Raw genomic sequence first — 144,179 nt, forward strand, 5'->3', positions numbered from 1 at the left:
AACTTCAGGAGCAGATTTTTCTGTGCGGGGAAGCTAACATTTTATAGCGGCAAATGTCTGGCAAAATATTTCAGCTCTGACTTTTGATGTATATAGTGTAGACTTGACGCCCATTCTGCAGCACTGGTATATCAACTCTGATGGGAATACCAAACAAGGTGTTAGAATTTATGGGCTATCGGGCCCTTTGAGGCTACGTACTGTCTGGGCTCCCGTACAGGAAATTAGTTGCTGGCATTGGTATTTTTGCAAACCCCAATGAGTAATAGTTCCATTGCAAAAAGATTCATCCCTGTATTTCTTCAGCTGAATAAACCAGTTATGGGAAATCGGGCCCTTTGAGGCTACTCTCTGAGCTCCCGTACAGCAAGAACTTGCTGGCATTGGTATTTTTACAAACCCCAATGGGTAATACTTCCATTACAAAAAGATTCATCCATGTGTTTCTTCAGCTGAATAACCAGTTACGGGACATCTGGCCCTTTCAGGCTACTGTCTGGGTCCATGTACAGGAAAAAGTGTGTAAACCCTAATCATGCTAATTATGGGTAATAGTTCTAATGCAAAAAGATTCATGCATGTGTCTCTTCAGCTGAATAAATCACTTATGTGACATCGGGCCTTTATTAAAGGCAACTGCCTGGGCCCCCGTACAGGAAAAAGTTGCTGTCATTGGTATTTTTTAGACGTCAATGTGCAATAATTCCAATTCAAAAAGATCACTCACGCCCGTGTCTATTTTTCTTCAGTTGAATACCGTAAAATGGGGTAACTTCGGTCAGCGGGGTAACTTTGGTCGGTCAAATATATTTTTAATGGTCATATTTTCGTACAGCAATATTATTTTTAGTCATATTTGGTGTCAATTTGTTAAGAAATATGTTTAGAAGTAATAATAGTCGTTCATGTCCAATTTCCTCGAAATTTATGAAAAACTCGGGATTTTTGACCAAAAATGAGCATTTTTTTACATTTTTTCAGAAAAAATAAAAATCGATATTTGTGAGCAAGGATGTGTGCTTGATTAAATTTGCAAGGGGTCAAATGTCACAAAAAACAACAACTTGCCCATATACAGCGAAGATCAATTTTTTTGAATTTTTTTTCTTCATGGAATGTAGTACTTTGGTCAGGCTATTTTTAACCCCTAGGGCACCCTTACAAAATTATTAAAAAATCTTTTTCAACTTCAAGGTGTAGAAGGAAACCCTAATGTCATAAAAAAGAGTTAATTATAAACAGAATTGGTTTTGTTTGGAAGCAGTGGTTTAAAAACTCTGAAAAGTGCCCAAAGTTACCCCATTTTACGGTAACAAGTTATGGGATATTGGGCCCTTTGAGGCTATTGTCTGGGCCCATGTACAGTTAAAGGTTGCTGTCATTGGTATTTTGTTGACCCATGAGGCTACTGTATTGGGCCCCGTACAGGAAAAAGCTGCTGTCCTTTGTATTTTTGTAATCCCCAATGGGTAATAGTTCAAATTCAAATAGATTCATCCATGTGTCTCTTCAGCTGATAAACCAGTTATGGGGCATCGGACCCTTGGCTACTGTCTAGACCCCCGTACAGGAAAAAGTTGCTGTCATTGGTATTTTTGTGTACCCCAATGTATAATAGGTCCAATGCAAAAAGATGTACCCATGTCTTCCTTCAGCTGAATAACCTGTTATGGAGCATAGGGCCCTTTGAGGCTACTGTCTGGGCCCCCGTACAGGAAAAAATTGCTGTCATTGGTATTTTTCTAAACCCCAATGGGTAATAGTTCCAATGCAAAAAGATACATCCATGTCTCTCTTCAGCGCAGCTGAATAAATCAGCTATGGGACATTGGGCCCTTTGAGGCTACTGTCTGGGCCCCCGTACAGGAAAAAGTTGCTGTCATTGGTATTTTTGTAAACCCAATGTGTAATAGTTCCAAGATTCATCCTTGTCTATCTTCAGTTGAATAACACCATATGGGCGGGCCCCTTTGGGGCTACTGTCTGGGCCCCCGTACAGGCCAAAATTGCTGTCATTGCTATAGGCATGATAAGTATCCTCCTGGGAGTGATATCCAACAAGTTTTGTCCATGTCTCTCTAGCTGAATAAATGCATTTTTGGCCCCCTATTTTGTGACCCGGACCCCCATGCTGCCCGTACAGGCTGTGACCCGGCAGCAATATGGAATATTGAATCTTGGGCCTATACTAACATAACCAGGCCATCAAACCTTTTGTTTCTTCGCAGCTGAATAAATCGTCTGGGCTCCTAGTCTACTTTTACATCTCCTTTATCTGCACGATAGCTAGCTCATGATATCTTTAACCTATTATAATATTACTAAATAATACTAAGTAATATAAGTTGTCGTCAAAAATGTTTTTAAAATGCTCACTGTTTTAAAGCTGAAACATCATTTTATTTGTTTTTCCAGTCTCATAAATCATCTAGATTTTCGAATGCTGTGCATAACTGCATAAATTATATTCTTATACATATAAGCCCTCATATACTTATACAAAAAGCTATAGTTGACTCCAAATTACTTGTGGCTGCGGCAGCATTATAAAATGTAGGTGGTCAGGAGACGAGCATATTTTGTTCCGGTTTTACTTTTGACTGATTTTTGGTATTTTTATGAGCATGATGAGCGCGAAGCGCGCGAAAAACTTTCATTTCAGACATTTTTAGGAAAATGTTTGAAACACTGATTCCCGGAGGGACAATTGTGTACTAAATTTTATAGATTTGTCCCAAATCAGGGTGTTTATCTGATTTGACAGGAATGCAATAGAGGATTTGGAGGTTCATAGGGCATACAGATAGTACAAAATGCGCCGCGACCGCGCACAACTTGGCCATTGAAGGGTGTTTCCCAGTGGCGTGCGCAAGGCGGGGGGGACAGGGGCCATTGCCCCCCCCCCCACTTTTGTTGGTCATTCGGGGCTTCGGGGGGAAAAGCGTTAAAAACGTCAAAATTTGATCCTAATCAGACTCCATTCGGGGAACTGAACAACATGCCCCCCCACCCCCACTTTCAATGTGATGCGCACGTCACTGATGTTTCCTGCCTACCCGCATTCTGATTCAGTAGGGTCTATACTTGTAGGCCATAACAACAAAGGCTGAAACTGACCTCTGCAACCATAGGATACATTCAGAGTGCATATTAAATATTGCTCTATGTTGCTCATAATTATGATCTTTAGAAATGTGTGGACGAACTCCGACGAAGTGCCGACATTTTTTTTGGAACAAAACCAAAATTTGCCCAATAATAAAAGTGATTTTGTGGTTTTAAAGTGGAAAACTGTTTTGCCCCCCCATTCGAAACACCTAATACCTTTTGGTCCCCCCTCTTTTAAGGTCAACAACTTTTTTGCCTCCCCATTTATGATCACTCCCTTAGGCCCCGGCCTTTAATAGGCCTGTGTATGCAGCATCACCTTCCACAAAAATGAGAGACAAATGTAGAAAGTCCATTTTTAGTTGATGTTGTGTTCAAAAGATACACTATAAGTTTTAGGGGTTTTACTTTTTATGTCCACAAAAAGTCAACGCCGCTCACTTTTCTTGCGAAAAAGGTTGATTTTCCAGGCAACAGAGAGGCTATTTGGTGGTCTGCGCCCATAATAAAATTAATGAGAACTTGTGTGCGCATGCGCAGCCACTTGGATTCTAAATTGAAAAAAAATTATAGCGTTAATTTAGATTTTAGAAAAAATAAAAGTACCTGAAAATAAAACCAAATGTATTATTTATTGTTTCAATAACAGACTTAAAAGTTACTTAATACCTGTTATAATTATTTTTTTGGGTATTAGAAAAATTTAGAATAGATGCGAAAAAGTCTAGAAACTCTTAATTAAATTAATTATTCACCGTGTGGAGGCGCTGTATTGAACTGATCGGAAGAGAAAAGTAGCGAAACTTGTGTAAGTTTTTATCTAATTTGTGCAGTTTTGATGGACATTTCGTCAAATGTCGTCGATATTTGCAATCTTGAAAATCTATTTGTGTAAATTAGTCTCTTTAATACCATGTAGATATTATGCATTTCTCAATAAAAGTGATTTAAGAACACAACACTGTCACTCGAAATGCACATGAACATGATGAATGGTCGAAGGACAGTGCATGCACTATAATTTTTTCCGAGGTTTCTTTGACAGTGTTAACCATTATGACCTTCGCGTACTTAAGCTTAATTTGTAAGGAAATCTGAATAACATGAATAACAGTATATTAAGATGGACCTTTTCGAGCTTCATTATTTCTAAATTGTATGTCCATTTTTGATAAATTTATGTAAGAAAATTGTAAGTTAATTTCTTGCTTAACATGCTTAAGGGGGTACTACACCCCTGCCCAATTTTGTGCCTATATTTGCATTTTACTCAAAAATTATAGCGCATTGGTGACAAGTAAGATATGTATATTATAGGGGCAAGGCCTACAACTACTGCACTGGAAATTTCATTTCAACACAGACAACAACAGTTGTGGAGACTGTTACAGTCAAAAATGAGGGAAAACCAATGTTTGACTTTGATCAATAAATCAATAACTACTTGCCTTGAGTTGCTGAATTTTCAATGCAGCAGTTGTAGTCATTGCCCCTAAAATATACATATCTTACTTGTCACCAATGTGCTATAATTTATAAAAAAAAAGCAAAAATAGGTGGTCGCATGTCATGAGGTGGTCCATTTTGTGTTACTTACATGGTCAAAATGGTCAAAAAAATTATTTTTAATATGCTATAGATATTGTAAAACTGCAACATTTCATACCATTTTTACCTCAAAAATGTTTATCGTTTTGGCGTAATTGCCTAATCAATAACTAATTAGCCCATAGGCCGCAATGTAAATCAAAATTTTCAAATGCGTTTTTCTCAAATTGGACCTTATTCACATAAAATACCCCACAACAAATGTCTGAAGTTGGATTTGGTCCAATGTGCTATGATATGTTCACAACGTAGTGATGCATCAGTCTCACCCTTAAAAAAAAAATTATGTAATCGCATTCACGATATACAGGTGCGCCAAAAAAGGGTTTTTTTAAATTAAAATTTAATTAATCATTCATATTTTCCCAACACTACTTCTTACCATTTTTATAATGCAAAAATTAGCTTCCTTGTGCAATTTCCTTTCAGAAAATACATGGTCACATATATTAAGTTGGTACCCCCAAAAAGGTGGATTTGTCACATTTTCGGTGACATGTGTTGAATGTTTCCCTCGTAAAAAATGTTTTAAGCATAGCAGAGTTGCACATTTGGGCTTAAATGAGAGCCTATTTATTTGTCTAAAAGTACCACAAACAAAAAAATAGATCCTGTACACCAATTAATTACAGCAGCTAATTAACTCTAATTAGTCAGGGGTGGATGTGGTGGGTGTGAGGGTGGTGGGTGTGAGGGTATGCACATTTCCTATGGGTGACTGTGCGTGTTACAAGTTATTTCTTTTGTGATGTGCCCTGAGTAATTTGATTTAATTTAATTATTTAACTTTGTTTACAAGCTGAAAGTATTTCATGAGATGAAAAACCCCTTGTATTTTGGAATTCCCCCAAATTATTGTAAACAAAGTCAGATCTATGTTGAACTTGGAAAGCCCCAGTTCATTATTGCAACATCAGGAAAAACCCCCCAGGAAGTGATTTAATGTGAATGTGTATAATTAATCTTGGGAAATCCCAAGATTGCAGCAATGTTGTGAAAATGTGATTGAAGTAATGGTTTATTAATAGATGATGGGTTTTTGCATTATGACTGATATAAAAAGCTGAAGGCTTTTGTTGGGACGTTACAGAATGTCATGTGAGATTGAAAACTCCACATGTGTGTGATGGTCTTCGTGCTTCAAAAAGAAGTACATTTTAACCAGTTTATATAGCCAATAATTGAGCTAATTTTAATACAGCAACGAAGAAGACAGCGAGCACACAAAAGTGCTCTTCCTCATCAAAGGATTAAAAGTTCTTCTGTCAAATTGCTGGAGTTTGCTGGGTTTGTGAAGGCCACGCATCTGTCAAGAAACAGTGGAGCTGTGTTAAAGAAACCGGTTCCCTGGAAAAAGAGTGATTGGTGAAAGAAACACCATTTTTGGAGAAAGCAGCACAAGGAGATATATTTGAGGAGAAAGCAGCGCAAGGAGATATATTTGTGGAGATAACAGCGCAAAGGAGATTGGAGAAAGCATCATCATTTTCGTATGAGGATTTTATACATAAGGATTTATAAGCGCAAGTGTACACTGGACTTCATGAGGACAAGCGAATAAGGATATATTACATCAGTCGTCCAGAACATTGCAAGAACTCTAGGATCACCAACAAGAAGACAGCTGGTTAAGTAGTCATAGAGTAAAACTGTCATTGTGTGATTTTATTGTATATGCGATATTGTTATTATATGTACCAATCATACTCTGTTTTCAATTAAAGACTTAGATTTTGTTAGCTTAAATCAAACAGTGTATTTGTGTTGTGCATTCGTGTGAGTTCGGGTAAAAGGTGATTTTGGCCTTGAGTCAAGTAACGACTCGTAACAAAAATTGGGGGCTCAGCGTCCGGGAAAATACACTGTAAAAAAGTTGACATTAATTTACTGAGTCTTGAAAGTGAAAGTACAGTATGGCAGAGTTCAAAGCAGAAGAGTTTCTTGAAACTATAGATTGGGAGAAATTTGATAAGTTGAAGAAGCCTGATTTATTAGCACTTGCCAAACATTATGACTTGAAAGTAAAGCAAACTACAAGAAGACAAGTAATCAAAAATGTCTTGATTGAGGTTTTGGTTGATGAAGAGTATTTTGAGGATTCCATTTTGGGCAAGAGAAAAGAGGTCGAAACTGAAATCGGTGGGGATTGCAGTTAAATTGAAAGAGTTGGAAATTCAATTAGAACTGAGGAAAATAGAAATGGACCAAAAAGAAAAACTGGAAATGATCAAGTTAGAGAATGAAAATAAAGAAAAACAAGAAAGGCTAGATATGGAAAAACAGAAAATGTTTATTGAAGAAAAGGAAAAGGTGGCAAAATTGGAACTTGAGAAACAGAAAATGGCAATGGAAGACAAAAGCGCCATGAAAAGATGGCGCTGGAAGCACATTTGAAAGAAAAAGAAATTGAGTTTGAACAAGAGAAGTTGGCTAAGCTAGGTGACAAATACTCATCAAGTTTCTCCTCAAAGTCAAAGTCAGGCTTTGATGTTACAAAGTATGTAAAGCTTGTGCCTAAATTCAAAGAAAAAGAAGTTGACGAGTACTTTCAACATTTTGAAAAGGTAGCTACAAATTTGAAATGGCCTCCAGAGCATTGGACCCTACTGTTACAAAGTAGTTTTGTGGGGAAGGCCAGGGAAACTTACTCAGCTCTACCAATAGAGAAGTGTAATGATTATGAAGAAGTTAAACAGGCAGTCCTTAAGGCCTATGAACTGGTGCCTGAAGCATACAGACAAAAGTTCAGAGATTCAAGAAAGCAAGCAGATCAAACCCATGTAGAATTTGCTAGAGTAAAAGAACAAATGTTTGACAGGTGGCTTGGTTCAAAAGAAGTCAAAGATGATTTCGCCAACTTAAGCAATTGGTTCTTATAGAAGAGTTCAAGAAATGTGTCCACGTTGACATTAAAACCCATTTGGATGAAAGCGCTAGCAAAATTAAGACGCTAAATGAGGCGGCGACAATGGCGGACGACTATGGCTTAACTCACAAATTGAATGGGAGTAGATTTGGTCATAACAGAAGTTATTCAAACAGGTTCAGCCATAATCAACCTAGAACAAATCAGGGTGGTACACAAGAAGTGAAACCTCAGTCTAATTCACAGCATAGTGCTGGTGGTAGAGGGACCCCATGGAGTTCAGGTAACAGAGCAAAATTTGGGACTGAATTTAAAGCCAAAGTAACTTGTACTCATTGTAAGAGACCAGGGCATACGATGACCCAGTGTTATTTCTTAAAAGGCAGACAAGACGCACAAAAACAGCAGCAAACTGCTAGTAATACTGTAGGATGTGCAGTGTCACTTGCGTCAAAGAAACAAGTCAGTCAAATCAAGAAACAAGAATTCCCACAAAAGGGAAGTGAAACAGACAAGGTGTGTGAAGAATTTGAACCATTTGTGTTAGAGGGAGTAGTATCACTTGGTGATAATGGTAGTCCAAAGCCCATTAAGATTGTGCGAGATACGTGTTGTGCACGGTCTATGATTCTGGAAGGAACTTTGCCCTTTAATGAGGATAGTTCAGCAGGTAATGCTTTGATCCAGGGTATTGGGATGGAAATAATTAGTGTACCTCTCCACAAAATTAACTTGAAATCTGACTTAGTTTCTGGTCCTGTAACCATAGGAGTTAGACATGAATTGCCAGTCAAGGGAGTGTCCATGTTGCTAGGAAATGATCTGGCAGGGGGAAGGTTTTTCCTGACCCAATAGTCACAGATAAGCCCTGTTTACAGGATGATAATAGTGAGGAAGAGGAGATATTTCCTGCATGTGCAGTGACACGGGCAATGAGTAAGAGAGCCTCAGAAACAATTGAGGACAACCAAATTGATGACTTAGGCTACAATTTGGAAGACACATTTGTGTCAAAGTTGAATGAGAAAGAAGATAAACTTCCTTCTCCTGGGGATAAAAAATACCCCTAAAGAGGACGCAGCCTCTGAGCATGAACAAATTGGGGAAACCATGAAAGACCCATTAAGTCATGACAAGCTGATTCTGGAGCAACAAAATGACCCAGAACTCAAAGAGATCAATCAAAGGGCATTGACCCTAGAAGAAGCAGAACAAAATTCTGTCTGTTTTTACAAACAAGATGGTGTGCTAATGAGAAAATGGCGCCCCCCTGATGTAGCTGCCGATGAAGAGTGGAAGGTATTGCACCAAATTGTGGTACCGAAAGTCTACCACACTGAAGTTATTAACATAGCACATGATAGTCCCATGGCAGGGCATTTGGGTGTTAAGAAAACTCATGAAAGAATTCTGAGACATTTCTGGTGGCCCACTCTCAGAAAAGATGTTTCTGAATATTGCAAAACATGTCACATATGCCAAGTAGTAGGGAAGCCAAATCAGAAAATACCTCCTGCTCCATTAAAGCCAATTCCAGCCTTTGATGAACCATTTAGTAGGGTTATTATTGATTGTGTAGGCCCCTACCAAAGACTAAGTCAGGTAATCAATACCTTCTGACAATTATGTGGCGTCAACACGCTTTCCTGAAGCCATACCCTTGAGAAATATTAAAGCAGTGACTATAGTGAAAGCTTTAACCAAGTTCTTCACATTTGTGGGGCTCCCCAAGTCCATACAGTCAGACCAAGGATCAAACTTTACTTCTGGAGTATTTCAGCAGGTCATGTATCAATTAGGTATAGAACAGTATACCTCAAGTGCTTACCATCCAGAATCACAAGGTGCACTAGAAAGGTTCCACCAAACATTGAAAAACATGATCAGGACATACTGTTTGGAATTTCAGAGGGACTGGGATGAGGGAGTACACTTGTTGTTGTTTGCTGCTAGGGAAGCTGTTCAGGAAACTTTGGGATTTAGTCCTTTTGAGTTAGTGTTTGGACACACAGTGCTGGGCCCTTAAAGTTGTTGAAAGAAAAGTGGCTCAATGAGAAATCAGATATCAATTTGTTGGATTATGTCTCCAATTTTAAGCATAGGCTTAACAGAGTAACTGATATTGCCAAAGAAAACTTGAAACAGGGTCAGGCCAAAATGAAACAATGGTATGATAAACATGCCAAAGAGAGAGTGTTCAAACCAGGTGACAAAGTTCTAGTACTGTTTCCAATTCCAGGACACCCATTACAAGCCAGATATCATGGCCCATGTGAGGTAGAGTCAAAAGTGGGTGAAGTAGATTATATTATCAAGACTCCTGGTAGACGCAAGAGCAGGCAGTTATGCCACATAAATATGCTCAAAGAGTATGTTGAAAGAAGTGACAGTGGCATTCCAAAACCTGTGTGTACAGTAAAACATGCTGATAATGTAGACAAACATGCCGATGTAGACAAAATCGCCAATGTAGACAAGAGTAAAGATGACAATTCTGATGTCACATTTGACCAGGATAAAGAGCTGGAGCACAAGGAGTATAATGTAAAGTTGAACAATTCTGATGTGCTCACTAATTTGGACTCAAAGTTAGGTCATCTTTCTCAAGATCAACAAAGTCAAATTGCAAATTTGATTCACAAATTTGACAATATATATTTCCTGATACGCCAAGTAGAACAAATGCTGCATTTCATGATGTAGATGTTGGTGATACAAAACCAATCAAGCAGCATCCTTACAGAGTCAATCCATTGAAAATGGAACATCTCAAAGATGAGATCAATTATATGCTAGACAATGATATCATAGAACCAAGTAGTAGTGAGTGGAGTTCACCATGCATTCTTGTTCCCAAGCCTGATGGTTCATACCGATTGGTTGCAGACATGCGAGCTGCAAATGTTCATTCAAAGACAGACTGCACCCAATTCCAAGAATTGATGATTGCATAGACAAAATTGGGAATGCAAAATTTGTTAGCAAATTTGATCTTTTGAAAGGGTACTGGCAGGTTCCACTCACAGACCGTGCCAAAGAGATTTCTGCTTTTTGTACACCATTCGGTCTTTACCAGTACAAAGTTATGCCATTTGGGTTGAAAAATGCACCCGCAACCTTTCAGAGAATGGTAAATCAAATTGTGGCAAACATAGAGGGATGTGAAGCGTATGTAGATGATTTGATTGTTTACAGTCAAACTTGGGAACAACACATGGAACAACTCCATCAATTGTTTGAGAAGCTGTCAGAAGTACAATTGACAGTCAACCTGGTAAAAAGTGAGTTTTGCCATGCCACAGTCACATACTTGGGATATGTTGTAGGTCAAGGTCAGGTGAAACCTATCAAAGCCAAAGTTGAAGCAATTGAGCAATACCCCACACCTGTAAACAAGAAGGCACTCATGAGATTTCTAGGAATGGTTGGCTATTATAGAAAGTTCTGTCCAAACTTTTCAGAGATAGCAAGTCCTTTGACTGATTTGTTAAAGAAAGATGCAAAATTCATTTGGTCAGAACAGTGTGAAAATGCTTTTCACAAAGTCAAATCTATACTCATGAGTTCACCAGTGCTTACTGCACCTGATTTTCAGAAGCAGTTTAAGTTGACTGTTGATGCCAGTGACATAGGCTGTGGAGGTGTTGTGATGCAAGAGGGTGAAGATCAAATAGATCACCCCATATGTTACTTTTCAAGGAAATTCAACAAGCACCAGAGAAATTACTCCACAATTGAGAAGGAGTGTCTAGCATTGCTATTAGCATTGCTGCATTTTGATGTGTATTTGGGTACCACAGTATACCCTGTGCTTGTTTTCACAGATCACAATCCCTCACCTTCATCAACAGGATGAAGAACAAAAACCAAAGACTGGTGAGGTGGAGTTTGACCTTGCAAGAGTACAATCTGGACATCAAACATATTAAGGAAAAGACAATGTAATGGCTGATGCCCTGTCCAGAATTGCATAAAACCTGACAAACAAAAATTTCCTTTAAAAGGGAAGTTGTGTGTGACAAGTAGTCACTGTGTATGATGAGTTAAATACTCAAAGTTGATAAAATGTTGAAGTTGATGTAAAAGAAGAAAACATTTAAGAAAGTTTTCATTACATTCGAACTTTCTTCTTTTAAGGGGAGGTGTGATGTGCCCTGAGTAATTTGATTTAATTTAATTATTTAACTTTGTTTACAAGCTGAAAGTATTTCATGAGATGAAAACCCCTTGTATTTTGGAATTCCCCAAATTATTGTAAACAAAGTCAGATCTATGTTTGGAACTTGGAAAGCCCCAGTTCATTGTTGCACCATCAGGAAAACCCCCAGGAAGTGATGTAATGTGAATGTGTATAATTAATCTTGGGAAATCCCAAGATTGCAGCAATGTTGTGAAAATGTGATTGAAGTAATGGTTTATTAATAGATGATGGGTTTTTTGCATGAGTACTGATATAAAAAGCTGAAGGCTTTTGTTGGGACTGGACAGAATGTCATGTGAGATTGAAAACTCCACATGTGTGTGATGGTCTTCGTGCTTCAAAAAAAGAAGTACATTTTAACCAGTTTATATAGCCAATAATTGAGCTAATTTTAATACAGCAACGAAGAAGACAGCGAGCACACAAAAGTGCTCTTCCTCATCAAAGGATTAAAAGTTCTTCTGTCAAATTGCTGGAGTTTGCTGGGTTTGTGAAGGCCACGCATCTGTCAAGAAACAGTGGAGCTGTGTTAAAGAAACCGGTTCCCTGGAAAAAGAGTGATTGGTGAAAGAAACACCATTTTTGGAGAAAGCAGCGCAAGGAGATATATTTGAGGAGAAAGCAGCGCAAGGAGATATATTTGTGGAGATAACAGCGCTAAAGGAGATTGGAGAAAGCATCATCATTTTCAGTATGAGGATTTTATACATTAAGGATTTATAAGCGCAAGTGTACACTGGACTTCGTGAGGACAAGCTTAATAAGGATATATTACATCAGTCGTCCAGAACATTGCAAGAACTCTAGGATCACCAACAAGAAGACAGCTGGTTAAGTAGTCATAGAGTAAAACTGTCATTGTGTGATTTTATTGTATATGCGATATTGTTATTATATGTACCAATCATACTCTGTTTTCAATTAAAGACTTAGATTTTGTTAGCTTAAATCAAACAGTGTATTTGTGTTGTGCATTCGTGTGAGTTCGGGTAAAAGGTGATTTTGGCCTTGAGTCAAGTGCAACTCGTAACACTTTGTAAAATATGTTTTAAGGCATAACAGGAATTCAAACAAAAACCTAAATGAAAGAATATTATTCTTCAAAAGAATCACAACCATTTCCATTAATCAGGGGCTTTAATTAATTATAGCTGTCACTTAATTACTCCTAATTCGTCAAAGAATGGAAGAAACTATGCAATTGTACTGTACATGCAAGCTTGATCTATTATACAGTGCTGTTACTTTGACTCAAAATAGAGATGAGTTGATTGAGTTCTTGTTGTCCAATGCTGATCATACAGATATACTCTGTAGTATTTCCTTATACTTTATAGTGAAAGATTTTCATGAAGTCAAAAGTACATACATTGTACACATTCTTATATTAGTAGATGTATGTCGCAACAGAGCACACTTTTGCCAATTATCATCACCCTGTATGAAACATTGATAGCATAATTGTTAGATGGTGAAAGTGATTCAACAATTGCATGTAGTACATGTCATGTACATATGAATATTCATTCTTGATTCTCTGTCTTTAGGTACATGTAAAGTGTACTTGAACATCGCCGTCATGCTTTGTACACGTAGGCCATAACATGCAAGCTATATTTAGTCAGTAAATGTATAATTTTGAATACTATAAGCAATGCAAATATAACAAGAATTCAAGTGGTAGATTTAACTGTCAACATTTCTGCTGGGAATTTGGCCACTCAAGAATAGCATTTCACACAGTATATGGTAAAATTTGGCACACCCTGTATAATAAGCAATCATTTTTTTCAGAGTTTCATGTCATATGAGCACATTCTGTTTTCAAACTATCATAATGCAGCATCAAAACTGAGATTTTAGTCAGTAATCTTAGGATATTGAGCTACTTCAGTGGGATTACATATTATCATATAATATATTATGTTCGCTTTTTTGCACACCCTGTATAGTGATCGTACAGATAATCAATTGATACAAATGTTGTATTTTTAGAAAGGGCAAACTGTGTACTTTTTAAAAATAAAAATGAATTTCAGTTACTACATACTGGGAAATGATGAGATTGGCATAATACTATTCAACTTTTTGTGTGAAATTATTTTGTTACACCCTATATTACCTATCGATCACCCTGTATATTCAAATGCTAACTTATGTATTGGCAATCCTTGAAACATAAGCTTTCCAGAAATGTATGGGTTTACATACTTTTCTTGAACTGCATTTGAGATATAACCAAAAAGGTGCAAAAGGAGGTGATTTCAACCAAATTTCCAAATGTGCACCAATGGGGTACCAACTTAAAAAATGTGACCACATACATTTATCATGATACAGTGCATATTAAAGGAGATATGGACCTTTGCAGTTTTTGCACGTGATTGCATTGACTTCTGTGCATTTAGAGGCAACCTGTGGTACAAAATGTAATGAGAAACTAATATGGAATATGAAATTGATCAATTTTGAAGTCAATCTTGTTTCTTTGAGTAATTGGCTCTAAAATGAGACATTAAAAAGCTCAATATGACAAGGAGTTATGAAGATACAATTGTAAATTCAAACCAACACTATGGAAATCTTATTTTTCCTATGCTAATACATTACTCCTCACCCACCTGCTCCTCACCCACCTGCTCCTCCACCCCGTCAATTTTCAATTCCAGCTGATGTCATTTATTTAGTTTGACTCACTTTTCAGTACTAGTTTACACAGTTTTAGCCCTGTTCTTTAGCTTTAAAATGAGACCCAAAGTAGCTCAATAGGACAAGGGGTTGGTTCACTATGACATTTTTCATTTGCCTACATTCGAAAAATTGTAACACCTCCACCTTTTTTGGGGTACCAACTTGTGACATGCGACCAGGTACAAAATTGGCCAGGGGTGTAGTACCCCCTTAAATTGACTGTTTTACTAGACTCGCTGAGGCTCATGGACGCCGTTCCTATGTCCATCAGCCTCGTATAAAATTTCCCATTTTGTGTGTAAATTTTATTTACACGCTATGGAGATTTACGCTTTAGACTTTGCGCCGCTATTCCATTTAAAAAAATTTCTTTGAAATTTGGACTTATACCCTGTGTGGGTAAGTCATACTTCAGTATGACTTACCCTGAACGTCCGCATATACATGTACGCGTAAGAGACAGAGACAGCTGCACGAGAGCCTGCCAATTTAAGCTTCCTATAATATCAATTGCATTAAATATACGAAGTCACAAACTTACAAACTTCAATATGCACTTCAAATATAGCAGACCAGCTGTTATTGTAGTGTTAATCATTACCGATCCTTCAGAACGTTTTACTCTTGCAGCTCTTTGATGTAAAATGCGACTTCGGTATCTCCATTTTCCCTATCGAAACATCAGGCATTGTTTACAATTTTACCGGAAATGTGGGAAATCGCCAGGCCTTCTTCTGGAAATGCGCAAGGCATTGTGGTGTGGGAAATTGTCAGAGCTGTGCACGTTGTGTAGCCTAAGTTTCTTGGCCCCGATCTCGAAACAATAAACATGGCGGAATAAAATGACCGTGCGTAAGCAGTAAGGTGACTGGTGGATCAAACCTATGTAACTCATCGGTATTGACAAGGTCAGGTCATTACGCATCATCAGAGTTGGTAAATACGTCATCTGCTTAATTATTCATAGCTACGCTTGAACCGCTGGAATACATGGATTACGCCATTGTTGTAGCCGATCGAGCAAGCGTGAGGTCTGGACACTTTTCGTGTTCTGGACACAAATTTGTCATAAATATATTGGCGATGTCCAGTATTTAAGGGCACTTTTTACATACAGGTACGTTTGCTTGTGATAGGGTAGATTCGATAGCTGTACAAATTGTACAAAATATCAATTTCATACTGACCTCAAATTGTTTACAAAAATATATTTCTCCATACGTTGTCATTGTAATTTGTATCCATTGGTGGTGCGTGTAATTTGGACTATGCATATAAAACTGTACTCATAATGAGATCAAACCCATTGGAGGTATTCTTACCTACTTCTTGAAACGCAATATCATTTCGAATTTCGGCGAATAAAGATGATTTACGACGCCGTCTCTCTTACCATGCCCCACAAAAATGATCCCAAACTGAAATCAGTGAAATGTAACAAATGCTATTGGTCATGTGTCGTATCATGGTGGGGCACATTTGCGTTACAAGCACTGATTTTGATCATTTGTCCTCCTTTTCACTTAACAGCCATTGTCAGTAAGAATGGGACCGAAATGGGACTTTGTGATTCAAGTGCGTCATGGATTTTCTTTAAAAAAATAAGATGATGCATCATCAGTCCAAGAAACTACCCCAACAATTTTAGCTTCCTCACTCATTTCGTTTGTCCGAAAAAAATTATTGAAATTTTGGCCCCATAAACATCGTTAAATGGTTTACCAATTAGTAGCCACTAGAAAATTGTGCGCCAATGTTGGCCCAGTGAAAAGAAAACAGTTTTTGAATCCTTCTATGGGTATCATTACAATGATGCAAAAAAATTGTTGGGTTATCATTGGCGCATCGTAATAATCAAGTTTAAAATATTAATGAAAAGCGCCCTCGTGCTGTTTTCTGTGGCTTTAAACTCATTGCGCCATTAAGCACCCACAAAGAAAGCAAGTTGAAATGGATAAACTAATTATTTAGAATCAAATGCAAATGCAAAATTGACGGGTGCTCGTTGGCGCAAGAAGAAAATGGAGGTCAAAGGTCAAATTTTCTAATTTTGAGCCATTTTCACACCTCATTAATTTCATGCGCCAAGGTCGAAGAACAGAAAAATTTGTGTTCAGTGGTAGACAAACTGTAACTCTACTAAAAGAAGCAGTAAAAAGCTTGGGTCCTGTTGGTTTAGTATTTTTTATGATTTTCTAAATATCATCTTAAAGCAAGTAAACAGTAAATAATATGCCATGCCGTACTATGTGAAAACTTTAAGTATCCTCCACTAGATATGCCAACAAGTACCCATGGTGTTTTAACTTCAGTTAGTTTATTCAAGTGCTGTTGCTTGCATTTCTGTGGAAATAAGTGTGGGCTCATGTTGGCGCAAGGATATTTTAAGGGTCAAAGGTCAATTCAAAATCACAAAATGCTACTTTTATGTTAGTTTGTGCGACCAATATGCAATCTTTGAGTGTCCATTTCTCGATGTGCCAACAAGTACCCATGGTGTTAAACTTCATTTAGTTTATCCAAGTGCTGTTACTTGTGTATCTGAAGGAATATATTTGGGCTCATGTTAGCGCAATGATATTTTGAGGGTCAAAGGTCAATCTCAAAATATGACAAAGTGCATTCTTTGAGTGTTGGTAATTTCAATGCCAACAAGATCCCATAATTTTTTCACTACCTATGCCAACTCGATTTATTCAATTTCTTCATAAAAAGACTTGAAGTTGGGATAATATTGGCATTAAATATGAATATTTAAAGAGCCCAATATTACAAGTATGAGATCAACTTCTGCATTTTTATTTAAAATGCAGAAGTTGTGCAAGCTTACATAATTGTATTGTATTATAAGTGAAGAACAATATTGCATTTTGACGTATTGCAATGAATCAATATACTATACTAATAACATGTGCAGACTTATAACATTTTGGAGAACATTTTTGTAAACCATGAAAACTTAAAATGTGTACCTTCCACTTGGTTTGTTGTGGATGGTCAAATGATCTAAAAAATGCAGGGTAAGTTTTGATTTACAAATGTATAGATGAGGTGACCTATGATGTCACATATTTACATTCAGACCGCCCTCTGTTGTTTCAAAGCAGGCAAAATAACACAGAAGTGTCTATGACAGACCACATAAATCTCTCTAAAACTCAACTTTTAAAAACCTTTGAAGTTTTGTGTGATATTATGTATATAGCTTGATGCATTTATAAACAAGATTGATACCATTTTTTGTATTATTTGCTTTGAAGCCAAAGTAAATGAATAAAAATCAACTTCTTCCATGTAAACTATAGTGTTTTTTGCCTGACAGTTTTGATCACAGACCAACAGAGGGCGTATCAAATGTAAACACATGTCACCTCATCTATACACATTCTGCATTCAACAGTATAAAGTGTTATATTCTTAAATATCACTGTGCCATGAGCATCTACATGTATAAGACTTAACAAGCAAATATACACTCCATTTGAGGCAGATATTGGGACAATGTTTGTGCACATTTTCAAAGTTGCACAAACTCGCAAAAGAGTTGCACTTTGTGCTTTAGGATTGACCTTTGACCCTTAAAATATCCTTGCGCCAACATGAACCCAAACAAATTTCTACATAAATGCAAGTAACAGCACTTAGATAAACTTATTGAAGTAAAAACATTATGGGTACTTTTTGGCACATCTAGTAGTGGACGCTTGAAGATTACGTATTAGTTGCAGGAACTATCAAAAAGTAGCATTTTATGGTTTTGGATTAACCTTTGACCTTAAAAAAATCCTTGGGCCAACATGAACCCATATTAATTTCTACATAAATGCAAGTAACAGCACTTAGATAAACTGATTGAAGTAAAAACTATATGGGTACTTTTTGGCACATCTAGTAGTGGATGCTTGAAGATTGCATATTGGTTGCATGAACTATATAAAGTAGCACTTTATGGTTTTGGATTAACCTTTGACCCCTAAGATATCCTTGCGCCAACATGTGCCCAAACTAATTTCTACATAAATGCAAATAACAACACTTAAATATGGTGAATGAAGTAAAAACACCATGGGTACCTGTTGGCACGTCCTGTTGTGGATGCTTGAAGATTGATGGAACCCCTATTTGGCCTAGACTCAGTACACCGGTCGATCTTACCGTTTCCGATGTTGATTAAGATACTTCTTGCATCGATCCCGAGATGCGGAAAAACCAATAGTCATTTTGTCCCACATAAATGAATAAATAACAAAACCCCGATCCCCGGTGGACTCACCCAAAAGGTGACGTCACACCATATGATCGCCCTTATCCTCCTTGGTCTCCGACTGACACAGACGTGCCTATCGATTGTTCATAGCACTGTGTATCAATTTCTCGACCAAAGCGAGATATACTGGTTGTAGTTTCACACCTTAGGTAAAACCAAACCGGTATTGTTCGGCTGAGGATAGTTTTTGACGGCATTTTCTGGCGAAAAAAGTGACAAAAAGCGATCCAAAACTTAGCTACATATCGTGCCTCCGTTTGTATACGGGACACACGAGCAATTCAAAATGGCCGCTCGTTGACGCCATTCATTTTGTTTCCCACGTAAAACAACCATTGCAGCCTGTAAGTTACAATAGATGTTTGTACATACACATTGTATTTCATGTACGGTAGGTTATTGTTGCTATGTTAGGGTGATTACTCTATCGTTATGTCTTCATTACCGTCCAATAAAGACGAGTTAATCAGATATTCATACGGTGGGGATTGGTAGGGACCCGTCTGACATTTTAGTAATAAAGTTAGCCAGTCCTTACTTTACCACTAACGTTAGCGACCAGCCTCCGTGCTCAGGTTTGCTTACTGGGCTTGAGTCGCGTGTTGGGGGGGTAGTGCCCCCTCCCTTTCTCCTCGCTCGCCTCGGCCCTGTCGGGCTTGCCCTTCCCTGGTGACGGAGCGGGACCCACACCCGCTCTGTTTCACCCGCAGGGAGTGCTCACGATCTTCTAGATGTCTTTCTTTTGCTTAGGACTCTCCGAGTTCCAGCTTGACGATTGGGATAGGCTCCGTCATCGCCATAAGACGAAGAAGAAATCTACCAAGGGCACTGGTAAGGTCGACACGGTGGATTCTGCTGTGACAGCCCCTATGGGTCATGGCAGGTCTGCTTAAGGGGCTCGGTCCCCGGACAAGCAGGCGGTTCCTTCGGGACTGCTAGCGCGTCCAAAGGCTCAGCAGCCAGCGAAAGCACTGACTATACGTCGGAGCAAAGTAGCAGGCAGCAGAGCGGTAACCACCAGCGAAAACCCTAGCGGGTTTTGCAGCAGGAGGATACCAGTCGTCACGGTAGATTCTGCTGTGACAGCCCCTATGGGTCATGGCAGGTCTGCTTAAGGGGCTCCGGTCCCCGGACAAGCAGGCGGTTCCTTCGGGACTGCTAAGCGGCGTCCAAAGGCTCAGCAGCCAGCGAAAGCACTGACTATACGCCGGAGCAAAGTAGCAGGCAGCAGAGCGGTAACCACCAGCGAAAACCCTAGCGGTTTTGTAGCAGGAGGATACCAGTCCTCTAGCGAAAATCCTCACGGGTTTTTAGCAGGAGGACACCCGCCTGTTGCAGGCATATCTACGGGCTCAGACAGCCGCAGTAGGAGCCAGCGACGGGCAGCATGCAAGGGTACCCCGGCTTGCCTGGGTTGAACCCTAGCATGCATGGGTTCAGCAGAGAGGCGATACCGCGGGCTAACGCTGTGGGTGTAGTCTTAGCAGAACCAACTGGGGTTTGTCACGCAGCGTTCCATGGCGGGACCGCCGAGTGATACCCTGGGCCCTAGAATAGCTGCTGGCTGTCCACAGGGACTGGCTGGCGATTATTCAGGGGTTGGGCTCGCAGTCTCTCACGGGACAGCGACCCAGGTGCATTCGTGGCAGCTACAAAGACGAGCTACGGCTTGACTTCAGTGGTAGCCGCTATGCACCCGCCCATAGCTGCCGTGAGTGGTCCGCCACACACAGCGACCTTGGGCGAAGCTCTAGAGGGTACAGTAAGTAGCTTGAACAGCCTAGCTGATCAACAACCCACTTATGTCCTCGAGAGCCAGCGGAGCGTGGGTGATCCATTACCGTCAATGGGTCAATTACCTCTCTTGATCGATCACTGTCAAATCAACAGGGCATAGCTCCATTGATTGACGCTGCCTATTCAGGTGGCGAGGTGATTGATCGGGGTATGCACGCTCAGCTACCCGTGGTACTAGGCAAGCTCCCTCTAGCCAAGGGACAGCCGGTATAACGGGTACCCATACACACGGCTTGATCCTTGCGGGGGAACGCAGTGAGGCATGGGTACAGTGGTACACAGCCGGAGCCCTCACGGGCACCTACGCTGGAACCACGCATACAGCGGTACACAACCGGGAACCCTCACGGGTACCCATGCTAGTACCGCGCCGGGACCACGCCGGCACACAGCTTGATCCCCCAAACAGGGGACGCAGTGTGGCGAGGGTACAGCGGTCCACAGTTGGGAACCCTCACGGGTACCCACGCTGATACCGCACCGGTACCGCAGCACCGCTTTAGTCGCCACAGTCTCTGTGGCAACAAGGGGAGGCGTGCTGGTACTGCAGTACCATGGGGTTACCCTGGTGGCGGATCCTTTCAGGGTCAGCTGCCGGCTGGGTATGCCCGTGGTACCCGCCGCAGGGTGTTTCTTCCACGGCCTAGCACCGTGGCAAGTGTCGCCTAGCGATGGCCACGCAGTACCAACATCAGCTGTTGACCAGGCCAGCCGGCATGGGGCTAACCCAGATCTTGAGCAGGGTAGGCCCCGTGCTGCTAGCGCTAGGACGACGGCTGCGAGAGCATGCGGACCCAGTGGTGCCATGGCGGATACCTCAGGGTCTTGCGGGAGTACTCCCTCTTCTGCTGGCAGGTAGTCGGCGAGCCACACAGTGGTTATGCCTTCTTACCCGCTTTCAGATGCCCGTCCTCAGTTACCGTCATCATCGGAGCATGATACGGATACTGTGGGCGAGGGAAAGGAGTCGGAAGCTGAGTCCGGTAGTGACATCACTACAATCTCCTTCCCCGCTGCCCTGCCGAGGGGAGCAACAGCACTGATCTTCCTCCGGACACCCCTAAGGGGAGTCCATGGAGGAGGACCAGGGATCCTTTCAGTAGGATGCTCAGCTGCTGCTTCCTCACAGGGGACGCCTGCACTCTCATTCCCGGCAAACCTCACGGGTAGATATCGTAGGGCTGTCGAGCTCAGTAGAGCTATGACGCCGCGTGCTTGCACGCTTCCTCTGCGTGTAACGCGGGAGGACCACGGGACCTACCTGAGGGGATCCGAGAGGGACCCAGATGTCGTCAAGCGTATCACGCTCAGACAACATCTGAGCTCTTCCGCAAGGCGAGCCTATTAGCGGTGCTAACAGCTAGCCTCAACGAGAGCTCCATGGGCCTAGCCCATAGGGTGTCCACTCAGCGCCGGGGGGAGGGGCCTGCCACTCCAATCGCTCAACGCGATGGAAAGGCAGGGTCCTTTTTCTCTTTGGATGCTTCTGCGCTACGGTGGAGGACCGTGCAAAGAAGCTACCCACGGTTGTTTGATGGGATCATTTATTAGTTTTTCATACAAAACATAATGTACAACCAAATTTTAGGCTTAAACAGCTGAAAGAGATATCATGCTAATGTATACATATGCTTTTGAGTCATTCGCAACTTTAATTTACCCTCTTTTACAATTTTATTCACTTTTATAGCATTTTTTAAAGCTTTTTCGGACATAAATTGTGCCTATTAATGACAAAATTGGTGGCGCTATTTGGTTACTGGAAATTACTCGTTCAAGCTTTTAATACAAATAATTCCTTTTATTGTTTGATAAAATATGTTTATAAAATTTCTTTGTTGCTTGTTTCACCTATTCCAGCTGTTTTAATGGCAGTATTAACTACCAACCTCTTGCAAATAAAGAAATATGATTTAGGGTAAATAGCGCCATCTATAGTTTGCATTTAGTTAATAATGAAGCCAATTCTATATACATCAAACAACCGTGTACCAACGGGAGCACTCTGAAGAGGTCGGAAACTGCCCTTACCATGGGTAGGAGCTCCGACTTCAGCAGGCCGTGCACCACCAACAGTACCCGAGCCCACTACCTCTGCAGCACCCATTTCTGGAGGCGCAAAGGGTAGCACAGGAACAGCTGGCAAGCCCGAAGAAGAGCAAGCGCTCTTCCAAGGGAAGCTAGGCAGAGCATTCCTGGGGGCTCAGCGGTTTTTCCACAGGGGATCTCCCAGTGGGCGACCGCTTATGGCTTTCACCCAGAGGTGGGAAACCATCTCTTTGAGCGCCTGGGTATGGTCAGTGGTGAGTGGGGGGGTTACAGACTGGCAACCCAGTCTCCCCACATTCGTCTGCACATTTCAGAGGTCCACAGTAGTGCCGTCAGGCCAGACGGCCCCCAGCGTCGGGCACTACTGACAGGGATCACACAGCTTCTCCGCAGGCGGGCGATTGTCCCGGTCTACCCCCGTTCTACGGGTGATCTTGGAGCCATTGGCTCCAAGGAAGACGGCGACAGGAGCCCCATCCGGAACCGCAGGCTGTTGAACACGTTCTTCAGGCCCAAGAGGTTCAGAATGGGGACTCTCGCCTCGGTGCTAGCCTGCCCCATCAGGGGCATGGGAACAGCATCGCTAGATCTCTCGGACGCCTATCTGCATATGCCAATCGCCTCTCAAGATCGGAGGCATCTGCGCTTCTAGGTACAGGATCAAAATTACCAGTTGTGATACCGGCCATCCGGCCTGTCCATCTCTCCCAGGGTGTTTAACACTCTTGGTCAGAGCGGTGGCAGCGTACCTGAAGCACAGGGGTGTCAACATCAGTTGCTACCTGGACGTTTGGCTCATATCTGGACGCACTCCACTGAAGACTACGGGTCTCATGGGGTTGATAGTCCGTAGGGTGCGGGACCCTGGATTTTTGATCAGCTCAAAAAGTCCAGCGTGGTCCCGACGCATGACACCACTATTTGTAGGGGCCCAGATCACCCTCACGGAGGGGTTCGCGGTGCTCTCACCCGAGCGGGGGACGAACATGGTGCGGTGTGCCTGACTCTTGGCGAGTCTCGGGCAAAACCCGCTGTGGCATGGATGAAGGTGGTAGGCCTAATGGCCAGTATGGTAGACCTCGTACTGTACTGCCGTTTCTACGTTAGGCTTACCCAACTACACCTTCTAGCCTGCTTGCAGGCCCAGTCGTCACTCAATATCCCTCGCGGTTCCGTTGTCGGAGATCGCGCGAGAGGAACTCTGGTGGTGGACCCATCAGCCCAATTTGACCCAGGGTGTCAGGTTTCCTGCACCCCCGGTATGTCACGTAGTGACGACCAGAGCGTCAAAGCGGGGCTGGGGGGTGCACATCCACGGAGACTCCGTCTCGGGCTTATGGGGGCCATAGAGACAGAGTTTCACATCAACCTCCCTCGCTTACGAGGAGGTGATCGTGGAATCACATACCGTTGTCCTGACGGATAACACAACCGTGGTAGCCTACCCCAACAGACAAGGGGACTCCGGGCCACCACGATTGAGCCTGCATGCACGACACCTGATAGGGTGGTGCAAGTTCAGGCAGATTACGATGAGAGCGATACACATCGCGGGCGTCACCAGCATCCTCGCGCACAATCTGTCACGAGGAAGGGTGTCGGGACCAGCAGAATGGTCCCTTGCTCGCAGGTCGCTCAGGCGATCTTCAAGGGATGTACCACCCCTCGAAAGATCTGTTCGCATCTCATCGCAATCATCCACTGCCGGTGTACTGCTCAAGGGTCGCGGACCCCAAGCATTCACCGTGGGCGCTCTGTCCATAGACTGGGGAGGGATGACAGCTTATGCAGTCCCTCCGATCTCACTACTCATGAGGGTGGTGGCCAAGATCGGGTGGGAAGACTGCATTGTCATTCTGCTAGCGGCAAGGCCGCTGGCACTCCCAGTACCAGATCTACTCCGGATGCCCGGAGCGGAGGTACCAGTCTATCACTAGAGCACCTGCAGTTAGCTGCATGGCCCTTACCAGGGAACACGCAGCGGAGGGATACTTTTCATCAGAAGCTGTTTTTTCATCGCCGGGGCTAGGCGGAAGTCTACCCTCCATACGTATAGCCAGAGTCTGGCTCCATACTACGCTTGGTGCAATGAGACAAATAGCTCTCCCGCTAGAAGCCTCTGTGCTGCTAGTTCGGAGTTTCTGACAGAAAAGTTCCAAGCAAGACTTCAGCGGGCCACTGGGGCCAGCTATAAGTCAGCTGTCCTCTCCATGCACTTAGGTTTCAAGACGGGTCGACTATCATAGCCGATGGGTACCTGATTAGTCTACGCCTCGACGGTATGTTCAACGAGTGTCTACCAAAAAGGAAAGTGATCCTCCTAAGGGATCCCAACACAGTCTTAGATTACTTTAAGGGTCACCCTTTTGACCTTCCGTCCAAAGCGACGCTTAAATACGTAACTCTCAAGATGGCTTTCCGGTTTGGCGTTGGCTTCGGGACGGCGGTGCTGAGTTGCACACGGTCTCGAGGTTAGCTTCCGTGTTCACAAACACTGGAGCGACACTGTTTGGCGCTCTGTTCTCGTGACTACTGAACGGGCGCGGTGCATACCGACATTCGTCCCTCTCCAATCCCCAGGGTTGGGCAAGGTTGGCTGAAGCCAAAGATAGGCTGGGGTGTCCGATAAGGCGCTGCAGCACTATTTCTTCCGAACACAAGCCTTGCGAGGGACTCACGACCGCATTCATCACCCTTACAGAGCCTTTCGGTCCAGCCGCTGTCGCAATGGCTGGTCCAGGTGTTGGTGGGGTCCGGGGATCGCGAAGGTTTCGCGTCCCACGACCCACTCGACACTGAGCTATCTCATCATCTTGGGTATACCGTTCGGTTGTCCCTTGAGGAGATCTAGTAGGCGGTGTCCCGGAAGCCACCTTCGTCCTTCTCTCACGATACTTCCGTTACGTTAGTAATCAGAGACGGGCGGAGGTTTACCGGGACATTGTTCGGGCGATCATAATACGGTGGTGTACGGGTACCAGGTTTTCAGACTATACAGAATACTCAGCATGGTAAGAACCAGTGTCGCTATTCTTAACCACCAAACTTATTAAGTAAGGAGGTTTATGTCTGTGATCGCGTGGTCTTTTTGTTTCCCGACCGTTGGGGAAAATATTTTCTGACCTCGCGAAAACCATCGTTACCGCTCCCGATCCCTGATCAGATGCTGACCAATCTTGTACCTCCATCCGTCGGTTACTTGCTAGATCGATCTTTCAGATGTTGATGCAAGAAGTATCTTAATCAACATCGAAGCGGTAAGATCGACCGTGTACTGAGTCTAGTCCCAAACAGAAATGTTTGGTAGACTCATAACCGTCGCGATCTTACCTTTCCGATGTTGATTATCCCGACCCGCCACCCCCTACAAGTTTGGTCCGAGTAGGGGATCCCAAGTCGGATAAGGGCGATCATATGGTGTGACGTCACCTTTTGGGTGAGTCCACCGGGGATCGGGGGTTTTGTTATTTATTCATTTATGTGGGACAAAATGACTATTGGTTTTTAGGCATCTCGGGATCGATGCAAGAAGTATCTTAATCAACATCGGAAAGGTAAGATCAAGACCGGTTATGAGTCTACCAAACATTTCTGTTTGGGACTATTATATGCTATTTACTAGGCTTTAGGATGATATTTAGAAAATCATTAAAAATAGTGAACCAACAGGACCCAAGCTTATTTCTGTTTCTTTTATTAGAGTTATAGTTTCTTTACCACTGAACACCACTTTTAATGTTCTTTGACCTTGGCGCACAAAATTAATGAGGCGTGAAAATGACGCAAAATAAGAAAATTTGACCTTTGACCCCAATTTTCTCCTAGCGCCAACAAGCACCCATCAATTTTGTATTTGCATTTGATTCTAAATAATTAGTTTATCCACTTCTGCTTGCTTTTTATATGGGTGCTTAATGGCGCAACGAGTTTCAAGCCACAGAAAACAACACAAGGGCGCTTTTCACTAAGATTTTAAACTTGTTTATTACGATGCGCCAATGGTAACCCAACCATTTTTGTGTGTAATTGTAATGACACCATAGAAGGATTCAAAAACAGTTTTCTATTTACTGGGCCAATGTTGGCGCACAATTTTGTACTCACTGCTAATTGATAAACCATTTAACGATGTTTTGGGGGCCAAAATTTCATTATTTTTTTACGGACAAACAAAATGAGCGAGGAAGCTAAAACTTTGGGATTGTTTTCTTGGACCAAAGTTGCATCATCCTATTTTTTTAAAGAAAATTTGTGATGCACTTGAATCACAAGAGTCTGAATCTTACAGACAGTGGCTCTTAAATTGTTACATCTCTAAAACTATACATCTCACATCAACAAAACTATACATTTTTGGAAAGCTTATGTTCCAAGGAATCCAACTAGGCAAAAATGAAGTTTGTATATACAGCGTGCGTAAGAAAATATATAGGGTGATATCATGAAAAAAATTAATTTTACTAGTAAATTCATAATTTATTGCATTTGCTACTGATATGGAATACCTGGAATGTATTATAATTTTGTGGCAGGCAACACTATGAGCTTAAATAAAATGTATACTTTTGCCATGTTATGAATATGATTGACCAAAGTGGTGATACAGGGTGTGAACATATATGGTCATTTTCACGGTAAAGGGTGTAACTTTGGATTTTTAACATTTTGATCCGTAGTTTTCTAATAAAGCCACAGAATTCCATGATTTTTTGCCACATAAGTCATCTAGTTAGCAGCTACCTTGGGTAGCATAATCATCTTCGGGAGTTACTGCGTTCAGTTTTAGCAGGCTTAAATGTACCTAATATTGCCATTTTGAAAAATGTAAAAAACAGTAACATGGTTGTAAAACCCTGGGTTTTCTTCAGTTAGTTCATGGATAATGTTTCTTATCCTGAAAGTACGGTCATATGTTCAGTAAACACTGCCACATTAGATTTAATTGTGAACAGCCCTGTATTTTTGAGAACCGGACTTCGATATTTGTCGTTTCGGAGGCTTCATTTTCCGTTAACAATTGTTAACAAACTTTGTGGGTATAGCTTTGGTTCATAATTCTTGGTTATTTCTTCACTTCTTCTTGATTCATAACAGTTGATATCTTAACTTGAAATGGGTAACACAAATTAGTTGATTTGCAAGCTTTTAAAATTTGTATAAAATCTTGACTTCAAAGAGCCGATTTTCCGTTAACTTTTTTGAAGCCTCCGAAACAAACTGTTCAGCAAGCTTGGGCAAATATAAATAAAAGAGCTCATCCAATCTATTTATCAAAATGTAGCAAAGTAGATCCTCAAGTCACTTGTTTTTAAATCATGGAGATATATATCACCGTTTGAAAATGGGACCCAATACAAACTTTCCGTTAACAATTGAAGCCTCCGAAACAAATGAAGCCTCCGAAACAACAGTAAACTTAATTATCATCTATGCATATCTAAATTGGTATGTTCCATATTGATATCTGCATTGTAATTGTTGCATGATATGTGCAGAATGTCATAAATTTAAAAAAAATTGATATTATGGTTAATGCTTGAAAAATATACTGATATCCAAGAAAGCCCGTTTGGGAGGCTTCACATGCAAATAACACCATACTTAACAAATGGGTGAAAAAAATTATCATGTTATAAATCTGCAATATCTGCCGCATAGAATCATTGATTCAATACACACAAGAAAATAACAGCTTAGATGATCCCAACAGTGAAGGTTGCAAAAAAACTACTTCTGCCATGTTTAACCATTGTAAACATGAAGCCTCCGAAACAAAAAAAATGACTTGCTGTGATAATTTAATTTTTGTCACAACTGAAATTCAATACTTAGAAGCAAAGCATGAAAATTGGTAATTGTGATATTTTTTACCTATTTTTTCATGTCAACTTGTAGTAGTTAGCCAACTATTTTACTTTTATGATCACCTGTGTTGTTAACTGAAGCCTCCGAAACACAAATCGCTTGAATTGCCAATTCTAAAAAATAACTCCAATTTCTGTGAAATTGGCTGGGAGGTTCCTTTCATCAAGTAGTATTTGTACATGAAGTTAGACATTTAAATTATTTTAGGAACCCAATTAAAACTTAAAAAATATGTTTAAGGTTGGGAAATTTCCATTGCAAATGACCCTTGATGTTAAAAATTTTCAAAATTGCAATTACAAACATAGCAAAACATGGTATAAAATTTAACTTATATCTGTTGACTTACTTTGGAATGGGATTTCACATGTATTCCAGCTTTCATGTCATAATTTTCTGAGCTTATGTAAAATACATTTTTCTTAGATTTTAACCAAAATGTTATGGAAATGTCAATTTTTTATCAGAAATCAAAAGGTTTAAGCCTTGAAACACTATTTTACTGGAATTTAAGTTGCTTCTATGCATGATTACAGTAAACAGAAACATATTTAAGTGGTTTGAAATTTTGACCCTAAAAATCAAAAGTTACACCCTTTACCGTGAAAATGACCATATGTAACTTCACGCACAAAATGTTGATTACATTTTTGAAGATATTTTCTTTAGAGTGTATCCTACATTTATTTTACCTGCATATTTGAATTCCTGGGGTAAAAAGCTTTCCAAAAATGTATACTTTTCCTATCTTAGGGTGTATAATTCTCAAGATACAACAATTGAAAGTCAAAACGCATGTCGTGACTGAAAATCTTGGCATTTGTGTGTAAGTGAATAGGAAAAAATTGAGGTTCTTGTGACTTGCGGTTCTCAGTGAATACTTGTTAACACGATTAGATAAAATTAATAGCTGAATATGAATAATGAATGATCAAGCTTGATTTGAAGTATGATTTGCAAGTATAGCATACAATTTGGCAATGATGTAATTTAAAATTCAAAAGGATGCCATGTCTCCCATAGAGAATGCACATACTCCACTACCGCTTATCCACTACCGCTTATCCACCAGGTTAATCTTCGTTAACATTTTGGTATTTTTCACTAATTAAACAAATTGGCAATCCAAATTGAGAAACATATTTGAAAATTAGAATAATCAGGCTGTATAATGAGCCCAAACTTGATGCAATTGGACCAAGAATAGCTCTGCGACAACAAGTTAAATCTGAAAGAGGAGGGAAAAATGTAACGTCACCAGGTATTTTGGGGTCCCACCATAAGACACGTGACCTATTGCGCATGCGCAAACATAACATTTAGCCTGCATTTACCAGTCGCACTAATTGCTAAGCATTGAGGTCAGCGCCCAAAATGGTGAGATAAACTAGGAACACTTCATAATTCAGTTAACGGCATAGGGAGTGAGACAACAATAAGGTCGCATGTCACAAATAGGTCACCCAAAAATGGAGGATCCGTAACATGAAAACGCTTTCTTCACACTTCAAGTTTGGTTTATTCCAAAAGTATAATACCTATTGTAGAAAGTTTGGTGTCATTTTGTAGATAATTATGTTCTTTGTCAAATACAAAAAAACCCAAGTCAATTGGACATATACTTTGAGATTTATACTTCAATATGTAAGATGTGTCAATGGAGGATCCAGGCGGGAGAGCCGGGTGGGAGAGCCCCATAGGATTGTACACAAAATTGTGAAAATATGGCCAACTTTAAACCTTTGTATCTTAAAAAGTACAAGTAGCATGGACCACAAATTGCACATATATCATCCTGGATTGTAGATCTACCTCATAGTAGATCAAATGTAACAAAAGATGTAACTAATAAATTGCCTAATTAAATGCTAATTAAGACAGTTTTTCCTATATGTTACTGTACAAAGTGTGCATGTAGCGCTCCGACATTCCAAGTGGCTTATCTCTTGCCAGAGTCACCCTGCTTATTCAAAAGTACACATATTTTTAAGGAAATTTGATGAGGAATTCAATTATGCTATTAGTTTTAGTGCCAGAAATGGAGTTAAAAGTTTTGATTGATAATGTCATTAAAATTGTAAAATTATTTTACAATTTTTGACCACCCTGTATGTTTAGCATGAGGATAGCAAACTCTTTCTTCCTAATTTGCTTGAAGGGCCCATGCAATGTCTTTCTGAATCCATATTTATTTTGAGCTACATAGCTTTCAGAAAAGAAAAATATGGGGTTCATCATGACAAGAAAGATGCTAATTTTGTTGTTGTTTCACCCTGTATATTTCTTACCCACCCTGTATTATGATGTTATACTTTGTTGATTCGGCATCCTTGTAATATAAGCTTTCCAGAAATATATACTTTTAATGGTCTAAAATGTTTTCATTAAAAGTTGTGTTTAAGTGAATCAAAATTGGTGATTTTTTTCTCATTTTACATTATGTTACACAAAAGATGACCAGTTCATGACATGCGACCATAAGGAATATCCAGGGTTGCCAAATGCAACAATAAATAAGCCCAAAATGCCAGCAATAAGTACGGATTTGAGCGACTGGTAATTAGATTAACAACAAGGCACAGAGGAGAGAGTACTCTGTGCAACAAGGTCCGCAGCGTGAAAATATAAGCGCTAAAATTGATGGCCACCTAATTTTCACATATCGAAAACACACCAATATCATTATTAATCAGTGTACCACCAAAAATATCAATAATATTATTATAATTAAATAAAATCTTTTATCATTACTATTTCTATATCTACTAGATTGCAAGTCACTTGGCTAATTCATGTCATTGTTGACATACTTGTGTCACGAAAATAGCATCATGCATAGCATATGCCAGCATCAACGATATCGTAACCATAGGGGGAAAATACAAAACAGATATACACATTTCAGAGATATAAAGTGTTATCAGATTCCTTCAAGAATAATTTATACAGTTCTGTATTTCTTTATATATACATATGCACATAGCACATTAAAAAATAAGCCATCTTTGCGAAACACAACAATATAAATCTGTCTCCCCTACGCATAATAGAACATTCCCATAAATTAAGTACACCGTAAGCTCCTCCCATCTTACCGACTACTAAACAAATGCGACCGAGAACGGCACGAGGGATTTTGTCCTGAAAATTGTTTCATCGTGACGATCAGATTTTCCTGCCCAAGCGGGTAAAATATGGTCTTTCCGCTACACAAAAATGTATAGATTGTCATGATAGCTATTGTTATTATCGGAAAAGTTGGTCAAATCTGGCATATCGCGATATCTGGATTTGGGTTGCTGAATCGGCAGCCGGTAGCGCCATTTCTACACAGTGGCATGGCATTGCTGTGCATAGCACATCGCCATAGAATATGATCATTTATACCATTGTCACTCACAACTTTTTGATATCATTCTCATCCATATTTTACTGGTCAAATAAAATAAAACAGGGGTATGGTGTCCCGATTTTTTTTTTTTTAAACTTTTTCCCCAGGGCATGGGCAGCTTGGCCAGTCAGTGCTTAGTACTGCCTATGCTCTACTATTATACCTGGATTATATTTGAAAATTTTAAATAGCTAGGAATAAACACCAGACTCATCGCAAGTGGAGATCACTTCAAATCATGGTTTAGAAATACAGAGTTAAAACCATGTGACTTGGGGGATGATTGAAGTGACCTCCACTTGAAATGAGTCTGGTAGTTATTCCTAGCTATTAATGTTACATTGATTTTAAATACATAACATTTTTCTGTTTTCCTTTTAAGTTTGTGTGACAGTAACTTGTGCTCCAGTTCACTGTCAGCTACTTACCAGCGGTGGCTGTGACGCAATTCAAGATGAGATTTATTGACAATGATGACCTTAGGGAGTGGGTCAAGGACAATCTGAAGAAAACAATATTCCAGAAGGTAAGATAGATCTTCGAGAGCTTCTTTGGAAACAAAGTTTAGGTACAGTATTTTGCAAAGATCTTTCACACTGCCTGATTTGGGGCAGTTTATGGCGTAAACATGAATTCAGGTTCTGAATGGTTTAAAATCATGTCATCATCACATCAGCACCACATTTGCCGATCATTCTGCGTAGCATCGTGTGACGCAAGTGTGATTTTACGCGATTAAATTGGTCAGCCAGTGCGATAGGTCTTTGCAAAATAGTGTAGTTAATTTGGATCTGATGAGGAGTGAGTTTCCCTCCTACTTCTTCTTGATTTTAGGCCCATTCATTGGATATACATGTAAGCTAAAACGTACTGCAGCACTTTGTAGTAATAATCAAACTTATACACACTGTAAGCAGAGAAGATCCCAACATTACATACTCCTTCCAAAACAATCCATACATTCTGATTGTATGAATATTTATGAGCATTAGAGTGTGATCGGAAATTGGGTAACATTTGGTGAAAAAATAGGATTTATTCAAATTTCCATAAAAAATGGTTTTAATTTGGTGGAAAGGATTATATTTTAATAATCTAAAAGAAAAAAAAAAATTTATCGCATAAATTTTGTGTTTTCCGATGCCGCTAAAGTTGCGTGCATTATTTGTAGCGTGAGGGACGGACACTATGTTGCATTTTATGAAAATACTTCTCTTAGGAAGAGATTATATGCTATTGTCAATTTTTGTTTACAGATTATTAGTACAACCCTTGCTACAGGAAATATCAATGAGATTTGTAATTGGATGTCTTCCAGAAGATAGGAGGGGTCATGGAAGGTGAACTCTAGAAATTTGTCCGTCCCTCACAGATAAAAATCCAAAAAGTTTTTTCTCTGAGAAACATTTCAAGGAATTAAATTAGCATATACCCTATCTATCAATATTAGTGCTCACCTTACTAGAGATAAGAAACTAAAATTCCCAATCTTTAAATCTAAGAGTTATTAGTCCTTAATTAATGTGAGGGACGGACATGTCCGTCCCTCACACTAACTTTATTTTGGATGTACAGGTACCAATGTATGTTGAGTGAAAATATTTTTGTTTACATCAATAGTGCAACCCCTGCCACATGAAATATCAATGAGATTTTTTAATTAGATGTCTTTCAGAAGAGAGTTGGAGGTCATGGAAGGTGAATGCTAGAAATTTTGTCCGTCCCTCACGGATAAAAATCCAAAAAAGTTGTTTCTCTGAGAAATATTCTAAGGAATTAAAATAGCATACACCCCATCTATCAATATTAGTGCTCACCTTACTAGAGATAAAGAAACTAAAATTACCAATCTTTAAATCTAAGAGTTATTAGTCCTTAACTAATTAAGGGACTGACATGTCCGTCCCTCACACCAACTTATTTTGGATGTACAGGTACCAATGTATGTTGAGTGAAAATATTTGGCCACTAAATATTAAACCCAATTCTTCTACCCAGTCAGAGAGTCTGTCTAAAACAAATTCATGCCAATCCCAGAAGGTCATGCTCTCAAACATTTGGAATTGAAGATCCCGTTGCTAAAAAAGAGGGTCTGTCCGTCCCTCACACCAACTTATTAAAATTAATATTATTGTTAATTACTGCTTCTTTATCAGTAAAACTACAATTGGATATTGAAAACAAACAGCATGAAGTAAAACTTCTGTGTAATTTGAAATTAAAAGTGAAATACACACTGAATAAGATATTTAGGCCATCATATGTCCGTCCCTCACAGACAAGCTGTCCGTCCCTCACACAAGTATTTAGGGGGTATAATCATATGATATTTCCACTGAACTTGAATTATTTTGACAACTGCATTTCATTTAGATGTCAAGGATAGCATTAGGGGTGGATTTGGAGAAATCTTGCCAAATTTGAAATTTTGTAACATTTTGTCCGTCCCTCACATAGAAAATGTCCGTCCCTCACATAAACTTTGGACCGCTTCATAGGCGCCTTTGAAAACAAACTGAGTCAAATTTCTTAATTTTTGGAGGGATGGAACATTACTCTTTCATGAAAAGTATATATTGATTAAACATGTGTATAAGTTTCAATAGAAAACTTGAAGATGTAACTAATGGTGGTGATTGCTTATTCTATTGATTTCCGTCCCTCACACGTGAAAATTTTGTATAGCGAAATAATTGATGCACATGTGGCAACATTTTCATGCATGAAATAACTATTGGTTGAAGGGTTATATATTAACCTAACTTAGAGGAATAAATTTTAACAAGGGTTAATTAAACACAGCAATTAATCTATTGATGTCCGTCCCTCACGTGAGGGACGGATTCCGATCACACTCATAATTATATAAATATTATGAGCAATTAGCCAATGGCTGTAGAGATGATTTTAAGTTTTTAGAACAATTTGTATTTTGATTTGAACGATATACATGTAATAATGTGTAGCAATAAGCTACATGTAGGACACAAGATGGCGCCTTTTTACATCCCCAATGCCAGATAGTGGCAATTATGATTTACAAAATTAAGTTGTTTTGATATGGTTTATCAGAACAAAATGCTCGGGGAATGGGTTACGAATAACCTGAAGAAAAACTACAATCTTCAAGAAGGTAAACACCTTATGACATCTATTACATGTAGGCCTACTCCTCTATTTGTTATACTTATCTTGCATAATGAACTTAAACTTAACATCTTTTTGTAATGTTTGCAGGCCCATGCACTAGCCACCCAGACAGGATGTGAAATTCTAGTTAAAATGAAAGATGTAACCGACACCACGAGCCATCAGTATTATGCCACGGTAGCTTGCGGAGATCTTACATTGGAAATGCTCTCAGAAGAGTGGCTGGGGGGAGGCCTGTATCAGGCGAAACAGGCATGCCATCGGTAGACCAGTCCGTCCAAATTGGAGATGAAGCAGGGTTTAAGGAAGAAAGTGATGGGAGTGGCGGCGATGACGGATCTGTTATGCCGTTGCATTTAACTGTTGAAAAAGCAGAAACAGACACAAGTTTAGATTCGCAAGATATGGCGCAGGTGTGAGGATCAAAGTTGAAGCAGAGGATGATGAGGCTGGTGGGTCACAAAGTGAACAAGGTTTAATGGCAGATGCCACCGAGCAAATGTCGTACTCGATGGAGAGCATGGATACATCTCAAATGTCGTCTTTTCAGACTGGGTTCGGTATGACGGGGCAAGGAAGTAACTCTCAGAAGTACACCGTACCTATATCGCCCAAACCTTACCAGTGCGCAATGTGTCACAAAGCATTCAGAAGTGTACAGGTGTTACAGAAGCATACACAGACATTCCACATGAGGCCTGGGCATGGTGGTTCAACTCGAGGAAGGGGGAGGGGGCGCGGTTTGAATCAGTTTGCGAAGACCCTGGCCTATAGACAGCAGGCGCAACAAGCTTTGATATCTCGACAGGCAGAACTGCAGAGCCAAAGGTAATGTATAATATCTGATGTGTTGATAATAGCATTCACATACAATATGAATATTGAAAGTACCAATGTTGAGCTATGAGGAACACCACATATCAACCCACCTTTCACAGTGACTATGACAGTTTCAGTGAAATTTCTTGATTTGGGGAATTGAAATTATTGTAAGAATATCATCAGGGGACGGGCAGAACTGGTGCTAATTTTTTTTTTTTTTTTTACAATTTACTGAACAGCTTTCTCTACTTGTTACAATTAAATTGTCCACCAAATTTCAAACCACTATGCTGTGCAGGCTTCCCGTTAGTGTAATGCGTCATTGCGTCCAGGCAGCGTATTTTACAAATTTGGGCGCTTAAGTTCACATGGCTAGTCAAGTATTTTGCGTCCATATCACATGCATGTGGACGCAGACAAAACTTCAAAATTGAATCATTAATTGATGATAAAAATAAGACATTTTTATTCTTTTATATTTTTTAAAAGATAATAAAAGCCCCAAAATTTTGACCCACCTGCTTTAAAAGAATTGTAGTAAATTCTGCAATATTTGTAAATGCAACGTCAGGAAATCGTGCACTTTTTGCAAGCTTTCCATGCGATCGCTGTTTGATGGGAAAGTCCCCATTGATGCTTTGTTTACAAAGCTTGCTCGACTGATGACGTGCGGCTACCGTGCAGTTGCTGATTATTTAATTATTTAGCACAAGCTGACAATATTCAGTTTTTAATGTTTTAAGTTTATTTTCTCATAAATAATCTATGTTTCCTTTATTAGTATTATTGTTACGATGAATAAAAGCAATTTTAAAGACAAAATCCAAATGATAACCCTTTTTTTTTTTTTTTTTTACAACACGTGTTTTAGCTTTTATATCATCAACAACACGTTTTAAAATTAAAAAACCGGAAGTAAAAGTACGAAAATTTCGCATGTTTTTGCAACTGTTTCTGACCACGTTTCCGACCAAAACTGACACAAAAATGAGAAAAATTATCATAGCGACTGGAGATGGAATATCACGGCGAAAATGCACTTTTATTTTATTTTAACAATCAACATTTGATGAAGTGTAGACCGGGGTACGGGTATGTGTGTTAGCAACAAGGGGCTGCCGTTCTGATCATGAAATTCCGCGGCGTTTCCCGGTATGATTGCTCGTGAATTTCAGATGGACGCACAAAAATATGTCTGGACGCAAGTTTTTTCAACCTTGTCAGCAAACTTGCATCACACATGACGCACATTTTTAAATCCTTAACGGGAACCCTGATGCTGTGTTGTCATCATCAAATAAATGATGATATCAACAGTGCATGAGAACGTTAGTCTGTTTTAAAGTACTTTTAAAGTATTGCTTTTAATGGACCTTTTCAGGAGGACTTATACACACATCATGCGTGACCAATCAAAACAACCAATTAATTTCTGGCAATTTGAATGTGTATTTAACCATGATGCAGTGGACACTACAGTAAATGTGTTGCATCATGTAAAAAGCAATACGGTACATGGTTGGTGGAAACAATCATACCACATCTGAACACGCTCATCAATGATACCCAGTGTGTGATTGGTTGTGACAGTGTTTTCTGAAGTAATTTCCAAATTAAAGAAACAATCTTACACAATACACATTCTTGTTTAATATTTTTCCATAACAGTTTCACATGCGTGATTTGTAACCAAACATTCGACCGACCTGAACTCCTAAGCGAACACATTACCAACTCCCACTCAGGCGAAAACTCACTAGCAGCAACTCTCCCAGGATTACCAACTCAATTTGACGTAGATCAGCCGGCATCGATGAGCGACATAGACATCTCACATTCACAAGTTCTCCCCTTCCCTCATAGTGCACCCTCTGGCCTTGATTTAACATCGGGAAGTCTGACACAGCAGCCACATCAGCCCTATATTCTCCAATCCCCATTTAAGTATCAACATGGCCCCGATACCAGTTCATCCAACAGACCCGAGTACATCAACGGCTCTTCGGGAAGTCCTGGATCACAATCAAAGGTGAGTTGAGATTTCTGAATATGATTATGCAAATTGCCTTCCCTATGCAGTGAAGTTAGTGAATTGATAGAAAGACATAAAAGCACAATTTGTGTAGCAATTTTCTCCAGTGCGACTTTCACTGTGATACAATATTTTCAATTTCATTGCAATACAATTTTGGAATGTCACAAAGTTATTTATTTATTTATTTATTTGGCTTCATACACTGGTTACAATATCAAATAACAAAATTAGATAAAAGATGGAAAAATATATTGCACAAAGTAAAAGTATAAAAGACATATATATATACATGTGAATAAAACGCACCACGGATCCAGCACATGTAGGAGAGATACCAGTGTAGAGGAAAAAAAAGGACTATCCCATTATGCTTTACAGGTTGCCATAATAAAACTGCACATGCCATTTCAGTTACTCAGGGGTGCTTATAGCCGGAATCTGTGGCCCTCGCAGACTTAGCGAGCACATATCGTGAGGCCACATTGAAGATGCAACCACTGTGGATAGTAACTATAGCAACAGAGTCCAAAAGTAATGTTAGGGTGCTTAGACTTCGCGTTTGAAAAATATTACCCCCAGGTAACATGTTACAACTATTCATTATTAAGTGCCTCTTACTTATTTTTTGTGTACATTTGCTATGAAGCCAGCAGATACACTGCAATGCATGGCTGGATGTTTCCTTCAGCTGCTGTGGCACAGTACAATTTATGATGTGTCAAAGATGTAGAATTTCACACGCCCTATGTCAATCCTACTTTGATATGAATTACTCAAAATAACTCAATGCTGAATTCAATGCATAGGCAAAGGCAAATTTGCAAAATACTTGGTACTAGAAACAAGATTGTATTCACTGTACTGGTTGCCTGCAACAGATTTCCTCACCAGTTACTAGTAACCATTGGTTACTGGCATTAGACAGATTATTGGCAAAAACTGTTCATGGTGAAGGGTGATTTTACAGCATTAAAATTGCATATAGGATGTAGAAAATACCAATGTGCAGCTTCCAGGGACTGCCTTTTGAGGAGAGCGAGAGCAATTGCTCTCTACTGCTCTCCTGAAATCTGATATAGGAGAGTGATTTTAGCTCTCCTTAGTTGGCCATTCTCTCCAAGTACATTATATTGTAAATGCTAAACAGCTCTCCTTGAAGGCTCCAAAAGAGTTGTTTAATGCTCTCCTGTCATTTCAAAAAGACAGTCCCGAGCTTCATCATGAATGGTGCATTTGCAGGCGATCTTGTCAATTATCATGTTTACAACTTTAACTGTTAGTAAACCACTATTTTGGACTATAAATTAGACTGGTGATGAGAGCTGGAGACAGTCATATGAAAAGTTATATATTGAAGCACAAACAAAAGATGCAGGTTACCAGAATATATCTTGTATATGATTTCAATAATCTCATGTTTCGAATTTTATAAGTAATTTAAAAAGAATGATTAAAAAAATATTAGAATCTGAAGATTGTGCTTGCATCATATCATCTGGACTATAGTGGTCACATACTTCAATATTCAGCTGACATAAAGTACACGGTGATGAAAAAGGGTGCATCAAAAGTAAGAGCCTCTTCACATCAAGTTGCCTGCATATCTTCTATTTTTTTGTTGGAATTTGGTAATTTTTGTATCAACCATTGGTGAAAAAAGAGCAAGTTCTATATAATATCAGGAACAGAGTTGTCACCAGGACCAAAAAAGTATTGGTTAAAATATTGAAGGCGAAGCACTATCTTTTTACGCTTAGGGATCAGGGAATAGGCTTTGAGGGTACCACCCTCCTAGAAATTTTGTTTGCGCTTTTTATGATGAAATATCATCATCCCCTTCTGAAATATGCCGGACGGCCCGTCCAGCATAGTGACAACCCTGATCAGTTTTGAAGCAATTTACCTACCCAATATGGATTGCATGAGAACCTGGGACTATTTTAGTTTCAGCTGCTAAATTTGAGTAAAAACTTGTGTACCAATCTGGAATCACATTAATTTATGAAATATGAAGATGAACACAAGTGGGCTTCCATGTGGTTGACAGAAATATCATGAATGTATATCTTGTGCATATTCCTACTTTGGTTCAAATTTGTTCATTTGAGTATTATTCATTTCATTAGTATGTGTGCATCCTCAGATATTCTAGTATTATCAGGTTAATGAAATTAAAGCTTTTAGATTTGGTGGTGGTGAACATGTTTGTTTGTTTGTTTTGTGTGCAAAAAAAGCTTCAACAGTTTCAACAGATTTGTAGCTAGGTCTGACCAGGTGAGTGACATCAAAGGGCAAACTGCCAGTATTTTCCCCAAGATATGCCTGTTTCTTTGATTTTGAGAGACTGTTTAGCAAGCAAAAAGTTTTTGGTGGTGGGTATCAATGTGAATGATATGGCACTTCCCATACTGAATCGGCCAACCAGTGATGTGCTTTTAAAATTACCGGTCAAAACTTTGATGAGCAAATAAATAGGGAGCTCCTTTGTAACATTGCTCTATTTATGAAAGATTTAGGGAGAAAAAGAATTCAAGATAAATAGGAAAAATGTAGCACATTATAATATAACTTAGACATGGGAGGCATCAAGCCCAACATGGCAAAAGTTTAGTAATTGGACCATTACCCACTGCCATTTATTGGTGTACAAGAGGAGTATATTCATCATTATCATCATCCTTTGGAGGAGGGCATAAGGAAGGCAAATTATAATTTTTAGATTATTTATATATTGTATGTACTGGGCAAACTTATCAAATTAAATTAGGCTTACACAGCACTGACCTGTGTCAAGAACCTGCTTTCGAACATGCCCAATATTATATCATTCTATTTTAGCACTTGTTTACAGTACATGTATACAATACTATTCATATGAAATTAATAATTAATGCAATTTTTGCAGGATTACACATGGGGCTATATTCTAACATATTTACTTTGAGATGTAGTCAAACCATTGCAGTTATTATAATAGTCACCGCCAGAATAAATTTGGAAAGTTGTGGGGCTATAGTCACTGCCAGATTTAAACTCAGAATGTTGCGTTGGACGTCAATCACAAAATATGCTGCACCGTTCTTCTACCCTGATGTCAGTCGCAACATTCCGAGTTTAATTCTCAGGCGGCGACTTTAATAGTCATTAATCTTTGGCTATTTGTGAAGATAGTGTTTGTTTGAATGAAATGCTGAAAATCTATAAATCTCTTCACATGTGATAGTAGTATACTTTACAAAGTTGAAGATATTCAAATTGGGAAAAAACAGCTTAGGAGCTGCACAAGGGTAGTCTCAACAACAGCCTATTGAAGATGTAAGATATGTGGTTCATAGGACTGTCATACTTGACACCTGTGACATAATAAGAATGAATAAACCTGATGGGTTCTCTTGTGCATCATTTTCATCTTCTGCACAAGTGCAATGTAGTGAGTGGATATGTGTCCCCGATTCAATGCAGACAATCAAATCAATAAACCCTACTAACAATTTCATGACTTGTAGATCTTAATGTAACCTATCGCCATGATGTGACAAAATTTGAAGTTGATGCTTTTTTTCTGAATGAAGAGCACCTGTTTTTAGACTTAGTCATGATTTTGCATGTTTTTATTATCATGTCAATTTATGCAACCTTTTGAAAGAGTTTCTGTTTTCTGACTTTGAATTCGCAGAGAAAGTGGAGTTTTCAAAGAAAAGAAGTGACCATTAGGACCATAATGTCTGCCATACTCCTGTCAGCGGGACCCATATCCACACACTACGCAGTGCGAAGATACGGCCCCAAGTACCTCCGAACACCCAGTATACCCAAAGAGCAGTATGTATTGGCGGCCACAGCACTTCAAGAAGCCAAGTTAGGAATGCTCATTACGGTGAAAAATGCAACAGGGTTGTCAGACACTTTCATCAAAAGAGCGCCAAGTGAAATTGAAGAAGAATTGAGACAGAATAGCGATCTTGCTACGATAGAGGAGTATACGTTTAGATTTCATGCCCCGCCACCAGCTTGTATTACGCCTACTATGCAAGCATCCATTATACAACATGGGCTTCTTCCCCCAGGCAGCTTCAGTGAGAAAAAATTTCGCCAGCAGCCATCTTTAAGCCTAAACCCTTCACAAGTTCACGACCTAAGGCTTCTCCAAATTCCTACTTCATTAGTTCAAACAGTAAGCACACAATCAGCGAAGATGAAAAAAGAAACATTAGAGATGCTTGGACAGCAGCAAAGAGGATTTGTTCCACCAATTCATACTTCTGGTGGCCAAACAGTGATGACTTCATCCCATGAACCCTTACCCATCATGATCCCTAATCCTGCATTCAAGCTAAGTGGTGAAGGGTCGAACATAGTGGACATGTCCTCGGTTCATACTTCTGTTGGCCAAACTGTGATGCGTTCATCCCCAGGACCCGTTCCCACCATGATCCCTAATCCTACATACAAGCTAAGTGGTGATGGGTTAAACCAGGACATTGCGGGAGTGTCATCAGTTCATACTTCTGGTGACCATACTGCGATGAGTTCGTCCTGTGAGCCAGCACCCACCATGGTCCCTAATCCTACTTACAAGCTAAGCAGCGATGGGTCGAACCAGGACATAGTGGAAGTATCAATGGTGCAAACGTCTGCTGGCCAAACTGTGATGAGTTCATCCTCTGAACCGCGACCAATCATGGTCCCTGGCCCTACGTATCAGTCAAGTGGGCTTGGGTTGAATCAGGATGTTGTAGTATTTTCATCAGTTGATACTTCAGTTGGACAAGCTGAAATGAGTTCAGCACTACCACAGATTTCTGAGGATAGCTCTGTTGATGAGGCATCTGCTTCCATGGTCCTAGATGCTACATATAAACCAAATACTGATGAGTAAAGATGGGTCCTAGGAATGAGTGATGACATATCATTCTTGGTAACCGCAAATGATCAATTGACCATCACAAGTTAGTATGAACGGTGAATATTTTATAGCTCTACTTAGAAGCAACTTAAAAGTTCAGTAAAATATCAACAAGTTCATCAGAACAAGTTTATCAGGCCAGAGGAAAGTTTACTGTAGGATTGTAAAAATTATGAGTTCCATTTAACTGACTATAGTAAACTGTAATGTAGAGAGGTACGTACAAGATTATTGAAGACCAAATTAGAAAGACTAGTTTGTGTATGACGTCCTGACAACCAGACCAAAAATGCCGTACTGCGCAGGTCAGCAACCAATCATGTCACGCCTTTGCACTGACGTCAGACGCAAACTAGTCTTTCTAATTTGGTCTTCAATTAGGGCTCATATTGAAATTCCCTTACACAGGAAGGTGTGCGCCATGCATCCTGCAGCTTTCCTGTGCTAGCCTTCTTTTGTTAAAATCCTGGGCAGGGTGTATCACTGATGCATTTAATCCATCCGTTTTATGCCCAAGCTTTCCTGAGGCGCGCGCTTAGCTAGGGGAATCCTGCCTTCTTTCTGTGTGAAAACGTGGTAGGGTATTTCAATATGAGCCCTTATAGGGGATCAAATCAAATCTTGACCACCGGTTGCCCGCCGGTTATTGGCGGTTCCATTCAGTTGTTAGAGGTCATTGCTATATGAATTAAGAATGCATGAGTAACATGAAGAGAACTCCAGGGAAGGAAAATCAATTCTCCCTATTGTGCTACATTTGTATAAAACCACTTGAAATCACTCCACTTGAAAATTGTATTACTTGCTTGGACGATTGGATGATATCAACCAGCCAAGTGAACCAGGGTGTGACGCCTGGCCTAATTACTGTGTACATGTATATTCCCATAGACTTAGAACCAGCAGGCAACCGGCGGTCGAGTTTTGATTTGAACCCTAGATTTTCTGCAGTCTTGAAACATGTTCATAAATTTCATGGAACTTGTACGTACCTTTATTCCAAACATATTTGACTTAAACTTGAATGAAATCAACTAAAGAAGGTCAATTTTATATGTCATTAATGGACTCTTCTGTTGAAATCCATATACACCCCTATGGAAGACATGACCTTCATCTTCATATCACGGAATATGAATTTCAAATGGGGTTACCTGAATGAGTAAAGCTCATTTTGAATCTACACCCCCTGTGTGGGAGATTAAGGTCATGTCTTTCAACTAGTAGAATAGCCCATGGCTGGAATAGGTCTATAGACCCTATTGAATATATAAAACCATTCAGAACGGTGTAACAATATGAAATGGCAGCCATGTTGGTGGACAGCTGTAAATGTCAGAGGGACATGTCTCTAATTAAAGTCCACAACCTTCATACCTATCACTGGTTTTGTTGTATTATGACAGTGAATTGCACCGTGGAGGCCTCTTGGTGGACAGCATTTTATTTAAATGAGGACGAGTGACGTAGTATTCGATAGGGTCTAGAACACTTCTGAAATGTTTTATTTAGTGTGTGCAGCACAAATTGCTATAATTTGCAGCTCTGTTTAATATGATGATGCTTTTTAACCCCATGAGAACTACCTGCCGATTGGCCAAAAAGAAGTTTTCATTGTCAATTGGCCCAATCAGCAACATTGTTAGAATAATTTTATCACACAAAAAATTGGAGTGAATTATTTGCAAACCTCCATTCTGATTGGTGATTAAAGTGAAAATATCATGTACTTAAACCAATCAGAGGCAATGTTAGATCGGCAGGTAGTGCTCAGGGGGTTAAGTTGCAAGTTAAAACTACTACATGTACATGTAATCTTGAATGTTCTTTATTTTGTCAAAAATCAGCGAGGTGCTTTATTTTGCTTTAGTTTTGAACATGTCCCAGAAATTGTAACAGACCTGAGGGTTCAACTTCCTTACTAGTGGGAGACAAGACTTCAGAAATGTGCCTATATCTAGCCACTTCACTTGTATCCAAAGTTATTACTTTGCATGATGATATCCACTTCCAATTGATTAGCTTCTGCAAGGAATTACGAGGTGAGAATGTAAAAGAGGGAAATATTCTGGGACCAGGTTGGTGCATTACTGAGTTTTTAAGTGCCGCTGCCAGCATACTGCTTCGTGTGTGCCACTTGCGGAAAAAAGAAAGTGTAATGTCGCTCAGCAGCAACTAAATAGGGCTTATGACGCACTGCAAATGGTCCCTGGGAAATGTTCTGAAATGATTTTCAAACTTTGTGAACTAATCTGATGCTTGTAAACTGGTGACGTCAATTCTTTGAAGGGGACGTTTTCATTTTAGATATTTTTGCATTGTGTACATGTATTGTAAATATTAAAGAAGTCAGTTGTACATACATACACGTATGAATGTATAAAGTAGATAAATAATGAGAATGTAGGCTTACCATTGTAGTGGATAAACTATTTTTCTACAAACAATTAAACAGTATTATTAGTTCCAACTCAAACTCAAAGGTTATATAATTATTGTAACAAGCTCATGCTATGAAATTTATGTAATCATGCTTATGAAATATGATCTATGTTGGCGTGGCTGTGTGTATTCAATGATGTAAAGCGATGAGGCAGCTTCATTTTTGCATACATCTATGGGCATGTTTGTACTTACTGTATTCACTCTCCGGGGTAACATTTTCAAAAAGGAGGGGAGGCTTTTATAAGAAGTGATTTTACAATCAGAAAACTCACAGAATACAACTCAGTTTGAAATACTACATGGAGTCTCCCATATATATGGGGACTCACATATTACTAGAAAATAGTGTAAAATTAGCATTTTTATGCAAGAATGCAATTACTAAGTAGGCCTACTTTGTCCAGGGAAATTTAAAGTTAAAATATTTCACAAACAAGTTGGGGTGCAAACTCATATCACCAAAACTGTTTCATTTTACAGTAAGCACATTTCTTGTACAGCTTTACATATCACATTTATCCGTAGCAATGGCATTTTCCGGGGGAAAGAAAAATATTGATCAGACAGTGATTCTGACCAAAACAGTGTTGTGACAATCATTGTATTCATTACTGTTCAGAGTTGTGGCGTGCAAAATCATGTGATCGACAACGCCTTTTCATTGCGGAACAAAATGTGACCTTGATGTACATGTAACATCATGTAAGAGGGCACAATTTGTCTCAATTAAAACATTGTGGTCTATAGTGTTTAGCCTTTCAAAGCAGGGCTGCTCCTTGCATCTGGCACCTGTCCGGTAGCAAATGCCAGCTCTGTAAATGCCTTGGGCAAACTGTAATGCCACAGGCACTTGCCTGTGTTTCCATTGTAAAACAGCCCTCAATTCCCCAATTTGTTCAATTTTCCGTCACATTTTCAATTGGAAATTAGATTTAACTCTTGGGAATTTGACTCTAAACGTCAAAATACTTTCAAAGGAGATGAAAAGTGTGTGAAATTCCTTGCCCTTTGGTGTTTCACTCTTTGACCATAGTCAATAGTCAATAGTTCTATTTATGAAAAACTTGATTATGTACATGGTTTTGGATCAAAAATGTTGAAATGCTGTGGGCAAGTTGTAAAATACAGCAAATTGTCCTAGCTGAGGCAGCAGACTAGTTGATTAAAAAAAAAGCGAAAGCCCTGTAAAGCTCCTATTTCAAAGTTATGTGAGAATCAATATATGGGAACATTTCCACTGACTTTCTATGTACCATATTTCACACTGATGTGGCAGTTGCGTCAACATGTTGAAGCAGCTGTTTTGCCTCCACATCTGTGCGGGGTCTTTCACAATGTGCGTGTGTACTCAAGAGATTTGAGAGAACACTAGCGATTTGAGGCTGCACCCCAATGAAATGTGCACTGATGTCACTGCCACATCAGGGCAGTCAATTAATTTTTATTACTGCAAGTACATGCATAATTTTGATTTACGATGTTGCCTAATTTTGCATATGTGACACGATCTGGTCCATGGGGGCCAAAGGCGGCAAATTTGAAACTGAGAAAAAGGTAAAAATATGGAGTAAATAACAATAAAATACAAGGAAAATAGACATCAAAAAACTTCATAACTTTAGCACCAAGTATGCTAGACCTTTGGTGTTTTCAGTAAATGATAGCCTATTGTTTGTATAATTACAGTAACTCAATTGTCAAAATTGCCTCCTTTGGCCCCCATGGACCAGATTGTGTCACATATATATACGATAATGTTGCACTGACAAAAACTTGACTTCCTGTTTCACAAGAAGCAGCATTTACACTTTTTTTCCAATATAATTTCCCTCTAATTTTCTTACCTACATGTAAGAAGTGATTAATTAAGTTCTGCACTTCAAAAGAAGTTTTTAAGCAGCTTTCAAGCTCCTTTTTGAAGTGCATTTTTATAAGTTAATTAATGTGCACAATGATGAGATTTTTCACAATTTGTAAAAAAGTCATTCACCCAAAAGTCCCCTCTTGTAGTCGTCGAATGGGGACGGTAACATTGTAATTCGCCGTGTAAGAGGGGTTAATTACCATAGCAATAGATTAATACAATTTTTGAATGTTTTGTCAGGCACTAGACGTACTCTGTAACTCTACATTGCACCATTGATTATCAAAGAATAGGCAAAAACTGGATCGTAATTATATAGAAATTTCACATGCGGACATCACTATACCGACATATACGATTAGTGTCTTTGAAAAGAGCGGTATTATATTTAATCTATGATTGCATACAGACATGACAGGTGATGAGTGCAGCCTACTTGTAGTGCAGGGCAAAACATTCAAAAATTGTATTCATCTTTTGCTATGGTAATTAATCCTGTTACATCACTACTTCTACAGTGAACTGTAACTTCATGAATATGTAGTTTATTGATTTACAATTTAAAAAAAATGTAAAATCTGATTTTTTAGGCATATGCATTTGTTCTCATGGAACCATAAACATTCTCATATTGTCAATCATGTTCATTGATATCTATAGATAGTAGATCCCCCTATATTTATATTTCAATTTCTAATGACTAAGTACATGCGTATATATATGAATATCCATTGTATTAATGTGCCAGTGAATTCAATGTATTGTAATGCAAGTCATGAAAATACTGCTTTTAACAACTTATTTTTTATTTATGTACAAATATATATGCACTGAATTTTTTTGTGAAGCTCATTCCCTACAGGTACATTATATTGTTACTGTAAATAAAACAATGAAGAAAAAAGTATAATCTGATTCTTTTGTGACCTTCAAATTATTTACCCTGGAATTTGAATACATTCCAGGCTCAAGAATTAGGCGAGAATCCCCTATTCCAGAAATATACAGCATTAATTTTTTTGGAATGAAAAATATATTATCCTGTTTTGCCAAATGAAACATAGCTAAATCCCAATCCTTAAGTTCTAACTGGCAATGACTGTCAAAATTGGGATAGCCATAGAAATATTAGATGAACATTATACATTATAACCAAGTGAACCTTTCTATTCCTAACCATAAATTCATGAGCCAATTCTAAAACAATATAATTGACTTAATAATTTTCTTAATATTCATAGTTAGTATAACTGTCTGGACATTTCCTGAAGCTGTGAAAAATGAAAGTTCATATATGTACACTGCCAGATTCCTATTGCTACCACACCGACATCGCCCGGTTAATAATTACATTATTCAACCAGAGACACTGAAATGAATACACAGGATCGATACACGTAAATGTGCTATGCACGATTGATATTCAGACGATAAATCTTTGGATACCGGGGTGGAAAATGATGAATATCTCCCGTAAATGATTTCGTATAAAGAAACCAGATGTGGTTCCTTGCACTTGAATATATATTTTGAACAGATATGATAATCGTTAGTTTGCGCTTTGAGAGAGTAGCTTGCATCTTGAGCTGAAAAAGTGACCAAAATTCAAGATTTTAAATAGCGCAGCGTAGACCCTCGTGGAGGTAGTCTCGGGCTAGACTGTATGTGGCTATCACGAACATACAGGATCAACGAGTGTCAGACCGACTGACACAAACTGGCTGTGTAGGAGACTATAGTAGAGGCAGTCTATAATAAGCAGATGACAATGGCGAATGTATGCTCGCTGACCGTACAGAGGTCAGTCACAGGCTAATGTCATTAGCCTTAGTCGGATGTCCTTCAGCCCACTATAGATGCATTTAAAAACTATTAAACAGGTGGTAACACAATGCCATGCGTGGCTGTGGATTCAACCTACCATGGCATTTTCTGCCATGAAGATATCGGGGCGATGACACTGTGTACCACTGCCCAGCTGCTTGGTAGAGCACCTGCGTGGTAGTGGGTACCAGAGTACTTACTCGCATTGGAGTAACACTAAAGTACACACACTTATACTGGATTGGGATGGCATTGGCACTGGTACTCTAGAGTAACCATAAAGTAGCTGGGCAGCAATGTACCTCTGAGGTAGTATCAAAAACACACGTTTCTGAAAATCCTGAAAACCTTCGTGATGGAAACCCTTAAAGTCACTCCAATACGCCCCTCACTGCCGGTTGCTGTGCAGTGACGATGTTTGTACCAAACACTAATTGACTGCTGACCACAACAGCGTAACGACTGTGATTCTTCTCAAAGCCGCCTTCTCAAATGATTTGCTAGTCGATCTCCTAGTCGCCAGAAGTAATTTAGCCTCTTCTTGAGATTCCGGAAGAAGTTCCAATTCACTGGCACACACTGACGACATGCCACTGACACAGATGTATCTCATTTAGATAAGGACTTTACAGACAATGATTGCGGACTGGGCTGCCGAGGTTCTTCAAGTCCTGAAATTTGAATCGGATCTAAGAAGAGACAACTGTTGTGATTTTGTAGTTCTGTGCCTTGAGCAGTATACCTAGGTCACCTATGTCAAATTCAGGCAGCCCGGGGCACTGCACAAAGCCAGATGGATGGCTGAACTTTTATACGCTATAAAATATGTCCTGCTAGAGGCCAAGATCCAGAAGCTCCCCAGGAACAGGAACAGTAATTACAAAGCACCAGGTACAAAAACTGAGCGACTTTGTAGCCTTTGCTACCATTATGTAGTTCCTGGTGGCTGGCATGTAATTCTGTGATTGATGCCCCATGGAACGACCTCAATATGTGGTATTGTTTACTCGCTGTTGCAGAAAGTGCACTTTACAATGTACATCAACTTTTTAACCCCTATCCCATAATGAAACTGAAACTAGGACTACATTGATGTTTACTGTAAATTAGGTATAAAGAATGATGGTAGCTTTCAGGTTATTTGCCAATTTTAGGGTATGGAATCTTGTTGCAGGATATATTGGGGGAAATTTGAAATTACAGTACTGACTGTATTTTAAAAGTATATTTGGTGCTAGCATTTTTGCAAAAATTTAAAATGAGCATGAAGGTGTATATTGTAATGGAAACCTTGGTATGCATTAAACTACATGCAGCACAAAATAATGTTACAGTACATGAATCGTGACCTTATAGCTAAAGTGCAAAATAAACATGTTCATGATGACCGGAAGGATGTTTTTTTAATTTGAGATTAAATTAAAGAAAACATTGTGGTCTGGTGATTATAGTCACATGAATGTTTGAAATCAACCTTCACTTCGGCTATTAAGGTCATGATTCTTGAACTGCTTTATTTATTGCACCTCTGTATATACATGTAGTAACCAAAAACCGTGCATGGCCACCATCACTAGTTACAATTGATATTTTATTTACCTTATCTTGCTTGATAGGATGTAGGATCACGTCGGAAAGCAGGCTTTAACCGCCTTGTTGGAAAACACTTGACTGCCGACCAAAACAGCATAATGACTGGGATTCTTCTCACAGCTGGGCCAGTTGCATCTCCAGTAACAGTCAAAAGATACGGTCCACGATCACTTCGTAATGTCACTGTGCCTCAGATCGATTCGGCAGAACAGACTTTGGAGCGTATGAATTTTGGAAAGGCTCATGAGATAAAAGCACATAAGACAATGAAAATTTTTGTGAAGAGACCTCCGGATGAGGTAGAGGAACTGTTGCAGAATTCTGATTTGTGTACTTTTGAGCAGTACAGGAAAAGATATTTTATGCCATCTCCAGGACGGATTACACAAAACATGAAGGATGTTCTTGTGCAGTTAGATCTTGTGCCACAAGATCACTTCAACTTGGAACCACAAGATTCCTTTACCATTCCAAATTCATATCCTGTTGCTCTGACCAGTGTTGAAGCCAAGACTGGCCTACCTGAAAGCAAGACTGAGACTGAGCAATTCGAAACCAAGGCTGAGACTTCTTGGTCCGAGACCAAGACTGAGACCAGCAGGTCAGAGACTGGCAGATCGGAGACCGAGACCAGCGGGTCCGAAAGCGAGATCAGTAGGCCTGAGACTGAGACACGCAAGTCTGAGACTGATCCTGGACTTGAATGAAAGTACATGTATTAAATGTCCTTGAAAAATGATTGATAAATATCCTTGCTGTATATTAGCTAAGGTGACATGTGATGTCATACTAAACATTTGCCAACATTCTTGGCTCTGCACTGTACACACACATCCTGTTTTGTTGAGGACCTGTTCTTTTAAAACCAAATCAATCAAAGGGCAAAAAGGTTATGAAAAGGAAAGTGGTAGTAAAATTGATAAATACCTAACCTTATTCCTATTCGATATATAGAACCTTCTGCCTAGCAGGCTGTAGCCTTCTTATCATGGGGAAAGGTATTTTCTGTGAAAATGAAGTGATGAAATATGGCATGCATGTACAGTGGAAACTCATTAACACAAAGTTGTGCGGAATTCAAATTTTACAACTTGTTATCAGGAGTTTGTCTTATCCAGTTCTAATAACATGTGAAATGTATGCTTGGGAATGTAAAACATACTTCTTGTTATTAGGAACTTCATGTTAAGAGGGTTTGTGTTAACATCGAGTTGCCACTGTACAACCAAATCATTGTAGAATATTTGAAGGCTTATGTAGTCACCATACATTTGGATCATGCAAACATAAACAAATTGCTCCTTTGCATTAAGCATGTTCAAATGATGTTAGAGCATAAGAGTGACATTAACATTTCCCCTCCCCTGTAATGAAAAAGGACTACATTGATATTTTGATTTGTTCCCTAATTACATGTAGGCCTGGCGTGTAGGTATATATAAGTATGTTGGGAGTGTTAACCCCTTGGACACCATCTAACAGCATTTCTGATTGGTCGATAACTTGAAATGCTCATTTCAATTGCCAATTATGAGGCTTTAAAAACTATTATGGTCAAACTTGGATTTTCAGATGATCTTATTAATACCCTCCTTGATATTGGTTCAAAATTGGACACAATATTTATTTTGGCCATTCGGCAGGTAGTTCTCATAGGGTTAAGGATATATTTGCCAATTTTAGAGTATGGAATCTTGTTGCAGGAAATATTGGGAAGGGGTAGAATTGTAGTAAAAAAATTGAAATGAGCGTGGCGGTATATTTGTTATGCGAGACCTTGATATAAAGTTTTATAGTAACCATCCATGGCCACCATCACTACAATTGATATTTTATTTATCTTGCTTGATAGGACATAGGATCACGTCGACGTCGGAAATCAGTTTTTAACCGCCTTGTTGGAAAACACTTGACTACTGACCAAAACAGCATAATGACTGGGATTCTTCTCACAGCTGGACCAGTGGCATCTCCAGTAACAGTCAAAAGATATGGTCCAATGTCACTTCGTAATATCACTGCGCCACAGATTGAATCGGCAGAACAGACTCTGGAGCGTATGAATTTGGGAAAGGCTCATGAGATAAAAGCACATAAGACAATGAAACTTTTTGTGAAGAGACCTCCGGATGAGGTACAGGAACTGTTGCAGAATACCGATTTGTGTACTTTTGAGCAGTATAAGAAGAGATATTTTATGCCATCCCCAGGACGAATTACTCAAAACATGAAGGATGTTCTTGTGCAGTTAGATCTTGTACCACAAGATCACTTCATTTCTGTATGACAAGATCCCGTCAACAAGACCAGCCTACCTAAAACCAAAACTGAGACAGGGCAGTTGAAGACCGAGACTTGCTGGTCTGAGACCTGCAAGACCTGCAGGTCCGAGACTGAGACCGAGCTTGAATAATGTCCATGAATGATTTATAAATATCTCATTGACCTATTGAATTCTTTACTGTGTATTAGCTGAGGTGACATCTGGTGTCATACTAAACATTTTCCAGCAGATGTCATTGTTCTTTGTGCAGCAGTATGCACACAATCCCATTTTGTGGAGGACCTGAACTTCTAAAACTTCATACAAAGGGTAAAAATGCTATCAAAAAGTGGTAGTAATTAGTATGCTGTTCCTGCCAATTGATACACCAGTCCGCCTTTATTTGCAAATATAGCTGTTGCTGTGATACTAGATGCAATTTTGTTAGTATCAGTTGGAGTATTTCCACTTAAATTCTATCGTCTATTCACTCCAAAGCCCATCTGGTCAGTTTTGATTTGCTAAAGTTCTAACAGGTGTCTGCCCACTGTGTCGAAGGTTTGAGGTGTCAGGTTAGCTATGTTGAAGGATTGCTATGCCCAAAATAAGGTTCGTTATGTTGAATATAAAATATATCATATTTCTATTATGGTTAGAATCGATATATAGCAAACCTTATTCATATTCGACAAAGCAAACCTTATTTTCGACATGTAGCAAACTTTCTACATATTGGGTTGTTAACCTTCTCACATGGGATAATGTATTACAGTGGGACTCATTAACACGAACTTGTCTGGGCTTCACAATTTAGTTTGTGTTAACTCTTTCCACACTGGTGTCGACTGCAGACGACAAGTTTGAAAAAAATTCAAAAATTCCAGAATTGTAAATTTTCATAACCATATTTGGAATCAGCATGAAAAATGCATTCAAATGAGTACAAACAAGCCCAGTATTGGTTCAGTAGTTCTCAAAATAGTTCTTGATATTTTGAGAAAATAACTCAAAACTTAGACTTTTTATTAATATGATATGGCTAGCATGAAGAGTATTAACAGGAATTTGTGTTATCAGGTTACATTATAACATAGAATTAGAATATAAGCTTGGGACTTTAAGGTAGGAGCATCGGATAATAGGCCCATGCAGGAAAATAGCCACTATTTCAAATCAGAATTATGCATCCATTTCAAATATATAACAAATTGAAGATAAGTCTTTACTCCACTGATTTTTAATGTTTCATGAAAATTTAAACAATTCTTATGTTTTTCTTTATTTTTTGAAAATTCCCTAATTTTTTGTACAAATAATTATTGCTAGCCTAGAGGGAATGTGATATGGGTTCCATAGTTTGTGGGGTGGTTAATAAGCCTAATATCTAAATTCTCTCGCCAGATTTTTTTGATAAAGTGTTTATTTTTTGAGAAAAATCATTTTTTCTATTTTTAAATTAGGGAAATCTAGAAACACCCATAACTTAAAATAGAAACACTAAATTAAAAAAACTGGCGAGAAAAGTTTCTAAATTTAATAACCTTTCATATGACACCTTGTTTGTTAAAATTGGTCCTATGGTTAGCTCAGACAATAATTATGAAATTGGGTCATTCAGTGTTTCTAGATCAAATCAAGAAAATTTGAGCAAGTACTAACATTACCTTCAAATATCCCCTATATTACTGACCAATATATGGGAAAAAAGTCACTAATATTATTTGGTAACATTTTTGTAATAAAAAGTTCCAAAAAGCAGTTCTATAAATGGGATAGAAAGGAGAAAAAATAATATTTGAACATAGTATCCATTTTCAAACTTTAACCAATTTTAGTGAACGAGGCTTAGTGTCAAAACCACTTTATGTACAAAGTCAATGGGGTTTTCTAATGATAAAAAATGGCATAACTCAAAAACGCTTTGTTGGCAAAAATTAAAACTTGGCAGGCAAGTTTATCTCACCCAACTACACATCCTGTATCATTTTAAACCAAATCTGTGCATGACACTGTAGCCGATGTTTCTACCTTAAAAACACTTCTTGTTAACAGAAATTTCATGTTAACCAGGGCTGTCAACTCTCACGCATTGGCCGTGAGTCTCACGCATTGGGTCACTTTCTCACGGTCTCACGCCAAGGTAGTATAATTTCACGCTCAAATAATCATGGTACAAATGAACATTGGAGTCGGCAAATCCCGGTACGTCTCTGTCTCACGCCAAGCAATTTCAAAAAGTTGACAGCCCTGTGTTAACAGAGTTCATGTTAACGAGTTGCCACTGTATTTCCTGTGAAACGAAAATGATGAAATAAGACATACATCCACAACCTCATCATTGTATAATTTTATAAATATAGTCAGCATGCATTGTTATCATTTCTCTGGAACATTTGTCAATCATGTTCAATGATATATATATAGAGCATATTGCATCTAGACAACTTTTTTACCCCATCCTGTAATAAAACTGGGACTTCGTTGATTTTTTCCCCAAATGTAGGTGTATAAACAAGCCAGTTGTAGCATTCAGAATGTTTGTTAATTTTAGGATATGGAATCCTGTTGCAGGATATAATGGGGAACAATTGTAAGGCATTTTTCATTATATATTTGGGGCTTGCATTATCGCAAATGATGTTTTAAAATGAGCATGAAGGTATAATTATAATATTATAGTACCTTGATATGAAGTATGTACATGTATTGTAACTATAGCCACCATCACTACTCCAATTGGTATTTTTATTTACCTTATCTTGATAGGACTTTGGATCACGTCGGAAATCAGTTTTTAACCGCCTTGTTGGAAAACACTTGACTACTGACCAAAACAGCATAATGACTGGAATTCTTCTCACAGCTGGACCAGTGGCATCTCCAGTAACAGTCAAAAGATATGGTCCGCGATCACTTCGTAATATCACTGTGCCACAGATTGAATCGGCAGAACAGGCTCTGGAGCGTATGAATTTGGGAAAGGCTCATGAGATAAAAGCACATAAGCCGACAAAAGTGTTTGTGAAGAGACCTCCGGAGGAAGTAGAGGAACTATTGCAGAATTCCACTTTGTGTACTTTTGAGCAGTATAGGAAAAGATATTATATGCCATCACCAGGACGAATTACACAAAACATGAAGGATATTCTTGTGCAGTTAGATCTTGTACCACAAGATCACTTCACTTTTATACCACAAGATCCCGTCACCATCCTGAACTCATATCCTGTAGCTCTGACCAGTGTTGTATTCAAGACCGGCGTACCTGAGAGCGAGACTGAGACTGGGCAGTTCGAGACCAAGAATGAGACTGGCAGGTCCGAGACCAAGACCAGCAGGTCCGAGACTGAGACCTGCAGGTCTGAGACAGAGACTGGCAGGTCCGAGACAGAGACTGGCAGGTCCGAGACCAGCAGGTCCGAGACCGAGACTGACAGGTCTGAGACCGAAACTGGCAGGTGTGAGACCAAAACCAACAAGTCTGAGACTGAGACCAGCAGATCCGAGCCTGGTCTTGAATGAAATTAATGTCCATGAATGATTGATAAATATCTCAATACAACTATTAAATTCTCTGTTGTGTATAGCTGAGGTGACATGAGATGTCATAATGAACATTTTGGCGGTGGTTTTCATTTGCCCAGCAGTATGCGCACACATCCTATTTTGTTGAGGACATTTGCTTCTAAAACTTGCACAAAATCAAACAAAGGGCAAAAATGCTATTGAAAACTAGTCTTTGTCAAAGACGCTCAGGAGGGAGGGTTCGCGGTGAGTGCGTGGCTCGCACCAAAGGTGCAAAATGAAGGCGAAGCCCTAGACGAGGGCGAAGCTCGAGCAGCAAGGGCAAAACAAGCTCAGTGATTACCATGCTCCTACACATGTTGGTAGCCCGCGGGTAGTAATCAGTGTCCCAGTCTAACACAGACTATTGAAAACGGAATGGGAGTATGCTGTTCCTTGTACAGCATAATCGATTACGATAGTCCCTTGCCTTTGTATATAAAACATTGCTGTCACATCATGGAGGTAGTAACTACCTCCATGGTTACATCATCTATAGAGGTTGTCCATGAAATTATTGATTGGCTCTAAACAAATGATTTGAACCGGTGTCCTTCTCCGTAATCATGGCGCAGTGCAGTCCATTCAATCAAATGTTGTCATCAACCTATTTGATCGTAGTGCATTTGTTATGTGTGTGAGACGAATTGTCGCGGTAGATTGCAATCATGCTTTTGTTGAATGCTTTTGAGTAGTCCGCCTTTTTTACGGTATGATACATCATATGCACAACCTCTATATCTTTCAAAGTTAACAACAATCACCTGTGATACTAGATTCAAATTTGTTAGCATCAGTTGGAGGATTTCTACTGAAAATTTATGGTATTCACTCCACCTCTCCACCTGACCATTTTTTAGTTCCCAAATGACAAAATATTATTTTCATGTGAGAGGAAAATGAAGTAGGACATCAGCTAGGACATATACAACCTCATCATTGACCGTACGATTTGTGTATTAAATTTTATAGGCTTCTGTACTGTAGCATACATTTGTTATCATGCAAACATAATCATTGCTCTTTAATGTCAATCATGTTCAATGATATACATGTATACCATATAGGGAGTCACATAATCCAACTTTTTAAAACCCTTCCCACCCTTATGAAAGGACTCCATTGCTCTTTTATTTGTTCCCTATGTAGATAAATATTACGCATGCTGGTAACTTTCTGGATATTAACCAATTTTAGAGTACGGAATCTTACTGCAGGAAATATCGGGCAAACTTGTAGTAGTAGTAGTATTTTATATATATTTGGGACTAGCATTTTCACAATCTTGTTTAAAGGAGCATGAAAGTGTATTTGTAATGTGAAACCATGAGATGAAATATATTACCATAGCCATCATCACTACTCCAATTGGTATTTTTATTTACCTTATCTTGATAGGGCGTAGGATCACCTCGGAAATCAGTTTTTAACCGCCTTGTTGGAAAACACTTGACTGCCGACCTCAACAGCATAATGACTGGTATCCTTCTCACAGCCGGGCCAGTGGCATCTCCAGTAACAGTCAAAAGATATGGTCCAAAATCACTTCGTAATATCACTCTGGATCAATATGAAGCAGCAGAACAGGCTCTGAAGCGTATAAATGTGGGAAGACCTCATGAGATCAAAGCACCTAAGACAACAAAGGTTTTTGTGAAGAGACCTCCGGAGGAGGTAGAGGAACTGTTGCAGAATTCTGATTTGTGTACTTTTGAGCAGTATAGGAAGAGATATTATATGCCATCCCCAGGACGAATTACACAGAATATGAAGGATATACTTGTGCAGTTAGATCTTGTACCACAAGATCACTTCATCTCTGTATCACAAGATCCCTTCACCATCCCGAACTCGTATCCCGTTACTCTGACCAAAACTGATGAGACTGGGCAGTTTGGGATCGATACCAAGACCGACTCATCCAAGACCAAGACGGGCATGTCCGAGACTGGGCTTGAAAGCAATGACAATGACCATGATTGATTGATAAATATGTTGGTAACAGGTGGGCTATATAATCATTTCTAAACCAAATATGCATGGAATAACAACTTGTATTCCCCTTTGTATTAATAATTGAAAACACTAAAACTCTTTCAAAATGATGTCAAAAATTGCATGCCCCTAAGGTTGATGTGTCAAATAAATATTTACCCGCCCCTGCTTTTTCTTTGCCAACAAATTACATTTCTTATTATGCAATGCAAGCTGGACATTTTACATACATGTACATGTAAAATATGGCTGTCTTCTGTAGATGCCTGTTTCAAAAAGATCTGTGCCCAAAATATCAACCTGCCAAAAATGTTTGCACCTCCCCCACCCCCCGGCACCCCCTCCCTTTGAGGTTTGACAATAATGCCCCCCCCCCAGCCCCCTATAAATGAAGTGTCCTGGCAAATGTCCATCTCAAAACTCTTTGTTCTCCCTTTCAACATGATCAAATATCTTTGGTTACCCTTTCAATGTGGCAACACATCCCAAATTTTGGGAATCACAAATTTAAAACCTTAAATTGTCTAATGCAGTTTTAGCATAATTATTTTAATATTTCTCTACTATTTTTCTATACCTACTAGAGCGATTAACTTCAAATTTGGAATCAGATTGTTTGAGTGATACTGATAGACCTCCATTTAAGATAGCTCAATCATGAATCATGGTAATGAATTGGAAATATAAAGATTGGCATCAGAGCCCAATTGTTTCTGGCCCAGATGTAATACTATTATATACATCACTTGCTTCTTAACATTATGGGCACAAAGTCAACAAAATTACTTTTGGAGTTTACATATATTTGAAATTTACTTAAAAGCTTTAAAATCATACTGCTTGTCCAGCAGGCTTGTGCATTGGATACATTTACATCTCAGTGCATGAAGTATTATTTTGACTAAGTTCTATCTGAGCACGGAATCATGCACATTTTTAACCTATAATTATATTTAATTGCAATTTAACCCTATGAATTTGAATTTTATTGAAGATTGTGGCATCATGCATAGTCATACAGAACAGTTTAATACAATATAAATGTGAACTTTCATAAATTAAGTATTAGTAACTAAATGTACATAATAATGTACGTGAGTATATTTTGATACTAAATACCCAATAAGCACAAAATGTTTAACAGAAAATGTTCAAATGTCGGGTTATATAAAAGGTATATAAAGGATATAAAAAAATAACATTCAAAAAAATATTTTATAATAACATTTTGACAACTTTTTTTAAATGTAGAGTTTCTAAACACAAAATGTTTTAAAAATGACCATGACCTTTTTATAACCTGACATTTAAATGTTATTAAAACGTTTTGACAAAATCAAGTCTATAATGTTTAAAAACATTTTTGTTTGCTGGGTAAATGCTGATAATATATGTAAATAGTTTTAGTTGTTAGACATTTCGATCATGTACAAGTATGAAGTATTGTCTAAACACAGCCCGTCATTGGACAGTACATTACAAATTCAGATTCCAACTGGCTTTATATGCCTAGGCCTACATCTTGAAATTTGGAAAATGCAGTAGTCCAACAAGTAGGACCTGTTTTATCTTAGTTACCATACTATACTCAAACTCTGATCACAAATAGTCTTTAATGGCGCAAGAAAGGCGAGTCACTAAAGTTTATTTACCATGCCACCCTTTTTTGGGTGACGTGGTTAGTGGATTTTTTTGGTTAATCTTTCTTGAGCAATCAGAGTCAGAGAATCGATAGTCTGGTAATTCAGAAAAAAAGTCTTACTCATCATAAAAAATAAATATAATGCAAACTTGAATTATTCTTTTTTTCTTCTTTTTTTTGCCTTACGTTTCATCATACATTTTGTATATTCAATGTAAAGTCCTTTCAAAAAGTAACGCAGCTGTTACAAATATGTCTATATCTTCAGAACTATTTAATGGTATTCACAATATTTTAACATATAGAAGCAATGGTGGTTTACATTGTATGTACCATATTTGCCCAATTTCGTTCAATATTAACCACACTGCAGTAGTTTTAAAGAAAAAAAAGTTGCATACAGCAATCAATGGTTACTAAAAACAAGCATTGAAGCATGTAAAACCCATCATTATCTTTGCTGGATTCAAGTCAATACAACTTACTGCAACTTTTAAAATTCAGGATTTGTCTTTAAGTGCTCTCATGTCCCACAGAAATACTGTCCAAACTTTCATACCAGACTAACCAGAGCCATTAAAGGAGTATTTCGTGATCCTAGCATCCTCTTTTTATGACATTTTTCAGTACATATCCACGAAAAAGCCTATTCCCAAAATTTCAGTTGATTCCGATTTTTGCTTTGCGAGTTATGCATGATTATGTGTATTACACTGCTCCATAGACAATGCGTTGTAATTTCGTTCTGGTGCACCAGAACGAAATTCAAATTTCACGATATCTTTGCAAAACAAATTAATCTGCAAGAAATATTTTGTATATAAACATTATGTAGCCAGAGGTTTCCAGTGATATAAAAATCTCAACTTTTTTTGAGAAAAGTGGGGGGATGAGGCTGTGGATCACGAAATGCCCCTTTAATACTGAATTAAATTGGGTGAATGATGTATCAAAATAATGTGTATAATTCACCTGTCTTCCTGTGATAAAATATTGTAAATACTATTCCTAGTTCTGAAGCTATAGATGTATTTGTAAGGGCTGCATTACTTTTTGTTAGGTGTTTACTTTGAATCCATTTGTATTATCTTTTAAATGTTAATGAAATTGGTTAATTTTTTGGCATATGAAATATATACACTTACACCCTGTTGGAATCAGCCAAATGTGGTGCCTTTGTTGGAGGAGAACATTTTGAATTAAAAGGGCATTTTGTGATCCACAGCCTCATCCCCCCACTTTTCTCAAAAAAGTTGAAATTTTTATACCTCTGGCTACACAAAGAAGCAAGAAGGTCATTTTATTCATACATTTGTTGGAATTTATATAGTTGTACAGGTGTATTGAAAAAGGGTGATAGATTCCAAAATGCAGTAGGGATGCTTATTAGGGGAGGGGTGATAATATACTTGAATGGTACTTGTTCTATTTAATGTCAGTAATGTACGGAAGTAACTAAGGTCCATGCAGTTCTTTTTGTAACTCAGGAAGTCAAGATCTTGTGATCACAAGTCCTGACTTGTATTCCTGACTTAGCCAGTTTGAAATCAAGAAATAGTAAAGATATAGAAATAAAGAACAACTCAGGATCTCATGAAATCTGTTCAATTTTCACGGCATCAATGTTTTAATTGTAAACCCATCCACTTTTTATTGTCTCAAGATCCTATTTTCTTGACTTAAAGTCATGCAGGAACTCTCAAACTCAAGAACTTGCACGCCCAAGTTTGTGACTTCTTGACTTGAAGTTAAAGTCACAAAGTTAGGATTCTAACTTTGTGACTTAGAGCTTGTGTTACAAGCGCCATTATTTGATATCTATTATGCACAAGAATTCGGGATCGTGATCATAAGATCTTGACTTCCTGAGTTGCAAAAGAACCGCATGGCCCTTAGTTACTTCCATACTAATGTGTAAATTACCCATTGTACAAACTAGTACATGTAGGCCTACATACATGTAATAATTAATAAAATATTGTAAAAATGAAAATTCATCGAGTCTCACTTGTGTAATATTTTTTGGTTCCCAGGGGGGCCACTGGTCATTGACCAGGGGTATCATGCGTGGCCAAAGATTCAAGTAAAAGGGGTCTTTTTTCATGATCAGGCACTGTACTTATGTATCGTATCGTGAATAGGGTATCTAAAACAAGGAAATTTGAGAAAAAGGGTATACCTTGTACAATAAATCAGTGTTTAGGGTCCTTTGAGATAAATGTAGTATGTAATAAAGGTTAAAAGTTATGAACTTTTGAATTTGTGTTTTCCCAGTTATCATGAAGGGTTTTAGAGTCAAAATATGACTGATTTACTTGCTTTTAATGGGGGCAAAAATAATGTCAATATTTATTTATGGTATGAAATTGCACTTGTCATACTTGTTTAGGGGTGCATTTTCAGACCTCGTAAATACTTGTTTAGGGTGCTATTTGAAACTTTGTGGCCACACATGATACCTCTTGTCAATGACCAGTGCCCCCCCCCCCCCAGGTTTTGGTTTTGTGGGAACCTCAAGTGTTAAGTTCAGAGTGCTATCTTCCTGTTAGTTTGAACAGTTCAACAAGGGTCTAAGTGTTCTTACGCATTTTAAAAGGAAAATGAGTCTCATTTTAAAATTTAAATGTGTACACAAGCTGTAACATAAGTTGCTATCTACTGAAGATAAGCTTTTGTTTTTCATTGAGTGAGCTCCACATCCAAGATATACAAGCAAGGGGCATGACAGGGCCATAATCTGTGGGAAGGCAGATAGCCCATCCTCCAAAGAAAAAAAATATTTTAGGGTGATATCAGCACTTTTTGGACTCTGTTTCTCTCCAACTGTGACAGTTCTCAATGACTGGGATTTTGCAAATAACCAGACCCTGTATGGCGAGAATAACTTGCCCCAGGTGTGACTTTTTTAATCTTGAATAAAATCCACCAAAATCTTTAGTATTCATTAAGGGCAATAATCATGATAGAGCCTAATTTACTTCATCACCAATTAGTGTAAAACTTTTCCAGCACTTCGCAGATGTTTGTTACAACATACATATAGTCTTCAGAGCAGCTCAGTGGCCTATAGTTTGGAATTTTGCTACCTTGGACATTTTGCATGTACACCTCTGATCGGGCTACATAAACTTTGGATTGAGTGTATGTGAAAATTTTGATGCTACATTTGTTTTCACTCCTTTTGCATTCCAATCAGCTACCACAAAAATAAAAACACGCAAATATATTCCTTTTGTGTACAGGTCAATTTATGGACGCTAGAACCGCAAGTGAAACAGTTCAAACTTGGCAACATGTGAAAAATGAATCGCACGAAAAATAAATCGCGCAAATATTTCCACTTTGTCAGTAATTTTCATTTCTTTTGATTGACTTCATTTCAGACACAAAAGGAATCAACATTGACTCTGAGAGAATTCATGTCTGCTATGTTACTCACTGCTGGACCTGTTGTAACACACGCCCTCGTTGTCAACTATGGTCCACGATGTCTGCGCGGAATGGCACATACAACAAAATCACTTTTTACTTGCGCATGTGATCAATTGCAGGAGGCTAATCTGGGTGTTATAGCGGCTATAACAAACCCCCAGATATTTGTTAAGAAGAATCCAAAAGAAATTGAACCGTACCTAGATATAAATTCTGACTTGTGCACGTTGGATTTGTTCACACAGAGGTACAATACACCATCGCCAGGATATATTACAAATGTAATGAAAACAAACCTTATATCACTAGGAGTGGTGTCTCCTGAAGATTTCAAATAAAGGACATCTATATAAGTCTGGCTTCTTGAACATGTTCATGATGTTGTGCACATACCTGGGGGGTACTCAGTACAAATGACCATACGGGGACGTGCCGCAAATATGGGTAGCATTTTCAGCCTTTTGGTATATCAATGACCCCTTTATCAAAGCCTATTTTGGTATATGACTGGGTCCTTTTTTCAAAATTTTTGGAAAATAACCCAATTTTTCCTTAATCTAGCCAAAATGTTCCCAAAATTTTGGGAACATTTGTAAAAACTAAGACAATTTGAGTTCAATTCGGCCGAAAATTTTGACTTTTGGTATATCAATGGGTCCAAATTTCTTGAAAAATTGGTATATTTATGGGTCCACTTTCAAATTCTCAGCGGCACGTCCGTACCCCCCCCCCCCCAAGATATTTGTTAAGAAGAATCCAAAAGAAATTGAACCGCACTCTAGATATAAATTCTGACTTGTGCACGTTGGATTTGTTCACACAGAGGTACAATACCCCATCGCCAGGATATATCACAAATGTAATGAAAACAAACCTTATATCACTAGGAGTGGTGTCTCCTGAAGATTTCAAATAAAGGACATCTATATAAGTCTAACTTGAACGACTTGAGTCTGGCTTCCTGGATATGTTGTGCACATTGGATTTGTTCACAGATTATACAACTGAAAACAACCTCTTATCATTAGAGTGGTGTCTCCCAAAGATTTTAAATGAAGAACATATACAAGTCTGGCATAAACAACATTGAAGGACATGACTCTGGCAGTGGATATGTTGTGAAGAATACTCCGAAAGAAATTGAACCATATTTTGTGGTCAATTCTCACTTGTGCACATTGGATTTGTTCATACAGATACCGATATATTATAGCTTTTTATATACAAAAGAAAACAAACCTTATTATCACTAGGAGTGGTCTCCCTTGGCTTGAAGGACATGACTCTGGCAATTCTTCAAACAAAATGCTTTTAATTATTATATAGTTTTTACCAATATTTTTGAACAAAATTTTGAAAAAGTTGACCCATTTTGCCAAAATAAATGTGTGATACAAAACAGAATGCATAGGGCAGCTCTGATACATACTCTATGTTTTGCCTAAAATAGATGTAAGATTAGGTTGTGAGCATGAGGGGAAAATAGTAATTGGAATTGAAGTTCAATTTGCAAACATGGTAAATCAAATGGGCCAGTGTAATGTCATTTCTTGAAATATAAAATCATTGTACATGTTAGGTTATTTCTGTAAGTACAGTGATTTGCTCATCTGGAGGATCATATAACTCATCAAAATTCTGATTTTGGCATCACCTTTGTCAGTGTCATAAATGGTTATTAAGCTGTGTCTTAAAGGAGTATTTCGTGATCCTAGCATCCTCTTTTTATGACATTTTCAGTACATATCCACGAAAAAAGCATATTCCCAAAATTTCAGTTGATTCCGATTTTGCGTTTGCGAGTTATGCATGATTATGTGTATTACACTGCTCCATAGACAATGCGTTGTAATTTCGTTCTGGTGCACCAGAACGAAATTCAAACTTCACGATATCTTTGCAAAACAAATTAATCTGCAAGAAATATTTTGTACATAAACATTATGTAGCCAGAGGTTTCCAGTGATATAAAAATCTCAACTTTTTTGAGAAAAATGGGGATGAGGCTGTGGATCACGAAATGCCCCTTTAAAGACAATATATATTTTACATGAATCTCCCGGGGGGTCACTCCCATTGTGGCCTGTACACCCAGTGGCGGATCCAGAATTTTTGAAAAGAGGGGGCACAACTTAGAAAAAGCGGCGCGGCAGCGCCGTTCGTCGCGCTTGGGCGACTCAGGGGGTGTCTGAGGGGGGATGTGCCCCCTCAGAAGTGAGAAACTTTTACAAAATAAAGACCTAATTGAAGCCATTTGGTGGACCATTTTGTCACTATTATTGTGGAAAATTTGTAATTTGAAAAAGGTGAAAATTTGTGAAATGACGGTCCAATTGAAGTCATTTGTTGACAAGTTTTCACTATTATTGTGTAAATTATTGCTTTAACATAACTCTTGGTTTGGGTGTCCAAATCAGAAGCTTAAAAGGGTAACTTCCTTATGCATACTCAGGGGGTGTCTGAGGGGGGATGTGCCCCCCTCAGAAGTTAGAAACTTTTGCAAAATGAAAACCTAATTGAAGCCATTTGGTGGACCATTTATTTTGGCACTATTATTGTCTAAATTTTTTATTTGAAAAAGCCGAAAATTTGAAGTCATTTGTTGACAAGTTTTCACTATTATTGTGTAAATTAACTATTTTAAAATGTGGCGATTTGGTAGTTCACAGCATCTTGCGGGTATTGAGATTTGGCCAAAATTGCATTGATCATTTCATAGCAAACGTGTAGAAGAATTCAAATATCACAGATATACTTTTGTAGGTCCTGTGGTTCTTGAGTTATGTTGTAAAGAGGGCTGAAACAACAACACTTTTGTAAAACGTATACATAACTCCACAACAAATCAAGCACGTTTTCAAAGTATATAATTTGTAGAATGAACTTTTGCAAAACATCAAAGTGTTATTTTTCAATAATATAGGGGCCTATTGATTTAAATAATGAAAATCGAAGCAAGCAGAAGCGAAAAGGGTAACATCTTTATGCATATATGTAGGGTGTCTGAGGGGGATGTGCCCCCCTCAGAAGTAAGAATTGTGTGTTTTGTAAAGTTTCAATTATTTTGAAAAGGCCGAATATTTGTGAAATAACTGCCCAATTGAAGTCATTCATCGACACATTTTCACTACTGATGTGTAAATTATTGCTTTAAACATAAAGGGTCTGGTGTCCAAAGCAGAAGTGAAAATGGCAACTTCTTCATGTATACCATTGTATACGCGGGGGGTGTCTGAGAAGTTGGAAAATGTGTGAAAATGAAGGCCCAATTGAAGCTACTCGTAGACCATTATTCACTACTATTACTGTAGGCCTAATGATTAGGTTATATTATTTCTTAAACATGTTAAAACATAAAGTGTACGGATGTCCAAAACAGAAGCGAAAACGGCTACCAGTTTATTTCCCCTCAGAAGTTGGAAAATTTTGCAAAATGAAGGTCCCATTTAAGTCATTTGGTGCATATTTTTACACTATTATCATTGCTTTAACTCAATTTGCAAAATTTTAAATATTACACTTTATTGGACTTTGGCCTACTAAAGCATGCACGGATTGATGTTGAAGTCATGCAGCATCGAGTCGTCTTAATAATACAGATGTTGGTGACAAAATGTGACGGACCCTGCGTATCGGCGGGCCCGCAGTAATTTCACAGGCTTTTGGGCAGAGGACCCACCTTCAAGCAATGCCTAAAATAATCACAGATAACATGGATATGTTATACTCAATTACGTGCAAATGTTGTTACACAGCCGTGACGTTAGTCACGGCTGTGTCTTTTTTCTTACAGGTTCTTCTTTACACAGCCGTGACGTTAGTCACGGCTGTGTCTTTTTCTTACAGGTTTTTACACAGCCGTGACGTTAGTCACGGCTGTGTCTTTTTTCTTACAGGTTCTTTCTTTCTTTCTTTCTTTCTTTCTTTCTTCTGTCAACCATTACATTTGCTCTAGCACTCACATGCTTACATCGATTTTGACCTAACTTGGTCACAATGATCATTGGCCGTGCCCTACATGTCACATGAAACTTGTTGGGTCAAAGGTCACGCAGGGGTCACAGGGGTCAAAAACGTCATTTCAGCTCAAAATGTACCTTCTCCTACAAATTACGTAGGACAGAGACGCCACTTGCACACATGCATTGTAATTACCCAGTGTCTATAAGGTGTACACAGATTTGGGGTCAAAGGTCACTAAGGGGTCACTTCCGGTATAAAACGAAAAACCTTCAAAAATTTTTATTAGCTCAGTAAAACATGGGACAGTAACGGTTTGTTCACATATGATCAGCAGTCACCCAATGTATATGTGGTATTTTTTTATTTGGGGTCAAAGCTCATTAAGGGGTCACTTCCGGTATAAAAAAGAAATACCTTTAAAATGCATCTTCTTCCACAAATTATGAAGGACAGAGACGCCACTTGCACACATACATTGTTATTACCCAGTGTCTATGGGGTGTACACAGATTTGGGGTCAAAGGTCATTAAGGGGTCACTTCCGGTATAAAACGAAATACCTGAAAAAATTTCTATTAGCTAAGAAAAATATAGGAGAGTGATGGTATGTTCACACATGAATTATGTCTACCCAATGTATATATGGTATTTTTTATTTGGGGTCAAAGGTCATTAAGGGGTAATTTCCGGTATAAAATGAAATACCTTTAAAATACATCTTCTCCCACAAATTACGTAGGACAGTGATGCCACTTGCACACATGCATTGTTATTACCCAGTGTCAATGGGGTGTACACAGATTTGGGGTCAAAGGTCATTAAGGGGTCACTTCCGGTATAAAACGAAATAACTTCAAAAAACTTTATCAGCCAAGAAAAATATAGCACAGAGACTGTACATTCACACATGAATTGATGTTACTCAGTGTATACGTGGTATTTTTTTATTTGGGGGTAAAAGGTCATTAAGGTGTCACTTCCGGTCTGAGACAAAATGCCCCTTCTGCCACAAATAACATGGCAAAGTGATGCCACGTGCACACATACATTGACATTAGCCAATGTCTATGGGGTTTTCATATATTTTAGGGTCAAAGGTCATTAAGGGGTCACAACACGGCTGTGTTCGTGGTCTTAGACCACAGCTAAGTCTAGTTACACAGCCGTGACGTTAGTCACGGCTGTGTCTTTTTTTCTTACAGGTTCTTTCTTTCTTTCTTCTTCTGTCAACCATTACATTTGCTCTAGCACTCACACACTTACATCGATTTTGACCTTACTTGGTCACAATGATCATTGACCATGCCCCTACATGTCACATGAAACTTGTGGGGTCAAAGGTCACGCAGGGGTCATAGGGGTCAAAAACGTGATTTCAACTAAAAATGCATCTTCTCCCACAACTTATGTAGGACAGTGACGCCACTAGCACACATGCATTGTTATCATCCAGTGTCTATATGGTGTACACAGATTTGGGGTCAAAGGTCATTAAGGGGTCACTTCCGGTATAAAACGAAATACCTTCAAAAATTTTTATTAGCTAAACAAAATATAGGGCAGTAACGGTATGTTCACATCTGAGTTGCAGTTACCTAGTGTATATGTGATATTTTTTGTATATGGGTCAAAGGTCATTAAGGGGTCACTTCCGGTATAAAACGAAATTACCTTTAAAATGCATCTTCTCCCACAAATTACGTAGGACAGTGACGCCACTTGCACACATGTATTGTAATTACCTAGTGTCTATAGGGTGTACACAGATTTGGGGTCAAAGGTCATTAAGGGGTCACTTCCGGTATAAAACGAAATATTTTCAAAAAATTTTATTAGCTAAGAAAAACGTAGGACAGTAACGGTATATGCACACATAAATTGTGGTTGCCCAGTGTATATGTGGTATTTTTTAATTTTGGGTCAAAGGTCATTAAGGGGTCACTTCCGGTATAAAACGAAATACTTATAAAATGCATCTTCTTCCACAAATTACGTAGGACAGTGATACCACTTGCACACATGCATTGGTGTTACCCAGTGTATATGGGGTGTACACAGATTTGGGGTCAAAGGTCATTAAGGGGTCACTTCCGGTATAAAACGAAATACCTTCAAAAAATTTTATTAGCTAAGAAAAACAAAGGACAGTAACGGTATGTTCATATATGAATTGTGGTTACCCAGTGTATATGTGGTATTTTTTTATTTTGGGTCAAAGGTCATCAAGGGGTCACTTCCGGTCTGAGACGAAAAACCTTCAAAATGCCCCTTCTGCCACAAGTAACATATGGCATAGTGATGCCACATGCAAATGTACATTAACACTAGCCAATGTCTATAGGACTTTCATATATTTTGGGGTCAAAGGTCAATAAGGGGTCACAACACGGCTGTGTTCGTGGTCTTAGACCACAGCTAAGTCTAGTTCTTTCTTTCTTTCTTTCTTTCTTCTTTCTTTCTTCTGTCAACCATTACATTTGCTCTAGCACTCACATGCTTACATCGATTTTGACCTAACTTGGTCACAATGATCATTGACCGTGTCCGTACATGTCACATGAAACTTGTTGGGTCAAAGGTCACGCAGGGGTCACAGGGGTCAAAAACGTGATTTCAGCTCAAAATGCACCTTCTCCTACAAATTACGTAGGACAGAGACGCCACTTGCACACATGCATTGTAATTACCCAGTGTCTATAAGGTGTACACAGATTTGGGGTCAAAGGTCATTAAGGGGTCACTTCCGGTATAAAACGAAAAACCTTCAAAATTTGTTATTAGCTCAGTAAAACATGGGACAGTAACGGTATGTTCACACATGATCTGCAGTCACCCAATGTATATGTGGTATTTTTTTTATTTGGGGTCAAAGCTCATTAAGGGTCACTTCCGGTATAAAAAGAAATACCTTTAAAATGCATCTTCTTCCACAAATTATGTAGGACAGAGACGCCACTTGCATACATGCATTGTTATTACCCAGTGTCTATGGGGTGTACACAGATTTGGGGTCAAAGGTCATTAAGGGTCACTTCCGGTATAAAACGAAATACCTGAAAAAATTTCTATTAGCTAAGAAAAATATAGGAGAGTGATGGTATGTTCACACATGAATTATGTCTACCCAATGTATATATGGTATTTTTTTATTTGGGGTCAAAGGTCATTAAGGGGTAATTTCGGTATAAAACGAAATACCTTTAAAATACATCTTCTCCCACAAATTACGTAGGACAGTGATGCCACTTGCACACATGCATTGTTATTACCCAGTGTCAATGGGGTGTACACAGATTTGGGGTCAAAGGTCATTAAGGGGTCACTTCCGGTATAAAACGAAATAACTTCAAAAAACTTTATCAGCCAAGAAAAATATAGCACAGAGACGGTACATTCACACATGAATTGATGTTACTCAGTGTATACGTAGTATTTTTTTATTTGGGGGTAAAAGGTCATTAAGGTGTCACTTCCGGTCTGAGACAAAAAACCTTCAAAATGCCCCTTCTGCCACAAATAACATGGCAAAGTGATGCCACGTGCACACATACATTGACATTAGCCAATATCTATGGGATTTTCATATATTTTAGGGTCAAAGGTCATTAAGGGGTCACAACACGGCTGTGTTCGTGGTCTTAGACCACAGCTAAGTCTAGTTCTTTCTTCTTTCTTCTGTCAACCATTACATTTGCTCTAGCACTCACACGCTTACATCGATTTTGACCTAACTTGGTCACAATGATCATTGACCGTGCCCCTACATGTCACATGAAACTTGTGGGGTCAAAGGTCACGCAGGGGTCATAGGGTCAAAACGTGATTTCAACTAAAAATGCATCTTCTCCCACAACTTACGTATGACAGCGACGCCACTTGCACACATGAATTGTTATTAACCAGTGTCAATGTGGTGTACACAGATTTGGGGTCAAAGGTCATTAAGGGGTCACTTCCGGTATAAAACGAAATACCTTCAAATTTTTTTATTAGCTAAACAAAATATAGGGCAGTAATGGTATGTTCACATATGAGTTGCAGTTACCTAGTGTATATGTGATATTTTTTATATGGGGTCAAAGGTCATTAAGGGGTCACTTCCGGTATAAAACGAAATAACCTTTAAAATGCATCTTCTCCCACAAATTACATAGGACAGTGGCGCCACTTGCCCACATGTATTGTAATTACCTAGTGTCTATGGGGTGTACATAGATTTGGGATCAAAGGTCATTAAGGGTTCACTTCCGGTATAAAACGAAATATCTTCAAATATTTTTAGTAGCTAAGAAAAACGTAGGACAGTAGCGGTATATGCACACATAAATTGTGGTTGCCCAGTGTATATGTGGTATATTTTAATTTGGGGTCAAAGGTCATTAAGGGGTCACTTCCGGTATAAAACGAAATACTTATAAAATGCATCTTCTTCTACAAATTACGTAGGACAGTGACGCCACTTGCACACATGCATTGGTGTTACCCAGTGTGTATGGGGTGTACACAGATTTGGGGTCAAAGGTCATTAAGGGGTCACTTCCGGTATAAAACGAAATACCTTCAAAAAATTTTATTAGCTAAGAAAAACAAAGGACAGTAACGGTATGTTCATATATGAATTGTGGTTACCCAGTGTATATGTGGTATTTTTTTATTTTGGGTCAAAGGTCATCAAGGGGTCACTTCCGGTCTGAGACGAAAAACCTTCAAAATGCCCCTTCTGCCAGAAATAACATGGCATAGTGATGCCACGTGCAAATGTGCATTGACATTAGCCAATGTCTATGGGGCTTTCATATATTTTGGGGTCAAAGGTCATTAAGGGGTCACAACACGGCTGTGTTCGTGGTCTTAGACCACAGCTAAGTCTAGTTTTTCTCTTCTTCTCCATTTCTCTTCTTTTCTTTCTCTCATTTTCGCAGCTTTTCGCCCCTTCTCCTCTCTCCATTCCTCATATTTTTAGCGGGGGCACACGGGCCAGTGTGCCCTTCCACCTGCCCCGACTGGTCCAAAACACTGAGAAGCCTAAGTGGGCACTTCTTTATCCATATGCGGAGGGAGGGTGTCTGAGGGAAGATGCACCCCCTCAGTATTTTGGAAAAAAATAAAAATAAAGGCCGAATTAAAGCCATTTCATGGACCATGAAAGGGGACACGGTCCGGGGTGTGCCCTGCATGGATCCGCCACGGCATGGGAGGCCGTTTATCATGATCAAATTGCGATTTATATCTTCCATAAAACATGTAAAAATGTAAAGCCAAACAAAGGGTTTTTATTTATTTTTTTCAACAAAATAATATTGTAAAAAAAAAAAAAAATTGGGACCCTCGAAAAGGGGGGGCACAGGCCCGGTGTGCCCATGCCTGGATCCGCGCCTGTGTACACCATCCGCAATAATCAACTTTTGAAAACCACCCTAAACAAGGATTTAACCCTTGGCTAAAACAATACCCTAAACAGATGTTTTCACACCCTAAACGAGGGATTTTATTCCTTGCATCAAATATCATACCCTAAATTTCATTTCCGCGTAATAGCAATTGCAATTTTGCTACCCTTTTTCCCAATATTTCATGTTTTTGACACCCTAAACGCGTTACGCGCGTATCGTGCCTACCCACGAAAAACTACCCTTTTTACGTGTTTTTATTATCGCGGATGGTGTACAGGCCACAATGGGAGATACCCCCCCCGGATGAATCTGTAATTTCTCTGCTCAAGTAGAGAAATTAACTACATATATGGGGCTTCAACTTGGTCAATACTGCTGCTGTTTTCCTTGTTTTTAGCAATTTTTTTCATTTCAAAAAACCTAACAATTTTGATGACTATTACCCTTCACTTTTAAATAATTTATACACTTTTTTTTTACACTTTCGCTGCAATCATTGAATGGATCACTGAATGTATGATTTAATTAAAATGATGAATAAATATCAAGTCAAAACAAGGACAGATTCTGAAATGGATTATTTAAAAATGAGTGTCGATACAAAGTGACAAACTTGCTTTGTGGATAAGTAATAAGGTGTATTTAAGTCATGCACCCAGGTCATCATTATGTTTTGTGACCAAAGTGTGTTTATAGCATTAAAATTTCCATTCTTGTGCCTTAATTTCCTTGCCAATAATTCTGCTGCAACTTTATTTAGCTATGAACTCACTGAAACATATCTTAAAGCTGTAAGTGTAAATATACAATTTCTGTCCATTGGGCTACATGTATATTCCACTTGAAATCCTTACGTGTACACCCCTATATGGAAGACATGACCTTAATCTTTCAAACAGGGGTACAATTTTAAACTAGAAGGCTATATATTTGTACACAAATACGGCTATACCCGCATGTTATCGGTGTACCCAAACTTACAGTCCTTTTTTGCTGAGGACTTAAAATAAATAAATTGTATAGGTAAAAAGTGAAAGTCCAAGTCACAAGCTTTAATTGAATGTAGGTTGCACTGTCGTAGCACTTTAAATAAAGAAATTGTAAAAAGTCCCCTCCCAGGGTAGTCGTCTCTCTTACTCTCCATAGGTTGCTGTTGTCAGTCTCTCTTACTCAGGTAGTATGTAAATTAAATGGAACAGCCATTTCAGAGGGAGTATGTAAATTAAACGGAACAGCCTTTTTGGGGCCATTTCAGAGGGAGTATGTAAATTAAATGGAACAGCCAATGGGTATGTAATTTAACTGGAACAGCCTTAACGCTTCACGCTGGTATTTCCAATTATTATATAATACGATCTGTCTGTTTAGTCCTACGTGTGTGGGGTGGAGGGGTGCGTGCGTGGGTGTTAGTAACAATATAATTCTCAGGTGCTATCTGTGTACAAATTGCTGAGGACTTAAAATATAGAAATTGTAAAAAGTCGCCCAATTGGGTGGAAAATGTGTAAAAATTGAAAGTCCAAGTCACAAGCTTTAATTTAATGCAGGTTGCACTCTCGTAGCACTTTTAAAGAACTTGTAAAAAGTCCCCTGCCAGGGGAGTTGTCTCTCCATAGATTGCTGTTGTCAGTCTCTCTTATTCACAGTGAGGCTATGCAATATGATTAGGGGAAAACTATTCCAGAGGGAGTATGTAAATTAAATGGAACAGCCATTTTAGAGGGAGTATGTAAATTAAATGGAACAGCCTATTTTGGGACCATTTCAGAGGGAGTATGTAAATTAAATAGAACAGCCAATGGGTATGTAATTTAACTGGAACAGCCTTAACGCTTCACGCTGTTATTTCCAATTATTATATTAATAATTATAATACGGATATGTCTGTTTAGTCCAACGTGTGTACGGTGGGGAAGGGGGTATGTGGGTGTTAATAACAATATAATTCTCAGGTGCTACTGTGTACAAATTCTGAGCCCGGAAGCTGCTTTATTTGATGAGAAACGGCCGGCCCTTTGTTTTAACATTTGGGGCCATGGGGCCCATAATATTTGACTTATGAGGCCCATGGACATATGTTGAAGTTTAATTCTCTAGTGCTATCAGTAGACTCAAGCTGGGCACTGTAGCTGCTTTATTTACTGAGTAACGGCCGGCCCTATGTTTTAGCGTTTGGGGCCCTGGGGCCCATATAATGTAATATATGGGGCTCACATGTACATATATCAATGTGATTTTCAGGTGCAATCTGTGTACTAACTCTGAGCCCTAAAGCTGCTTTATTTACAGAGTAACGGCCGGCCTTATGTTTTAGCGCTTAGGGCCCTAGGGCCCATATAATGTAATATATGGGGCTCACATGTACATATAACAATGTGATTTTCAGGTGCAATCTGTGTACTAACTCTAAGCCCTAAAGCTGCTTTATTTACAGAGTAACGACCGGCCCTATGTTTTAGCGTTTGGGGCCCAGGGCCCATATTATGCGACATATGGGGTACATATATACATATGACAATATAATACTGAAAACCTATCTGTGTACTAAATCTGAGCCCTGCAGCTACTTTATTTGCTGAGAAACGGCCGGCCCTTTGTTTTAACATTTGGGCCCCTGGGGCCTCTAGCCTTGTACATCTGGGGCCAAAATGGGCAAAAGGCACATCTACAATTTAGGGCTTATACATGTGCAACATATGAGCCCTAGTGCCCTGGTAGCTTTAGAGCTAGGCTTGTCAATCGGTTGCCCCATATTTTTAACATTTGGGGCCCTGGGGCCCATAATATATAACATATGGGGCTCATGTATACTTGTATTTATAGAGTACCCTGGGGCTATCAGTGTACCAACTCAGGGCCCTGAGGCTGCTTCATCTGATGAGAAACGGCATGGTTTGTGTTTTTACATTTGGGCCCCTGGGGCCCGTGACCTTTGACCTCTGGGGCCAAGATGGGCAAAAGGCACTTCTACGGGGTAGGGCCCATAAGTGTACCACATATGGGTCCCAGGGCCTTTGTAGTTTTAGCGCTAGCCTTGACAGAATGATGCGTTTGATGGAGAAGGAGATGGAGAAGGAGAAGGAGATGAAACCCAACTAGAAGGCTATATATTTGTACACAAATACGGCTATACCCGCATGTTATCGGTGTACCCAAACTTACAGTACTTATTTGCTGAGGCCTTAAAATAAAGAAATTGTATGTGTAAAAAGTCCAAGTCACAAGCTTTAATTGAATGTAGGTTGCACTGTCCTAGCACTTAAAATAAATATATTGTAAAAAGTTCCCTCCCAGGGGAGTCGTCTCTCTTATTCTCCATAGGGTGCTGCTGTCAGTCTCTCTTACTCACAGTGAGGCTATGCAATATGATTCAGGGGAAACTATTCCAGAGGGAGTATGTAAATTAAATGGAACAGCCATTTCAGAGGGAGTATGTAAATTAAACGGAACAGCCTTTTTGGGGGCCATTTCAGAGGGAGTATGTAAATTAAATGGAACAGCCAATGGGTATGTAATTTAACTGGAACAGCCTTAACGCATCACGCTGGTATTTCCAATTATGATATCATACGATCTGTCTGTTTAGTCCTCCGTGTGTGGGGTGGATGGGTGTGTGGGTGTTAGTAACAATATAATTCTCAGGTGCTATCTGTGTACAAATTCTGAGCCGGAAGCTGCCTTATTTGATGAGAAACGGCCCGCCCTTTGTTTTAACATTTGGGGCCCTGGGGCCCATAATATTTGACTTATGAGGCCCATGTACATAATTATGTTGAAGTATAATTTCCTAGTGCTATCAGTAGACTCAAGCTGGCCACTGTAGCTACTTTATTTACTGAGTAACGGCCGGCCCTATGTTTTAGCGTTTGGGGCCCTGGGGCCAATATTATGGGATATATGGGGCTCATATGTACATATAACAATGTAGTTCTCAGGTGCAAACTGTGTACCAACTCTGAGCCATAAAGCTGCTTTATATGATGAGAAACAGCCGGCCCTTTGTTTTAACATTTGGGGCCCTGGGGCCCAATATATATGACTTATGGGGCTCATGTACATATGTTGAAGTATGATTCTCAAGTGCTATCAGTAGACTCAAGCTGGGCATTGTAGCTGCTTTATTTACTGAGTAACGACCGGCCCTATGTTTTAGCGTTTGGGGCCCTGGGGCCCATATTATGTGACATATGGGGATTATACATACATTTGACAATATAATACTAAAGACCTATCTGTGTACCAAATCTGAACCATGTAGCTACTTTATTTGCAGAGAAACGGCCGGCCCTTTGTTTTAACATTTTGGCCCCTGGTGCCCCTAGCCTTGTACATCTGGGGCCAAAACGGGCAAAAGGCACATCTACAACTTAGGGCCCATACATATGCCATGTATGAGCCCTAGTGATCTTGTACTTTTAGAGCTAGGCTTGTCAATCTGTTGCACCATATTTTAACATTTGGGCCCCTGGGGCCCATTATATATAACATATGAGGCTCTTGTATATTTGTAAATATAGAGTGCCCCTAAGGCTATCAGTGTACCAACTCAGGGCCCTGAGGCTGCTTCATTTGATGAGAAACGGCGTGCTTTGTATTTTCACATTTGGGCCCCTGGGGCCCGTGACCTTTGACCTCTGGGGCCAAAATGGGCAAAAGGCACTTCTACGGGGTAGGGCCCATAAGTGTACCACATATGGGCCCCAGGGCCTTTGTAGTTTTAGCGCTAGCCTTGACAGAATGATGTGTTTGATGGAGGAGGAGAAGGAGGAGAAGAAGGAGAAACCACAGGATAACAATATACCCGTCCATGCTTCGCATGCGGGTATAAGGATGGCAATATACCCGTCCATGCTTCGCATGCGGGTATGAGTCCCTCATTCATGTAACCCCATTTAAAATTCACTCCCCCTGTGTGGAAGATTTATGTTCTGTCTTCTATATAGTGGGTGTATAGATTTCAACTGAGATAGCCCATTTAAAGTTTGTTCTTCTTTCACACAAACTGAAAAATTTATCGTCATGAGGCCCCAAATTATGTGTCAAAACTTCCTAAATTCTGAAATTCTAGAATATATCATCAAGTATTTGCGAGAGCTAGGTAGGTACACATGTAGATTGTAGATGTTTTCTATCTTTGTTTTTTGTTTGTTTTTCTTTTGCAGTTCAGTTAATATGTGACCATATTTTCCCTTGGCCATCGATCCCTGCTTGGATGCATTGCACTAAAAATAAAGCATTCATGATTAAACCTCATCCTTAAATCTAACACATATTCAACTTTTCTTATTTTTGCTCTCTTTTATACAGGCATTCACTACCAGACTGAAAGCAAACATCAAAAAGAAGAAATTTTCCAAATATCGAAAATCTGCATCACAAAGACAACCACCATCCGAATCCAAACTCATGACCAGTATCCTGCTAACCAGAAGCCCCCTGACAACCTACCCAAACTTCTGTCGTCAGGGACCTACCGGTCTACGAAACAACGTAACAAGAGATCAATACCACTCAGCAGCCAACACTTTACAAAATCTTGGTTTGGGTAGCGTATTAACTATCACAAAGCAACAGAGACAGTGTGTAGTGTTTGTTAAGAAACGACCGAATGAGGTGGGAGACATTTTGACAGCCAATCCAAGCCTTTGCAGTGTGGAAGATTATGCCAATCGATTTTCTCTCGCTATACCCGCTAATATTTTGAAATTCAATCATCAAAGTCTACAGGAATTACTTAGATCATTTGGTTATGAGAATTTTATTGATGAGGGTGATTCCAATCAACCTTCTCTGTCACCCAAAGATATCGTTGTAGTCATCAAAAAAGAAACAAAAAGTTAATTCATAATTACACCCCTTGTATACATAATTCAAGATTCAAGATATAAACGTGTGCACATTCAACAACTTCCAGACTGATGATGTCCTATAAACGAAAGGGGGTAAAAATACTTGATTACGTTTGTACAAAAACATTTATCTGAAGAATGTGTCATTGTTATTATTATGTCAAAATTTTCAACATTTCATTATTACGTTTCTGGTAGGGAGGGAGGGGGTCAGCTGAGAAACAAAACTATAGTTACGTTTATAGGGCGTCATCGACATTTTGGTTTGTTCTAAATAGTTCTCATTTGAAGGGTGTTTTGCTAGAATCTTATACCACACATTTTGAATATAAACTCAATTCCTAGAAAAGAAACACACATCCAAATTCCCATAGTACTCATTTTCTTATTAAATGATGGATGATTACTCCTCCTAAATCCTTCAAATATCCCTATACAAAATCATAATTTATGATTTTGTGGTCCATGCTGATGCATAACAAGAAAGCAAAGTGTTTCTTTTTTATATTGCATTACATGCATTCTGTTTTTTTATTGGCTAAAGTGATTTCAAATCATCAAACTATATACCTGCCGAATACATGTGTGTTAAGCAAGCCTGTAACCTGGATTTAGGGGGGCTGATTTTGAAAAAGTGGACCTTTTTTCAAAATTTTGACCTTTTTTGACTGAAAAGCCATAAAAAACATCTATTTTTCACTCGCTACGCTACACATCTTTTTGGCTCATAAAAGGTAACATTTTTGGTTAGGAGGGGGTGGTGTCTGGCCCCTGGTTACGGGCCTGGTGTTAATATGTTTATAGTAATATTAATTCTTGGAAAATTTAACATAATCTTTCTACATTGATCAAACTTCAGCTGTATTCAATCATGAAAGTTAAGATTGTATCAATAATTTTCAGAAGCAAGTGCATTAATGTGCAATAATATTGCACATCATGCATTTATAATAGCTATAGTGACTGCAATATAATTAAATGCAGTTTTTACCTTGCTAGTCTCAACTACCCTACCATCTGTCTTTCTGTCTTTTAAATTTGTATATATTATTGTATCATAAATGTTCATGACAAATCTCAAAACTGGGGCACGCTAGTTTAAATGCGCTACCAAAATTGTCAGTGACAATCATACAACCATTGCAATTGTAAATTCAAGCGCTCTAGTGACAAATTTCTCCTATCTGAGAACTTTGGGAATATGTGTACATCCATACCAAACGATGCACTTGTCGGCTGCTACATGTGTCTCGTTTCACATGCTAGCTAAGAATAAATACTAGACTCATCTCAAGTGGAGGTCACTTCAAATCATCCCCAAGTCTCATGGTTTAGGAATATTGAAAGAGCATTCCTTAACCATGTGACTTGGTGATTATTTGAAGAGATCTCCACTTGAGATGAAGTCTGGTTTATATTTTAGCTATTATGTGAAATGAGACACATGTACACCGACAATGCATCTTTGATAATGGATGTACACATATGCTTGCTTGCTTCCACTGCTCCTTACTTATGGAATGGGCTGCTTCATCAAACTTTGTACTTCTCTAAATTCATTTAAGGCTTGGAGCAGTGCATGTGCTAGTGGTGTTTGTGCTCAAATAGTACTAAATGAATAATTTGGAGTGAGCTGTTTCATTTGCCAGAAGTTGATATTTTTTAATCTTAAAAAATTAGTGCTGTATTTTTCTGGAATGGGGAGTAGCTGGTTCAAGCATATACTAATCTTGTTTATTATCTTTGATCATTTTTTTAAATCAATTTTGTTAACCATGTACATTGTAAAAGTTCACTCACTACCAGAGCGTTAGCCTAATGGCGCTTTTGGATTCTTAGAAATGTGAGAGCGCCATCCTTGTAAAATCTCAACAGCATTAAGGATACGTGTATGTTAAATTGAGCAACCTGGACATAATGCCTCAGAAAAAAATATCGTGACATGACCCAATACTTTAGGTCACTAGGTTAGTTGCTAGAGCAGCAAATGTTTTGGGGTTTCTTCAGGTATTCTTTCTTAAAGTGCCATTGGACTTAATTTGTAAATCGATTCATACGTTATACCTAACTCGTTTTGGTAAATCTTTTTATAACATTGTAATTTCTTCATATTTTTTTAATATTCTTCAGTTCAAAATTACACCCTTCTATTGTCTAACCCGTTAGCTCAGTCGGTAGAGGGTGCGCCTTGAATGGTGAATGGTACTTGTTCGAATCTTGATTTCTTCCCCCACTTTTATGTGAAGAAGGGTCAATTTTGTCCCCATTTACTGAACGAATATTGTGATTTTTTTTAATTTAATTTTAATTTTCTTATTTTTTTATAGATAAATAGGCACTGCGAACAAACAGCAACAAAAACCGCTGAAAAAATTTGCTCCACCTGCTACCTATCAATGCGTGATATATTCCACTACATTTAACAGTTAAATGACCTTTGAAAAATAGAACGGCCTTAATGTTTCAAATTGTGTAACTACATTACTTTATTCATTTATGCATTATTAGTGATCAGCTATTTTGTCTTTTCTTAAAAGGATCGAACCCAAGTAGATCAGACCATTGATCATATAACTATCAGACCACGAAGTAGTTACGTAACTCCGTGATGGTATCGGAACCAAGCACTGTTTGTATGGCGATCATTACGATCTTGCTATTTTGGTATGCCTTTTTTGTGTACTGATTGTTTCGATCGTGGTTCATTACTTAAGCGCGTGATCCTGTTGACATAGTAACATTAAGGTAACTTCGATACCGGGCTTCGATACTGAATAGTTGTTGAGTGCTCATAATATGGAAAGCCATTGGGGTATTGTGTGTCTTCCAAAGCGCCTTATGCTTGGATCACATAGAAGTATACTATTCGGGTATACGGTGCACGTTTTGCAGATGCACACGTATAGCTTCAATCGAGCAAGGCGATTTCATAGTACCGGGTCACATAAGGCTACGATCGCATAGAAGTATACTATTCGGGTATACGATGCTGGTTTTGCAGGTGCACGGGTATAGCTTAAATCGATTAAGGTAATTTCATAGTACCGGGTCACATAAGAGCTATTCGAAAAGGCCGTATACCTGCGTATAGTATAGTGTAGTGGGAATCGTGCAGCGTATACCATCCTAATTTTAAAAACCTAAACCATATGTGGGTAAATTCATTTTTTAATAGATGCACTATCTAATTCTGCACATTATGACACCTCATTGAATGCAATGTGACCTCAAGAAGTAAAGTTACAAGCATTTGATAAGGCGAAGAAAATGGGTAAACTGACATACTAGCTATTTCATAATACGCTCATTCGATCAGGCTGAGTTCACATAGTATACTCCTATATGAACTCAGCCTGATCGAATGAGCGTATTCATACACTCATTAACTTACTGTACTTTGTCTAACCAGACAGTCCATGCCAAAAGTATTACTACACCTTTACATTTCATCGAATCTCTTTTTGATGTCTGTCATTTTGAACATCACACTTGAAAGATGTATGCTATGTAGAAACTTTATTTTGCAATTTCATAATTTGCATATTATTAGCATATTTGCAAGAAAAAACATGAAAATCAATAAATACCTATATTTTTCACAATTTCAATATTTTATTAGAAATTAAGCATGTAGGCCGTTTGTTATGACTTGATGAATGAAACTGTTAAAACAGATTTTGATATTTTCCTTATTTTTCCTTTTTGCCCCAAAATGTGTAAAATTAACATTTTTGGATGACCTATATTTTCTTTGAATATTTATCAAATTTCTTAATTTAGGTATAATACAGTGCAGAAAAAGATGTCAAAAAAATCTGTTAAAACAGATTTCCAATAAATTGTTCCATTTTCCATTTTGGGTTAAATACTCAATTTTCATGCACGGGATATTTGAAACATAAAATGAAAACATGTCCATTGCACTTTTTCCTCGAGATGTACTATAATATCAAGGTTACGGATATATTATAATCCTTCTTATCTTCACTGATCCATCAGATACCTATTGTTATGAATGATCAATGAAAAGGTTCAGAACTGGGCTACTAATGGTCTGTCAAGTATCTATAGTTATTTTCATGACTGTGTCAACTCAAAAATCATGCAAGGTCGAATGTAGGGAAAGTATGATCAGTCCAAGAGAACGCCAAATATGGATCAGGAGTATTACATAATAATACCCTGCTATGACAATAGCTGCACTAGGTTAATCGTATAATCTCCTTATGTGGTTAGCATGGCTGGGTCAGGAAATCCACAAGGTCAGCCAATGTATGTACATGTATTCGATACATGTGCCATATCTTTTACAATGGGTGACAAATTTGTGGTTTGTTTTATTTCAAAACGCAACATTCGATATTCTAAAGCTTGGTCCAAATCCAAGAGAAGAACCAACTCTAGTAATTTATGTGGTTTCAAATTATATCAGGCGTTGCCTTTTTGATAGAAATGGTGTTTGTTGATGTGCACAGTTTCCCATTAGATCATAACATGCTGTTGTACATCCAAGGTCAAAGGTCTTTTAATCCATATTTGGCGTTGTTCTGGGACTGATGATCAGTTGAGCTGTATAGCGAATACCGTATACCGTATACTTCTATGTGAACTCAGCCTTATAACATGTTCTCATTGTGTTGTGGAATCCTAGCCAGTATTCAATGATAGCTATAGAGGCCTTGCGTTTATCGATTGGCTCCAAACAAAGGATTTGAACCGGTTTCTTCCCTGTAATCATGGCGCAGTGCAGTCCATTCAATCAAATGTTGTCATCTCAACCTATTTGATCGTAGTGCATTTGTTATGTGTGTAAGATGAACTGTCGCGATAGATGCAATCATACTTTTGTTGAATGCATTTGAGTAGTCCGCCATATTTACGGGATGATACGTCATAGCCTCTATTCAGTTGGTCGTTGTATGATTTTGTTCGTTCCCCGGGTTCGTTCACTCATTCAAATTGTATTTATATCATTTGAAGACTGAGCCTATTATGATACATCCTCCGTGGAACAATTTGAAACAAATATAGCTAGGGATTATTGGGGCAGCTAGGTTATCTTTTGAATCCTCTTAGAGGGCTATCATTTTTTTTTTTTTGGTTTTCCCTAATTGACGAAAGTCTGCGTTAATAAAATTGCGCACCCCTATTTCGGCAACAAAAATTTTATGATCCCAAACCCCAAAATTGTATTGAAATCAGTCTTTTTGAATAAAATAACACACTTTCTGTGGTCATCGTGTGACTCCCTACATTTTGGTCATAAAACATTTATGACCCCCCTCCTATTATTCTTTCCAAGACTTTATGACCCCCGTATATTTGGGACCCCCCTTCGAATAAAATGATATACCTCTTATGAATTGAATTCGCGCGAGTTGAAAGACTTGTCGCACGCGACAGTTCGCCTCACACACATAACAAATGCCTATACAATCAAATGGGTTCATTGCAACATTTGATGAATGGATTGAGTTACTCTAAAATGAAACGATAAAAACAAAGAATCATGAAAAAAGACACATACAAGATAAAATAATAAAATTATATAAACAATGTTTAAGATAAAATCAAGAAAATAGAGAATAAAATTTCCTCAAATGAGAAAAAAAACATTGACAGACATCATAATCTCAGAAATTACTGCATGAGATTCGAACCAACAATCTTCTCCACAAGTTCTCTTTATCCTCGCACTATAGTCTAATGCTCTGCTCACTGGGCCACAACGTATCAGGTGAATGATTACCGCATTATCATGAACAAGTTTGTTCGATCTTGTTCATAATTGTATGTGTCAATAGGTTTCACCCTTTAACTACACGTACCCTTAATGATCAGTGATAATAGTCGGCTTTTTAAACGTTCGCCTAATGGCGCTATAGAGTTCATGGAAATGAGAGAGTGCCATCCCTGCAGGGATGGCACTCTCTCATTTCCATGAACTCTATAGCGCCATTAGGCGAACGTTTACGGTATTGATTTACTTTGTATATATTAGTTTCTGCAATATTATGTTTATATTGCATGTAGTATGTTTTCTTTAAGATTAGCAGCTATTTTAAACTGTTGCGATTTGGTAGTTCACAGCATCTTGCGAATGGTAGTGAACTTTGGCAAAAAATTTTGGAGGGTTTGGCAACACTTTTGTAAACCGCACATAACTCATTAACAACAATAAATCAAACAAGTTTTCAAAGTATATGATTTGTAGAATGAACTTTTGCAAAACATCAAAGTGTTATTTTTCAATAATATATTGATTTAAATAATGATTTGGTTTTTTTTTTTGGAGGGGGACTGCTTCGACCAACAATACCGAGTCTACCCTTAATATGTAAATCAGGACCTCCTTGGAAGGCAGTATTGGCCACTGAATGGAGCTATTTGTGGGATAGGCTTTTATGACAGGAATTCATAACAACTCTCAAAACTTGTTCTAAACTTGTCCAACAGCGAACTCGCTAATAACCCACTAATTGAATAGAGCTATCCTGATTAAAGATTGCTTAAGGGGTACTACACCCCTCGATAAATGAGTGTCTATTTTTGCTTTTTTCTCAAAAACTAATAACACAGTGGTAACAAAAGTTATGTATATTATAGGGGCAAGGAATCCAATTACTACACTAGAACTTCAGTGACCCAAGATAAGCGGTTTGTTATTTATGATAAGAAATAAGGTACCGCTAGGATGTACCTCATTTTCTATCATATATACTGAACCGCTTGGGTTGAGTCAATGCATTTTCAGTGTAGTCATTGGATTCCTTGCCCCAATAATATACATAACTTTTGTTACCAGTGTTATTATTTCTTGAGAAAAATGCAAAAATAGTCACAAATTTACCACAGGGGTGTAGTACCCCCCTTAAATAAATGAAAAACAAATCCAACCCAGTGTTTGGCAGAAGCAGTTTTGAATCTAAATCCTGAAATAGGTAACCTATTTGGGCATTGAGCATGCATGAATTATGCAACTTGCTAATTGGTATTGTAAATTTCTGGAATTAGTGACCTGGGCTATTATACTATGAGGACTGGATCATGCGACCCCAAATCTTACTCAATCATGAAAAACAATTCGCCTATTGCACGGTTCCGCCATATGTGAGGAGAGCTTCGAACTGGCAATAGACATGCAAAGAAGCATTACGTAACTTTACGCAATGTTATATGACTGGTTCAATTCCCATTCGTGCATGCTGCCAGATCGAGGCTCTCCTTGCATATGGCGGAACCATGCAATGGGTGAATGGGACCAAGTTTTTGGGAAAGATAATGATCAAAAATGATATTTTCTTTTATCATTTGTGAAGTGATCAATCAAAATCAGTCGGGAAATATTGACAAAGAAAGTAATTGTTTTGGAAACACATCAACTGTTCATATCTTTAGAACTAAATGTTCAATTTCAATGGGGTTTTCTGTAAAATGTAGCTTTACCAATGATAGATGCAATCATACAGAAAATTGAAAATTATGTATGTCCGACTTCAGACAGAATTTGCTTGATCACACCATATTTAGTGGACATGAATACTTTAATGCTATTGGTTGTATCGGTACGACAGTATGTGCTAAGTCGCATCACACACTGAATGTTCTGTGCTACTTAATGTTGCATGCTTGCAGGGGAGCACACAATTCCTGGTTTTGATGGACTAGGTCACGTAATAGATTTTACTAGCTTAGTCCCACAAGGCCAATATTTCATCACAATGTAATAACTGTATGGCAATGCTTGAATGTCATGTAATTTGCAATCTGCCAGTGACAATTTAAATTGCAATACATTTTATATAATAGCACAAACTTGTTTTCATATTCTCCTATTCAAAAGAACTGGCTTAGCAAAATAGCTCCAAATTCTGATCAGTACATACTTATCTGTTCCAGTATATAGATTGTGGAGTTGCATGCCCGGGGTTGCGTGTTTAAGGTGGCACAGGATCACTAAAATTGGGACATTTTAGAGATTGTTTTGTATAAGAGATTGTTTTGTATAAGTAATGATGATAAAAGTATACATTTTTAGAAAAGAAATGATGCAAGGAATTCAACTAGCATGGCAGATTTCTCCAAAAATCAGCAGTTTTTTAGATTAATTGATTTATTTTTTCTTCTTCATTTTAAGAAGTTAAAAAAAGGCAATTTTTTTATCCTTCTTGACCCATATTTTTAAAACGAAGAAAAAATTCACAAATTTGAGAAACTACTTTCTAGTTTTGTGTCTTTAGAACACATATACGCAATTTTCGTCAATTTTGATATTTAGGGTAAGTTCTAATGGTGGACCTAAAAATATTGGTATGGAAAATCAAATTTGGTCCTTTTTGAAAAGGTATACTTTCGTGTATTCATCATCATTACTTTCTAAAATTTCAGTGATCCTGCCTGTCCCCTTAACTCTTTGTATTCTCTACAAATGTATTCCATTGCAAAATGGCTGTGCTTTCAAAATGGGCTGTTCCAGTTGAATTTGAAAATACATTTCAAATAGAGTCACCCATTCAGGTAATTCACACTCCCTGTATGGAAGATTTTTAAGGTTCATATGGGGTTTATGGATATCAACTGGAATACCATGATTACTGTGATTTCAAAATAATGTTTCACAATTAATTCAATTAGACTACACCAGGAACCTTACTGTTCAACAGCCTGATAATTTTGGATTCTGAAATATACATTGGACTTTGCTTTCTCATTTGACACCCTATAGGCACAGTTGAATCGTTAAAATTGCAACTTTTGATTTTGGGGTTTGAGGGTTTAGAGGCGCATATCTTGGTCAATTCTTGCTTGATTTTAACGAACAGAATGAGAAAGCAAAGTCCAGTTAACAAAATGTATATTTCAGAATAATCCAAAATTATCAGGTTGTTGAACAGTAAGGATAACTATAGTATAACTGACAAATTTCTTTTTGTGCCTGGTAGACTACATAATGTAGACTACATAATGTTTTCATAATAATTTGTGTTTGTTTTCTGCCACCAGTAATTTACTATGTATAATAAACAGCACTCAAAAAGTATGAGTCTTATGACGAATAAAGTGTATGATTTAACTTCTTTTAATCAATATATACCTGATGAAGTGATTAATTGTGTTTCAACCAAATAGAAGCAGCAAAGTTACTTCCTACATCAAGATGAAGAGTGTTATATCAAGGACTTAGAGCCAGAACCACCTATGTCCATTTGTTTTCTCATTTATATGTTACTCGTTTAGGCAACAAATGGACGTTTAATTATGCCCTCCATAATAAATGCAAGTGATTTTGGGGTATATGCATGGTCACTTGAACAGTTAGTTAGACACAAGTGACCATGCATACCCCAAAGTCACTTACATTTTCTTATGGGCAGAATTGACCGTCCATTTGTTACCGGAATGAGTAATGAGTAACATGTAATTAAGAAAACAAATGGACATACATGGTTCTGGCTCCACCTGTCATGCCTGTAATAGCTGCCAGGTGTCACCCTTTATATGTGTACAAACAGAATGCATGAAGAAATTGTCAGATGTCTATAGAGCAGCTATTGCAGGTAGGACATTCTTGCATTAACCCCTGGGTATGTCAAAATGGTTTTGTTTCATGTGACACTCCAATTCAACTTTTTACAACATGTCTATAAAGCAGCTATTGCATTAGCCACTTACGCAGTTCGCCATTATGCACTATATGCGGGGAGAGCCTCGAACTGGCAGCATCCATGAAAGGAAGAATTACGTAACCTTACACAGAATGTTATATGACTGGTTCAATTCCCATTCATGTATGCTGCCAGTTCGAGGCTCTCCCCGCACATAGTGCATAATGGTGGAACCGTGCAAGTGGCGAATATAGGCATTCTTACATTAACCCATTGATATGTCAAAATGGTTCAGTTTCATGTGACACTCCAAGATGGATTTATGTGTACAAACAGATACATGAACAAATTGTCAGATGTCTATAGACCACTTTACATCATTGTTTATCAACAAAGGCGAGGATTGGTCTGTCGATATGCCCGAACGAACCGCTTCACTGTTCAATGGCTTTCTTGTACTATATGAAATGTGGTGGGAGATTTAAAATACACATGCCCTGAGCAGACTACGATGCGCACGCACACTGCAGGGCAAAGAACAATGGAAAGTACCATAATGCGTGCGCATACTGCCGGGCAATGACGTCATCACATGTAAAGTGGTCTATAGAGCAGCTATTGGACATTCTTGCATTAACCCAATGATATGTCAAAATGGTTCAACTATTTACAACATGCCGGATTAAATAGTGAACAAGGTCCTACATACAAATTCAACATATCGAGATATAAGCAAAGAATATAGATAGGTCCTTGGTGCATAAAACACATAATACATGCAATTGAGCGGAGCTTCATAATTACTGACACTGCCATTTTCTTCCTTTTTGTCAACTTATTGAAAAAAAAGTATAAAAAAACCTGGCAATTTTCTTGACTTAACAGGTGAGGACATAACATAAGATAAATATCACACACTAGTACTTAATATATGGATTTCTTTCTTACTCTTACCCATTACAAGTATTTTGGCATCATGATAAGTTTACAGCCTTTTTATATTCATTCCTTTCTGTTCCAAATAGAACAGGCCTTCTCAACTGGCAGCGTGTCACATTATTTGTAAAGGTGTGCTGACAAATACATAGTAAACTAAATACCAACAAAATTAAAATACATGTAGTAGTGATTATTTATTGGTTTTCTTTGCATTTCTTCTATTTCAGTGTAATCCAAATGTATACAAATCATAACTACTAGTATGTGGATACTAGTTTCAACTCTTTTCAGATTAAAAACAAGCAACCGCAGCTAATCCAAACCCCAAGAAACTTTAAAGTACCTCAATTTGGGCCGCTCCACCTTAAGAACACAAGAACATATTTTCTATTTCTACCCAACGATGTAAATTGTATCAGCGGCCCCAGAGGTGGACCTGGACCCCTCCCCATCACACTCTGTTCTCAGTCTCAAGATAGTGTTGCCTCAAAGGTTTGCTAATTTAAACAGTTGTTCCATGTGGAAGTTCTTGTGGGGATACACTTCAGTGCTGATCCTGATGAGACCAGGCTCAAGCAAAATGCTCAGACCAAGCTAAAAAGCCTATGCAGGCATAAATGGAAAGAGAGAAAAGTAATAGCATTGAAAATAAAAACATGGAAAGAAAGCAAGTCCCACATATCATTTATTGGAAGGGTTTGTGGTGGTGGTTGAGAAGGCCTGATCTAGATTATGAAACATGAGAAACATGATTAGCCTTAATATCTTAAGGGGTACTACACCCCTGCCCAATTTTGTGCCTATTTTTGCATATTTCTCACAAATTATAGCGCATTGGCGACAAGTAACATATGTATATTATAGGGGCAAGGACTACTCCACTGGAAATTTTATTTCAGCAGACAACAGTTGTGGAGTTACAGTCAAAGATGAGGGGAAACCAGTATTTGATCAATAAATCAATAATTACTTGCCTTGAGTTGCTGAATTTTCAGTAGAGTAGTTGTAGTCCTTGCCCATATAATAAACATAATCTTACTTGTCACCAATGCGCTATAAATTTTGAGAAAAATGCAAAAAATATCTTAAAATTGGCTAGTGGTGTAGTACCCCCTTAATAACTCAAGTACTTTATCAAATACATGACTAACCAATTTTTGTACACATGAACTATGATCCCTATCCATACCATAATGTCAGCTAGCTTAGGTGATTAAAAATAGTAAATTAAAAATAATCACATGTCGTCGTCCGTATTCCATAGTGGCGTATAGTGGGGCGCCGCGAATAAACAACTTTTAGAGAAAATCGGGTTTGAAGAAATGCCAATTTAAAATCGAGTTGTGTAAATCAGACATTCATTATATTTTGTAAATGATGTAAAATTTCTGTAGTAAACTAAATAGATTTTATTGTTATATATTTTTCAAAAGAAATAAATACATACTATTGCTGGCAAACTGACAATAAAGCTATACGCCACTATGGAAAACGAACAAAACGCAATACCCTAACCTTACGTTAACCGTACGCCACCTCGGTGGCCTGTAATCCCTATGGCGTTACTTTTCGTCGTTCAGTATTCCATAGTGGCGTATAGGTCCGATACTGCGTCACGCCACTATGACATCGATGTTTTTCATTTTGCCGATATTTCATAATTATAAAATGTGTATAAAAAAGTGGCGTATGGTCGACACGCCACTATGGAATACAAAAATGTCACTTTGTAACTATACGCCACATTTAATTAATTAATTACTAATTAATTAGCTAATTATGACTGATGAGACTTAGAAAAAATGAAAGAGAACATCATTAAAAACATATGTGCCAATTTTCAAAAAAATGACCAAAAATCACTATACGCCACTATGGAATACAGCCGACGATGTGACCCATGGGTGCTACCACATCAGAACCCCCTATTTCTTTTAATCAAATATTTTAATCGCCTAAGCAAGGGGAAATTGTAAAGTTTTCTTTTCTTTTTTTGATAATATGTACTCTAATGCCTCAATGTCATGTCATCACATGCTATTATCAATTCACAAAGGCAAATTCACAATTGAGGTATACTTCAGCATTTAATACATGATTGGGAGGTATCAAAACTGAATGGAATGCACAATTTTTGCTAAATTGTTATTTAATATTCTGTAACTTGGAAAGGATCAAATCTTGTTGAATGTGAATGGAATGTACAATTTTTTTTTAAATTCCATTGTTATTCTATTCATTTTTTGGCATATTATTTTGAACTGATACACATGGAATCTGCAGCAAAACATTATGTGTTTGTTCAAACTATTATTATACGATAATCCCTCCAGAGCTCCTTTTTACAATGCCGAGGGGTTCTCTGTCATTTGATCTCATTATTTCAGCTTAAAAATAAAATAAAAATCTTTCCTGAGAATGACAGGAATTATTATTTTATCATTTTATGAAAGAATAAACAGATTAAATTTGACAGATATAATAATAGTTTGCCTTGTGCCATCACCCCAAACACACACAAAATGTTCGTAACATTTTCAAATAGGGTGATGTAAAATGTTTCGATAACATTTTTAAAACATTCAACTTGTGTAAAACATTGTAACACAATGTTATTTAAGTGTAGACAGAATATTTTCCAATAACATTTTGACAACATTTAAAAATGTTTTGTAAATACAAAATGTTTTTTAAAACATTAAAATGATCTTTATAACCCGATCAAGTTTCAAACATTTCTGTCTGTTGGATCTTCATGATTGAAAACATTGGGACTATAATATGAAAATTGGTTATGTCTGCACACACACACATACAATTATATTTGAAGATGTTGGGAGGTTTGCAATCCCTCTTATATTTCAGCACCAAGATGGCGTTTATCAAATGTAAACTTTACCATTCCCCTATTATGCTCACTAATACTCAACCATCTACTGAAATCTACACATGTATCTTCTTGCACCTCCAAATCTAATTGTGTAATAAACCCATGGATGTTAATAAACACTCCTTTACTAATGCAGAAACTTCTTAGACTATTCTCTACTGGTATACACCCTTGGTCTTGCGCCTCCCCTATCCCAACTGCTTGGGATATCGCTTGAAAATCGCACACTAACCGATTCACACGAGGCGATTTGTGTGCCACATGCTACATTCGTAACAGACTCTGTAACATACCCCACCTTGCACTGTGAGTACTGTTGAGTATGCTTGCCAGTTTAAAGGATAGCAAATTTTGTATACCCTGTGCCATATATTCTTTGCTGGATCATAGAGTTGTATGATCATGTCTCCAAAATATCGGTAGCGATTGTCCATAGGTGTGAGCTGCATACTTTCTTGTGTACCGCAGACAAGAATTCTATCATCGTACGCAACCGAGGAATGGCATCGGACAGCTTCTAGCATATGGGCAACAGTGACCCAAATTTTCTTGATTATGTCATAGCATTCAACGTCTAGTAGGATATTACCCTGTCTATCGCAACCACCGATAGCATATAAACATTGATTAAGCGCCACCATTGAAAATGCTTTACGCGCAACCAGCATAGGCCTGAGACTCTCCCATTTATTCAAAGGTAGATCATATTGAAAGAAGCGAATTAAGGCAGCTAGAATATTCTTCAAAGCACGCAAGATCACCCTGATTATTTACCGACGTTTCCCTGCTCTCCCGCCAGCAAAGTAGAGCTGGCGTGTGCTACCATGACGACATAGTCGTGAGAGCTGGACGTGAGCAGGAAAGCGGCAACCTGGCGAAGCGGTTTAGTGCTATCCACGTGCCAGATGGACAACTTCTGTCGTCATAGTACATAGTGATTTTATTGAGGAGCATGTTTGGTCCACCAATGGTCAGAAGTGCCTGGAAATTAGCATAAGAATAGTTGAAATTTAGTATATTTCAAAGTGAATTAATTCATCATGAACCTGGATACCAGTGATTTAATTGCCCGTAGTCAACAGCCATAATCCGTAAAATGTAGTGATACCATAATGAAACATCAATTTCCTGAAATCAGATTCCAATCCTAAAACAGAAAGAAACCTGAAAACATTCATTCCTGCAGAGTGTCATTTTACTATCATATAAAGCCATTGGTCGCTATTTTCCAGGTTGACGTTAAAACGATCTAGTACCTGGTCCATATACAAAACAATAGGATATGGGGAATTTAAACACACAACTTCTAACAGCAACACAATGACCAACAAAATCAATATTTACAGCCGGGATTTACAGTAACAACAAAATTAATATTTACAAAATGTTTCATAAAGTACTCAGAAGTACACAAATGTAATTGTTATTTTTCAGTTTCATGTAACTTATCAATGTGAATAACACATATGTAGTTTCTATATGTGTAGGTAATATACATGAATGTAACCAACTGCTGATATCTGTTAGGAATGGTTTGAAAATCCACCTGTATTCTGGCAGAACCAGCAATTTGAAACTGTGTTCTATTGGGCTATTGCAGTTGAAATCCATACACCCCATATGGAAGACATGGCCTTAATCTTCCACACGTACAGGGAGTGTGAATTTCAAATGGGATTGCCAGAATGGTCAACTCCATTTGAAATCTACAACCCTCCCCCGTGCGTGAGATTAAGGTCATGTCTTCCATAGGGGGTGTATGGATTTCAACTGGAATAACCCATTGTTGTGAACAATAGACACCAGGTCAAATCCTTGGCTCTATCAGGACATTGGTGGCTAATCGGCGGTGGGTTTGAAACCCTTTGGCAATGTTTTGTTACAATTACGAACATTATTCTCATCATGTGTACATGTTTTAATAGAACTTTGATATTGTTTTGATGCAACTGGTAAATGTCTCATTTTAAAACGAACCCTAACACTGACCCCTAACCCTAATTAGCATATTGTGATATTCTGTCTTAAATGAGACATTTACCATGCAAATATACTCGACTCACATGACTCAATTACATATCTATTCTTTTTATCAGCCTCTGTTTGTCAAACGTAAATGGCACAACACTTCCTTGGCCAGAATATTCAATATTCTCCCACCTGCTAAGATCATACACACCATCATCTCCCTTCACGACATTCATATCCTGTACATATTTGTACTTACTCACATACAGTTGACCATTAATAAAGAAAGCTTTTAGGCTTGCTGGTCTTATTGCACATTGGTCATCATCCAATGTTGTGAATACAAGCCCAGGTGGATTGAGGTCGAAGTTCAACTCAATCTTCTGCACCTTGGGTTTCCGCACATACTTCCCATCCTCCGACCAGAACTTGAAGCTTACGTAGAATAGTGTGTCCCCTTGTACTGTTAACAATTGCGAGTAAGGCTCTACTCCATCTTCAACTGACTCTTTCAAGACACAGTACCACTTGTCTTTGCTTGGATCATACACCTGAACAACCAGTGGAACTGTGGCATCTATCAGAGAATAACTCACAACTATTATCCATCCTCTGTAACTAACTGCTGATGCATAGCTTATTGGAAACAGCAGTGGTCCACATTCTTTCCAACAATTCTCTGTGATACTGTATCGTTCAACGGCCACAACTGGTTCCCTACCACACGTCCCACCAATGACAAAAATTTCTTTCTTTTTCATGACCTATCATTACAAATGACTTGCGCTTGGTTAGCATATCAGGCAATTCAATCCATTTATTGACATCTGCATCATACTTGCAAAAATTGTTCAAACACAGCTCTGTACATCTAAAGGCCAGTGGCCAGCTCCCTCGAGATATTGCTGAATGCTTTGACTCTCCACCAGCTGCATACAATGTCCTGTTCACCTCTGCTAAGCTGAAGTCACTTAAACTACCATGTTCTGGGTAAGGAATGGATGCCATTTTGTCCAGTTTTTTCCAGGACCCACCTACAGAGCTGGTATTATCAAAGTATGATGACCCATGTGGTTTGCCTCCAACTTTTAGAAAGGCCTGAAATCAAGTGTCATATGATGGTTAAATTTCAAAATATGATAATATTCTCAATGGTTGTATTTCCAAATATAGTATGTGTGCTTTAACCAAGGTTCTAAATGCTATTATTGTTAACAAAAGTGTCATATGATGGTTAAATTTCAAAATATGGTATGCATTCTCAATATGAAGTCGGTGGATGGTTGGAATGTGTATTTGGCCCTCAAATGCAGATCTTTGAAATGAGTTTGGCAAAATGAAAAATGCATTAAAATGAGTACAAACAAATGGTTCTTTAGATACCTCTTGATATTTTGAAAAGTATCTCATAATCTGGCTTGTTATGTTGATGCCTGTGGCTTGCATGCTAAGCATTAATATGACCTATTATCATGATTATGTTCAAAGGTTTCTGTTATAATAAAATAAAGTGGAAAAAGGTCTAGTCTAAGGGAGAGGGGATTGCAAAATTGTTCCGCTGACCAGCTCCCAGAATCAGTTTACCAAGACAAATGTATGCATGCATGTAGCGCTTGCAATTTTAATGATGCAATGGGCCAAATCAGTTATCAGTGTAAAACATACCAAAGGGAAGAAGCACATTGTACATTTTGGTCAATTTTATCAAAGTGTTTTGAGCCAGGGGACATCCCCCCACACCCTCACCCACACCCCACTTGGTAGGCCACTGGATACACCCATCTACATGAACATAATGAGAGCACACATATGAACATTTTGTGCTTTGCAGTATTCAGTGATGTGAAAAATGAGAAAGTATAATTAGTCATGTGCAATATATGTGTACATACATTCACACACCCTATACACCCCTACCTACAAACATGTTTTGTTATAAGAATACAATATTTATAACTACCTGGGACCATATCATACGGTCCCTGATAATACATAACTCATAGCTAGTAGCTCAGCTCTAAATTTCATAAGAAATATGTGAAAATACCTACAAATCTACATAGTTCTTTTAAATGTACAACTACAAACAAAACTACTCGAAATAGAGTATACACAGAAGCAGAAGGGTAATGAGTTATTCCAGTTGAAATCCATACACCCGGAACAGAAGACATGACTTTAATCTTTCATACAGCAAGTACATATTTCAGATGGAGTTACCTGCATAGGTGACTATATTTGAAATCTACATTCCTTGCGTGGGAGATTAACGTTGTGTCTTTCATAGAGGGTGTATGGATTTCAACAGGAATTGCCCAATGAACATACAGATTTGTATTAGCTGATTTACAATACCCATTCTGACTTTCTTTCATACACAAGAATACAATATTAATACATCAAAACTTGGCTACTCTAAACAAAATATCTACCTATCTACCGTAAAAAACCACACCTTTAACATAAATACAGATTATTTGCATGACAGGAACATGTGAAAAGCTCTGGAGTTACAATTGCCTAGTTTGTTAGACCACTTCTTGCTCAAAATAGCACATGAAGTTCCTGAGATATTATTCAACTTGATGAATGCAATACAGTAATGTCATTTTTGGCCCAAACTGCTAAAATCAAGAGTATTAGTTTGCTTGTTCACATGTATAACTTGTGTATAACATTTATAGATATTTTGTACATGATGTTCCATTTAACTCCTTATTTACTAACCACACAAATTTGGGGTAACATGTAAGTTTTCATTTTATCACACTCCGTTTGTTAAACGTAAATGGCACAACACTTCCTTGGGAAGCATCGCCAATATTCTCCCATCTGCTAAGATCATACACACCATCATCTCCCTTCATTACATTCACCTGCTGCACATACTTGTATTCACTCACAAACAGTTGGCCATTGATACTGAAAGCTTTGAGACTTGCTGGTCTTACTGCACATTGGTCATCATCCAATGTGCATAATACAATCCCAGGTGGATTCAGGTCGAAGTTCAACTCAACCTTCTGCACCTCAGGTTTCTGTATGTATTTCCCATCAGCTAACAAGGACTTGAACCTTACGTAGAAAAGTGTGTCACCTTGTACTGTTAACAATTGTGGGTATGGCTTTGCTCCATCTTCAAGTCGCTCTTTCAAGACACAATGCCACATGTCTTTGCTTGGATCATATACCTGGAGAACCAGCTGAACTGTGTCCATTGTGGCATCTCTCACAAGATAACTGACAACTATTATACGTCCTCTGTAACTAACTGCTGATGCACACATTATTTTAAACAGCAGTGGTGCACATTTTTGCCAACAATTATCTACAATACTATATCGTTCAACTGCTACAACTGGATCTCTGTCACACATCCCACCAATGACAAAAATCTCTTTTTCATGACCTATCATTACAAATGTCTCACGCTTAGTTAGCATATCAGGCAGTTCAATCCATGTATTCACATCTACATCATACTTGCAAAAATTGTTCAAATACACATCTGTATATTTAGACTTTCCACCTGCTGCATACAATGTCCTGTTCACAACTGCTAAGCTGAAGTCACTTAAACTGCCATGTGTTGGGTAAGGTATGGATGCCATATTGTCCAGTTTTTTCCAGGACCCACCTGCACAGCCAGAATTATCAAAGTATGATGACCCATGAGGTTTGCCTCCAACGTTTAGAAAAGCCTGAAATTAAATAATGCTGTTATTGTTAACGCAAGTGTCATACGATGGTTGTATATTTCAAAATATGGCATGTGTGCTTTAACCAGGTGGCTGGTGGACCATAGCTTGCATCCAGAGTGAAATGTACAATATACATAATACAAAACGATATGTATTTCAACCAAAACACAGATCTTTGAAATGAGTTCGAAAAATGAAAAATGCATTAAAATGAGTACAAACAAGCCCTGTATTGGTTCAGTGATTCTTGAGATAGCTCTTACTATTTTGGAAAATATATGTTAAACTTGGAACTTTATGTAGACACCTATGGCTAGCATGCAAGGCATTAACCCAAACCAGCATGAGTACTGCAAAATACTACAAAATGCATGCATCACAAGGGATGTGATGATGCAATCACCCCAAGTGATATATATAGGCACACTTTCGTTGGCCCAGGCAGCGAAAGACCCCGTGGCTAAGTATAGGTGACCTACATTTTTTGTAGTGCTTGGCATGCGAGTGGTCGCGGGTATCAATCCCACCCAGCGCAAACAACTTCTTTGTTAGTCTTCTCTTTGTTCCTCCCATTCTTTCCCTCCCTTGCTTAGTGGAAAAAACCCATTGTGCCAAATAAGGTATCAAAGTATGCAGAACAAAATTCACCATCTATTGACTGCTTTCTTTTGCAATTCAGATTTAGCGTAAAATATATTGCTTTTATTTATAAGTGTTAGAATACTTATTGTACGCAGTGTACATACATGCATAGATCTTCATATCTGTTATAAGAATACAAAAAAAATCACAATTTTATGTAACTGCTAGCTACTCTAAATATCATAAGATATACACTACAAATCTGCCTAAATCTTGAACTTTCTTAAAACAGAAGTACAACCACAGGCAAAACTGCTTGCAATTGTGTACAATGACAAAATGAGTCATATCAGCTGATTTGCAGTACCCATTCTAACCTTTCTTTCATACACAAGAATACAGTATTAATACAGCAAAAGTTGGCTACACTAGTTAATATCTACTTCAGAATAACATGCAAATCAATACTTTCTGGTGGAAAAACACACCTTTAACATAATTACAGATTATTTGACAGATTTTATGAATTACATACAAATGTGAAACAATCTAGAGAAACAATGGACTATTCCAGTTGAAATCTTTACATCCCCTACGGAAGACATGACCTTAAGCTTTCAAACAGGTAGTGTGAATTTCAAATGGGGATACAAGAATGGGTGATGATCCATTTGAAAATCTACTCATCTGTGTCGGGATTAAGGTCTTTCTTCCATAGGAGGTGTATAAATGTCATTGGGCTACACTTCCATGAACCACTTCTTGCAATTTGAAAAGATTTCAATTATATATACATGCAATCCTTTTCAAAATTACACTAACCTCATCAAATGGCAGATACTGTTTGTGAAATATTTAACCTATTCAAAGTAATAAAGAAAATACATATGCAATGTTGGGTGGTTTTTCTTCAACCCAAACTGATCACATTAAACCTTGTGAGACAAATTGGACGTAAATGTAGCAGTGTTGACTAAGCATGCTAAGTAGTTATGTGTACTAGTAACAACAAAACTGGCTAAACAATGCATACATACCCTCTGAATGGAAGCTAAAATGGAAGTCTTTCATTTTAATACAAGCGGGAAGCGGCAGCTATTTAATCCACTGGAACTATGTCAAGTGTAAATGTTCATATTCATATTCATATTCATATTCATTTATTTCCATAAAAAACTGACATTCACAAAAACAATCAAATTAAAAATTTACAGAAAACAACACATTATGGAGGAAGAGGCTAGAAGGCCAATAAGGCCAGATATATCGCCTCCCCCTAGAAATTATAAAGTTACAAATAACATTTATACAAAAAAATCAATCAAACATCACATAAAAAGGAATCACTAACCAAAAGACAAGACAAGGACGGTGCTCAAAGATAATATATTAAGTATATTTTGAGATTAACATTTCTTTTAATTGATAACGGAAATGTTTAATAGATCTGGAGTTTTTCACAAAAATACCTACTGAATTCCAAAGGATGGGGCCTTTAGTACGGATTGCGTGATCAGAAAAAACTTTTTTGTTTTTAGTCAAATTTAAGTCGTTTACATGTCTTGTCTTGTAGTTATGTACATCAGAGCGTTTGGAAAAATAATTATTAAATATAAGAGGAGTTCATTAATAGAATACTTGTACATATGAATGTACCCAAATCTAGTGTGTACATATCTTCGATAGTTAAGATGTTATAGTTTGCAAACAACGGTCCTGTATGTTCTCTGTAGTGACTGTTTGCTATCGTTCTTATAGCCCACTTTTGAAGTTTCATTAATTTACTTAAGTAAGTTTTACAGGTATCCCCCCATACAAGTATTCCATAATTAAGATAGGGCATTATCAAAGTACAATAAAGGGTATGTAAAATACGTTCTGGTACATAATGTTTTAGTTTGGTCATGACACCAACATTTCTTGACACTGTTTTTGAAATACAATCTATGTGGCTTTTCCAAGTGAGACATTCATCTATTAACACACCAAGAAACTTGGTTTGTTGTACTCTTTCTAAGGTAGTGTAGTTAAGTATGATTCTCAGATCATTAATTTGTGTCATATTTGGCGTTCCTAGTATCATGTAGTTTGTTTTACTGGCATTAACAGACAATTTATTTGCTCTGAACCAATTGCTCACTTCCTCTAGTTCTTTGTTTATAAGATTGACTTGCTTTTCTATGTTTTCATGTGAATATAAAATTGTTGTTTCATCTGCAAAGAGGATGAAATCAAGTATATTAGATGTATTAGTTATATCATTTATATATAGTATAAATAAAAGAGGGCGAGAATAGATCCTCATGGAACTCCGCAAATTACATTTTTCAATTCTGATGAATGGCAATTATAAGATACATATTGTTTCCTGTTACTTAAATAACTTCTGAACCAGTCTAAGACAATGCCACGAAGGCCATAGTGTTCTAGTTTGTGAAGGAGAATATTGTGATCAATTGTATCAAATGCTTTAGACAAGTCCAAAAATATTCCAACAGTCGCCTCGTTTCTCTCAACTCTGAAATTTATTTTATCTACCATTTGTTCAATAGCCATAGAGGTTGAGTGCTTTGGTCTAAAACCAAATTGTTTAGTGTTAAGGATTCCTTGAGTATCAATATAATCCATACATCTATTAAAAACTAATCTTTCAAGAATTTTTGAAAAACATGGTAGGAGAGAAACGGGACGATAATTTGAGAAAACTTCAACATCTTGTTTTTTGAAAAGTGGTATGACCTTAGCTACTTTCATTTTATCTGGAACAATTCCGGTAGAAATAGATAAATTAAATATCATATTGAGAGGTTTGGCAATTTCTCGACTAACTTTTTTTATGATTAGATTGCCAATATTGTCGTGACCACCACTCTTATTTAACTTTAACTTATCTGACATGTCAATGTACTATTGTTGAAAGCTGCTTCTTGTTGAAGGTAAAGAGAACTGTGCTTCCTCGCTGACCACGCGCAAGATTAAACCAGTCACCAATGCGGTAATAATCTCGACCAGATGAGTCTTTCTTGGACTCCAACCTCTTAGCATGTTGGTACTTCGTAACATATATGCCTCCATCTTGTGTCATATTCTGTGCACTAAAGGCCTTGACTAAAATGCCAGGATAAAAAGAAGCAACATCTATATCAACAAATGTTGCACTTGCTTTCTCATCATCACAGTCAAAGTTTAAGCATTTGATTTCTTGCATGTGTGGTGTCCTGATGAATTCCTCCATATCAATCTCAAAGCTCACCACATACAATTTGTCCTCCAATACTATCAGCACTGGTGAGAAATCCTCAATGCCCTCCTCATAACGTCTGATGCTCAAGATATCCCATTCTGGTGTCTTCGCATTCAATGCAAGCACTATCAATGTCTTCCTCCGCATTAAATTTGCCATGGTACCACATAGAACAATTCGGCCCCTGTAGCTAACTGCTGACATATGTGCTAAATTAAATCCATAGCCCCCAAATCGCTCCCATTTCTTGTCTCTCAGACTATACCTCTCCACTCCAGTATAAGGGCCATCTTTCTGGAATCCTCCCAGAGCATAAATATACCCTTTGTGGCCGACCATGGGAAATAAACCTCGCTTACTCTTCATGGGTGGAAGTCGTTTCCACTTGTTAGCACTGCTATCATACACACAGAAGTTACCCAATGGTGTATCATCCTCAACCATTCCACCTGCTGCGTACAGCTTACCATCTACTACTGCTAGACTACAGTCAGCAAACTCATCAACATGAGACCGAGGGTAAGGTAGAGGGGCCATTTTATCCAGTAACCTCCAAACACCTTGCTTGCACTTACATCCTGGCTTGTCACAGCATCCTGGATCAAAGAATGTTGCTCCTCGACCCTCTGGTTTCCATTCAATCCTAAGGAATGCCTGAAATTGAACAATACTTTTTATGTAACAAGTAGTTTATTTACAAACTAAAATTCACTTTGCCCAAATGACCCCCATTTTTTTGTTCTGAACTATATCTAGCAAAATAGGCTTTCAATTGATGCTAGTAATTATTGTATTTTTTTTAATACATGGTGATACATGCAGGGGTAGAATTAGGATAATGTTAAAGCTTTACTTTATGACCTTATATTAAATATGATATTGTTAAATTTGTTTCAACCATGGTTTTTAGCTATATTTGTATTATATTTGTAATTATGTTTTCACATGTCCCAACTTAAATGGAATCAGGAAATGTGTTATTTTAAGGACAGAAATCTTTCCTGACAATTATTATTACTAAAATTATTTCAACATTTTGGGTTAGGAATAACAATTAAATTAAGTATGATGGAAACCGTACATTATGGCTTTAAGGTTAGGTGGAGGGCTAGGGTTAATTAGTAATAGTAACAAGTATTATTTAAAAGGTAATGAGGTTAAAGATGAACATAAACATGATAAAAGGGGTTAAGTTTAGTTTGCTTAAATGATGCAATCATTGCTCTCAAGTGATTGTTCTCTTTTACTTGCACCACAATACACAAAATTAAATACACTACTCATCAAACTATGAATCCAATCAAGGGTAGCGCTAAGTTGCTTTTTGGGGTCCCGGACCCACCAAAATAGACTTGGGACCCCCTGTTTTTAAATTTTCTGTAAGTTCAGGGGTCCCTGCAGACCCCCAGTTTTTCAAACTAGCGCTATTGCAGATATACTATTTATGCTGCATTTGTGCAACTGGGACTCACCAAACTCTACTCCGGACCCCTGCTTTTTAATTTTTTGCAAGTTCGGGGGTCCCTGCGGACACTCGAGTGTTTAGTTCTAGCGCTACCCCTGAATCCAATAATGTCTACATGTAAGTATTAGTTCCAATTTTTTAGTACAATTTGCTGCATATCAATTTTTAAACACTTTTACCTATTATAATCAATTCCAAACAATCTTTAGTTTTGGGGCCATTGCAATGATCAGGTAACAGACTTTAAAAAAAACCTATTGATCTAATCCTACTGGCACAATATATCCTGTATAAATAGTGTTTGAATCCCCCCCCCCCTGGTTGCTGGACACCTTGATATTTTAGAATTTTTCACACTTTAAAGCTAATTTTTGACCCCCCCCTTATTGAAAGTTGTCTTGCCCTCCCATTTCACCCACATTAAATTAATTATAGTCAAATAGTAAAAAAAATAGTTTTAAAAGTATTCATATAACATATATGCAACTATTTAAAACCAAATGAGAAAAAATGAGAGTTATCTACGTATCATGGTCATTCAAAAGATTCCTGCCTCCATCCCTTGTTCCCATCTATGTGCATTCAATTGTATATACACTGTAAATGGTACCAGTAACCCTTGTTAAAGCTAGGTGATCCTCTTTGTGCAACTCTAAACCTTTACTTAGTCTAAAACATTTCTAAACTATCTAGTTCACATCAGAGTTTAATGTTATGTTTGAGATGTCAGTGTCACATATATACAATGTAGAATGGACCTTAAGGGATATGTTATATGTGCAAGAATGTGCAGACTATCTCTGATAATCAGCATTTAGTGCCATTCTTCTTTTCTAATGTACACTGGCACCATGTACCATCGCACTCAAAGTGCTTAAAATGGACTCTTCCAGTTGACATCCATACACCCCCTCCCTACATGGAAGACATGACCTTAATCTTCCACACAAGAAGTGTGAATTTCAAATGATATTACCTGAATGGGTGACTCCATTTGAAATCTACACCCCCTGTGTGGAAGGTTAAGTTCATGTCTTCCATGGATGGATTTCAACTGGAATAGCCCAATCTGGTGGAGCAATGTCAATCACAATTTTCAGATACAATGTACTATAGTTGACAGACGCTTCTTATCAAAGGCAAAAAGAACTGTGCTTCCTTGGGCACCCATTCCCTTTCCAAGCTCATAACAGTTTTCACCAGATTCCTATGCTTCCAATCTCTTAATGAATTGATATTTACTGATATGTGTACATCCATATCAAAAGGATGCACTTGTCGGCTGCTACATGTGTCTCATTTCACATAATAGCTATGTCTATCACAATTTTCAGATTCAATGTACTATAGTTGACAGACGCTTCTTATCGAAGGCAAAAAGAACTGTGCTTCCTTGGGCACCCATTCCCTTTCCAAGCTCATAACAGTTTTCACCGGATTCCAATGGTTCCAATCTCTTAACATATTGATATTTACTGATGTAAATAACATCCTCCTCCATAGTCACTTCTGGTGAAATAGCAGTGTAAATGTCATCTAGCTCTGCTAATTCTACAAATGGTTTCTCATCCTCACAATCAAAATTCAGAAACTTGATTTCCTTGATATTTGGTCTCCTGACAATTTTCTCCAGTTCTTTCTCATGGTTCATTACTAAATACAATTTGCCATTTAGTACCATAAGCAATGGAGAGTGGTTATCAATTCCATCCTCGTATAAATTGTGGACATCGATCACATCCCATTTTCTCGTCTTTTCATTCAATACAAGCGTAAACAAAGACTTGAACGGACCGTATTTTGACATTGAACCACACATTACAATTCGGCCCTTAAAGCTAACTGCTGATACATGTTCTAAACCAAATCCAAAACTACCAAATTGCTCCCACTTCTTTTCTATGAGACTGTACCTCTCCACTCCAGAAAAAACACCATCTTGATGAAATCCTCCAATAGCATAAATATACCCTTTATGGCCGACCATTGGCAACAAGCCTTGCTTATACTTCATAGGTGAAAGTTGATTCCATTTGTTGGCATTGCTGTCGTACACACAGAAGTTACCTAGCGGTTTCTCATCTTCAACAATTCCAGCAGCTGCATAAAGCTGACCATCTACTACCCCTAAACTACAGCTGGAAACTTCATCAACCTCATGTTGAGGATAGGGTAAAGGCGCCATCTTATCCAACTCCTTCCAGCAGCCTGACTCACAACATCCCAGATCAAGGTATGATGCTTGTTGACCTTCAGGATTCCATTCAATCTTAAGGAATGCCTGAAATTACACAATTGTTTACTTACATCTATTATAAAAAAAGGTATGGTGTTATCATTAAAAACATCAAATAATGATAATAAAAATCACACAAGGCAGCCTTTTGAGATATATGACAGTATGTGATGCAGACGACGATTTGATATTTGAAAATGTAGCCCGGTATCACATTGACATTTGACAGACAACATTACAAATTATGAACTAAACAACCAATTCTACATCAAATTACTGTCTACATTGTGATTGAAATAGAGTCACTGTTGGCAAGATTGGAGGAAAAATAGCGGAAAACTTAACCAAAATCTACAAGCACATGCACATATGTACAGAATATACTAATACAATATCACCCTTCTTGGCTGAAACCATGGGGTAAAATGGCTGAGATTCTGTTTGAACATAACCAACAATTCCTTTTATTGAGGGGAGAATAGCTACAACTATGTTAGTATAAGTATTCAAGTTGATTAGTTAACAGCTTTTTAGTACAGCAGGAAAAAAATCACATGAAATATGCCAAAGCTTTGTTAGTACATGGTATGAAAAGTGAATGAAATTTTAGTTAGAACACTTAACAAATAAATAAAAAATAAACACCAAGTGATTAGTATGTGAAGACAACAGCATAAAAACGACCAAAATAGACAGACATGCATACCCTGTAGAACCAAGAGATATTACTATACACACACACTTTTGTTCAAATATTTTGATTATTAGTATATTTTTTGCATTTTATACATTAAGGCTCCACTAAAGAGTTATTCAATTACTAGTAGCCTTTTGAAATGTGGTGGCCACAATAGGATGAATTTGCTGGGTTTTACCCATACTGAAGACTGCCTTCCTTATTATGTGCACCATATCTCGAAAAGGCTAATAGTTTCAATCTTTCACAGTATTAATTAATGGTGCAACTGAATTTGAAACCTTCCATAGGAATATGGATTTACATGGAATAGCTCATTTCATTCCACTCACCAAAACAGGTAAGATTAGAAACTTTGAACCCATGGGCATTACTGCCATACAGAGCACCTGATTGGTTTATTACATGATATAATCATCTTAAGTAACCAATCAAAATAGAGCTTTTACATATCTCTTCTCAATGCTAAGTTTAATCCCCTTCAGCCCTACTGAGCATTCTTTAAGATATCTCTGATTGGCTCATTACTTGATATACCCATCTTTGTAACCAATCAAAACAGTTCTTAGACTAGAGGCTGATAATTTGGCCGGTAGTGCACATGGAATCAATATAAAGAAGAAAACTATGAGAAAAACTTACACTTATTGTGTTCCTGGTGGCGAACCACTTTGGATATCTATGGCTAAGTGGCTCTGCTGCTGATATCTCTCCAGTAGTCTTCAGCTCAATGACTTCTAACACTACCTCCTTGCACTCCTCAATCCTGCCAATCTCCAAATCCACCAGTTCCTGGAGGTCATCTAGTGGGATGAGGCCAAGACGGACTTTCTGCAGGAGGTTTGCTGCATTCGTGTTGCGGGTTTCCCAATTAAACTGTAGCCAAGCTATAACTGCTTGGAGTATCTGAAATGAAAAACAAAATGGACAAAATAAAAATCCAGAGATGTCAGTGGGATCTGTCAAATTTTCCTAAACATTATGTGAGCTGTAGAAATTGTGAAGCGTAAACTGGGGAATATGCTTCAGCAGGAGTTAAGGGATAATTAATCCCCCTTTGAAATACCTTGCTTTGCAGAAGACTGTCAGGTTGGTGTGTGGGGGGTGTATTGGATGGATGGATGGATAGGTAAGTAGGTAGGTAGATATAGGTATGTACTATAGGTCGGTAGGTAGGTATAGGTCAGTAGGTAGATAGGTTGATACAATACTAATATTTCCCAGTAAATTGCCAATCATAGTTTTAACCAATTAGTTAGTCTACTCACCTGTTTCTCAGTTGTTGTGTCTGTCTCTATCTCCTCATCCCCCAAACATTCCAGTAGAAAATCCACACTGGCATGTTCCAGAAAACTTTGTGACTCAGCACACTTGTTGAAACTATGCACTAGATGGCGACGGAAAGACTCTGCTAACTCTGAAAGACTGCCGTGATTACATGCAACAGACCAGATCTCAAAGCAGTCATCGATGGTGATGCTGTCTTTGACTTCCCTAAGGTAATTAGCACAGACTTCTACAGCCTGTGAGAAATGCATATAGCAAGCCATGTTTAGGACACCCGCTACTGTGGTGGGAGACAGGGTGAAGTAACCGGTGTATGCAAACTCTAACAGTTGAGAGAAACTTTCTCCAGTTCCTGGAACAGTCACTTCATTGCTTGTACTCTCTTGAAACCCTGATGTGAACATGCTCTGGAAATATTCACTTGCGCAACTCAAAATGGCTTTGTGCGCAGGAAATCGCTGGTTGTCAACGATGACTGTGACATCACAAAGACAGGCCTGTTGTCTGAGCTGGTTTAGTGATGATGACAAATGAGAAAGATATGAGGGGTCTCCTAAATGTCCTGGGGTAGTGGTTTCTGTAACCATATTAGCTGTCGCCATCTTGAAGGCCTGAAAAGAGAACAAGAAAATAATCCACCTAAGTTAATTAACTTTACATTAAGGGTCAAAATAAATGCGAGCCAGTGAAATTCAAATATAACATGGCTCCTGGTTTCTGCCAACCAACCTGAACCAGGAAATATTTTTTGGCCAAATTAATGGCTCCTGGCTGTTGAACTCCATGATATGCACCATTTTGATATTATGATAAAAAAAAATCAGGGTTCTGTTTTGGATTAGGATTAGGGAGCATTATGAGCTTCATTCGAATCTGGCACTTTTGGACTAAGCCATATGCAGTCATTACATGTACAAAATGCTTTCAGTTTAAAATACTTAGGCAAGAAACACATTTATTCAATTAGAGCTGGTACCTTTTTGAAATTAGCAGCTAAACTGGGTGTTGTCTTTCTCCATGCTGTGGACTGGCCACACTTTGAATAGCTTGGAATGGACCAACTGGGTTTGGTGATCAATGCGCCCATTGAAAAAATATCAACTTTTTGAACTACAAACTCTTTTGTAAAATAAAAATCACATTATTGGTTCTTTCCCACCAAGGGTGGAAATAAATAAGTTACATGTCTTGTTTCAGTCTATACTTGCCTCCTATATCCCATCGAGAAATAAAATCTCAATACCAGGCTACACTCATTGTCCTGAACCAAAGCCCATCACCATACAGGTACCCAGGAAATAGGAAATGGTGCAAACCAAAATGGGAGTTACTCTGTAATAAAATTTGAGCTATGGGTGTTTAGGCCATCTTCACTTAAAAATACTGATTGCTAATTAAAAAGTGAGTCCTGTTATTAGCATGAAATGAGTGCTGGTCGTGATTAAATTCAGTTTAATGCCCGTTTTAATGTGAGTAACGTTTTTTTAAATATTTCAAAAGCAATTTGATAACTATGGAACGGATCATTTTCTGCAAGAAAAGTTGGAAAACATACATTTTTATAGGAACTAGGGTAAAAACCCATGGAAATGCTACAAAATCTTACTAATCTGTTGGTACATATTGATCAATAGAGGTAGTCACTGTGACGTCAACGCCGCCATCTTGTGGGTACAGAGTGCCTTGTTGCTGAGATCACCACCTTGACGTTTGACTGAAGAGGTGCATCATGCGCTGCGACTTCCACATAATCAGGGGCGTAATGTCTAACGCATGACATGCAGAACAGCAGTACCCACAAGATGGCGGAGCCCCCAGAAAAGGTTGACGGCCTCTATTGATGAAACTGTCGCAATTCTGTCAGAATATAACGACAAGCATGATGTTATTTATAATTGCATGAAGACCGAATTAAAACTAGTGGCAAATGATGGTCATAGATCACAAACCTAGGTGGGGCGTGTTGGTGTTGTGGAGGTATCTGAATCCTGCAAAATTTTCCAAAAATTTTCCCCTGGTCATGACGTTTGTTGTCACCGAGTTTGAGTCCCTTTCTCCTTACGGATGTCCAGAAAATGCAATTTTAAAATTTGACCCCAGATGACCTTTGACCTGGCCCCTGCAAAATGTTCAAAAATGTTTCCGTGGTCATCAAGTTTGTTGTCACAGAGTTTGAGTCCCGTACCCCTTACAGATGTCCAGAAAAGACATTTTAAGATTTGACCTCTATATGACCTTTGACCTGACCCCTGCAAAACGTTCCCCTGGTCATGAGATTTGTCGTCACCGACTTTGAGCCCCATACCCCTTACAGATATCCAGATAATACAATTGTAAGATTTTACCCCCTTAATGACCTTTGACCCCAATTCTGTATAGTTATAGGCGTGTGGTATAGCCGATGCCATCATTGTACTATATATAATATGTGACAGAAGAAGCAGTTTGAAGGTATTAGGTTAAATACCGGAAATGCCCTCTTAATGACCTTTGACCTCAATTCTGTTTAGACCCTATGGCCACTGGATATAGCCGATACATATGTGCAAGCACAGACCATAGAACTTTCTAGGGCAAGTGACATAATTGTAGGGTGTAACATGTAGGAGGAGAAGCAATTTGAAGTTATTGTCAGAAAGAAGAAGAAAGAAGAAAGATCGGATAGCAAAACAGTACCTAGCTCGGTGGGGGGGTTGTTGTAAATCCCCCAGCTAGGTAATCAACATGATCAATGCTTATCATCTGCACATTATTATAATATCCACAACAACCATGACAACCGCCAGTGAACTTCTGAATGGTGAATCGGAATAAGTGGCTGACATCACCTGCTTGGAGGTCAGTGAAATTAGAGTTGTGACTGGGTTGCAGCAAGGGGTGGTTTTATTACCCAATTGGGAATCAACTTCCAGCTGCAAGTCTGATTCTACTTTTGATCTCTGTTCTGACCATGCTCACAATATAGTATACTTCCATGATCATATGTGCAAGTGACATAGCATTTTGAATTTGTTACAGAGTATGAGTTTTTTTGTACCCAAATTTGTCAAAGGTTATTCAATGAATATACAAATTATATTGGGGTTCAAGAACTGGGCCCTGATAGATGAGTCTCTGTTGCCAGCGGAAGAACAACACGACTGATTCTAATACCTAGGTGGGTGTAAACCCACCTAAACCCACCTAGGTAAAGACTAGTTTGCATCTTACGTGATTGGATGCTGATCTGCGCAGTACAGCATTTTTGGGGAATTTTGGTCTGGTTGTCAGGACGTCATACGCAAACTAGTCTTTTTAATTAGGTCTAAAATTATAGGCCGACAATGTAAATATCTCTCAACCAAATATTCCTTCCACTTGTTCAAGAAAAAACAAAATGAAAATAATGAGTTGGCAAACTTAAAAAATTGATGTCATCACACAGGTATGTGTTGTTAACAGCAAAAGCAATAAAAATTACTTCAATATAATATGCAAGATATAATAGAAGTTTATTTCCAAATGAGCAAAATTTAAAATAATAATTATGTACAATAATTATGTAGCTAGGGGCTATGGAAAAGAACTCAGCGAGAACTTTACAAGGACACAGAACCCGAACACTATATAAGATAAAACAACCTAGAATACATGCAGTTGGCCTTCACAAGAAGATTTAAAGCAAAATAATAAATACACAAATAGGCCTGGGCATAATTTAAAAACATAGAAGCCAAAACATGTCAAACACAAAATACTGGGCCAAAATGTACCAAAAATTTAATGTGCATCAGCATTTGGCCCAGTTTTATACTTTTCTCATTTTGGCTCATTTTAGCATTAAATTGACAAATTTCTAAATACTTCATATGCAATTGTCCCACCAAGTCATTTTAAAGTAGAGGGTCAGCATGATAATTTGGAAATTTTACCCCCTTGGCTCGGTGGCCCCGGAACGCCCCTGACTTTTAATTAATGTGCAATGTTGGACCAGTTGTGGTTCAGATCTTGCCCTAAGGTATTTTAACTTGCCCAGATATTTAGAATATAAAACCTAATGCTACTTGCCCATACAAAATCATACAGCACCAAGCAAATGTCACACACAAAAGCAGGATGGAGAAAACAACTGTTCTTTTCATTTTATTTCTTCCTTACTTCCTTCTTTCCTTCCCTTAGGATAAAAAACAGAAAGGAAGTTTGGTAATTAAAGCTAAACGTATGATTCTTCAAATTTTGTTGACGAGTGCATGCCTACAATCACCGCCAGAATTCATCTCTGAATTTGGTCAATCAAAATATGCATACTGTGCAGGTATTCAGGTTAGCAACCAATTATGGCACGCCTCTGCTCTGACATAAGGCGCAACATTCTTTTGATTGATTACAAAGATGCCTATATCATATATTGAGCCAATCAGAGATATGGTAAGAATGGCGGCGCTATTAGGATTAAGCTTAAAAGTGCTCTTTAAAAGCTTTATTTTTGATTGGTTACTCATACAGTCAACATTAATAGTAGGGATGACCAATGAACCATCAACTTGATTAGAACACTCCCATAGACATGCAGGGAGCTCAACTGTGCACCGCTTGCACAGACATTTCTAAATTGAGCTCATTCTTTTATATTTCATAATTTTTCTGTAAAATTGGGGATGTTAATGCCAATTATGTTTTGTAACTATCTTGCAAATTACAGCAACATAACTTATTTCATTTTCCTGTAAGTGTGAGTCAAAATTGGTCCATCGCCACAGTGCGCTTAATTGCCAGTGGCTGAGTTCAGCACTGCTCAAGAATGGCACAAAATATTCATGTCAATAAGATCAGGTGAACAACGTGGCCTACTGAGCTGTAATTTGGCAGAGTTGCCAGTAATACCTCTATCATACCCTCTGTAAAAAGGTTAATAAATTGAACAAGTAGATCTCTAGTTACAAATTAAATCACCAGCTTCCCTTTGGAATTTCCATTCGAATCATGCTAAGAAGACACCTTTCTGAACATAAATGTGAAGTTTCGTGCTCATTCGATGTATTGTTCACCTGATTTCAACCCTAAACGTTTTCTTATATTTAGGCCTATACCATCTACAACTTGCTGCTGGCTATACCTTGTTTAGAACTTTCAAAAGAAGTACCTGAATGTGCAACCATAACTGTTTCAAAATAGCCCATGAAAGTCATGCAGCTAACTTCGAGGTCATGCATTGAATTGTATTGAATACGGAATACTACGGGAACCAGCACCTTTTGTTTATAGAAGTCACACATGAGCATGATGAGTGAAGTGGATAACCTCTATTGTTGTGAATGAGTCAATGACCTTCAATGACACTTAAGATTTTCTTTGCATATACCTACTAATTGGTCATATTAAACCCAATAACATTGACATTTTTGGTTGTGAAAAAAAAAGTTCACCTGTACTTAGTGCAATTTTGATTTTGTGCCATATCGGCCATCTTGGATGATTTTTGCCAAATGTTCTCTAAATGCATGATTTCAATGCCTCGGTTTGAAAAAATAATTTATGCCATTGACTAGTAAAGTGCCATTTCATAAGAAACCCTTTGATACTTTCACAATATGTTGTTTCATGTTTGCATATATGTTAAAATAAAGAAATATATAAAGGTAAATATATGCTTATGCCAATTTTGCTCCCAATTGCTATTTTTGGACCTTGTCATTTCATTTCGTTCCAATGACCGGTCAGAATGGGAAACTTTGAAAATTCATAATTCAAAAAGTTTTTGACCGATTTTGACCATTTAACCACCAAAATACTTCTATTGATGAGTTCTATCCAGAAAACGATCTTTTGTAGCAATAGGGGCAACATGAAATTTTGATGGTTATCCCTATTAATAGGTAAATTTTCACGGGAAAATTTTCTGGACACGTGACCAATGCGTATCAATGTAAGTGTAACCTCGAGCCTGATCTCTGACCCCGGCGGTGACCTCGCTATTCAAGTCTTAGTAATTTTGAATTGGAATAGTATTTTTGACATAATTTTGATAGAAATTTGTGCATTGCAAATTTATTGAATATTATGTTATCTTAATTTTTCACAATATCATCAAAACGTAATTTCAAAAATATCTATCTACGGAAAAAATATTTATCTCACGGAAACTCTTACCATAACATTATTAACTTGCGATAAGTAACTTATTTTGCCTCAAAGGAAGAATTCTTCCTATTCAAATACATTGGAAGAACACCCGCTGTGCTCGGGGTCACATTCCATAATGCTAATATGTCTGCGCCCATGGGTGTCACGTGTCCAGAAAATTTTCCCGTGAAAATTTACCTATTAATTCTGACTGTCATATGATTATATCAAATAATCAACCAATTAGGGGACTGTACATGTAAAGAAAGGCAGTAGTGCCCACATGGTTAACATTTACAACTCTCATTTAGCCAATGGGGAGGTGTTAATTTGAGCCCTGAATTGGGCTAGGAATTAAAAGGAAACTTTCTTTTCTTTCCCCTTTATCCAAAGCAGATATGTGTGACTCTGTACATGCACTCTCAATTGTTCACTGTGTTTAAAGCTCTCTTTGCATGTACTGCATTTGAATGGCTTCTCTACTATGTGAGTATCATTGTGTTGTTTTAGATCATTGAAATTCATGAAACTTTCACTGCAAAATGCACATTTGTACTTTTTTGAATCCTCTTTTTGATGTTTGTACCTTTGTTTCAACTGTTTGCTTGCATCCAGTTTCAAATCATTACTGTGTTTAAAGTCCTTTTTACATATTACGGGTTGTGTACATTTCTCTTCCTTTTGAATATACTCATGGTTTTGCAGGTGACCTGACTGTGTGATGTCATCCTGGCCATGCATGAGTTGCAAGTTCAGCAACAGATTTTTCCGATTTGTTGTCTTGCCTTGTTTGCTGTGCGCCAAATTCTCGTGTATGTCCAGTTGCACTGACTGTATTACATCACTTATACCGATTGATTCCTTGATAATATGTTCATGAATTATTTGATGCTTTTTCATGTCAGTTTTCCGTCTGAAGCCCTTGTTACATACTTGACATCTAAATGGCCTCTCATGTGTGTGGCTATATTTATGTCCTTTAAGGGTACTACTCTGTGCAAAGCTTTTATTGCATATTTGACATCTGTAAGGCTTCTCCAATGTGTGAGACCTCAAATGTTCTTTTAAGTGACTTTTAAGTTTGAAGTCTTTATTACAGAATTGACATTGGAAAGGCCTCTTTTCACTATGAATTTTTTGATGCCTATTAACATTATACATGGTTTTAAAGCCTTTTTTGCATATACTGCATTGATATGGCACACATTCTCGGCTAAGTTCATGTGTTTTCATACTCTCCAACTCCGTAAAGACTTGATTGCATAATTTACATTTGTATGGTTTCTCTTTGGTGTGGATCCTTAAAGGTTGGTGTGTTACTTGATGCTGTTTCATGTTATTTTTCCATTTAAAGCTCTTGTTGCATATTTGACATTTAAACGGCTTCTCGTGTGTGTGGGTGTATCCATGTCTTTTAAGCCCACAATTCCGTGCAAAGCTTTTATTGCATATAAGGCATCTGTAAGGCTTCTCCAATGTGTGAGTCCTCAAATGTCTTTTCAAGGTACTGTTATCTTTGAAGCCTTTATTACAGAATTGGCATACGTACGGCCTCTTTTCACTGTGAACTTTTTGATGCCTATTCAATTCAGAAATGGTTTCAGAGCCTTTTTTGCATATACTGCAATGATATGGTGAACATTCTCGGCTAAGTTTGTGTGTTTTCATACTCTCTAACAAATGTTGATTGCATACTTCACATTTGTAAGGTTTCTCTTTGCTGTGGATCCTAATTAAATGTTGCTTCACATTGAATGCTTGTGTGAAGCCTTTATTACAATGTTGACACCTGTAAGGCTTCTCTGTGGTCCTGGTGCTTTCAACATCATGTAGGTGTTTTTCAATGTGGCCTGGCGAGTATAGCATTTATTGCCTCTGGTTTGATAACAGTAAGACTTCTCCTGAATCTCCTCCTTAATATCACTCCATTGATGCAAATTCTTGTAAAGCTTCTCTTCAGAAGTAGAGTTCCATTGGTGTGATTTCTTGCCATACCAATCTGGTCTAATCCTCATCTGGTGGCGACGAAGATGAATCATGTATCTCAGAGTGTCATAGAATTGTCTTCTGCAATATTTACAGATGTGTGGCTTCAGGTAGTAGTGCAAGTTTTGTGGCATTCTGCAAGTCATGTTCTGAAAATGGGGAAAATTTGATATTCAAAGTGGTAACTTTTGCTACAGAGAGGGGATGTTAGTTTGGCAAAGGAGACTGTCATGATCCAAGTCCGAGGATTGCAATATAACCCGGCAGACAAACCTCTGAATGAACTCCAGGCGACTTGATAGGGTTTTGGTTGAGTGGGTGCCAGGCAGAGCTGCTAGATTCAATAAATGGATGTACCAGGAAAATGTACAGAGTACAACAAAGGTTTTGTGGAGCAAGGCATTAGCCAGTGGGGTGTTTAGGGTGTCCAAAATGGTCAAAAATATGTCCTTATTCTACAAAATCAGGGTGTCCACTTCCTATTCACTCCATTGTGATTTACTTATTACATTTGGCAATAAGCACATTGAGCAATGTTGCTCATTGTGATTTACTTATTACATTTGGCAATAAGCACATTGAGCAATGGTGCTCATTGTGATTCACTTATTACATTTGGCAATAAGCACATTGAGCAATGGTGCTCATTGTGATTTACTTATTACATTTGGCAATAAGCACATTGAGCAATGGTGCTCGTTGTGATTCACTTATTACATTTGGCAATAAGCACATTGAGCAATGGTGCTCATTGTGATTTACTTATTACATTTGGCAATAAGCACATTGAGCAATGGTGCTCATTGTGATTCACTTATTACATTTGGCAATAAGCACATTGAGCAATAGTGCTCATTATGATTTACTTATTACATTTGGCAATAAGCACATTGAGCAATGGTGCTCATTGTGATTCACTTATTACATTTGGCAATAAGCACATTGAGCAATAGTGCTCATTATGATTTACTTATTACATTTGGCAATAAGCACATTGACCAATGGTGCTCATTGTGATTCACTTATTACATTTGACAATAAGCACATTGAGCAATGGTGCTCATTGTGATTCACTTATTACATTTGGCAATAAGCACATTGAGCAATGGTGCTCATTGTGATTTACTTATTACATTTGGCAATAAGCACATTGAGCAATGGTGCTCATTGTGATTTACTTATTACATTTGGCAATAAGCACATTGAGCAATGGTGCTCATTGTGATTCACTTATTACATTTGGCAATAAGCACATTGAGCAATGGTGCTCATTGTGATTCACTTATTACATTTGGCAATAAGCACATTGAGCAATGGTGCTCATTGTGATTTACTTATTACATTTGGCAATAAGCACATTGAGCAATGGTGCTCATTGTGATTCACTAATTACATTTGGCAATAAGCACATTGAGCAATGGTGCTCATTGTGATTTACTTATTACATTTGGCAATAAGCACATTGAGCAATGGTGCTCATTGTGATTCACTTATTACATTTGGCAATAAGCACATTGAGCAATAGTGCTCATTATGATTTACTTATTACATTTGGCAATAAGCACATTGAGCAATGGTGCTCATTGTGATTTACTTATTACATTTGGCAATAAGCACATTGAGCAATGGTGCTCATTGTGATTCACTTATTACATTTGACAATAAGCACATTGAGCAATAGTGCTCATTATGATTTACTTATTACATTTGGCAATAAGCACATTGAGCAATGGTGCTCATTGTGATTTACTTATTACATTTGGCAATAAGCACATTGAGCAATGGTGCTCATTGTGATTTACTTATTACATTTGGCAATAAGCACATTGAGCAATATTGCTCATTGCGATTCACTTATTACATTTGGCAATAAGCACATTGAGCAATGGTGCTCATTGTGATTCACTTATTACATTTGGCAATAAGCACATTGAGCAATGGTGCTCATTGTGATTTACTTATTACATCTGGCAATAAGCACATTGAGCAATGGTGCTCATTGCGATTCACTTATTACATTTGGCAATAAGCACATTGAGCAATGGTGCTCATTGTGATTTACTTATTACATTTGGCAATAAGCACATTGAGCAATGGTGCTCATTGTGATTTACTTATTACATTTGGCAATAAGCACATTGAGCAATGGTGCTCATTGTGATTTACTTATTACATTTGGCAATAAGCAAATTGAGCAATATTGCTCATTGCGATTCACTTATTACATTTGGCAATAAGCACATTGAGCAATGGTGCTCATTGTGATTTACTTATTACATTTGGCAATAAGCACATTGAGCAATGGTGCTCATTGTGATTTACTTATTACATTTGGCAATAAGCACATTGAGCAATGGTGCTCATTGTGATTTACTTATTACATTTGGCAATAAGCACATTGAGCAATATTGCTCATTGTGATTTACTTATTACAATTTGGCAATAAGCACATTGAGCAATGGTGCTCATTGCGATTCACTTATTACATTTGGCAATAAGCACATTGAGCAATGGTGCTCATTGTGATTTACTTATTACATTTGGCAATAAGCACATTGAGCAATGGTGCTCATTGTGATTTACTTATTACATCTGGCAATAAGCACATTGAGCAATGGTGCTCATTGCGATTCACTTATTACATTTGGCAATAAGCACATTGAGCAATGGTGCTCATTGTGATTTACTTATTACATTTGGCAATAAGCACATTGAGCAATGGTGCTCATTGTGATTTACTTATTACATCTGGCAATAAGCACATTGAGCAATGGTGCTCATTGCGATTCACTTATTACATTTGGCAATAAGCACATTGAGCAATGGTGCTCATTGTGATTTACTTATTGCATTTGGCAATAAGCACATTGAGCAATGGTGCTCATTGTGATTTACTTATTACATTTGGCAATAAGCACATTGAGCAATGGTGCTCATTGTGATTTACTTATTACATCTGGCAATAAGCACATTGAGCAATGGTGCTCATTGCGATTCACTTATTACATTTGGCAATAAGCACATTGAGCAATGGTGCTCATTGTGATTTACTTATTACATTTGGCAATAAGCACATTGAGCAATGGTGCTCATTGTGATTTACTTATTACATTTGGCAATAAGCACATTGAGCAATGGTGCTCATTGTGATTTACTTATTACATTTGGCAATAAGCACATTGAGCAATGGTGCTCATTGTGATTTACTTATTACATCTGGCAATAAGCACATTGAGCAATGGTGCTCATTGTGATTCACTTATTACATTTGGCAATAAGCACATTGAGCAATGGTGCTCATTGTGATTCACTTATTACATTTGGCAATAAGCACATTGAGCAATGGTGCTCATTGTGATTTACTTATTACATCTGGCAATAAGCACATTGAGCAATGGTGCTCATTGCGATTCACTTATTACATTTGGCAATAAGCACATTGAGCAATGGTGCTCATTGTGATTTACTTATTACATTTGGCAATAAGCACATTGAGCAATGGTGCTCATTGTGATTTACTTATTACATTTGGCAATAAGCACATTGAGCAATGGTGCTCATTGTGATTTACTTATTACATTTGGCAATAAGCACATTGAGCAATATTGCTCATTGTTATTCACTTATTACATTTGGCAATAAGCACATTGAGCAATGGTGCTCATTGTGATTTACTTATTACATTTGGCAATAAGCACATTGAGCAATAGTGCTCATTGTGATTTACTTATTACATTTGGCAATAAGCACATTGAGCAATGGTGCTCATTGTGATTTACTTATTACATTTGGCAATAAGCACATTGAGCAATGGTGCTCATTGTGATTTACTTATTACATTTGGCAATAAGCACATTGAGCAATATTGCTCATTGTGATTCACTTATTACATTTGGCAATAAGCACATTGAGCAATGGTGCTCATTGTGATTCACTTATTACATTTGGCAATGAGCACATTGAGCAATAGTGCTCATTGTGATTTACTTATTACATTTGGCAATAAGCACATTGAGCAATGGTGCTCATTGTGATTTACTTATTACATCTGGCAATAAGCACATTGAGCAATGGTGCTCATTGTGATTTACTTATTACATTTGGCAATAAGCACATTGAGCAATGGTGCTCATTGTGATTTACTTATTACATTTGGCAATAAGCACATTGAGCAATGGTGCTCATTGTGATTCACTTATTACATTTGGCAATAAGCACATTGAGCAATGGTGCTCATTGTGATTTACTTATTACATTTGGCAATAAGCACATTGAGCAATGGTGCTCATTGTGATTCACTTATTACATTTGGCAATAACCACATTGAGTAATGGTGCTCATTGTGATTTACTTATTATTACATTTGGCAATAAGCACATTGAGCAATGGTGCTCATTGTGATTCACTTATTACATTTGGCAATAAGCACATTGAGTAATGGTGCTCATTGTGATTCACGTATTACATTTGGCAATAACCACATTGAGTAATGGTGCTCATTGTGATTTACTTATTACATTTGACAATAAGCACATTGAGCAATGGTGCTCATTGTGATTCATTTATTACATTTGGCAATAAGCACATTGAGTAATGGTGCTCATTGTGATTCATTTATTACATTTGGCAATAAGCACGTTGAGTAATGGTGCTCATTGAACACTAAATTAAAGGGAAGCCCTACATACAAAGCGCACATTAAAAAAAAAGGGGGGAAACTAGACAAACAGACACACAGAAAGGGGAAGGGAAGCAACCAAAAGCTATTCTTGGATCACTTTGACTGCAAGCCTTGACCGTGACGGTATGCAAGATTGAACAAGATAAAACATGTTAAGGTAAGTCATTCCATAATGAGGGTCCAAGATGGAAGAAACTTCTTGACAAGACAAACAGACACATACAGAAAGGGGAAGGGAAGCAGCCAAAAGCTATTTTGAAGCACTTTGACTGACGCCTTGAAGGCAGTCAAGATTGAACAAGAGACAACAAGTTCAGGTAAGTCAGGAGTCAATCTGGACCTCAAGAGAGGGGATGTTAGTTTAGCAAAGGAGACTGTCATGATCCAAGTCTGAGGATTGCAATATAACCCGGCAAGCAAACCTCTGAACGAACTCCAAGTGACTTGATAGGGTTTTGGTGAGTGGGTGCCAGGCAGAGCTGCTACATGTATATTCAATAAATTGATGTACCAGGAAAATGTACAGAGTACAAAAAAGGTTTTGTGGAGCAAGGCATTAGCCAGTGGGGTGTCAGGAGTCAAACTGGACCTCAAGAGAGGGGATATTATTAGTTTGGCAAAGGAGACTGTCATGATCCAAGTCCGAGGATTGCAATATAACCCAGCAGGCAAACCTCTGAATGAACTCCAGGCGACTTGATAGGGTTTTGGTTGAGTGGGTGCCAGGCAGAGCTGCTATATTCAATAAATTGATGTACCAGGAAAATGTACAGAGTACAACAAAGGTTTTGTGGAGCAAGGCATTAGCCAGTGGGGTGTCTTTAGGGTATCCAAAATTGTCAAAAATACCTTATTCTACAAAATCAGGGTGTCCACTTCCTATTCACTCCATTATAAAAATCAGAATATTAGGAAGTCCAAATTAAAAACAGGGCATCCAAATAACACCTGGACACCCCTCTGGCTAATGCCTTGTTGTGGAGCAAGGTGGAAACTCTGACGGAACCTCCAATGGATCAGGCCGATGATCCTATGACCATTCTTACAATTGACATCAATGTGAATATTCCATAATAATTTGCTAACAATGTGAATTCCAAGAAAGATTATGTCAGTAATTCTATCGATCGGTTGGTTGTGGAGGTGTAACTGTAGGGCCATGTAAGGATTGTTTTCATGATCATGGCTTTGGTTTCTTTGGCATTAGAAAAGGGAGTTACTAAAAAACCATCATCTTGAACATCTTGAAAATCATATATCCTGATTGTTGCTTATTGGTTTGTACAGAGTAGTGTCATCAGCATAAAACTAATTTGCTACCTGCGGAGAAAGGGATGAAAGATATGTTGTTGATAAAAAGCAAGAAAAGAAGGGGCCCCAGGACAGAGACCTAAGGAACCCTAGATACAACAGGAATAAGACAAGAGGAACACCCATGGAAGGTAACAAACTGCATCTGTCTGTAAGGTAGGAAATAATAATCATGACAGCAGTTGACCAGATATACCAAAAGCACTTAAGTTTTTGCAGCAAGAGTCTGTGTGGCACTTTATGGCAGGCTTTCTTTGCCAGATCAAAAAGAGCAACCAAACATCTTTTGGGTTTGATAACATTGTGCTAAGGTGGCTGTGAGGATGGCATCTGTGGTAGATGAATTCAAATTGCATCTTGCATGTGGGAGAGAATGCTTATGAATAACCTTTTCTGAAATCTTAGAAATGATGGGTTGGAGAGAGATGGGACAGTATTTTGTAAAGGACGCTTTGTCCCCAGATTTGAGAATAGGAATGACACAACATAATTTCCAAGCTGATGGGACCTTTCCAGAAGATGAGGAAAGTACCTTAAGCATGCCACCAGATATACCAGCAGCAGATGAAGAGTTCCAGAGAAAAATGACTTCCTCAACAGAACAAAATACCGGAAAGATTACATGGAGGATGGTAAATACTGAATGGAGTTTCAGAAAGAAAGCAGTAAAGAATGCTAAGCACCCTGGTGCTGGTATATGTCTTTAAATACGATAAGAACCACTCAAGTTCTAGGCCATGCATTCCTACACTCAATTTGCATTGTAAAAAAGTAAAATCAGGAACATCATTTGGTGTTTTTTTTTACTTGGCCTTTATGATGCTAGATAAACAGTCTAAATTACAATCAACCCCAATACAGAGCTCCAATAGAAGGTATGATCATAAAAATAATCCCAGCAGAGAGTCTCAGACAATAAATGACAAAATAATCCATGAAAATGTTTTTGGACGGCATCCTCCACATAGTAGAGACCATTCCATTTAGATTTAAAGATTTAGCTAGTTAAAATATCTTAAACATGACATTTTTGGATAAAAAATTTGACAAAAGTCCTACATGTACATGTATAATAGCGTAACCGTTGCCATGGACATTTAAGCGCTTAAAGCGCCAATCTGGCTTGAAATGTGTGTGTGGGGAATTCGGCCTGAATTGTCAAAACTGGCTAAAAGAACAAAAGTGTGGTCATTTTGCACATCCCCCCCCTCCCCTCCTGGGATTCACGCCCATGGCCATGGAAATGGAATAGAACCCCAACTTGGCAGAAAAGATTCTCCAGACTTTCTTGAACATAATTTCGTTTGTCCAGTTGAATCATCTATCCAACGAAACCATTAAATAGCACTTTTGGCTGCACAGCCTCTTGCTGTACAGGGTTGTAACTTTGTAATAACTTTGCTGTCGGGCACCTGCCCGCCTGGCGTGGAAATTGAGGATAATAAACTTGTAATATCACAACCCTGAGTTGAGCTGCCCCAGAGCTCCCAGCTAGCTGTCAGATTTTATGTTATATTTTTGTGTAAATTGTGCTTTTTAAATAATAGTACTATGACTCCAGGCAAATGTCGGGCTGGCAACATTTATGTCAGGCTGGCAACTGTTAGAGTACACCCCCCTGCTGTATGTAGTGGCATAGTGAGGGGGCGAAAGGTGGGCAAGTGCCTTGGGCGCCACCTTGATGGTGGGAAAAAATAAAAGGTGGCGACCAAAATGAAACTCAACATAAAAAATCAAATACATGTACAATAATTGTTGGCATGAATGTTGTGTTTTTGTTGTTGATGTTGTTGTATGTTACATTGGTGCCGGTCGGGTGTTGGCAAAGGGGGGAGGTGGACTCTGACACAAAGGGGACACTTTACTGTTGCACTCAATGGGAGAAATTGCAAAACATGTCATAAAATAAATACCTCGTGGTGAAACAATTCAAAGAGTTTGAGACTGTTGCATTCAAAATCTAGTCAGATTCGCTAAAGCATGACACCGTGTAAAGCTATGGAAGTTCAGAAGTATACACAGCTGATCACGACGGGCAGTCACATCAAAATGCACTTCAACAACATTTTGGACTGTCCAAAATTGGTCATCTTTACTCAAAAGATACAGTTGACTGGAATTTTGTCCAAAATTTTGAAGAAACTTTTTCGAATATCTGACCTGCGCCAGTTGTAGTAACTACAAATTTCGAACGTTTGAGGACTTGTTCTCAAGTTGTAGCAGGTGCCATAGGGTGTCTTGAGTGTTAATTGTTTGAATGTCACAAAATATTAAAACTTAAGGGCATTTCGTGATCCACAGCATCATCCCCCCACTTTTCTCAAAAAAAGGTGAGATTTTTATATCAATGGAAACCTCTGGCTACATTATGTTTATGAACAAATAATTTCTTGCAGACTAATTCATTTAGCAAAGATATCGTGAAATTTTAATTACAATTACAACACATTGTCTATGGAGCAATACACATAATCATGCATAACTCGCAAACACAAAATCGGAATGAACTGAAATTTGGGGAAAAGCTTTTTCCGTGGATATCTACTGAAAAATGTCATAAAAAGAGGATAATAGGATCACGAAATACTCCATTAATATTGACAAGAATTATCAACCTGTTTAACCTCTCCATATATTCATACATTGCTCACCAGTGTTTTCATATCATATTTTGTGGTGAAAAATTATTACAAATGTGTAATTTTCAGTCATTTATGGAGTAGCGATTTCTCCGTACCGAAGGCTAAGTATGTATGTGAATGCACATTAAACACAGTATACAAACGCATACACAGCACTTGTTGGAACTCCCGGTCGGAGCCGGGGGTTTCAATTTTGGAACTGGACCTGCGCATACCGTTAAGTCAATAAGTGTGTATTTCCCATATATATACAAACAAAATGGCGTGAGCCAGTCCGTAGGTACAGCGTATCGTAGGACTGATGAGTGAGTCTCATGAGTCTAAGACTATGCGTGCGCGTGCACCTTTAGGGTTAATCCGAGGTGCTCTGACGATAACACTCCGATCGCCATGTAATCTACATTCTACACTTTTAACAGTAGGCCAGTGGGACAACGAAACCGCTACGTGAACGAGGTACCTATTTTAGCAAAAGGGTTTTAAAATCCTTGTTTAATATGGTGCTTTTCAATAATTGATTGTCGCGGATGGTGTACAGGCCACAATGGGAGTGAACCCCCCCTGGGTATCAATGATATCATTGCATGAGAGGGTCAATTTTTTTAAGCTTACCTTAGTTACCATGCTTACCATTGCATTGATTGTCATTGACATTGTAATTGTATCATTTTTTTTGCAATCATGGCATCGTATCAGTGACACATGACAAGTATAACTTGAATTTACACGTTCATGTTCAGGTTGTGCGAGTATACATTAGGAAGTTAATGCACAGTAACGGAAAGAAAAAGAAAAAGAATGCAAAACCTTACATGTACCTCTTTACGGTAGAAAATTAGAAATTGCGAATGTGACAAAAAATTGACAAATTTGAAGAGAGCCCGTGACCGGCGTTCCGGGCGCACACCACCAATTCAGCGTCCCATTGAAATACACGTGAAAAAAATTGTGTTATGTCACCTTTTTGGTGATCCAAGTTCATGTATAGGTCTCAAACTTTTATATAGGCTAAAACATGCTTCTCTTTTTGGAAAAAAAAAATCCATAGATTGGCCCAAAATACCTCAAAATATGATTTTGTTTTTACCGAACTCGCATTGATTTGGTGGTGTACGCCCTTACTGACGCTCGTCACCCAAGTAGTCCAGCCGTAATGAGTAGGGAAATCAGGGAAATGATAGACAGTGCACGATTTGAGGTTGGTAATTTGGCATGTTTTTTGGGTTCCACAGGAACGAGGAACAGAATTCAGAATATGAGTCCCAAGAGGAAAGCATCAGTTTGAAAATAGAAAGCAAAAGATTTGCAAAAATGAAATGATCTGTCAAATGGATTTTAAAAAAATATGCAAATTAAAAGCAAAATTTAAAACACACACCATGCGAGATTCACTAAACCAGCCCTGAAAAACGGAAACAAACTGAGCCAAATGAAAGAAACCAGCATGAAGGACTCGGTTGGCAACATGAGGAACAATGGAACTAAAATAATAAAAATATCAAAGAAATTAAAAGACAACAATCGGAAACAGTGAAATCAAAACACACAAATAATTAAAAATAATTTAAAAAAAAATCTTCATTGGGCATGGAAACAGGGGAACAAGGTAAATAAAAAGAAATAAAATTAAAATAAAGTTGATCAAAATTTTTTTTTCATGAGGCATGGGAACAGGGGAACACGGGAACAAGGTAAATAAAAAGAAATATGTGATTCACTAAACCAGCAAGAAGAAATTGACTGACAACATAAGGAACAAGGGAACAAAACAATAAAAATAAAAGAAATTGAAAGACAACCATCGGAAACAATGGAAAAATACTTAAAATAAATTAAAAAAATTCTTCATGAGGCATGGGAACAGGGGAACACGGGAACAAGGTAAATGAAAAGAAATAAAATTAAAATAAAATTAATTAAAAAATTGTTCATGAGGCATGGAAACATGGGAACAAGGTAAATAAAAAGAAATATGTGATTCACTAAACCAGCAAGAAGAAATTGGCTGACAACATAAGGAACAAGGGAACAAAACAATAAAAATAAAAGAAATTGAAAGACAACCATCGGAAACAATGGAAAAATACTTAAAATAAATTTAAAAAATTCTTCATGAGGCATGGAAACAGGGAACAAGGGAACATGGTAAATAAAAAGATATAAAATTAAAATAAAATTAATCAATTTTTTTTTCATGAGGCATGGGAACAGGGAACACGGGAACAAGGTAAATAAAAAGAAATATGTGATTCACTAAACCAGCAAGAAGAAATTGGCTGACAACATAAGGAACAAGGGAACTAAACAATAAAAATAAAAGAAATTGAAAGACAACCATTGGAAACAATGGAAAAATACTTAAAATAAATTTGAAAAATAAAATTCTTCATGAGGCATGGAAACAGGGGAACAAGGTAAATAAAAAGATATAAAATTAAAATAAAATTAATCAAAATTTTTTTTTTCATGAGGCATGGGAACAGGGGAACACGGGAACAAGGTAAATAAAAAGAAATACGTGATTCACTAAACCAGCAAGAAGAAATTGGCTGACAACATAAGGAACAAGGGAACAAAACAATAAAAATAAAAGAAATTGAAAGACAACCATCGAAAACAATGGAAAAATACTTAAAATAAATTAAAAAAATTCTTCATGAGGCATGGGAACAGGGGAACACGGGAACAAGGTAAATGAAAAGAAATAAAATTAAAATAAAATTAATTTAAAAATTGTTCATGAGGCATGGAAACAGGGGAACAAGGGAACAAGGTAAATAAAAAGAAATATGTGATTCACTAAACCAGCAAGAAGAAATTGGCTGACAACATAAGGAACAAGGGAACAAAACAATAAAAATAAAAGAAATTGAAAGACAACCATCGGAAACAATGGAAAAATACTTAAAATAAATTTAAAAAATTCTTCATGAGGCATGGAAACAGGGAACAAGGGAACAAGGTAAATAAAAAGATATAAAATTAAAATAAAATTAATCAATTTTTTTTCATGAGGCATGGGAACAGGGGAACACGGGAACAAGGTAAATAAAAAGAAATACGTGATTCACTAAACCAGCAAGAAGAAATTGGCTGACAACATAAGGAACAAGGGAACTAAACAATAAAAATAAAAGAAATTGAAAGACAACCATCGGAAACAATGGAAAAATACTTAAAATAAATTTAAAAAATTCTTCATGAGGCATGGAAACAGGGGAACAAGGGAACAAGGTAAATAAAAAGATATAAAATTAAAATAAAATTAATCAAAATTTTTTTTTTTCATGAGGCATGGGAACAGGGGAACACGGGAACAAGGTAAATGAAAAGAAATACCTGATTCACTAAACCAGCAAGAAGAAATTGGCTGACAACATAAGGAACAAGGGAACTAAACAATAAAAATAAAAGAAATTGAAAGACAACCATCGGAAACAATGGAAAAATACTTAAAATAAATTAAAAAAATTCTTCATGAGGCATGGAAACAGGGGAACAAGGGAACAAGGTAAATAAAAAGAAATAAAATTAATTTAAAAATTCTTCATGAGGCATGGAAACAGGGGAACAAGGGAACAAGGTAAATAAAAAGAAATAAAATCGATTTAAAAAACTCTTCACGAGGCATGGAAACAGGGGAACAAGGTAAATAAAAAGAAATAAAATTAATTTAAAAAATCTTCATGAGGCATGGAAACAGGGGAACAAGGGAACAAGGTAAATAAAAAGAAATAAAATTAATTAAACAAATTCTTCATGAGGCATGGAAACAGGGGAACAAGGAACAAGGTAAATAAAAGAAATAAAATCGATTTAAAAAACTCTTCACGAGGCATGGAAACAGGGGAACAAGGGAACAAGGTAAATAAAAAGAAATAAAATCGATTTAAAAAACTCTTCACGAGGCATGGAAACAGGGAACAAGGGAACAAGGTAAATAAAAAGAAATAAAATTAAAATTAAATTAATTAAAAAATTTTTCATGAGGCATGGAAACAAGGGAACACGGGAACAAGGTAAATAAAAAGAAATACGTGATTCACTAAACCAGCAAGAAGAAATTGGCTGACAACATAAGGAACAAGGGAACAAAACAATAAAAATAAAAGAAATTGAACCATCAGAAACAATGGAAAAATACTTAAAATAAATTTAAAAAACTCTTCATGAGGCATGGAAACAGGGGAACAAGGTAAATAAAAAGAAATAAAATTAAAATAAAATTAATTTAAAATTTTTTTCATGAGGCATGCATAGGTTTCATTATCATTGAGGTATAGGACTTTTTATTTTTTCGGAGAAGAGCAGATAGGGCAACTACTTGATTATATTTCTACATATTCATACTACATACTCTGAAAAGTTTAGAAAATTCGCACATGTCCATTTTTTTTAAATCACATTTTTGTTCCTAAAATGGGGGTTATAGCGCCCTCAACGGGCACTCTCTCCATAGGGCTACATGTAAAGACCAGTTATAGACAAATGGCCCTAAAATAAAACGGACTCGTTCATTTTTCCTCAAATTTTGCATATGATGTAGATTTAACATCTGGAATGTAATGCAAGTGGTGTCGTTGCTGCTCTTCTAAATTCATTTATAAAATGTCCGCCCCAGACCAAGGTGGAAACAAGGGAACACGGTAAATAAAAAGAAATACGTGATTCACTAAACCAGCAAGAAGAAATTGGCTAACAACATGAGAGGGCTGTGCAATAAGGAGCGATCGTTATTTACGACAGGGGAGAATGGACATTTTGGGGGGAACCCAACATTTTTGGGGGTCTTGAGGGGGAACGCGAAATGTTTTGTTGAACCAAAATGGGGGAGTGTTAAGTTTTAAGTGGAGAAATTCGGGAAAACAAGGGGGGAATCCGAAAATTTTGAGCGGACGCGAGGGGGAATGCGAATTTTTTTGTCTATATTTTTCCAAAACACCCATTACCCCCCCGCCGTAAATAACGATCAGTCCCTAATTATGAGCCCTGGGGGAGGGTAAAATTGTGTGTGGGGGGGTCAAGGGGGCAAGACATTTTTGGTGAGCCGAAAGGGGGGGCAAGCAATTTTTGGCCAGCCAAAAATTAATTTTATTTCTTTTTATTTACCTTGTTCCCCTGTTTCCATGCCTCATGAAGATTTTTTAAATTTTATTGTTTTGTTCCCTTGTTCCTTATGGTGTCAGCCACCCGGTCAGCCAATTTCTTCTTGCTGGTTTAGTGAATCATGTATTTCTCTTTATTTACCTTGTTCCCGTGTTCCCCTGTTTCCATGCCCCATGAAGATTTTTAAGTATCTTTCCATTGTTTCTGATGGTTGTCTTTTAATTTCTTTCATCTTTATTGTTAAGTTCCCTTGTTCCTATGAATATTGTCAGCCACTGTTTCTTCTTGCTGGTTTAGTGAAACAGTATTTGTTTTTATTGGCTTTGTTCCCCTGTTCCCCTGTTTCTGTGGCTCATGAATTTTAATTAGCTTTTTGAATTGTTTTCTTTTATATTATTGCTTTTTGGTTTTTATTATTTTATATTTTTTTTACTTTTTTGCGATTCTTGATCTTGTTCCTTGTTCCCGTGGAACTCAAAAAACATGCCGAATCACCAACCTCAAATCGTGCATGTTATGGGAAATGATGTATGCATTTTTTGAAAGAAGTGTGAAATTTGGCACAGATAATGGGGCCACGCAGGGGACGTGAAATAATTTATTTAAATAAGATACGAAATGTTTGCATTTCTTGAGATATGACCTTTCCCCAAAATAATTACACCACGTCAAAATTTTGGACTGAAAAGTGGGGGGTTAAAATATACCGGGTATTTGAAGAGAGGGATTTGAATTGTTCAATATTAGTGAGCCCTCCCCAGTAAACACACGTTTTACGGAAAAGGTTTAGGCCTAAATGTCGGGTTAGGCCTGTATAAAGGGTATTAAAACGTTTTAGTACCGTAATGCTAATTTTGAAAACGTGACTATGTAAAACATAACAGAATGTTACCGGGTATTTGACTGTTGACAAAATATTTTGCAAAAATGTTTGCCCAAAATATTTTACAACAATGTTTTAAAACGTAGGCCTAATTCATGATCTTTATATAATAAGGCATAGGCCTAACCCGACATTTCAATGTTATTTTAATTATATATTACACTAATAATTACAATGTTATGTTATTTTATTCAAAACTTGTTATATTCAGAAGACAGCTTTTAAGACCTTCGTATCTTCAGAAGATATCTTCTAATACCTTGCTATCTTCAGAAGACAGCTTCTAAGACCTTGCTATCTTCAGAAGACAGCTTCTAAGACCTTGCAATCTTCAGAAGACAGATTCTAACACCTTTCTATCTTCAAAAGACACCGAAGTTTCTAGTTTCTAAGACCTTAACATTATATTCAGAAGACAGCTTCTAAGACCTTGCTATCTTCAGAAGACAGCTTCTAAGACCTTGCTATCTTCAGAGGACAGTTTCTAAGGCCTTGTAATATTCAGAAGACAGCTTCTAAGACCTTGTTAAATTCAGAAGACAGCTTCTAAGACTTTATCTTCAAAACCTTTCTGTCATCAGAAGACAGCTTCTAATACCTTGCTATCTTCAGAAGACAGCTTCTAAGCCCTTGCTATCTTCAGAAGAAGGCTTCTGAGATCTTTCATCAGAAGACAGCTTCTAAGACCTTGCTATCTTTAGAATACAGCTTCTAAGACCTTGCTATCTTCAGAAGACATCTTGTAAGACCTTTCTTCATAGGACAGCTTCTAAGACCGTGCTATCTTCAGAAAACAGCTTTTAAGACCTTGCTACCTTGCTGTTTTCTGAAGGCAGCTTGTAAGACCATGCTGTCTTGACAGCTCCTTGCTATTTTCAGAAGACATACAGCTTCTAAGACCTTGTTATCTTCAGAAGACAGCTGCTAAAACCTTGCTATCTTCAGAAGACAGCTTGTAAGACAATGCATATTATCTTCAGAAGACACATCTAAGACCCTGTATTTTCGGAAGACAGCTTCTAGTTGCTATCTTCAAAATTAGAAGACAGCTGCTAAAACCATACTATCTTCAGAAGATAGATTTTAAGATGATTTTGATATCTGCAATGAGACTTTATGACTTCATCAGTAGATTGTTTTTAAGACTGCTATTTATTGTCAACGGGTAACTTTTACAATAGACTTATATCTTCAGAAGATTAAGACTGCTATCTGAAAAAGGCAAAAGGTTTTAAGATTTTGCTATCTTAAGAATAGAGTTTATGATTATTATTGATGATATTATCTTCATGTGGGGCGTTGTCATCTTCAACAGATAAAGGAACACTCCAGCAATCACAACATTATGCCTTATATGTTAGAAAAACACTGAATTATCAAGCACGAATCACATGATTTTTTTTCTCATATTGACCATAAAACGAATAAAAACAGCCGGCTCTCTACACGCGATATTCAAAATTACCGCGCCGAAATAGGTGAAATCACCTGATGGCATGGCATAGGCCTACCATTTATATACAAACATGCTAGAAAATGATTTAATATTGTATTTATTATATGCAAATATTCAATTTCAATGGCCCATACTGTGTACATCTATCGGGAACCAACCGTTTGTTATGCCAAATAGCCTTCCCAATTTATTGTGTTGAAGGTCGCGCTTTTCATACATCAATGAAGATCAAAAGAGTTCTCCATGTCAGAAAATGACACAGAATTTATAGCGCTCATGTGTACGATATAATGTATTGGCAATGATGTCATGGTTATTTGTGTTCAATTGTCGTCAGCCTTAATACTAGGACATCATCAGGCAATTTCGGTGCCTGGGAAATTTTAATATTGTGTGGTGAGAGACGGCTGTTTTTATTTGTTTTCATGGTCAAAATGAGTTTTGTTTTAAATAAAACCACATGATTCGTGCTTGATAATTATTTTTTAACATATAAGGCATAATGTTGTGATTGCCGGGGTGTTCCTTTAAGATTTTGCTATCTGTGGAAAATGGATTTAAACACTGCTCTCTTTGTATTCCTTGTATCTTCAATAGATATCATCTATGATTTTGCACTCTTCAGCATGGATTTAATAGTGTTCATGATTTTGTTATCTTCATGTGGGCGGCGCCATCTCAGCAGATAGGTCTTAAGAAGTCTTATCATAGACTATCTACATATTCTATCTCCAGAAGTTTAGCTTAGACCGTCTATCTTCAGTCATGTCAGTGGACAAATTTTAACATTTTGCTCTCTGCAAAAGATAGATTTAAAGATTGCTATCTTCAGAAGATAGCAATCTCAAAAGCTAGGCCTATAAGCTAAAAATATCAGTCTTAAATGAAATCATTAAAATAGCGGTTTTAAAACGTTTCTTCGGAAGACAGATTTTAGCTCTAGAGATTTTGCTATTTATAAAAAAAATGGCTCTTTAAATGGGCATGCTTAGTAGATAGAGCTTTTAAGATTTTGTTATTATTTAGGAGATAGCATTTAAGATTGATACCTTTAGCATGTTCAGTAGATAACTTCTATGAATTTACTCTCTCTCTCTCTCGATCGCTCTCTTGCGTTTAAAAAAGTAGCTTTAAGAATTTCCAATCCCATGCTGTGCGCGAGATTGCCATATTCAGTAGACATTTTAAAATCTCACAATCACCAATATGTGAGTTACAGCTTTGTGGTTCACAACTCTTGATTATGTTCCTGGGTTTGATGGACTGAGTCACGTAATAAAAGATTTTCCCAGCTCAGTCCCACACAAGGCCAATATCTCATCACTATGCAATAACTATATGGCAATGCTTGAATGTCAATGTAATTTGCAATCTGTCAGTGGCAATTAAATTGCAATGCATTATAATGTTTTCATACTCTCCTATTCAGAAGAACTGGCTTATAACAATAGCTCAAAATTCTGATCAGTATTCTGATCATTTTTCTCTTTCAGTATATAAATAGTGGAGTTACTGTGTATAAATCTTTAGCTGCTTATTCAAATAAGATGGAATAAAATGTATTCCATTGCAAAATTAGGGTCTGTGCAATAATTATGAGCCCCCCTGGTTAAATTTTAAAATGACATGCCAAAAATTGCCCCCGCCCTCTCTGCCTGCCAAAAATGGCTTGCCCCATCTCGGCCAGCCAAAAAATCTTTGCCTCCGCCAATATTACCCTCTCCCAGGGTTTATAATTATTGCACAGTCCTTAATGTGCTTTCAAAATGGGCAATTCCAGGTGATATCCTATATAACCCCATAAAATATGTAACCTTAATAATGATAATCCCTGTTCTTTGACACCTATGGTTCATCATTGTAAAGAACTGTAACCTTAATAATCTTCCAACAGCGAGTGTAGATTTCAAAAGCTACCCAGGTAATTCACACTCCCCATGTGGGAGATTAAGGTGGATTTCAACTGGAATAGCCCAATTCCTGCACTTTCAAAATAATGTTTCAAAATTAATTCGGTGACATAATAATCGGATTAACTACCATGGCAATAGATGAATACAATTTCTGAATAGATCGCACTGCACTACAAGCAGGTTGCACTTTCAGCTGGGAGTGATCAGCATAATATGCATATTCTATAGAATTACAATCCAGGTCTTTATCCCTGTTCTTTGACATCTATGGTTCATCATTGTAAAGAGCTGTAAACGTTGTTGTGCAGGAATTAAGATATATTCAAAACTTGTATACATCTATTGCTATGGTAATTGATCCGATTATCATGTCACTTCGATGGCGAATTCTGTTAAATAAATCTAGTCTTTGTACATAGGGTTTTTATAATTTATGTGTATGTTTTCTGCCACACAGTAATTTATTATGTACAATAAACAGCACTCAAAAAATATGAGTCTTATGATGAATAAAGTGGTATGATTTAACTTCATTTAATCATTATATACGTGAGCTGAAGTGATTAATTGTGTTACAACCAAAGAAATACCAAAAGAGAATGGAGAGCAAAATAGTGATCCTCCGGATTATCCTATCAGGCTTAAACATTTGCCAATAAATGCCAGAGGTCATTTTGGTCCCCATGCATGACAAACCAACATGGCAGATTCTGAGTCAGGACTCTTTGGGTCTAATCTCTTTGGTTAATGCACAAATGATCTATATAATAATACGCTATTCTCTGTTTGTCTGTAGATCTGTTTGTCTGTCTGTGACTGCTAATGTGAGGCCGTCGTAGGTCGTATGGGGCCCAAACTCGGTGGGTGGGTGTAGTTGTGTCCTGGCAAGAAGAAGTTTATGTTTGTTAAGTCATCTGACCCCGGGGCCCCCTCGCAAGGGTCATCTGAGGTCAAATTACTAAAAACTGTTGTGTGAGGCCGTCATAGGTCGTACGGGGCCCAAACTCGGTGGGTGGGTGGATGTAGTTCTGTCCTGGCAAGAAGAGGTTTAAATTCGTTAAGTCATCTGACCCCGGGGCCCCCTCCCAGGGGTCATCTGAGGTCAAATTACTAAAAATTGTTGTATGGGCATGAAACTTGGTGGGTGCAGACAACATTTAGAGCCAAAATTTTGGAAGGTCATTTTGGGGTCATCCGAGGTCACCCAGGGGTCATCTGAGGTCAAATTAGTAAAAACTGTCATATGGGCATGAAACTTGGTGGGTACATACAACATTTAGAGCCCAAATTTGGAAGGTTATTTTGGGGGACACCCGGGTCACCCAAGGTCACCCACGGGTCATCTGAGGTCAAATTAGTAACAACTGTCGTATGGGCATGAAACGGGGTGGGTACAGTCAACATTTAGAGCCAAATTTTTGGAAGGTTTTTTTGGGGTCTCCAGGGGTCATCTGTGGTAAAATTAGTAAAACTGTCATATGGGCATGGAACTTGGTGGGTAGAGTCACCATCAGCCAGGTAATCGCGCCCAGCCAAGAACCGCCAAATATGGGTAACCGCCTAGTACAATATAATAGTACATTACACTATTAAGGTCTCTATGCATGACAAACCAATATGGCAGATTCTGAGCCAGGACTCTTTGAGTCTTATCTCTTTGGTTAATGCACAAATGCTACAATATAATAGTACATTACACTAAGGTTTCCATGCATGACAAATCAATATGGCAGATTCTGAGTCAGGACTCTTTGTGTCTAATCTCTTTGGTTAATGCACAAACGATACAATATAATAGTACATTACACTATCAAGGTCTCCATGCATGACAAACAAATATGGCAGATTCTGAGTCAGGACTCTTTGTGTCTTATCTCTTTGGTTAATGCACAAATGATACAATATAATAGTACATTACACTATTAAGGTCTCTATGCATGACAAACCAATATGGCAGATTCTGAGTCAGGACTCTTTGCGTCTAATCTCTTTGGTTAATGCACAAACGATACAATATAATAGTACATTACACTATGAAGGTCTCCATGCATGACAAACCAATATGGCAGATTCTGAGCCAGGACTCTTTGAGTCTAATCTCTTTGGTTAATGCACAAATGATACAATATAAAAGTACTAATAAGGTCTCCATGTACGACAAACCAATATGGCAGATTATGAGTCCGGACTCTTTGGTCCAAAGGAAACTTATCACTATACCCTATAGATTTAAAAGCATTTCAGTCCCAGGATTTTGGTGTCAAAATGATATAATACATGTTGTGGCATAGTGATGGACCTGACTAAGGGAGGGGCACACTGTACATGTTGTACAGTACATAATCAGTCTATTTTGAGCCAATTTTAGCCTTTCAACCACCACCCCTAATTTCTGGATCCACCCCTGGTGACCCTTTCCCATAACTACATGAATAATATATTATCAACAACATTGGCGTACGCAGGGGGGGGGGGTGTTACAGGTGTGAAACACCCCTTGTGTCTGTCCCAAAAAATAAAAATGGGGGGAGAAAAGGCAAAGAAAGAGAGAGGGAGAGAGAGAGGGGGGAAGAGGAGAGGAGGGAGATGAGCAAGGCATAGGGGACATATCAAATTATCATAGGCCTATAGATGCCTTAACTACCCCCACACAAATTTTTCTCACTCCTTTACCCGGTATTGACCGGCAAAGTACGGTGTCGATTAATGTTAACACCCCCACCCACAGACACATCATCATCATCATCAGTCACACCTCTACCCTGGCAACGTACATGTACGCACGTGAAGGTTTTAATTGTTAATTGGCATGGATATATGACCTACACATGTTCACACCAACACCTCTCCACATCGTCACACCCCACACCCTACCCCCGGACCCTACCCGGCCCAACGTACGTACGAAGGCCTAAAGGTTTTAAATGTGCAAATTTTAAGTTGAGTTCGGGCCCTTTTTTTTTTTTGAAGCAATGATTTAAATAGTGTAAAAATTATGCACCAAATGGCTTCAATCGGACCTTCATTTTGCAAATTTTTCCAACTTCTGCAGGAGGGAAAACTCTTGTTCACGAATGGCTTCATGGACCAATTTTCGGCTTTTTCAAACTAAAATTGTACACACTATAGTGCCAAAATGGTCCGCCAAATCGCTTCAATTAGGTCTTCATTTTGCAAAAGTTCCTTAATTCTGAGGGGGGCACAGTGGATAAACAAGTAGCCATTTTGGCTTCTGCTTTCGACATTTACCAATTTGTAGGCCTATTTAACACAATTTATAGGCCTACAACTGTAGGCAAGGTTTGTTTACGAAAAGCTTCATGGACCGTCATTTCACAAATTTTCGGCTTTTTCAAACTAAAAGTTTACACACTAATAGTAATAGTGCCAAAATGGTCCACCAAATCGCTTCAATTAGCAAAAGTTTCTTAATTCTGAGGGGGGCACATCCCCCCTCAGACACTCCCCTGCGTAGTGGATAAACAAGCAGCCATTTTTACTTCTGCTTTCGACATTTACCAATTAGTGTTCAACACAATTCATAGGCCTAGTACAACTGTAGGGAAAACTTGTTCACGAAAGGCTTCATGGACCGTCATTTCACAAATTTCGGCTTTTTCAAATTAAAATTTTACACACTAATAGTGCCAAAATTATCCACCAAATCGCTTCAATTAAGTCTTCATTTTCAAAAAGTTTCTTAATTCTGAGGGGGGCACATCCCCCCTCAGACACCCCCCTGACACGGCCATTTCTTTATTTTAGTATTGTTTATCATCACACCCCCCTTGAGAAATTCCTGCGTACGTGCATGATCAACAATGATCACTTGTATTATAATTATTTGTTTGTGCAGTAACTGAGCACAGAGCAATAATTATTTTTAAAAAGTGTTGGACGTAAGTTTGAAGGCAATGAAATGATTATACAGATGTGCATTACATAAACTTGAAAGCACTATTTAATTCTTCACTTTGAAAAATAAATGGAATATTGCTGTAAAACATGCTAGTGGGGAAACCCACCAGCCTTCAGCATCAAGGTATACAATCACAATGTGAATTATGAAAACAGGCATCAAATGTAATGAACAAATCTGCTTCTAAACAGCAAAGTTACTTTCTACATCAAGATGAAGAGTGTTATATAGGGTTTGGTGTGAGAAGGCTCCACCTGTAATAGCTGCCCGGTGTCGCCCTTTATATGTGTACAGATGTCTATAGAGCAGCTATTGCAGATAGGACATATAGGGGTTTGGTGTGAGAAGGCTCCACCTGTAATAGCTGCCAGGTGTCACCCTTTATATGTGTACAAACAGAATACATGAACAAATTGTCAGATGTCTATAGAGCAGCTATTACAGATTGGACATTCTTGCATTAACCCAGTGATATGTTAAAATGGTTCAGTTTCATGTGACACTCCAATTCAACTCTTTACAACATGCCGGATTTAAAAGTGAACAAGGTCCTACCTACTAACTCTACATATCCAGATATTAGAAAATAATATAGATAGGACCTTGGTAAACTCTACGGCAAAATTTGCACAACAAAGAATTTATGTAAGCGTAAGTTGGGACTAACAATAACATCAGAAAATTTGCATTTTTATAAAGAGATTTAAGAGAATGGGTGTGCTAACATACGCTGCATATGGTAAGACAGAATAATAATGGTAAAAGTTCACATTTTAAAGTTCAAGTTTGTTTGGCTTATAATTGGCAAAAATTATCTGGTTTTTTGTAGCTGCGCGTGTCAACTTACGCTAACATAAATTCACATAAACGTGCACCACTCATGCATTACGCAACTAACGTAAGTGTTGTGCCCAACAGTGAAGACACCGTTCTTTGTCAGTAAATGATATTATGAATATCATATTTTCACCAATTATAAGCCGAACCAACTTTGATATAAAATTGGATCGATTGAGCCCATATTTATTGGTCGAGCTATGAGTTTCAAAAATATTGGACGAGACGCAGTCGAGTCCAATATTTTAAAACTCATAGCGAGACCAATAAATATTGGGCGTAAAGCATCCAATTTTATCAATATTATGTGTTGGATCCAATATTTTCACACACTTAGATTCATCAAAACATGATATTGGCCAATGCTGGAGTTTTCCATACGGACACTTGTAGCTACATGCAATTATATAACATAAATATCACACACTAGTACTTAATATATGGATTACTTTCTTACTCTTACCCGCATTACAAGTATTTTGGCATCATAATAAGTTTGCAGCCTTTTTATATTCATTCCTTTCTGTTCCAAATAGAACAGGCCTTCTCAACTGGCTGCATGTCATGCATTATTCCTGAAGGTGCGCTGACAAATGTATAGTAAAAAAATACCAACAACAAATTGAAATTGTAGAGATTATTCATTGGTTTTCTTTGCATTTCTACTATTTCAGTGTAAGCCAAATGAATACAAATCATAACTTTGTGGATACTAAATTTCAACTCTTTTCAGATTAAAAATAAGCAACCGCAGCTAATCCAAACCCCAAGAAACTTCAAAGTATCTCAATTTGGGCCACTCCACCTTAAGAACACAAGAACATGTTTTCAATTTCTGCCCAGTGATGTAAATTGAATAGAATGTGCATGTGTCAAAGGTTTGCTTGTTTAAACAGTTGCTCCATTGCTCACTTGGGTCATGATACTGATGGAACCAGACTCAAGCAAAATGCTCAAGCTGAAAAAGCCTATAATAAAGCATGCTGGCCTATATGGAAAGAGAAGAAAGAAATATAATGAGGATAAAGAACTGAGGAAAAACAGGTAACTTCACACAGATCATTTACTCAAATTGGAAATTAGTTGCGGAGATGCTTCACTTGACTTGGTTGAGAAGGCCTGAACTAGACTATGCAACAACAAACATAATCATCCTTAATAACAGATTAAATCTTTACAAAATGAGGAATTTGTACAGTCATGACTGTAAGACAACTCAAGTACTTTTTCAAATGCAATACAAACCAATTCTGTACACATAACCATATGATTCCTATCCATTCCACAATGTCAGCTAGCTTTGAATAGTCAATGTAAGCATCTATGTGATTTTGTTTGATAATTATGGCACCCATGGGTTACATGCGATTATTTTTTTTAATCAAATATTTTTAATCACCTAAGCTAGCTGAATGTGGGGAAATTGTGAAGTTTAAAAAAAAAAAATATGTACTTCAATGCCTATGACATCCCATGCTATTATAAATTCACAAAGGCTACAACTCTACCATAATGTCAGCTAACTTAGGTGATTAAAAATAGTAAATTAAAAATAATCGCATGTGACCCATGGGTGCTACCACATCATACACAACAGAACCCCCAATTTTTTTTTTTAATCAAATATTTTTAATCACCTAAGCTAGCTGAATGTGGGGAAATTGAAACTTTTTTTAATTATGTACTTCAATGTCACAATGTCATCCCATGCTATTATAAATTCACAAAGGCATGCATGCACCAATATAGTGGTTATTGAGGTATAATTCAGCATTTAATACATGGTTGGAAGATATCGAAACTTGTTGAATGTGAATGGAATGCACAATTTTCTTTTTAAATTCTGTTCTTATCCTGTTTCAATGATGATTTTGGGGTCGCGAAAACTGGCATATGAAAATTTTGAGAGAAAAAAAATTTGGCGAGGATTGAACTCCAGTCACTGACCGGAGCAGCCAATTATAATATCAAACAATGAAGGAGGGGCCTATATGCTTCACCCTAGCGATCAGGGTTCAATCTCCATCGAATCCTGATTTTTTCTCTCTCAAAACTTTCATATGCCAGTTTGCTCGAGCCCCAAAATCATCATTGAAATCATAATTTCTCAGACTTAGAAAGGATCAAATCTCGTTGAATGGGAATGGAATATACAATTTTTTTTAAATTTTTTATAAATTCCATTATTATTCCATTTAATTTTATTTGTTGGCATATTTTTTGGAACTGATTACACATTATTACTCCTTATCATAATGATCATTCCTCCAGAGCCCCTGTTACAATCAGAAGTGGCTTTCTTTCATCTCATTATTTCAGCTTAAAAATCAAATAGATAGAAAACCTTCCTGACAGTGACAGGAATTAAAAATATTATTTTATCATTTTCATGAAAGAATAAACAAAATAAATTTGACAGATATGATGGTTTGTATAGTGTCATCACCCCAAACGAACACAATGTTTGAAAGATTTTCAAATAAAGGTTACACTGTTTTAAAGTTGTGTAAAACAGTGTAACTTTATGTTGTTTAAGTGTCAACAAAATATTTTACAAGAACATTTTTAAAATGTTTTTGTCCAGTTTTTTCAAATACAAAATGTTTTCATGACCTGTAGGCCTATATAACCCAACATTAAAGTTTGAAACATTTCTGTGTCTTCATGATTGAAAACATAGGGACTATAAACTTGGTTATGTCTACACACATGCAATCAAATTTGCATGACGTTAAAGATGTTGGGAGGTTTACTATCCCTCTTGTATTTCAGCACCAAGATGGCGTTTATCAAATGTAAACCTTACCATCCCCCTATTATGCTCGCTAATACGCAACCATCTACTGAAATCTGCACAAGTATCTTCTGCCACCTCCAAATCTAATTGTGTAATAAACCCATGGATGTTAATAAACACTCATTTACTGATGCAGAAACTTCTTAGACTATTCTCTACTGGTATACACCCTTGGTCTTGCGCCTCCCCTATCCCAACTGCCGGGATATCGCTTCGAAAATCGCACACTAACCGATTCACACGAGGGCGATTTGTGTGCCACATGCTACATTCATAACAGACTCTGTAACAGACCCCACATTGCACTGTGAGTACTGTTGAGTATGCTTGCCAGTTTAAAGGATAGCAAATTTTGTATACCCTGTGCCATACATTCTTTGCTGGATCATACAGTTGTATGATCATGTCTCCAAAATATCGGTAGCGATTGTCCATAGGTGTGAGCTGCATACTTTCCTGTGTACCGCAGACAAGAATTCTATCATCGTATGCAACTGAGGAATGGCATCGGACCGCTTCTAGCATATGGGCAACAGTGACCCAAATGTTCTTGATAATGTCATAGCATTCTACATCTAGTAGGATATATTACCCTGTCTATCACTACCACCGATAGCATATAAACATTGATTAAGCGCCACCATTGAAAATGCTTTACGCGCAACCAGCATAGGCCTGAGACTCTCCCATTTATTCAAAGGTAGATCATATTGAAAGAACGAATTAAGGCAGCTAGAATATTCTTCAAAGCACGCAAGATCACCCTGATTATTTACCGATGTTTCCCTGCTCTCCCCACCAGCAAAGTAGAGCTGGCCGTGTGCTACCATGACAACATAGTCGTAGAGCTGGACGTGAGCAGGAAACGGCAACCTGGCAAAGCGGTTTAGTGCTATCCACGTACCAGGTGGACAACTTCTGTCGTCATAGTACATAGTGATTTTATTGAGGAGCATGTTTGGTCCACCAATGGTCAGAAGTGCCTGGAAATTAGCATAAGAATAGTTGAAATTTAGTAAAATTAATGAAGCATGCCCCTGGATACAGTGATTTAATTGCCCGGAGTCAACAATCATAATTTATGAAATGTAGTGATGCCATAATGCCTCTTCTTTGAAACATCTATATCCTGAAATCAAATACCATTCCTAATTCAGAGAGAGACCTGAACACTTTTATTCCTGCACAGTGTCTGTTAACATTCATATAAAGTCATTGGTCACTATTTTCCAGGTTGAAGTTAAAACTACCTGGACCATACACATACAAAAATAGGAACTTTAGAAACATTGACTTCTAATAGTAACAAAAAAGACCAACAAAATTAATATTTACAGTAAACAGCAAAATTAATATTTACAAAATGGTGCATAGAGTTAATGTCATTTCGTCAGTTTCCCACTTTTCAGTTTCATGTAATTTAATAAGTGTATAAATTTGATATCACATTATATACATTAATGTTAATCAACTGCTAACATCAGTTAGGAAAGGCTTGAATGGTTTGAAAACCCATCCACCGGTCACAAGCCTAAATCCTGGCAGAACTGAAGAACCATGGTCTATTATTATGAACAATAGAAACCATGCCCAATCCCTGGAGCCAGGGCATTAAACCTATCGATCAGCAGTTGGGTTTTCAACCCATACTGTCATGTTGGCAATGTGTACATCTTTGAATATTACACCTAGAGAACTTCAATACTCTTTTGTTGCAAATATACTTGAGTCACATGACTTAATTACATAACAATTCTTTTTATCAGCCTCTGTTTGTCAAACGTAAATGGCACAACACTTCCTTGGCCAGAATATTCAATATTCTCCCACCTGCTAAGATCATACACACCATCATCTCCCTTCACGACATTCACATCCTGTACATATTTGTACTTACTCACATACAGTTGACCATTGATCTTATTGCACATTGGTCTTCATCAAATGTTGTGAATACAATCCCAGGTGGATTGAGGTCAAAGTTCAAGTCAATCTTCTGCACCTTGGGTTTACGTACATACTTCCCATCCGCCGACCAGAACTTGAAGCTTACGTAGAATAGCGTGTCACCTTGTACTGTTAACAATTGCGAGTATGGCTCTACTCCATCTTCAACTGACTCTTTCAAGACACAGTACCACTTGTCTTTGCTTGGATCATACACCTGAACAACCAGTGGATCTGTGGCGTCTATCAGAGAATAACTGACAACTATTATCTGTCCTCTGTAACTAACTGCTGATGCATAGCTTATTGGAAACAGCAGTGGTGCACATTCTTTCCAACAATGCTCTGGGATACTGTATCGTTCAACGGCCACAACTGGTTCCCTACCACACGTCCCACCGATGACAAAAATTTCTTTTTCATGACCTATCATTACAAATGACTTGCGCTTGGTTAGCAAATCTGGCAATTCAATCCATTTATTGACATCTACATCATACTTGCAAAAATTGTTCAAACACAGCTCTGTACATCTAAAGGCCAATGGCCAGCTCCCTCGAGATATTGCTGAATGCTTTGACTCTCCACCAGCTGCATACAATGTCCTGTTCACCTCTGCTAAGCTGAAGTCACTTAAACTACCATGTTCTGGGTAAGGTATGGATGCCATTTTGTCCAGTTTTTTCCAGGACCCACCTACAGAGCTGGTATTATCAAAGTATGATGACCCATGTGGTTTACCTCCAACTTTTAGAAAGGCCTGAAATCAAATAATGCTGTTATTGTTAACAAAAGTGTCATACGATGGTTAAATTTCAAAATATGATAAGTATTCTCAATGGGCAATGGTTGTATTTCCAAATATAGTATGTGTGCCAAGGTTCTAAATGCTATTATTGTTAACAAAAGTGTCATATGATGGTTAAATTTCAAAATACTGTATGCATTCTCAATAGGCAGTCGGTGGATGGTTGGAATGTGTATTTGGCCCTCAAATGCAGATCTTTGAAATGAGTTTGGCAAAATGAAAAATGCATTTAAATGAGTACAAACAAATGGTTCTTTATATACCTCTTGATATTTTGACAAAAATATCTCACAATTTGGCTTGCTATGTTGATGTCTGTGGCTTGCATGCTAATTGCTAAGCATTAATCAAAGGTTTCCGTTATAATAAAATAAAGTTGAAAAAGGTCTGAAGGAGAGGGGGTTGCAAAATTGTTCTGCTGACTAGCATCCAGAATGAGTTTACCAAGACAAATGTATGCATGCATAGCGTTTGCAATTTTAATGCTACAATGGGCCAAATCAGGATAATTTTAGTGAAAAACATAAAGTGTAAAGGGAAGAGGCACATTGTACATTTTGGTCAATTTTATGCAAGTGTTTTGAGCCACGGGAC

General features: G+C 37.9%; 3 protein-coding genes across 7 annotated transcripts; 1 reads left to right on the forward strand and 2 right to left on the reverse strand.

The window, feature by feature from the left end:
• The first annotated feature begins 3,861 nt into the window (after positions 1–3,861).
• Positions 3,862–58,606, forward strand: LOC140137603 (uncharacterized). 4 transcript variants are annotated; one of them, XM_072159338.1, is made up of 5 exons: positions 3,862–3,916; positions 32,226–32,369; positions 35,081–35,821; positions 37,484–37,844; positions 57,708–58,606. In XM_072159338.1, exons 3-5 carry the CDS (start codon positions 35,472–35,474, stop codon positions 58,290–58,292), a joined length of 1,296 nt encoding a protein of 431 aa, XP_072015439.1. In that variant the 5' UTR covers positions 3,862–3,916; positions 32,226–32,369; positions 35,081–35,471; the 3' UTR covers positions 58,293–58,606. The 4 variants fall into 4 exon arrangements, with proteins under 4 accessions (XP_072015439.1, XP_072015437.1, XP_072015438.1 ...); XM_072159336.1 differs by having other exon boundaries at positions 55,512–57,827; XM_072159337.1 differs by lacking the exon at positions 57,708–58,606 and adding an exon at positions 50,506–52,328.
• Positions 58,607–96,501: 37,895 nt separating this feature from the next.
• On the reverse strand, positions 96,502–107,911 carry LOC140137604 (kelch-like protein 6). 2 transcript variants are annotated; one of them, XM_072159340.1, is made up of 3 exons: positions 107,179–107,911; positions 106,553–106,816; positions 96,502–97,686 (listed from the first exon to the last, which is right to left on the reverse strand). In XM_072159340.1, exons 1-3 carry the CDS (start codon positions 107,797–107,799, stop codon positions 96,742–96,744), a joined length of 1,830 nt encoding a protein of 609 aa, XP_072015441.1. In that variant the 5' UTR covers positions 107,800–107,911; the 3' UTR covers positions 96,502–96,741. The 2 variants fall into 2 exon arrangements, with proteins under 2 accessions (XP_072015441.1, XP_072015440.1); XM_072159339.1 differs by lacking the exon at positions 96,502–97,686 and adding an exon at positions 103,398–105,258.
• A 5,437-nt stretch (positions 107,912–113,348) lies between these two features.
• LOC140137613 (uncharacterized) lies at positions 113,349–124,774 on the reverse strand. Its single transcript, XM_072159349.1, has 2 exons — positions 124,738–124,774; positions 113,349–115,434 (listed from the first exon to the last, which is right to left on the reverse strand). The coding sequence occupies exon 2, from the start codon at positions 115,163–115,165 to the stop codon at positions 113,654–113,656; it is 1,512 nt and encodes a 503-aa protein (XP_072015450.1). The 5' UTR covers positions 115,166–115,434; positions 124,738–124,774; the 3' UTR covers positions 113,349–113,653.
• Positions 124,775–144,179: the final 19,405 nt, after the last annotated feature.

The sequence above is a fragment of the Amphiura filiformis genome, chromosome 17 (genome assembly GCF_039555335.1).
Source record: "Amphiura filiformis chromosome 17, Afil_fr2py, whole genome shotgun sequence".
NCBI classification, from domain to species: domain Eukaryota; kingdom Metazoa; phylum Echinodermata; class Ophiuroidea; order Amphilepidida; family Amphiuridae; genus Amphiura; species Amphiura filiformis.

Bases quoted from the DNA above. Each gene is read 5' to 3' on its own strand.
- LOC140137603 (XM_072159335.1), top strand. From the start codon at position 35,472: ATGGCAGATGCCACCGAGCAAATGTCGTACTCGATGGAGAGCATGGAT. The intron at 35,822-37,483 runs GTAATGTATAAT...TTTCCATAACAG, and splicing joins GCAGAACTGCAGAGCCAAAG to TTTCACATGCGTGATTTGTA. The intron at 37,845-41,526 runs GTGAGTTGAGAT...TTGAATTCGCAG, and splicing joins GTCCTGGATCACAATCAAAG to AGAAAGTGGAGTTTTCAAAG.
- LOC140137604 (XM_072159340.1), bottom strand. From the start codon at position 107,799: ATGGCGACAGCTAATATGGTTACAGAAACCACTACCCCAGGACATTTA. The intron at 106,817-107,178 runs GTGAGTAGACTA...TTTTCATTTCAG, and splicing joins ACACAACAACTGAGAAACAG to ATACTCCAAGCAGTTATAGC. The intron at 97,687-106,552 runs GTAAGTTTTTCT...ATTTAATTTCAG, and splicing joins CCACCAGGAACACAATAAGT to GCTTTTCTAAACGTTGGAGG.
- LOC140137613 (XM_072159349.1), bottom strand. From the start codon at position 115,165: ATGCTATACTCGCCAGGCCACATTGAAAAACACCTACATGATGTTGAA.